Source organism: Anoplopoma fimbria, chromosome 10 (assembly GCF_027596085.1).
Source record: "Anoplopoma fimbria isolate UVic2021 breed Golden Eagle Sablefish chromosome 10, Afim_UVic_2022, whole genome shotgun sequence".
Classification (NCBI taxonomy): domain Eukaryota; kingdom Metazoa; phylum Chordata; class Actinopteri; order Perciformes; family Anoplopomatidae; genus Anoplopoma; species Anoplopoma fimbria.
Window position 1 is genome coordinate 8,105,989 of NC_072458.1, and position 140,844 is coordinate 8,246,832.

The 140,844-nt window shown below is 41.8% G+C and overlaps 10 protein-coding genes across 13 annotated transcripts; 3 read left to right on the forward strand and 7 right to left on the reverse strand.

Annotated features, from left to right (window-relative positions):
• Positions 1 to 1,660: 1,660 nt before the first annotated feature.
• On the forward strand, positions 1,661 to 4,552 carry LOC129097553 (protein C1orf43 homolog). Its single transcript, XM_054606444.1, has 7 exons — positions 1,661 to 2,024; positions 2,128 to 2,229; positions 2,337 to 2,445; positions 2,562 to 2,615; positions 2,964 to 3,130; positions 3,242 to 3,300; positions 3,863 to 4,552. Exons 1-7 carry the CDS (start codon positions 1,962 to 1,964, stop codon positions 4,068 to 4,070), a joined length of 762 nt encoding a protein of 253 aa, XP_054462419.1. The 5' UTR covers positions 1,661 to 1,961; the 3' UTR covers positions 4,071 to 4,552.
• A 70-nt stretch (positions 4,553 to 4,622) lies between these two features.
• Positions 4,623 to 22,944, reverse strand: tuft1b (tuftelin 1b). Its single transcript, XM_054606443.1, has 12 exons — positions 22,713 to 22,944; positions 11,142 to 11,219; positions 10,949 to 11,041; positions 10,740 to 10,814; positions 10,553 to 10,618; positions 9,712 to 9,801; positions 8,705 to 8,815; positions 7,180 to 7,403; positions 6,734 to 6,839; positions 6,350 to 6,433; positions 6,050 to 6,144; positions 4,623 to 5,913 (listed from the first exon to the last, which is right to left on the reverse strand). Exons 1-12 carry the CDS (start codon positions 22,767 to 22,769, stop codon positions 5,841 to 5,843), a joined length of 1,152 nt encoding a protein of 383 aa, XP_054462418.1. The 5' UTR covers positions 22,770 to 22,944; the 3' UTR covers positions 4,623 to 5,840.
• Positions 22,945 to 27,225: 4,281 nt separating this feature from the next.
• On the reverse strand, positions 27,226 to 48,422 carry cgnb (cingulin b). The gene is made up of 21 exons (XM_054606371.1): positions 48,232 to 48,422; positions 43,112 to 44,235; positions 42,948 to 43,030; positions 42,784 to 42,853; positions 38,730 to 38,824; positions 38,306 to 38,432; positions 38,006 to 38,218; positions 35,719 to 35,867; positions 33,608 to 33,722; positions 33,140 to 33,342; positions 33,060 to 33,069; positions 32,873 to 32,971; positions 32,043 to 32,300; positions 31,776 to 31,946; positions 30,936 to 31,097; positions 30,691 to 30,780; positions 30,504 to 30,587; positions 30,269 to 30,387; positions 29,973 to 30,081; positions 28,742 to 28,905; positions 27,226 to 28,530 (listed from the first exon to the last, which is right to left on the reverse strand). Exons 2-21 carry the CDS (start codon positions 44,204 to 44,206, stop codon positions 28,398 to 28,400), a joined length of 3,549 nt encoding a protein of 1,182 aa, XP_054462346.1. The 5' UTR covers positions 44,207 to 44,235; positions 48,232 to 48,422; the 3' UTR covers positions 27,226 to 28,397.
• Positions 48,423 to 49,454: 1,032 nt separating this feature from the next.
• On the reverse strand, positions 49,455 to 54,860 carry pygo2 (pygopus homolog 2 (Drosophila)). Its single transcript, XM_054605980.1, is given in 8 exon segments — positions 49,455 to 51,510; positions 51,513 to 51,544; positions 51,546 to 51,606; positions 51,609 to 51,944; positions 51,947 to 52,480; positions 52,483 to 52,975; positions 53,124 to 53,176; positions 53,801 to 54,860. Coding segments are annotated over 8 exon segments (1,884 nt in total). The 5' UTR covers positions 53,856 to 54,860; the 3' UTR covers positions 49,455 to 51,190.
• Positions 54,861 to 55,659: 799 nt separating this feature from the next.
• On the forward strand, positions 55,660 to 64,011 carry LOC129097365 (SH2 domain-containing adapter protein E-like). The gene is made up of 6 exons (XM_054606195.1): positions 55,660 to 56,652; positions 59,371 to 59,497; positions 60,497 to 60,727; positions 61,217 to 61,448; positions 61,624 to 61,743; positions 62,272 to 64,011. Exons 1-6 carry the CDS (start codon positions 56,134 to 56,136, stop codon positions 62,453 to 62,455), a joined length of 1,413 nt encoding a protein of 470 aa, XP_054462170.1. The 5' UTR covers positions 55,660 to 56,133; the 3' UTR covers positions 62,456 to 64,011.
• A 4,899-nt stretch (positions 64,012 to 68,910) lies between these two features.
• On the reverse strand, positions 68,911 to 69,827 carry s100s (S100 calcium binding protein S). Its single transcript, XM_054606562.1, has 3 exons — positions 69,814 to 69,827; positions 69,313 to 69,466; positions 68,911 to 69,108 (listed from the first exon to the last, which is right to left on the reverse strand). Exons 1-3 carry the CDS (start codon positions 69,825 to 69,827, stop codon positions 68,911 to 68,913), a joined length of 366 nt encoding a protein of 121 aa, XP_054462537.1.
• A 1,600-nt stretch (positions 69,828 to 71,427) lies between these two features.
• On the reverse strand, positions 71,428 to 78,543 carry s100u (S100 calcium binding protein U). Its single transcript, XM_054605852.1, has 3 exons — positions 78,408 to 78,543; positions 75,647 to 75,777; positions 71,428 to 75,295 (listed from the first exon to the last, which is right to left on the reverse strand). The coding sequence occupies exons 2-3, from the start codon at positions 75,764 to 75,766 to the stop codon at positions 74,717 to 74,719; spliced, it is 699 nt and encodes a 232-aa protein (XP_054461827.1). The 5' UTR covers positions 75,767 to 75,777; positions 78,408 to 78,543; the 3' UTR covers positions 71,428 to 74,716.
• A 1,415-nt stretch (positions 78,544 to 79,958) lies between these two features.
• On the reverse strand, positions 79,959 to 81,546 carry s100a11 (S100 calcium binding protein A11). The gene is made up of 3 exons (XM_054605853.1): positions 81,488 to 81,546; positions 81,247 to 81,393; positions 79,959 to 80,301 (listed from the first exon to the last, which is right to left on the reverse strand). Exons 2-3 carry the CDS (start codon positions 81,373 to 81,375, stop codon positions 80,167 to 80,169), a joined length of 264 nt encoding a protein of 87 aa, XP_054461828.1. The 5' UTR covers positions 81,376 to 81,393; positions 81,488 to 81,546; the 3' UTR covers positions 79,959 to 80,166.
• Positions 81,547 to 82,408: 862 nt separating this feature from the next.
• Positions 82,409 to 91,981, reverse strand: pbxip1a (pre-B-cell leukemia homeobox interacting protein 1a). Of its 4 annotated transcripts, none has more exons than XM_054605952.1 (11): positions 91,886 to 91,981; positions 90,957 to 91,084; positions 90,326 to 90,410; positions 90,155 to 90,210; positions 88,801 to 89,458; positions 87,013 to 87,246; positions 86,668 to 86,691; positions 86,225 to 86,268; positions 85,981 to 86,076; positions 85,651 to 85,831; positions 82,409 to 85,432 (listed from the first exon to the last, which is right to left on the reverse strand). In XM_054605952.1, exons 2-11 carry the CDS (start codon positions 91,026 to 91,028, stop codon positions 84,393 to 84,395), a joined length of 2,490 nt encoding a protein of 829 aa, XP_054461927.1. In that variant the 5' UTR covers positions 91,029 to 91,084; positions 91,886 to 91,981; the 3' UTR covers positions 82,409 to 84,392. The 4 variants fall into 4 exon arrangements, with proteins under 4 accessions (XP_054461927.1, XP_054461926.1, XP_054461928.1 ...); XM_054605951.1 differs by having other exon boundaries at positions 91,881 to 91,981; XM_054605953.1 differs by lacking the exon at positions 91,886 to 91,981 and adding an exon at positions 91,643 to 91,772.
• Positions 91,982 to 93,452: 1,471 nt separating this feature from the next.
• On the forward strand, positions 93,453 to 96,625 carry LOC129097312 (cyclin-dependent kinases regulatory subunit 1). Its single transcript, XM_054606128.1, has 4 exons — positions 93,453 to 93,566; positions 93,810 to 93,877; positions 94,060 to 94,187; positions 94,905 to 96,625. The coding sequence occupies exons 2-4, from the start codon at positions 93,819 to 93,821 to the stop codon at positions 94,952 to 94,954; spliced, it is 237 nt and encodes a 78-aa protein (XP_054462103.1). The 5' UTR covers positions 93,453 to 93,566; positions 93,810 to 93,818; the 3' UTR covers positions 94,955 to 96,625.
• Positions 96,626 to 140,844: the final 44,219 nt, after the last annotated feature.

Here is a 140,844-nt window from a genome sequence, read left to right on the forward strand (position 1 = left end):
TGTAATCCTGTACATTTCCTCGCTGCGGGACTAATAAAGGATTATCTTATTTTATCTTATCTTATCTTATCTTATCTTATTTCAGTGAGAGCCATGAACTTACAGCAAATATTCAGAAAGAGGTTTCACATGTTAGAGCACCACAAGAGAAAGGTTTAAAGTTATGAAAACAGATGATTACAAATATAAAATAGAGACAATAAAATGCATAAAAGAAAGCACAGAAATGACAATCAAAAGCAGCATACACCACATAATACACAGTACATAACAATAACTTTACACAAGATTTCTTAAATTGTACAAATGTGTCTATGTGCTACATAAATAAGTGTATAGCTACAAGCATGGTTCATTAATACAATATACATTAAAGTATATATGCAATGTGTTATGTAAATGCAGTCACTATGCATTAATGATAGAACAATGTGTAATATTGTTAAGTAGTATAAAAAACACGCTAGTTTAATATTATCAGCTGAGGTAGGACATGTCAGTAGTGGGGATGCACCACACAGATAATACATTTAGGCAAACTGAGAGATGAGACGTATGAGGGATTGCATTTATCTAATAAGAATTACATGTATGACATTTCAGTGAGAGCCATGAACTTGTCAGTATGAACTTACAGCAAATATTCAGGTTTTACATGTTAGAGCAGCACAAGAGAAAGGTTTAAAGTTATGAAAACAGATGATTAAAAATATAAAATAGAGACAATAAAATGCACAAAAGAAAGCACAGAAATGACAATCAAAAGCGGCATACACCACATCATACACACTACATAAAAATAACTTTACACAAGATTTCTTAATAAATTGTGCAAATGTGTCTATGTGCTACATAAATAAGTGTACAGCTACAAGCATGGATCATTAATACAATATACATTAAAGTATATATGCGATGTGTTATGTAAATGCAGTCACTATGCATTAATGATAGAACAATGTGTAATATTGTTAAGTAGTATAAAAAACAAGAAAATAAGTAATATAAACAGAATAAAATTGTTACCACTAATTCTACTAATACTATGAAGACTACTACTACCACTAGTAATGATATTATCATAATGTAATATATATACAGTACCAGTCAAAAGTTTGGACACACCTTCTCATTCAATGTTTTTTCTTTATTTTTTTTCTACATTGTAGATTAATATTGAAGACATCCAAACTATGAAGGAACACATATGGAATTATGTGGTAAACAAACAAACGCTCAACAAACCAGAATATGTTTTATATTTTAGATTCTTCAAAGTAGTTGAATGAGAAGGTGTGTCCAAACTTTTGACTGGTACTGTATATAATCCAGTAGAAAGTGCAGTGATATTGTTGTAAAAAGGCTTATTTTAATGCACAACAGTTAGCCCTATAATATATGAAAAATCATTATGCCAAATTATCTTAAATGTTTGGATCACATTTTAGTCAAAAATAAACAAATGTACAAAATACACAGGGTACAATACAAAACAGATCCAAGTAGGTTTAAGGGTCCTGTGACATATTGGGCTAAAAAAAAGAAGCAGAATGTTGTGCAAAATGTGAATTAAACTTTTGCAGGCTGTTTGACCAGCCTGCGCGTCCTTACACCGTCATTACGGTAATACGAGGAGTCGCAAATAGGTTGTCGCTGTCGCCCTCACTGCTCCTGGCTAGCACAAGCACACGGTGCCCTTCTTACTTCATGCAGGATGCCGCTGAACTCACAGATGAGTATCAGCACTGTTGCAGAATAGTTTGTTTTCTACAAACATCCTTTCAAAGCTGATGAACTATCTCTTACATGTGCAGCAGTGGCTGTTCTTTACAAGATGGACAGCCGGCTGTTAGCTACCGAGCTAATGCAGCGTCAGTCACATTGATAGGCTGCTGGTTCGGGAGGCTTAGCTAACGTGATCGAGCTGTGGGTGAGCTACAACGTGGACACGGACAGATAACATGGCAGAGTCGTCGCCGTTGTCAGGGGTTAATGTTGTTCTGGTTATGGCCTATGGGAGCTTGGTAAGTGACGTGTCTGTTTTAGTTGCTGGCTGATATGTACTGGTGTGGTGATGCCGACGTTAAAGCCCTGTCCTTTCACGTTTGGTTTTTTTTTTTTGTGCAGGTGTTCGTGCTGCTGTTTATCTTTGTCAAAAGGCAAATCATGCGTTTCGCAATGAGATCCCGCAGAGGACCCCATGCACCTATCGGCCACAACGCACCAAAGGTAAAGTGGAAAAGTGCAAAAATGATTGTTGAATTCTGTATGCAGTAGCTGCTGTTGGAGCAACAGTTTGACGTGTCTGTGTATTTTTCTTCCGTGACTTGGTTCAGGGTTTGAGGGAGGAGATTGACTCCAGACTGTCCAAGGTCCACGAGATCCGCTTCGAACCTCGTCTCCTATCAGAAGAAGACGACAGGTTGAAGCAAGAATCACAAATCAGTCAGTCACTTTTATTGCAGCTCATCTTGTTGCCTCCTGACATAATGCACCTAAAGAACATCATTTTCTTTTCTTTTTTTTTGCATGTATCAACAAAACTTGATTGTATTTCACAGGTTGCTACAACTACCTGTACAGAATGAAAGCTCTGGATGCGATCCGTGACTCAGGTGAAATATTACATTTGATGCTCGGACTTACTTATTTTTTCAGGTGCATGCATTGTTCCTATAAATCATCTCATCACACAAACTGATTTTATTATTCTCACACTCATTACGGTTAATCTCCTCTCAAAATCACTTTAACTCTTACTTCTGCATTTCTTAATTTCATAACATCTCCAATGTTTTTGAAAATGGATTAGTTAAGTCCTTACTTTTTGTAAATACCTATAATAGTCAATGAGTTTACAGAATAATGTTTTTTTCTAGTGACCCAATCCATCCATGGGGGAGTACTGAAGTTTCATCTTTTCTAACCTTCACTTCTTCTCTCTCTTCCCGTTTTGACCTCAGGAATTCCTCTGCAGGAGATAAGCCGATGTCCCAGTGCGTTCACTGGACGCAGCTTCAGGAGCTGGCTGATGGAGCTGCGCAACTCCCACTCTCTGATTAAGAGCAGCCGCAGTGCGCTCATCGACCGTTTACTTGAGGGCTACGACAGCGCTCGCCATGGGACTGGGGTGCTTACGAGTTGTTTTATGTGTGACTGATGGGGGATGAAAAGAAATCATGAATATAATGGGTCAAACTGTTTTTGTTGCAGCATGTTACTGATAAACTGTTTCTTCCAGGTGTTTGGGGAATCTGAGTTTCTTGAATACCAGCAAGCTCTCAACGAACTGGCTGATGTGTAAGTGCTGTTCATTACATTACATTACATTACAGTCATTTAGCAGACGCTTTTATCCAAAGCGACTTACAGTCAGTAGTATATTACATATCATTCACCCATTCACACACTGATGACAGGCTACCATGCAAGGTGCCACCATCAGACTCTAACTAACACTCATGCAACATCCAGTCCACACCGACGGCAAGCCTTCGGGAGCAACTTGGGCTTAAGTGTCTTGCCCAAGGACACATCGACTGCCGAAGCCGGGTATCGAACCACCGACCCTCTGATTGGAGAACTACCTTGCTCTCCACTACGCCACAGCCTCCCAGGGCTGTTCCACTTGTCCAGACTAGAAATCGTTAGTCTTGTAACATTGTTGGAGCACGTTTTACAATCTGCATTGCTGACAGGGCAAGGCCTAGTGCATGCTTTTACATGTAATCGTTTCCGCTACTACTTATACTGCTGCTATTTCATTACTAATATCCATTATTCATCTATTATTACATGTGCTAGTTTTATTATATTTGTGGATTTTTGTATAGTAACCCCCCTTTCTTCTCCCCTCCCTCAGGGTTAAAGCCTATTCCAGCAGCACCAGCCTGGACCAGCATCACCAGTCTGCAGCGAAGGACCTGACGGGCTCTCCAGTCCGGAGCAGTCCCTCCACCATCCAGGTCACCTACCTGCCCTCCACCGGTCAGCGCAGCAAGAGGCCCAAACACTTTCTGGAGCTCAAGAGTTTCAAAGACAACTACAACACCTTGGAGAGCACCCTGTGAGAGATCACTGCTACGGACCGACTGTCACAAAATGCTTGTGTGGACAACGATTACACAGTTGTTACGTACTGGAAGTTTGTTTTCATTTTGAGCTTTAAAATTCACTTCTCCTTACAGTAAGGTACACTATTTTTCATGTAGTTTCAAAGAATCATGTAGAGAAAAAATTGTCTAATTTTATAACAATTGTTAAAATCTTGCGGTCACAAGGTTATTTTTTTTCCCTCATTTCACCCAAAGCCTTTCTTTCATATTTTGGAATGAATGCACTTGTTCAGAGGACAAATATGATTGTAGCCAACATGGCAAGGTTTGCATTGTCATTTTTGTAAAAAACAGCAAAGTGAATGGCAAGTCACCTAGATTTGTTTTTCCAAGTCGAAATGTAAATATGAGTGTTTTGATTTACTGTGTTTGTACAGATGTAAGATATTTATACAGACCTTCATAACTTATTTAATTGATATTGTGTGATTTGTATTTATGTGAAGTTGAACTCTTTTGTGGTTTGAGATAAAAGCTTTGCAACCCATTTCTTCATTTTCAGTGTCTTTAATATCTCCACTAGGTGGCAGTACAAGGTTACTGAGTAAAATGCAACATCAGAGATACAACAATTAAGTCAGATAAAACCAGGTATTTCATTTTTATTGAAATAAAATGTGACGGTCTTCAATGAAACAACAGACTCAACTTCAATGTTTCTATCTACAGTGTTCACAGTAAATGGGTACTCAGTTTATAAAAAGGAACATCCTCGATTCCAAGTATTTTACAGAAAAACAGCCACACAAACAATGCATAATGATGTAAGTAAGTTTGAATTGGCGTTGTTATTAAATATGCAACATTTAAGCACAAAACAGGATATGTAATAAAGGTGTTGAGGCAGAACTTGGCAGCATAAATGTAAATAAATATATTTGCTAAAGATCAGCTAGCCTCTATCTCTACAAATAGCCTCGAATAAGTATTTACCAGCATAGCTAAAAAAAAAGGTCTAAATTCTAATACATAAAAATAGCGTCTATTTATATTTAACTCACTCTTATGTCAGAGAAATATACTTAAGTTTAACATAACTCATATTTCTACGATGCCAACTGCATGCCTGCCATTGGCAATGTGGTGCAAAGCACTGAGAAATCTGACCCTGAACCCCGCTGCTGCTGCTTCAGTCTGAGGTCAATAGGCTGTAGGATGAAGAAGTGCTGAAAACACTCAACACACTGGAATATTTGTACATTTGACAAAATGTTCTTGTAACAAGGACATTTAAAAATAATAACAGAGTCGTTTTTAATCTAGACCCACCTTTTTCATTGACCTATTCAAACATCTTATTTCTGCATGGGAAAGAAGTGGAGGAGGATACAAATAAACAGAGAACGTTACTGAACTCTTGCTAGTGCTACTGCATCGTTACGGATTGCTGACAAAGTACGCGTATGCTGCACAGATTTGTCTCTTTGTATACTATGTAAGATGTTCAGAAAAACTATTTGCATTGCAGAGCCCCTTCCTTTTTGATCCTAGTTTGAATTTCTCTCTCCTTTTTTAGATTCTGTTTGACACGGAGGGATGCATTAAATGTATGCAGAACAGCCTCAAGAGTAACTATGGAGGTACTAATGTGCTTTGTCACCATGAGGTCTGTTAAGCCAGCTTTTTAAATCACTGCAGATCTACGTTTGACGGACTGCTGGGTGGTTAAATATATACATTTACACTGTATTTTCCATCTGGTCATTTCTTTGGCTGACACTCTGCTCACGACTTGATCTCAATGACTTTGATGAACGGGAGGGCCTTGTTGGTCTGTGTCGTCGGTGTGAGTGTTTTACTGCACAGATGGGGGAAAAATAATTGAATGTTTTGAGGCTTATATGGACATTTTGAGTTAGCATGACTGGCAGACAAGACATCGTCTCAGTAGGAAATCAGCGTTCTTTATGTAAAAAAGAAAACAAGCAGCTCACCTGTAAACAACCTCTGGCTTCTTATTAGTGGAAGTCATGGGCGGAGGCCCCTGACCTGCCAGGAAGTAGTCCAAATGGTCATGCATTTCTCTGTTCTGCAGACAGAAAGGGGTTAAAGACATCACATTGTGTGCAAAAGGGCACCAACACCATCACAGAGCAGTAGTAGGAATGTTTCACATGCAGGACAATGTTTGAGCTTGAGCACAGAAAGGACAACTAAAATGTACACACATTATGTACTATATCAAAATGTAATTCAAAAATGAATTCAGATATTATAACAGCGAGGTTCCTGACCTCAGCCTCCAGGAAAGCCACTTTCTCCTCCAGATCCCTGATGAATCGATCTCTCTCTTGGATGAGCGTCCGGGAGTTCTGCAGCTGTATCGTAGACAAAACAAATACAAACAAATATCGTGATATGCTCAGGAGAAACACTTTTCCTACAGGAGCAGATGCTGCATCACTTATTCATGACGAGTGAGTTTTTTGTTTTCACCACACGTTTCTTCTTGACTCCACTCCTGCACATCAATTACGCTTTATGTGTCCGCCTCCTCAAAATCTAATTTCCTTGTTAATGGCTTCCTGGGTAGTTGTGGGCCCCGGAGAACTCATTATGTCTGTGGGTGTGTTTGTGACTGTGTGCACCTTGAACTTCTAGTTTGTCTGCATAAATACCTGTTCGATCATGTGGCGGACTTTCCTCTGCTGACTCTTTAACATGTCGTCAAGGTGATGAATCTTTTCCTTCAGTATGGCCACCTCCTTCTCCAGCTCCTCACACCTGCAAACACACAAATATATGAGAAAACTCTGTCAAACTAATAGCAAATAGATAAAGTTTTAAGCCATACATTAAAAAAAACTACTGAATAAGTTATTCTGCCATTTTGACTAGTGAAGGTCATGTTAGTTGTCATTATTTGTATTTTACAAGCTGGGAAGCAAGTTGTTAATATATAATCAATTTCAAAATTATATTTGGAGAATTATTCTCTCATGTTTGAAGATCAAACATCTTCAGTGAAACATAACATTAATGTATACAGTATACATAGTATTTTCCCTTAGTTGTACCAATGATTGTACTTTGTCTCATCACTCTGTTTCTCATCTCATCTCACCTCTGCTCACTCTCCTCCCCCTCCTCCTCGCCTGCTTTGAGCTGCAGCAGCTCTGCCTCCCCTGCCGCCATCTTGTCTTTGAGGTTGCGGCTCTCGATTGCCATGCTTCCCAGCAGCCTCTGCAGCTCCTCCACCTGCTGACCCCTCTCCTCGGACCGCTTCTCCTCCTCCTGCAGCTGCTCCGACTGCTTGGCCAGACGAACACCGTTCTCGTGTGACTCGGCCTGTGAGGGGGGCCACAGAGTGAGAACTCGTTTGGGTTTTCCTGTGATTAAGTATTTTTTGATACCATATTAAAGGCTCTACACACACAAACAATGACTGTTTTCAATTAATCTGGTTGATTAGACCTCATTTACATTGAAGTTGTTTGGGGCTAGCCTACAATTACCCAGATTATCTAAACCGCTTTATTGAGAGGTTAAACCAAAAATGAGTGCCGGCATAATGCCTATTTAAAGAGGGACCAACTGTGCACACATTCAGGCAAAAGTACTCAGGTGTAAGACAAAAAATACTAAACAGCAGGGCACACAGGAGGTCTGCACACTCCTAGGCTCAAAATAAATACTTTGTTTCTCTTTTTCTCTTTGCAAGGAAAGGTTTGATCTATAAGATCCTCCTTAGCCCTATTTGCACATCAGACAGTACAGGAATAAAAGTTAAACCAGGGACGTTTATTAATTCATTTAAGTTTGTTTAAAACCTCTGATTGTCTGACTGCTCATGTTTTCAGATAGCAACTTTGCGGTTTTCCTTGATCCAAGCAATTCACTTTGGGAGTTCGATATTTCTTATAACTATTAGGTATAACGGACATTCACATTTGATGAACTGATATTATCCTTTAAATTGGGGAATTAATGGTCCCTACACACCTATAGTCTGACATGTCCCTCATTAGTTTATTTGCGCCTGTTAGGACGAGACGACTTACTCCTCTACCTTTCTTATTAGAACATGAGCCGTGTCCCAAGTTCTTAATAGATACTTTTTCTATGTAGTGTGTTCACACTGGGAATGACAAAGTAAAATATACTCAGTACCAGTCCTTAATGCATACTAAAACCCATGATTTTTGAGTGTGCTGTTGATACACACTATTCTACCACAATGCAATGCGAAAAAAAGGGAGGAGTTGCTCATAGCTGGTTTGTGTAATTGGCAGTGATTTTATCAAATGTTGTAATATTTGCTCTGTAAATGGGTCTATGTGTCTGCCTGCTGTATCAATACAATCATGTTGGTGCCACTAACTGTAAAGGAGGCTTTTAGTACAAGACCATAGTGATAGTGCTTGACAGATCAACCTGTGGTGGGACTGTGGGCCTGTGTCCCTACATGACCTGACAGATGAATGTGCTATAGAGCAAAGACCCAAACAGTAGGGGATCACATGATGAAGGATGAAATCCGCAGATAAGTCAGATAATGAGGCCGATTAAAGGAACAAGACAGCAGCAGAGGAGTGAGTCAGAGCAGCAGACAGGAAGTTGTGTCATGTTACTCGTCTCGTGAGACAGACCTGCAGTCTCTCCCTCTCCTCCTGATGCCTCTTCTCCATCTCCTTCAGCTGCGCGTACAGACGCTTGGTCGCCTCCCTGAGCCTCACACTCTCCTCCTGATTATCCCCGACCTGAGAGTGAAGGCAGACACAAAGTGACAAGCTCAATTAGGCTTAATCTGGCAAACAACATGAACCCGAGGGCAAGACTGGAGCTAACAAACAGATAGGAGCGGCTGCTGATAAGCCATTTGATACGTGTTTAAAAGGCTGTTTGGTCTTTTAGACAAGAAGCTGGACGCATGTTAACTTGTGCAAAGATAACCTTTTATCTTAGGGCTGTCTTTAAGTGAGACAAAATACTTTTCCCAGACAAAAAAAATGCACTTTGCATTGCTGTATAATCACCTAGAGTTAATTGGTTACCTCTATACCACACATACAGGTCACTGGGCATGGATAGCCACAATACCTCCCTGCTCTGACTCTACTTCTCTGGTAGATTATGGTGTCGTGTTACAGGAGATGTTGTGATGTGCCCAGTCAAGGATAATGCATGGGAAATAAGATATTGTGTGTGTGTGTGTGTGTGTGTGTGTGTGTGTGTGTGTGTGTGTGTGTGTGTGTGTGTGTGTGTGTGTGTGTGTGTGTGTGTGTGTGTGTGTGTGTGTGTGTGTGTGTCGGCTGTGTTTGTGTGTGCATTATTAGTCAGGATGTAAGTGAGCCCTTCGCTGTGTGTGTGGTAAGCTTTATTATCAGCTTCAGAGGGTCTGGCACCGTTTTCTTTGGAGCAGCAGGCAGTTTGATTGTCTGAGTGCGAAACAGCTAACGGGCCAGACATTATTTCCATTATGAATGTTATGCCTTTCACTTAAATACACAGTTATAAGCATTCAAACTGGTTTCAGCTGAAATTGGTTTCTGCTCTTCCCTGTGGTTTATTCAAATTAAGCTGATGAATAATCAGATCATATAAGCAAGCAATGCAAACCCCTGTTAGAGAAGGATTAATTGTTTTTTTAGCTCACCTGAGAGTCTGAGTCAGGGAGAATAGCGTTGCCGTTGGTGACAGCTGGTTGGCTGCTGGGCATGTGGACTGTGAAGCCATTGGCTGGAAACTGAAGAGGAGAGCAGCGGTTGGTTAGTGGAGTAAGGGCTCCATTTACTCGCACAATGTACAACTACCAGAGCGGCCCAGAGAGATCACGGCACTGCAACTTGAAGGAAACACAACGAGCTGTAGCGCGTCTACGATTAGTCACACAGGAGATGAGTATCTGATGCCATTCAAGGGCTCCTGGTGTTGCTCTGCTAGAAGCACGAGCCTCGTGGTGTCCAGGCTTCTACTTTGTTGAAGATTATATTCATGCTTCTTTGCACAGACTTTTTCTTATTATTTCGCAATTTTTGCTGGTCTTTACTTTAAATCTTTTTTGTAAAAGTAAAGCACCTTATAACAATTATTTAACTAATGTAAGGAATACTTGATAGATTAATAAACATGTAAATAATCTTGAGTTCATTAGTTTCAGACCTATCTGAGTTCATTTTACAGTAGCTGACAGAGCAACACACAACAACTTAAGCATAAAAATAAGCAACATAAACACAAACAAAGGAAAAAATGTTGTCCGACACTTTGGTCAGGGGAGTATTCTGGAGAACACGGATATAAGGCAACCAACAAGTTTGCTCTAACCTGAGAGCACCGGACAAGTGTGTTACACCTCTTCCTTTATTCATGTCAAACCATTTTGACAGGACTTATACTGCAATTTAGCTTTTTGTTCAATGACCAAACAATTATTCTAATTGTTTCAGCACAGCAGTCATGGAAATGTATTTATGTGTGATGCAGAGGGTGTGTACCTTGTTGTTGTTTGTGTTCTGCCTGGCTGCCATCTGCTCTCTCAGAGTCTTCAGACAGTACCTCACCTAGAAACAAAAACACAAAACAAAAATAGTTCCATGCAGAAACGATTCCTATGCCCTTCCACTTACTCAACCCAGAGACAAAGGCACTCTAATGTTCTTCACTATCAGGTCGCACACTGACCTCCTGAATCTGCGACACCTCGTCCGTCAGCATTTTGACACTCTCAGTTGCCCCTCGACGGGATTCGAGATAAACCTGGATACCACAATGATGGGAGTGTGTTAGATAATACAGGTGAGCACACAAATACTTTAAATTAGCATAGATAGGTGGACTGGCTCGCACATGCATACAATTATAGAAACAAACACTGAAACAAGCTCACATACCTTAATGACTTCAACTTGTTCTTCTGTGGGAGTGATAAGCGTTTCTTCCTGCTCCTCTGGTTTCTGTGGCAGCACTACTGCAATGCTGCTTTCCTATATCCAGTAAAATAAAATAAAAAGCTGTACTTTCCTTTCTTGTTTATTCATTAAGTAAACGACAGAACAAAACAGTTTTCCTCTTTGAATTTTGTACCTTGTTGCTGTGCCGCTCCGAGATGAAGCCTGACTGATCCTGATCTTGTAAAGTGAGTCTAAGCCGCCTGCATTGGACCTGAAATGAAAGATGAGGGCATAACAGAAACTAGATGAATAAATGGAGCTGAGGGGATCTTGAGAGAAACAACCAATGAGGAGAAAGGAGAGAGGAAGAAAACGAATGTCATCAATGAGAAAGAGGGGGGAGCATTGAAAGAGAGGCGTTCTTTTTGTCATAAAACTTCCCCATACTGAAGTTCCTCTGTGGATGCCACACTGTTAGACTACAAAACCTAGCAACCGACACAGAGGAGACATTTCCATGCATACTCCGAGGGGGAAAGTCTGGTGGTTATGACCAGTCCAGTCTACTCACTGGAGAAAATGAAACCAGTCCGGTCCAGTAAGGGCCAAAAATACCACCACTCAAACCAGCGTGACTACTGAGTCACTCTCAATTCAACTTTGAAATAAACACAGATCATGTGAGAACTGGCTCTTACATGCTTTGAAAACTCACTTTAAGAAACAAAGTATTATATTATAAAATAGCAACAACATGCTCACAAATCTGTGTTCAACCCACAGGATTGGGTTATTATTCTGTTTTCAATGGAGTTCATAGTTCCTTTATTTGTTGATCATAAGCTTCTCCTGCTGTGATATATTTCCTGATAAAATGGAGACACCCCTGATAGTAAATGCAGGCGTTCATTGGAAGTGCATGTTGTTCTATGTTTTTCATTGCTATTTAGTCAAATATCACATCATAATCCAGTGCTATTGTTTTATTTCATGTTGTAGAACTTTATTGATCTAGAGCGTGTAAGATCATCCACTGAAAATGGCCTAATGCACACAGAGTACAGTAACTTTAGAGCACGTAAAACGTTCTTGAACTGTGACACAAAACACTGCAACTATTTAGATTTTACATTTCAGTGAAAAACAAGTAATTCAGTAGATGAGTAATAAATTACCCAACAAGATGGGAAGGTACATTCTTTTATAATTTGCGGAATATCTCAATTAAAAATTGAAATGACAAACAACATCAGTTTACACTCCCTTAAACTTGGCTGTCCATTTTTACTAGATATCTTTTATGAAACAAAGTACAACCTTTCCCCAAAGCAAATACTTGTTTTAACAATACATAACCCTCCTTGGCAACACCCATTTAATTAAGTGGAGGTATGGCTCCACAAAAATAATTTTGCTCTTCCTCTGAATGTGCAAAGAAAAACAAAACATTTGGCTCTTTGACAAACTTATTCCAGTTTAGCTGGATGATAAAAGTCCAGTAAAGTGAAGTAAAATAGCTGATTGTTATCTTATCACCAACCTTTAATCATGTTTAATCCTGGCCTCTATGTGGTGTTATGTGTGTTTATGTACATGCTCATATGTATGTGTAGCTGTATATGGGACCTGCTGTAGTTTCTGTGTGCCTCCGCCCACCAGTACATGAGGTGAAGAATGAAAGGACATTATCAGTAATTATAGAATTATAAATACTCTTAGTCTTTTTTACAATGTGGTGCTATCATCTTTATCAGTGGCCAAAATCCAACGATGTGTGGGCGTTAACTAATGAGTAAATAAGATAACAATCAGATCAAATGTCACTCAAAGATTAGCCAAAAGCAAAAAAGAAACACAAACAAAATGTCCTGTAGGTGCTTGTACTGTGATTACCTTAATTCCTTTATCTTTAGTCTCAGTCTAAAATAATAAAAGACGTGAATAGGAAGAAAAACTAGATTGGTAGGAGATTTTTTTAAATGTTGTTTTTCTTCTATAGAAGCTGCACTCACTGGTGGAAACTGAGGCTTCGCTCACAAAAATGTGTTTTCCATGACTGGCTTTTTAACAAGTTTTCCACACAGGTGATACTCTTCCATGGTACATAAAAAGCAAGAGAAACAGATGCTGCCTGCCCGTCTTAAATTCTGCTAAAGGACGTCTAGAATCTTCTTCCTCTCATCAATTTCACCTGGGTAATTATTTGCATGAATTCCCTCCCTTTAAGTACTCTCTCTGTAACATCCTATATTTGGATGTTGTCTTGTTTGGGCGATGTCACCCAGTATTGTCATACAGCACAGTGACTCAGCTCACATAGTGTATACCTAATAAAGCCACTTCACACTCCATCTGGTAGAATGACAACTGTGATTTTAGTGCAGGAATGATAACAAGGCACTTACACGTTCTCTACATACCTCAGTCTATCTTTAAGTGTCAAGGCAGCACTGCAATAATATCTGACTGATATAACCTGACTATGAGAACGTACAAAATGTTCCAACCAGAATAATACATTTAGCAAAAGCTTAGATTTTGTTTCATGGTTGATAGTAAGGCCCACCAGACAACTAAATCAATCATTGCTTTACTTGGAAAAGCCCTTCACTGTATCAGGCTTCCAAGTAACTCCATGGCAGTGCGGTCATGTGGTCACACATTAAGTGCCAGTCAGTGGCTGAATGTTACAGCTCGATGTGACAACTTGGCATAACAGCAACACCCTGAACAGAGGCCCCAGAATTTATAACTGCAGTCTGATACACTTCTGATGATATTAGGCAAACAACAATCACGTGATGCCTGTTGCCTGCAAATCATGATGAATTGCAAAAAATACCACCAGGAATAAGTGTAAGTGCCTCTTTATCACTGTTGTTTTTATCGTCTCTGTTCAATACAAGCAAAATGCATTGTAACATCATGTAAGATTCAACTAACACGAATGTTACTTTTACTGTGTGTGTGTGTGTGTGTGTGTGTGTGTGTGTGTGTGTGTGTGTGTGTGTGTGTGTGTGTGTGTGTGTGTGTGTGTGTGTGTGTGTGGGTGTGTGGGCAGTTATCTATCTCAATATGAGATTTGTCCTCTAACAGAAAATTGTTGTTTGCAGGATTACTGTAGAGCGTATGTTTTTGTGCGTGTGTGTGTGCGTCTCACTGTTAACGTGTGTGAATGGGTTCATGGTTTCAGAGTGTGTGAACATGCCTCCCATAAGTCATATGGACACACATACAGTAGCGCATAGCTTCAGGACAAAGAAGAGCGACCCGGTACGTCACGTGGTGCTAACTCATTTCGTTACTTACGTAAGCAACCAGTTCTCTACTTTGCATGTCAAACACAGGCTAAATGGTTTAGCTTCAACGGCAGATCTCTGTGTGAAATTGCGACTTCTGAAAACCATTAGAGTAAAGGCAATAACAGGCAGGCCAACATATCGTTCTGTGATCAGAGGGAGCGACAGCTTGAGGGCTTCCCACAGAGGATCCATGCACAGACACGCCCTGGAAGGTGGTTACTGTACACAGAAACATAGAGTCCTGCTCCTCAACACACGCTATTCTCCTCTGTTTCTTTGGAACCCCCTCCATTGACACGTTTCAGACAAGAGCCCGACACTTCAAAGTAAGCACACCTGAAGAATAGTTTACAGACAATAAACTGCTTTTTCATAAAAGTACATTGTAAGCAAATCACAAGTATGTTTTGGCTCCCAGAATGCAAATGAATCCTTAATAGTGCCACGTCTTGCGTAAAGCTTTTCAATGTGCTTTACTGGATGCCTGTGTGGAGTTTCTTTTTCACTGGGAAAATCCCGGGTAAAAACAGCAACAGCTGCGTATGGTTGACACTTAAGTCAGTACAATGTTTACCGTAAAAGAACATATTGTGGCAATTTCTGCTTATTAAACTTGTAACCACATTTCAGAAAAACAAGAGTCTTATGCATTATTACCGCAAAATCCTTTATGATCATATTGCAGTCAACAAATATTGCTGCACAGAACCAAAACAACAGTCCAAGCCAATAATAATGGATGAAGGGGTTAATTGGAAACCGATCCTAAAAAAAGTACTAATTAGATGTCATTACATGCCAAATGGCCTGAACATGTGATCATGTTCCAAGGAAGAATTAAACATTGAATCAGTGCATACTTTTGATGTCCTGGCCTGTCCAACAATTAACATATCAGCAACTTTTAACTGTTAAGTCGTGACATTACAGCTTCTACATTCATGTTTTGACAAGAAAAGAACAGACTACTTTAGAAAATGTGTGCATGAGGAATATGAGGGGTTTTTTTTGTAAGTAAACAGCTGCTAAAATAATCTTCTGAATTGTACTAATCCACTAGGCTTGTCCATGTAGCTCAGGGAATGCTTCATTTCCATTTGTTTGTAATTTCTGGGAAGAGTTACCTCAAAATTCCCGCACAAACACAGAAAAGCAAAAGCTGCGAGGTTAAATTGTATCCCTTTTTTTTTTTTTTTTTTTTTTTTACAAATCTCTTATATGACATGTGTGTCATGTGTACATATCAACTAATTTCATAATACAATCAACCTTCAGGTTATATGGACTAACTAATGATAATTGATTTAGAGATTATATCACTACCGCTAACTGAGGTGTCAGCTGTTGTTCCATTACAGATGATTGATTCTCCCTTCGAAGTACAAATCTACGTTAATCAGATTCTCATGAATCAAATGAAAAAGATCAAAAGACAAAAACATGTCTTGCATAACACTGAGCAGAAAGATTTCTACTGGGAAAGCTATGCAACATCGAATGAATTTACTACAAAGGAACCTCTTTCCCTGCTATTTTCCACAGTAACATATACTTGTTTACATGCAGGGACTGCAAATAATCCAAACTATTTCTGTATTTAATTTACTTTACATAATCAATGATTTATGAAAAAACTGTAGTTGATAAAAACGTTGAACCAGTTATGATGAGTCAGTTGTATCATATAATTTATGTTCTGTGCTGCCAGTAACCTCCACGGTCAATGTTTGTCATTAAACAGTAGGTGTGGTGGTCAAAACAGCTTTGCCTCATTTAACAGATCACTGCAAGACTCTACTAGACTAACTGAATATCTGCATACTAAGTGAAATCAAAGTGATTTGACCTCTACTGGAGTGAAACAATACAAGAGAGAAATCAATGCAACAGGCGCAAAATGAAGTGTTAAAGTAAACTGCAGGTAAATTATCTGCCACTGGATCATTTCTCAGGTCAGCTCTTTAGCTGAGCAGCAGTGAGCCCTGAGGGAGAGTCTGCTTTCTGTCTCTAGTGTCCTAATTTTGATCTATGAGATAACAGACTAAGGGGACAGAGCAGTCCTATAGCTAAACATTTTTACCCCTCTGTAACTCAGATTTAAGGAATTCAAAGTAAAGTGCAATAAGGCTGCAACTAACTATTATTTTCATTGTCAATTCATTTGCACATAGTTTTCTTGATAAATTCTTGGTTTTAATCAATAAAATGCCTGAAATGGTGACAGATGCTCATAATTATTTCCTAAAATCTTAAGATCGTCATCACACATCTTATTATTCCCCCGACCAACGGTCCAAAACACAGAGATGTTCAGTTTACTACCACATAAGAAAAAGAAAAGACTGCAAATCCTCACGAATAAGAGGCTGGAACTGAGTCATGATAGCAATTTAACTAGTCAGCAAAAAATGACAATTAATGTTAACTATTTTATTGATTTTAATAATCAACTAATAGTAAAATAGAGTTAAGTAGATTATGCATAATAAAAGAACAGGGTATCACAGAGTAGAGTATACAATGTGCTTTAAAGTAGAGTAGAGCAGAGAAGACTTGAAGAGGAGCGGAGCAGAGTGAAGTAGAATAGAGGAGATAATATCTCAGATATCAGGTATTCTGGCACAAAGAAATCAACCCTGCAGATCATCCATGCCGCATTAGACCTGCAGCTAATATAAAAACATTCAGTTACACATCCATCCAACGTGAACCTTGTTTTCCGATTTGGAGGTGACATCACTGCTTCAGTCAGTGGCCTCCCACAATCAATACACCACCATCCAATCCCAGTTATTGAGCCACGAGCTCCTCCACCACTGCTGTTGGAGATGATATCGCTGCTGTGCTCAGCTGTACTACAGGCTGACTGATACCGAAGACCACATAGTGAATACAGGATCAACCAGTCACAGCTATAAATCCAAGTACTAAATCTTTCTAACAGGCTGAGAAAGTAGAACGGTGGAGCATTATTTGCACCAAACACCAGTATCTACATTCCTTTACCTGGTGCTAACAGAGATCACAGCGAAGCGTGAAATCCTGAGTGCAGTCAAAACAAAGTGCTTTTACTACCAAGCAACACGCTATGATTGATAAGAAAAGCCATAAAACACTTACAACGTGGTATATCAGCGACGTCAGCTCTAAACCATCACACATGTTAATTATGAACTCTTCCCTTTTGATTAATACCAACAGTATGTGTCACCAAGACAACACAACTGAGTCACTCTTCCACAGTACTTCCACTTACAAATGGGGAAGTGACTCTAAAAAGTTTCAAAGTTGCTTTTTGTCTTGACAAACTCAATAGTAACATTTGCATTCAGGTTGTCTGTGTCACATTAAACATAATGAAGATGAATCCACTAACTCTGATTGATGTTTGATACTTTAAAATACTTTAAAATATATACAAAAGGAGACACAGTGCCTGGCGTGATGTATAAATCATGCTAGTCAAATAAAGGGTAAACTAATGTCTCTTTTTCTATATGATATTTTTAAGTATCTCTTTTGGCTGATTTAATCTGAGGGTGGTAAACTAGCCCTTTACTTTTTAGTCTACGATGAAGTCTACGATGAAGACATACCCAAATGAGTCATAAAAACAAACACTGTAATGAAGCAGACAAAACTACAACCGCAGGTACCATCATGCACTTCGCCCTGCGTGAACCCAAATGCAAACCCTTTACTTTATCTCTCCATAATATCTACCTGGGCAGACGAAGCTGTCGGGGACTCTTCCCGATGATGTTCAGGCAGCTGTGATCCAGACTGTCTGTGTCTTTGTGACTAAGAGCGTGAGAAGCCACGGCCCGTCTTGCCTTACATGGCTGGGTGAGGCTCCACCGGCTGCCCAACCCTTTTTACCCTCCAGATTGTTCTCCAGTCAGAGAGCTACAGTACCAGTCAGAGGAGACACATGGTTGCTAGCCTCCCCTGCAGGACTGCAATGCCAAATACACAATGGAAAGAATGAAGGGAACATTTGGTCTGATTGGATAATAAACCGTCCTGACCAAAGAGGTTTGTGATGGTGAAGCCAAACTCCATGATAGTTTGAAAGACATCTTTTTATAGTTTGGAAATCAGACTGAACTGTCTTTTATTTACATTTTTTATCAGAGGTCTGGACTTGATTTTTATCTTTATTAAATAGTAAATAAATAAATGAGTGACTAGGTTCAACTATCATACTTAAATGTAGCCTAAATGTATACACTAATATATAACTGAGTCAGACAATAGGTGACCTATGGATAAAACCGTGGGCTGAAGATGGCTTCGTTTATCTGCTACATGGTGACAGTGGAAGGTAGCAGCACTCTGAGGAATGTGTGGTGCGAGTTATATAAGAGAGATTAATGAAGCGTCACTGGCGTGCGTGACTAGTGTGTGCAGTGTAAACAAAACTGTGCAAACCAAAGTGAAATGCCACAGTCCAAATATGTTCATGCTTGTGTCTGTGTGTGTCCATGTTTCTCTGACTACCTGAAACTTTATACGTTAAACTTCCATCCCTGGATTGATCTTGATTCTAATATTTTTCATTACCATTTTAAGTGTTATAGCGCTGCAACTCAATCATTACTGCAGCAAGAGCAGCAACTTTCTGTAACTAATCGATTAGTCGATAGACAGAAAATCACCTAGCAACTATTTTTTTTGATCGAAATATTTTTATAAAATAAAATAACCCAATTCTCTGGTTCCAGCTCCTTAAATGTAGTGAGTATGTGTTGCTTATACTTTAATTATAGTAAAACTAAATATATTTGTATTTTGGACCGTTAGTTAGACAAATCAAGAGGTTTAAAGACTTTGGGAAATTGTGGTGGGAATTTTTAACCATATTCTAAAAGTTTATAGACAGTTAAAAAATATTAATAAAGAAAAATGCCCTTCATTATTTCACAGAGCTCAAGGTGAAGTCTTCAAATTGCTTGTTTTGTAAGACCCACAGTCCAAAACCCAAAGGTATTTAATTTATAATGATATAAAAGCCAAGAATAGTCACATTCGATGAGAACTATTTAATGTTTGACTGTTTAATAATGAATCACTTCAACACTTAAGTGGTCAACAAAAGTATTTTTCAATAAGTTTAATTGACTTATAATTTAATAACTAGCGTATTAAATTCTAAATGTATGACATCATGTCGCACATACAATGTACCTTAGGTTACACCCTCATTGTGTAATAACACGACTGCGGTAGTTTGTTTATAACCTACCATTAGCTTTTCGATTTCGATGGGGATCAATTACATTTAATCTCATATTGTCTTGAAATCTTTGGATAAATGGTAAATGGTAAATGGACTATACTTGTATAGCGCTTTTCTAGTCTTCCGACCACTCAAAGCGCTTTTACATTACTAATCATTCACCCTTTCATACCCATTCATACACTGATGACAGGGGCTACCATGCAAGGTGCCACCTGCCCATCAGGGTCTCTCTAATCATTCACACCCATTCATACACCGATGGCACAGCCTTCGGGAGCAACTCAGGGTTAAGTGTCTTGCCCAAGGACACATCGACATGGACTGCCGGAGCCAGGGATCGAACCGCCGATCCTCTGATTGGAGGACGACCCTGCTCTCCACTGAGCCACAGCCGCCCTGATAGTTCATATTAAAACATTTATTTTGGTCCACACGTCGGCAGTGGACCAAAGACTGCTAGCTTTACATATCTTGTAATTTATGGCTGCCTAAAATGCATCACATTGATAACAAGTGGCAGTCAGCCATGTATAATATAAATAAGATGAATAAATCCAAATCAAACATTCATTTTTTATTCTAGGGATCTATAGTGATGGTAATGACTGATACACTCAAGAAATAAACCGTGTCTGACCTCAGAGATGTTGATGACGCCTCCATCCGGCAGACATCTGGTGTGATTGCTGCTGAAAAGCTAATGGTAGATTGCATACACACTTCAAAAATCATAAAATTGTGTTCTTTTGTGCAGATTATCTTGTTTAACAAAACTTGTAAGTATCATAAACTTGTGTTTCCCAAAGAGCCTAGTTCATGGGTTGCCCTACACAAAATGCATCAAAACTCTATTTGTATATATTTATAGTTGTTTGTTTTGTTGATATGTGAGCAGTGCAAACATGCCATTGAACAATCTCAGTGTCACACACAAAAGGCTCAGAGTGGATCTCTCTCAGAGTTGACAAAAACCCACAACAACCTGGCTAAGCTATTTCAATAGCCTTGTCATTGTTGCACTTCCCATCTTGTTCTCACGCCATGAGAGAACACATATGAACTTCAATGTAATTTGACAAGAACCTGAAAAAAAAGAACTAAAGTCCTTGATGTGCATGAGTGGGATCAAATAAGTTTCCCAGTGGAAATTGTAGTTTGCAGAACTGGAAGTAAATAATGTCATGATGTTTACAGTGAGAACATGCAACACAAGACACACAAAAAAACATCAGCTAGCAAAAAATGCTCCTGAGCGCTCTCGTAAAAAGAGTCATTGCTGTGTAAAAGAACCAGTGAATTCAAGTCAAGTTCATTTTTATAGAGCCCTTTATCACCAACTGACATTGACTTAAAGCCAATGATATAAAAATGTAATTCTACTCAAATCATTTTTTCAATTTTTGTTTTGTTTAAGCACAGTTAGAGCCCATCAAGGCTGGAAGCTGCCAAAAAATCATGTGTTAGGTTTGGACATGACTATGTATTTCTCCTCTTCCTGCCAGATGTATAAACAAAGGATCTGTTCCTTCATGCCAACATCCTGGTTCTGGTTCGCATGCCATTGCAACGGTACATAACGCTTATTGACTCAATGGTTTAGGCCTATGAATCACTTTAACCACGATAAAAAAAAGTAGTGTACTGTATAACCTTTTATTTGACAATTCTTATTCCTGTCACTTTGGTAAATATCCATTACACTTTGGTATCTACAAGGAAGTGTTTGATGACAAAGTTAACGCTGTGCAACAAACTGTGAAAAAGCAGGTTTTGCACTTGCTGGATCGCATGTCACAGAGTAAGATACATAATGACATGAGATTTGTCACAGAAAAAAAAACATTCTTTGAATACCAATGAACAGAGGATATTTCTATTTAACTACCCAACTAACAAGTCTTGGCACTTTCTTAATCAGTTATTTGGAGCTTGTGGAATGACATTCTCAGTACCTTCTACATTCTGGAACATCAAGTCAATTGTATTCTCAACTGAGCCTTAACAAAAGCATTTACTTAATAATGTCCTAGGATGGCATACAAAGTTACAATTATTTTACAGCCATTAAAACATATCTGGAGGGTATAATTATTTAATTTACTAGAACATTTGAAGTAGGGCATTTAGACTTCACTTGTTGTGACACATAAATTCATTCTCACATCAAGTTACAGCAGGCTATGCTGCGAAAGAGCATTAACTTTGGTGTGCTGGCTTTTCTTTTCTGTGCAAACACATCAAAATACAGGCTCCACACTAATTCTACAAAGGCACAAAGCAGGTCAAAGTTCCAGTGAAAGCACCATGTACACAGTGACACATACAAGGTCCCTCTGAGGGAAAAGAGAATGATAAGTGACGTTCAACTTATGCAACAAGTAGCAGTGTAATCAAGCAGTCCCACCTGTTATTTGACCTGTATTCATGGTAATGATAGATATAGATATGCAAGAGGTATTTGTTTTAGGACACACAAGCAAATCTAGCAACCATGGCATTACTTTTATCTCTGAAGTAATTCACTTGCCTGTTTAATTGCAGTCATTTGAATTAAATTGAGCCACATCTTCAGGCAATAAATGACTGAATAATGCAACAGAGCACAATTAATACAATCATAATGACATGTGCCAGCTCTAGGCTCCGGTGTGTCTATAGAGTAAAAGATTATGGTTGCTGTTTGCCATGACCATCTTTCCAGTATCGTCAAATTTGCTTTGTGGCAACACCCATTTGAGTTAATGCTTAATCATCACACATTTTATATGCCACAGGATACACTGTGCTGTGTGGTATCTCCATTCGAATATCAAATATTTAGTGTTGGAATGAATCACTTAAGTTTGTAATGCCAAAGAAGAGGGGGGGGAAAAAAAGGTCTGTTGGATATGACTCAAACTCTTTGAAAAATGAAAATCAGAAGCACATTTTGCTTTCATATGCAAAATATGAAAGCATTGTAATCAGACATTGTATTCAGGCATCCTGTGTTTGTTGAAAAGTCAATTTCTGCTTTTTATGTCACAAAATGTTCAAATATCTCACAGGGACCATGCCGTTTATTTCATTTATCTCAATTTAGAATAATATATTCTCAAAAATTCTGAAACCATAAACGTATTTTTGACTAGCATAGACACGTTTAAGTGAAGTTCAATCGGACAGTGATTCAACTATCTCTTTATTTTAACATTTAAGAGAGTTTTATTAACACACTCACGTTAGCTTTGTTGTCCTGTTCTCCATTTCTCTCAGTCCGCCTCATACCGCCGCTCATCTTGTCAGTGCAACGGCGAGACAGCACATAACAATGAAAACAAATGATGTCTGTCGAGAGTTTCTTTTCTTTCCTATCAGTCAGGGTTTAAAACTTTACATCTCGTCCTCTTCACAAAACTGCTTTCAGATACTTCAGCGGAGAGCGAGGAGACACCTGGCGTCTGTCCCGCTGCGTTCACTGTCTGTCTAGGACAGGTAGTAAAGTTGAACCCTGCGGTCTTCAACATGCCTGCACCTCATTTAGCTGGAATGCAGTGGATCATAGTTCAAGTTGAGGAAGTAGAAGCCTGTCTGAACGTTTAGTTTTAGATTTTTTTTTTTTTTACTTTAAACATTTTAATCATTTCTAATACTTATTTTATCATTTTCATATCTTGAATCTGTTCTGTTCATGTACAAAACACTTATGCACACTCAAGTTTAAAGTAGGCTACTGTATTACTGTTTCAGTATGCTGCTGTATAGCTGTTACTTTGATTGAGGCTAATCGTTTTTGTTTTCTTGTTTGTTTTTTACACATTTTTGTCCCTCACTGTATTTGTATTCAGTTCCTACCTGCCTCTACCTTGAGCTGCTGGAATTGTAAATTTCAGAGGGGGGGATCAATTACATTTAATCTCATATTGTCTTGAAATCTTTGGATAGTTCATATTAAAACATTTATTTTGGTCCACACGTCGGCAGTGGACCAAAAACTGCTAGCTTTACATATCTTGTAATTTATGGCTGCCTAAAATGCATCACATTGATAACAAGTGGCAGTCAGCCATGTATAATATAAATAAGATGAATAAATCCAAATCAAACATTCATTTTTTATTCTAGGGATCTATAGTGATGGTAATGACTGATACACTCAAGAAATAAACCGTGTCTGACCTCAGAGATGTTGATGACGCCTCCATCCGGCAGACATCTGGTGTGATTGCTGCTGAAAAACAGCATTTTGTCCTCAGTAACCTTCCTGATCTTCTTCCAGATTGATTCCATATGCTGTCTCTTTTCATCTGGCTTGCTTCAACGAATTTTGTTCAACCTCCCCCCCAGTTTTCAAGCAACATCTCTGTCAGCACCAGTAATCTGCAGTAGCTGTGATTTGCCTCCCATGAGCGGCAGATCATTTGGTGTCGGACCTGCAAAGAGGATGTAGTCCTGTCTGATAACAGCCCGGTCACATGTCGGATTGCCCTGTTGTCACTTACACTTGCTTATTAACCTGTTAGGCCTATGGCTGAACTCATTTGGCTTTGGTGGCATATGGCTTGAAACGTTTTGGGGCATGAAGTGTTACACATCAGCCCAGAAAAAGTGTCCTACTTTCAGCATTTGACAATGTTGCTGACAGAGTGAGAACATTGTGATCTTTGTTGAATAATGGATCAAACCAGCGAGAAAAAAGTAGTGCACTAAATAGATTTTTGGTATAGGAAAAATGTGATACGTATGCAATGTTTGATGATTTTATTTAACAGATTTAATCCATCGATATGTTATGAGCATAGAATCAAGCTGACACATGTCCGTTTAACTTCACGTGTTCAAATGACGACAGACTGTAGTCTCCTGTTGTTACTTGCTTTATAGTTTTAGACAGGTGTGGCATAAAATGAAAAGAAGTCCATTGCCTTTGAAAAACCAGAGTCTTATCCACGAATCAGTTCAAACCATATAAGTCCACTGTATTATTTTAGTAGAATGCCAGCTGTTTTACATCCTGTAATTATGTTTTAAATCTTGGTTTCACACAGGACTGTTTGTCCTGTGACATCCAAACAAAAGTATTCACTTTGTTCACATCAATGAATTTCAATAACCTAAGGTGTGAGGCACCTGTGGGGTTTAATAGACTACTGGCAAGAATAACACAAACTTGAAAGGCAGCTCATTTTGAAAAGCCCATCCCATAGTAAAAATGCACTACTATTATAGATTAATGTAGCGGCCTTTATTAGATGAGTAGACACCTTTGTATACTGTACAATATAAAAGGTGCTTGTTATTTTAACCAAATCTATTCCAGTTAAAGAGTTGAATGTCATGGAGTAAATTTTCCTGTTTAACATTTTAGACAATGGTGCCCACTTTCTCATGCATCATGAATGTATTTTAATAGCACTAACAGAGCAGCTAATTATATGACACGCGACAGAAAAGCTCCATCACTGATTGCCTACACTGAACCACAAACAAGGATCTAATTAGACACTTGGTGTCCCTGATTGATGGAAATGTACGAACATCATGTTGAAAACACATATTCATGGCTGTGTCATTGAAAATTATAATATTTTAAAAAGAAACAGAAACTTTAAGAAAAGGAGAGTCCCAACTGTGGGAAACGACAGAAGAGAATGTGAGCTAAGGCCAAAGACAGGAAGGTTGGATGAGGTGGAGTCATGATTACAGCTTGATGTCGTCAGTAATTACAGTAAACAAGCTAAGGATTACAGACTGTGTATCTAAGGGGGAAAGTCGGCCAGAGCTAAAAGTATATGCAGCAGACTTGTTACTAAGGCAGGATATTTTATTTGAATAGAACCAAATACTCATTCGTTGTGCCGTTTTATGGCAAAGAGTTTCATTACTGAAGATGAAATAATAATCCACTGCAGGTTTTGTGACATACTCAACATATTCCCACTCTTAGATAGATATTAACATCTGACTAGTTCTCCTCTGTGTCTGCTTGAGGCTGTACTTACCGTCATTTGGATAGTCAAATGCTCAGTATAGTAGAAACTGACTATAAAGAGCAAATTACCAAAAGGTCTACCAGGGTTATATTGTGATAGGTAAAATTAAGATACAGTATTTACAGGTAAAATACAAGAATGGATTTCAGTAGTATTTGTTTTATTTGTCTCCAGATATTACTATAAGTTACCCATAATGCCACGGCACCATGTATGTATCTATTCCCTGCCTGACAGTAAAACCATCAGGCAGGTTGATGTTGTTTGCAGTAGAGAGAAACCTGCAGCATAAGGAGAGTAGTACAAAGAAGCAGGTCTTGATCTTATAGTCTCTGTATCCTCTGTATCACGTGAACTTGCCACAGGTTTATTGGTATTTTAAACTGGTTTCTTTTATAAATACAAAGTCCCAGTTTGCGAGTCCAAACCTTGTATCCTTACAGCTTTTATTGTAAGACCTGATCATGGATTCACACTTTATGTCAATCTTCTTATAACCTTTCTCATGGGACTGTGGGACATGTTTTTTAGATTTAAACTCATGGCTGTATATACTTTGGTTTTTATCTCGTTATATTCATGTCACCAGGAAAACTATACAATGTGCAGTGAAGTGATGCGGTGCAGGTTTAGTGGAGTGAAATTGGGATGAGAGGTTCAGGCCTGCCGCTAACTGGCACACCTCCATCAGAGACATGTACACAGAGCAGGCGTGTATGATGCAACGGCCACACCCATGGGATGTGATGGTTCATGCAGCTGCCATTCTCATTGGGTAAGAATCAAAAGAAAATTTTATAAATGGTGACTGTATCCGGAGGCAGGGAGGTCTAGAGTTTCAAGCATCCATTTAGCTGAATAAGTCACCTCATCCTCTGACCTCCTTTTATCCCCTCGTGGAAAAAGGCAATTGCTCTGGTTTCATATAATATCACATTTACGTAGAACCCTTGTAACAACTTTGTGGAGAAAAAGGTGAAAAAAATAGTCAGATTTGAGATTTACACTTATAATCATGCAGTCCATGGTTACCCGTTCATTTCTTTGCACTATATGAATTGTTAACAACTTATAGAACTTATCTTGTGTAAATACAGTTCATCTTCATCCTATGATTGGTCATTTATGTAGATTTATATATTTATGTAAAAACATATTTTTTTGTATTCACTGCTTGTGTACATAGCAGGCCTTTCTATTTGCTAACTTTGTTTTTTCAGCTTTGTTGTCATGGTCCCAACTGTTAATTCTATTTCTGTATAAGTACATAAAGAGAGATGCCAAAAACATAGTCAAATTCCTTGTATGTAATTTTTGCTTTAAGAAGTTCTCCTGTTCATCAATGTAAAGTTGATATTTTCACAATGTTTCTGTCTTTATAGTACAACATTCCCTTCTCTTGTTTCCTCATTGATGTGCAGTGGAAGATAGTATCAAAAAACAGGAGAAATTATAATAAAATAAGAAACTTTGGAAAAATATATCTACCACATTTGTCTAATTCAATCTGCTGAAGCCTCATATCAGTTTCAGATAAACTTCTTAATACGTTTTAACACAAAACCAGGACTGTGGGTTTTGTGTCTTGTCACAATGAAAGCTCATTAGAAGGGGATTTACCTTAAAACAAATAGATTGCCCATTATTAATATAATGAGATCAGAAATCAAGAAGATAAGGGAAAAAATACATATACCTCTTTGAATTGCACACACGGTTAAACATTTACTTAAAATATTTGTCAAAAACATCGGCAGCATCTTAACGATCATATTCTTCATTTCATAGCATCCTTGCCTTTAATTACCCCTGTGCAAATTGACAAGTGGCATGTTAAAAATGTAACAACACATCAACATGACAAAATGTCATTAGGAGATATCAATCAACATTCAAAAACAGGTGCGACAAAGAGAAATGTGGAACGCCTCGCAGACTAAGCCAATGATTCTTTCAACGGGAATGTACGGGAGAACACAAACACAGGCGAGCATAGAAAATACTATTTAAAGCATTACAGCAGCAGCATATGAACATAACACATGCAGAGACAACATGAAGTGAAAATCAAGATTAGAGGTTACTTTTTAAGGCATCTGAGTGAAAACATGCAAATAAATTGAGTTTACGAATATATCAAACCACTTAATCTGGTGGTAAAGGTGTTTTAGTAGAAAAGTGTACAGGGAGAGGATGCACAGTGCTACTGAACATGTATTTGATTGTCTTGAGTAGCAGGTATGCACAGCTAATACAGTGTAAAAATAAAGGCTCAGTTTAAATGACCTGTAATTATCACATTCAAAGGTAAAAAAAAGAAGAAGAATTATATCACTCTCAATACACAAAGAACACTTTAATTGCTAAAAACACTGACAGATGTAATTTATCATGCGCAAGCAAACACATAAAAGACTGAATAAGATAACAAAATATTTTTTGGTTTAAAAGTGGTTTGAATCTGCGAGTCTACTGTATGACCTCTGAACATAAACCAGTAATGTGCTACCACAGTAAATAAAGTCCATACAAAGAACACACGACAAAAAAAGAGCCTTTTTGAAAAGATTCAAGTTGAAGTACATGAAATCAATCCTTGTATTTTGAAGTGTTACTGTAATTCTTCTTCTCAGCATAACAGACAAACAGAATATCTCCAGACAGATAAAACATGACAGCAGTGAAGCAATCATTATCACAGCTGAGGGCTCAAAAAAAAGAAATGCAATCTAATTACCCTGACAACCTGTCTCTGTTGGACCGCTGTACTAAAAATAAAACCGAAGAACAACTGCAAGGCAAGTTTGTAGCACATGGCAACCGAGTTTCTCCATGCAAGCGAGTCCATGACGCCCTGAGTGCTTCTCTCTGATAAAAATCTTATAAGTGTTTGCACTGGAGACATGAAAGACCTTTTTTTCTTCATTTTCCTTTTAGCAGTTGCTGGTCTGTGGGTGGCTCTCGTTCAGGATGGAGGCGATGTTGGAGTCGTAGAACCCCTCCTCGTCCTCGGAGCTCAGAGCGGAGGAGCCCAGAGCTGCACGATGGGTTTGCTGTGACTTCCGCCTGAGATAAAACAAACAGACACACTGACTCAGGTCTTCAACTTTCATACATTGCAGCTTAGTGAACACAGGCATGTCTCCAGCTAGTTACTATAGACTGCCACCTAGTGTAAAGAGGACGCATTGGTATTGATGTGGTTATGTGTCAAAAGCTGTCATCTAACACTGCAGTAAATCAACATTATTTCATGGGACAATAACTCAAGTCCTACTTTAGTTCAGTCTCCAGGGCTGTGACTTTGGCGTGCATGGCCTCCTGGAGCTCCTGCTGCTCCTCCAAGTCTCTGAGAACCTTCCGGCGGACTCCCTCCAAGCGCTCCACCTCTCCCTCGCTCTCGTCCACCTTCCTCTTCAAGGCCTTCACACGCAGAGACAGCTGGGGAGGGAGAGGCAAGGGGGTTAGAGGGGAACGGAGGAGGTCAAGGGTGAAGACGTGGGCCGCGAGAGGGAGCGGAGGGGAAGAAGCGAAACGGGCAGGGGTTAAAGGTGAAGGGGTTAGGACAGGTGTGTGGGGTATGTGGGGGAGCAGCAACGGCTGCATTACGAAGGCTGAGGCAGCAGAGAGATGACAGGGGAGGGGAGGTCAGGGAGCGTCCTGGGGGGCCGAGTGAGGGGGAGTGTGGGTCGGGAGCAGTGCAGATGAGATTAGTCTTTAGTAAAAGAAGCAATTAAGCACTGTTTGACCTGCATTAATGATTAAACAGCAGGTGAAGGTCAAACAGTATCTATAGATCATTCTTACTACCTAATTAAAACTGCTAAAGTAGTACAAACACACAGTCGGGAAACTTGAGAGAACCACAGGAAATATTTGATACTTTAGTCTATAAATTTCACCCATCTGATATAAGAAAAACATTTTCAAAAAACACTTGTGTGACCTCTGGCAGAGAGTTAGATGAGAAGATTGCGTTTGTGTGGTAAATATGTAGCTGGAGTGAAGCCAGCAACTGGTTAGCTTAGCTTAGCACAAAGACTGGAAACAGTGGGAAACAGCTAGCCTGGCTCTATCCAAAGTAAAACAAAATCCACCTACCGGCACCTCTAAAGCTCTTGTGTGTCTAATCCACACAATGAAAATATATCATTAGCAAGGCTGTCCTTTGGACAGAGCCAGGCTAGCTGTTTCTGTTTTATAGAGGAAAGAAAAAAACAAAACGAAAATTCCATTTCTTTGCACTTGTACTGTAGGGACGAGGAGACACCATTATGGATCTTGCTCCTTCAGGGTTTTCAGGCACTTGGACAAAAGCGTCTTCCAAATGAATTTAATGTTATATTATAAGAGACAGACATTCTAATCCAACTCATCAAGAAAGTGAATAAATGTCAAACTATAACCAGTAATTGGTTAGATCCGGTTAGATCATTTTGTGTTTAACCAAGCAACACCAAAACAAACACTACTTTAATATAATTTGCATGCAAAATATGGATATTTACCTGATCTCTCTGCTCAACATGCTGGCTTCTCTCCAGGTCTAACATGGCATTTAGCTCTTTCAGCTTCCTCTCCATTCGTCTCTGCGAGGCCTGGATACTGGCCTTCTCTCTGTATGGAGAAATTCAGAATTTACACAATGTTATGGAGCTTTTCTTCTTCCCCCTTGCCCCTTTATAGGTGTTTTGTTATAGATGATTGACCATGATTGATTGCTGTTACACAATAAAATAAACCACAGTAGGACTCCATATCTAGATTCCTTCTTTTTTGAGCCATCGCATTTGTTCAGCCATACCTTTCTTCACTGCGTAGCCTCTCCTCCAACTCTTGAATTTTGTTTTCCAGCAGGTTGAGTGCAGGCGAGGGCCGATTCTGTCCCTCCATGTCCGCCACACGGGACTTCAACTCCTTCATCTAAGAGCAAAGTGGGACAGTGAGCTGAATGATCTACTCATTTCAATAAAAAGTTGCTCCAACTCTGTGAGTGATAATTTATGTACATGTGCAGAGGACGAATAAGTGAGCGGTACCTGTCTCTCAAGCGCGCTCTTGTCCATTTCAAGGTCGTGTCTCGCCGAACGCTCTTGCATCAGCTCTGAGCGAAGCTGGTCCACCTGAGAGGAGAAAGGAATGAAGAGGAACCGTAAGTACACCTGTTCTTACATAGAAAGGCCTCCTGCTTATTTCCATGTGTATTCAAATGTTTCTATGTGGCACCTGATCTCTGCTGCGTGTGATGCGGTCGTTCAGGAGCTCTACGCTACTCCTCTCCTCATCCAGTTCAATCTCCATGGTCTTAATCTTATCCTGTGAACACACACAGACAGATAATTACATCTCAATCTGCCATAGTCAAAGCTAAACCCTTTCACTCAATTTGCTGACACATCACCGTCTCCCTAATTTACTCCCATCCAACTTTAGATACCCCAGTATGTGACCTTTGACCTTGAAAGCCTCACCTCCAGGCCCCTGATCTCCCTGGTGCGGTCGGTGTGGGTGCTCTTCTCTGATTCCAACTCGCTGTCCAAGTGTTTGAGGCGGTTGCTGAGGAGGTCTCTCTCCAACTGAGCGCTGTCTCTCTCCTCGCTGCACGCCAGCAGCTCCTTCTTCAGACGGGAAACCTGGAAACAAGATGGAGGGGACCATAATAAGTTGATTTGACTCGTAGTTAATTTACTTTCATGCAGTTTCTGTCCTCAACTTCCCCCCAACCTTAACTTAGAGTTTGCTGGGCATGCATTCTCTTTTTCCATATTGCCTTGTGACACTGAAAAACTTACACACACTCTAAGATTAAATGAGGAATACATATTTAAATCATACACATACAAGTCCTGATTTCTATTACTTGATAAAGTTCTGGCCCAAATTTTCTGTTCTTCTGTCTTAGATTCCTAAAACTTCTTTAGACAATCAATAAAGGACAACCTCTAACTTTTACGGCAATATTGGATGAGAAGTCCTTTAAGTGCTCATGAAAAAATAGAAATTTAATTCATACAATTCCATGAAAACTGGCCATCAATCTATTAGTTGTTAAGATATTTAAGTCAGGACCAAAGTCCACTTGCCAACCTACTGACTGACTTTGTTATCCCTCGATCTGTACTGCTAGCATGGCTAAAAATACATATGAAGAGATTTTAAAAGAAAAACAGGCTAACAGCTAAGTTTTTTTACCGTTGGGTAAATCTTGTATTTCATAAAAAAACATTATGAAACCTTTTTTTTTTTTTTTTTTACAGTTTCACAGGTTCTGTGTTTTATCCTTTCCATTTGTCCAACCCATTTGTCCTCACCTCTTCCTGCTGGGCCTTCAGGTTGTTCTGAGCCCTCTGCAGCTCCACCAGCCGGTCTTTGCAGTTGCGCTGGGCTTCCAGCATGTCCTTCCTCGAGCGCTCCCTGTAGTCTTCAAGTTGCGTCTGAAGGGCGGCCACTGACTGACGGGAATCTCCCATCATTATCTCCATCTGACCGAGGAGGAGGCAGAAAGAGAGAAACGGCAGTGAGCGACATATCTTTATACATCAGCAAAGATGAGACATAGTTGGAACCCTAACAGGCACCTCTTTGTTAATCTTCTCCAGGGCTCGGTCGAGAAGCCTCTTCTGCTCCTCCAGGTCACTCTTGCCCCTCCTCAGTGCCTCCCTCTCCAGATCCCTCTCCTCCAGCCGCCGGGTCAGCTCGTCCTTCTCCTTGCTCAGGCGGGTGGCTCCTCTCTTGGCCTCCTCCAGCTGAGTCTTCAGGGAGCGGTTCTCATCCTCCAGAGCTTCCACTGCCTCCTCAGCCTCCGGGCTCCGGGGCGCGCTGCAGTGAAGCCTCGTCTGGAGAACGAGAAAATATACACAAAGGTGTGTTTTTATTACTATTATGCTAGAAGTAAAAGGCATTTGATGTGGGTATTGTATTGATGTACCTGTTTGGCCTGTGAAACAGGAAGAGTTGCAACTAAAAAAAATATTTTTATATTCAAAGAACAGTTGGGTACAGTCTTTGTTGCCCTGATCACTGCATACAAACTCCCGACAAAAATCGTTCTCCGACTCCTTAAGATATGTTGATTTGTGTTGGCTTTGCACCTACACTGCTTTGTGTATGCTCATCACATGATCATTTCACATCAAAGCTAACAAGATTATAGCATCTTAAAACAGCTAGAATACGTTGATGTTCCAACGCACATGGAGCACAATGCTCATCTTGTGCACATTTATCTCCAAGGGATTATTTTCTGAGCTATGTTTGAATTTGTCTTTGGATTGAATTCACTTCACATCTCTAGGTTGAAAATAGAGTCTGTGTGGGAGGCCATTTCTTTTGTCCTTGTACAGTATGTCGGTTTACATGATTTTGCATGCATGTGTGTACAGCTGGGTGTCTTTTTTTTGTGCTGTACCATGCGGGCCAGCCTCTCTCTGAGGCGAGTGTTTGCTTCCTGGAGCTCCAGGTTGGCGCTGTGGTCCATCACAGTCTTTTCTGAAGACCCGGCTGATGACTGCAGAGAGAGATACATGCAGAATTTACATAATGTGCATGAACTTTACTTTAAAACGATGACATTTGTCTATATGTACGCTCTACACCCTTGTTTGTCTTATACATGGAATCCATTTCAATTGCGCTCTTGGTGTTGTATCTGTTATATCATCAAATGATGCTTCACCTCCTTTGCGCCTTTTCCAGCTCGGCCTTGTCTTTCTGCGACTCCTCCTTCAACCTGCTGATCTCAGACAGAAGCTCAGCCTCTTTCTCTCCACTTGCTTTCTTCAGGGCTCGAAGTGTCTCTCTCTTCTCGTCTAACTCGCCCTTTTGTTTGTCCAGATCGGCGCCAGCCCGCTTCAGATCATCATGGCAACGCCGAAGCTCCTTGGGATGAGAAATCAGAGATGAATAACGTGTGTGTGAGTATGAAGAATGTGGCAAGGCACATAACAGTGTGTTAATATAAGTATGGGGCTTTTGAGTGTGAATTTATGTGTGAGTGCAGGAACAATGAATGAGATGATTGAAGATTCAGCTAGAGGAAAACCCTACTGTAAAAAACAAAACACTAATCGTTCTGTAAAACAGAGGAGATGAGCCCCTGCATCTCACCCACACAGCGAGCATAATCTGCCTTCCTCTGAATTACCTCTGCTAAAGACAAGTTATCGGCAGGCGTTTGTTTCTTCGCGCTGAGCAGTGAGTCCTTAAGATCTTTCAGCTCACCCTCAAATTCATCCCTCTGCAAACGAGATTTCAGCAGCCTGCAGAGAGAAAGTAGATGTTAAAAAAAACACATAGTGAAGAAGTCTCACAGGGACTGAACTGTATTTTTTTTTTATAGAGAAATACAAGTGAATCCTGGTTTGTTTCTGCTGAATCTTTCAGGCAAAAGGCTCTCTTTGACGAGGGTCCAGAGAGAACTTTTGAACAAGCGTTCCCCTATTAGCAAGAAGATGCATTTCATTTCAGCGGATTAAGCCAAGACCTCCTACTGTTAACCAGTGGCATGGAGAAATCTTTCAAGTTGTGCCGATGGGGGGTGGGGGTGGGGGGGCATTGCACTGTGGTCTGGCATCCTTTCAATTCAATTCAATTCAATTTATTTTGTATTGCCCAGAATCACAAATTACAAATTTGCCTCAGAGGGCTTTACAATCTGTACACATGCGACATCCTCTGTCCTTCCCTCACATCGGCACAGGAAAAACTCCCCTAAAAAAACCCCTTTAACAGGGAGAAAAAAGGAAGAAACCTATGGGTGAACGACAGAGGAGGGATCCTTCTCCCAGGATGGACAGAATGCAATAGATGTCATGTGTACAGAATGAGCAGCATAACAGTTCTTAGATACAACACATTCAATGTATATGACATAAATGATTCATATAATAAGACTACTTATAATAACAGCAGCAATTATTACAGTAGAATTATAACATGAATGTCTAATGCTCTCTCCAGGGTGTTTTACTGCTCTGCAACAGTTGTGCACTCTCTGATCTGTGCACTATCCAAGCTCTGATAATGTCTTTCCATGTAATGTGTACGTCTACATGCTAACTCGCCCTTTTGTTTGTCCAGATCTGTTCTTGAAAATTCAATAAATGATTGTGTAAAATACAAAGAACACACAAAGTGATAACAGTAGATCTATAAACACACACACACACACACACACACACACACACACACACACACACACACACACACACACACACACACACACACACACACACACACACACACACACACACACACACACACACACACACACAGCAAGGCCATATCACACGTGCACACACCAAAGTAAGCAGTGGCTAACGACAAACAAAGCACAAAGGGATAAAACTACTGCGCTAAACCATTAAAACCTCATCCACAATTTGACCTTGTGGGATTGTAATTTAGATTGCATTAATTATTTATTCAAAATCAATTATGTTTAATAGCAAGCAAATCAGGACATGTGTTGTTAAGATTGAAAGATTGAAAAAGAAATCAAACAATTATTGATAAATATGATTTAAGACAATTAACGAGGTCTAATTTCTGAATGTTGATTGGTTTGAATGATTGATTGAGTGATTGGGTTTATTGTCACTGGATCAATGTTAGTAAAAGGTTGACAGATCTAATGATCAAAATCATCAGATATCACAAAATCCGCTATGATATGATCGGAGTGGATTTTGTTTAAATTCAAGTGAATTTCAGGAAACATATATCTCAATTTCAGATCTGCTGATTTGAAACTAGGCTAAACCTACTCAAACCAAACACAGTGAGAGTGATTCTCTCTCTCACATTCGACTGCTGGTGCCGTTCGTCCAGGTCCTGCTGAATGTAAAGTCAAGTGAAAGAGGGCATGCATTAAAAAATAACTCCAGAGAAGACTGAACTAAAAAGGGTATCTTCAGTATATTCACAAAGATCTTTTCAGAACCAAAGTTTTCAGGGAGCACTTTCAATTATTTGAACTGGTGGTAAAAGTATAAAATATAGCAGAGTGCATTTGATTCTGTTATGGCTCCATAATCAGTTTTTGTTCAGCATGAGATCTTAGAATTAAAAGCTTATATCTGAGTTCTGTAAAATGAACATTGATTTATCCACATATTCACGGTCTTTGAACGTTTATTAATGCTTATGCAGTGGGTTTTTTCCTCCTTTGAAGTTAGATGCCGAAAGAGATACAGTATGTGTATTCCAAGCTCCACAATTAATTGATAGAATTTAGAAAGGCCTATAGACACTAACTCTTCTCTGGTATTTTGCAGCTCCTGCGCGGTGTCGTCCAGCTGCATCTTCCACTGCTCTTCCTGATCTCTGTGGCCCTCCAGTTCTTCCTGCAGGGTCAACATGGAGGCGTTCACCCTCTCCCGCTCCTCTTCTATCTGCTCCTGGGACTGTAAAACGGACGCACACAAAACACCCAAAAAAATAACGTTACGAGTCATAGGAGTCACAGTGAATTATTCTTCATTACCCTTCACATTATTATGGCGCTAAAAAAATCTGTGATTCAAAAAGGAGTTTCAGGCACCCAAATCTATCACATCTTTTAGTTCAAGTTTCTATTTCAGGAAAATAAAGATCTCTGGGAACATGCCTTCATCAGCATGTCTCCAACCTCTAAAATACACTTCTGCGTGAGAAATAAAACCATAAAATATCAGAGAAGATGGAGCACGATGGAGCTGCCACAAACAACGATCCATCTTCTTTAATCCTGCTCTCGCCAAATAAATCGCCACATCAAAAGCAGCTGCCAACCGTCTGCTTACTTCCTGCTTTCGAGCTGCATGCTACTTTTTTCCTGACACTGCCGTTTCCAGAATCTGCCTAATGATCTATTCCTGTATACATATATGCTTCAAATTTCCTCTACACCACATCCGTCAGTAAGACGCTCCAAAAATAGTCAACTGGCAGAAACTCTACAACAGAAAGACAACTGGAAAAGTTTCACATTGCAATCAAAAGTAGCAAAATTCTCTTTTCTAACTTTGCACACTGTGCTTAGCCTGACCCCATGATACCCCGACTCGGTGTTTGAACACTGGCAGCATGCTGACACATAAAACAGAACGACAAGACAAAGCCTGGGTGTAAAACAAGGCGAATGCAACGTCAAAGCACAATTTAATAAGGCCTTAATAACGGATGCAGAATGCACAAACTGCCTGACAGGTATAACCTGACTGTTCTCCAACTACCTCTGTACAAAGAGATGCTCCGAAAATAAAAAAAAATTCCCATCAATGTTTCCATCTATTAGCAGACGGTGATGTAACAAACTAAATAATTAAAGTATCGGTGGTTCGATACCCGGCTTCGGCAGTCGATGTGTCCTTGGGCAAGACACTTAACCCCAAGTTGCTCCCGAAGGCTTGCCATCGGTGTGGACTGGATGTTGCATGAATGTTAGTTAGAGTCTGATGGTGGCACCTTGCATGGTAGCCTGTCATCAGTGTGTGAATGGGTGAATGATATGTAATATACTACTGATTGTAAGTCGCTTTGGATAAAAGCGTCTGCTAAATGACTGTAATGTAATGTAATGTAATGTATATAATAATCATAGTTTTAAAATAATTACAGTGATCGGAAACTGAGAAAACTTCACGGCTGGTTTAGCTCTAAGCGTCAAAGAGGTTATAAATCCTCCCTGGTTAATTGCTTTGTAATCTGCAGGCTCTTACTTTGACACTGACACAACATAATGAAGATAGACACACTGGAGAAAGTGAAAATATGTGTCTGTGTGCAGGTTAATGTTGAATTATAAACACAAATATTGTTGATGCTGAAGAAGCTGCTCACTTTCTTCATTTATAAAGTGAGTGCAAGTAGTTAGCAGTGTGCAGAATCTTTTGGTTCCCTCACAGTCGGTTTATTATCCGGAGCACTTGTCTATTAGACTTTCTGGAGTGCTGAAATGGACTTAAAGACACACATAAAATGGAGCTGCAGCTGACCTGTTCTTTTAAAGCGGTATTTATTAGTGTCTTGCTTGTTCTTTGTTCAGTTTATTGAATCCACTCGTGTTGGTTCAGTGACATCAGAGTTACTAAACCAACACTTTTTTGTTTTGTTTTATTGAACCAGGTAAGATTTTTTCAGGGCTCATCTCGACTAAAACACACCGGGACACACTCATCCTAAAGCAAAGTAACTGCCCATGTAGAAACCTGGGTTTAAGTGTCAGACTTTCTTATACTTTTAAGAAGACTTATCGGACTAATGGTACACAACAAGAATGTTAAATTCTCATTGTGTACAATTTGTCTAATAAGTCTTCTTTTGTGTCTCAGTTGCCCAACATGTATTCCTTTTATCTCCATCATTTTATATAGTTTTTGCTCATATATTAAGCCTGAACAGATGAATCCATTTCAAAAATCCTTTTTACATGTCCATTGAACAACAACAATTCAACTGCTGTAATACAATTCAAACCCTAGAAGAAATTATGGGCTAAAAACAAAGTGTGATTTTGAGTGACTGACTCTATGCACAAAATGTAAAGGACAGTGCCACCCACCTGTGTGAACTGCTCCATGGTTGCTCTCAGGTTGTCCATGTCCTGGCTGTACTGCTCCCTCAGGGCCTCCATCTCCCTGTCATGGCACTCCACCTCCTCTTTCAACGCCCCTTTCAGGGCCGTCAGCTCCCGCTCTCTCTGGCGTAGGATCTCCTCCTGGCGCTGACGCAACATGGCAGCCTCAGCCAGGTCGGCCTGCAGATTCATCAGGTCCTGCAGAAGGAAAGACAGAGACAGTCAGATGGACAGACAAGGAGAAGGGCAGCAATGTTTCCTATGTTCCCCCAGAGTGTAAAGTACCGTCTGCACTGAGTTAGGAGAGTTTTCTGAAACCGTCCTCAGCTCCTCCTGAAGCTCAGCCAGCTGATCTTCCTGTAGGCGCATACGAGACTCCGCCCCTTCTCGGTCCATTCGCTCCTCGGCCAGTCTGCAGACGCACACACAAACGCACATTATCAATATTGAAAGGTCAAACACATTAACAAGCCCATCAGTAAGGTAAAAGTAAAATGATGCTGTGACAGAAAAAGCCACAGGAGCAATAAACTGAAGGCACACACACACACACACACACACACACACACACACACACACACACACACACACACACACACACACACACACACACACACACACACACACACACACACACACACACACACACACACACACACACACACACACACACACACACACACACACACACACACACACAGTTCCTTACTCATCCTGGACTTGCTGCAGTTCTTTCTTGCAGCGCTTGAGTTGCTCCTCAAGTTCCTGGAGTTTTCCCTTTTGGATGCTCCCATCAGATCCTCCCTTTCGTACACAATACAAACACACAGAAAAGGTGTGAGGGGGAGTTTGTTTGGGAGAGAAACAGGACAAAAAGTGAGCACAAAAACACAGAGGAGGACCAGAAACATCGCAACAGAGTGTCAATGTCGAGCTTGCGAATGCATTATGCCCTCTGTATTATCTGAAACTTTAAAAAGGAGAAACCCTGACTCGGATTCCTTGCCCTAGTTTCTGACAGTAGAAAAAAATCCTTGAGGAGAGGAGGCCCTGCCAATGTGCTCAGACGTCGTCAAGCAAAAGACAGTCTCCTTGCATTAACAACTCTTTCTGACAGGCTGCAGGGGAGCAGAGCCAGAGCGCCGTCGCCCACACCGCCGCTCGTCAAGGCTCCATCTCGCTGAAAAAGGAGGCGTAAATGCAGCCTGCCCATGAAACCTCTCTTATCCTCCTACACACTCATTACAGGGACGCACACACGGAAGCAGAAGAAGAGAGACAAAGCGGGGATCACGGGCGGTTTGGGTCCTCAGGGGACCTCACATTCCTCACTTATCAGCGATGTGTTTTGTACAGATTTGTTTCATTTTTCCTCTCTCTCCCTGCAGGACAGTTTGCAGATAATTCCGTTTTGGGACATTTCAGTTTCTCTCTGTCCTCACAAAGAGATAATTAACAGAAGATAAGATTTCTTTTTTTTTTTGAGCGCTTTGATTGAATTGCATCAGCTGTATTCTTATGTGTATTAATTATCTCCAATGAAAGAGATCTTCCTCTCCTGCCCTGCAGTCTCAGCAGATATACTTGAGGTTGATGTGATTACATAATGCATCGAGATTCTATCAGAGTCTGATCTAAAAAAAATGGTTGGTTTGGTCTTGATAACCTCTCACCCAGTGGTTCCCAATATCGCTTTTTTATTCTTAGAGGCCATGAGAAAAAAATGAAATTGATTCTGTTATGCTGTTTATTTTTTCAGACTTTCATCTGACTTTTGCTTTTTTAACTCATGAATCACTGGTTAATGTTATCACTTCAGGCAAAGAGTTGCAAAGTGGGAGGAGAAGCTAATTCTGTGTTTTTCAGTATTCTTTATTCCTATATTAAACTTTTCTATGAATCATATCCTCATTCTAACTTAACATAGAAACAAAGAGCTCTACAGGATAATGTAACAACCAGATAGGATTGTGTTAAGGCCATAAGTTTTAATCATCTGAACTTTGTCTCGGAGAAATCATGTTTTTGTACATCAGCTTGGCATGGTGGACGGGTCTAAATACTACAATATCTATGACCCTTACCTACCTGTGATATTGATCTCAAAGCAAATTGATTTTAGATGCAGAATGTAAAATGACTTTTCTCATAATTGTAAGCTTCCAGTCACTGTTCGTGGCACATTTAACATCATTTTAAGCCCGATGATTGGATGTTTCTTGCCGAAATGCACCCTGGGAGTCTTAGTTAACTTATTCCCTTACATTTGTATGTACACAGACGACGACTGCGACTTTCTAGAGCAATCATTGATCTTTTGTATTGTAATTCAACCGGGACAGTTCCATTAAAATATTGTTTATGGATAAATGAATGGGACTTTTAACATGCGAAAACAGGAAGGCCCAATCTATTGAAATTAAACAACCTGAGAAGGAATTAACACTCTTTGGTTGAAATGGTAACAACTTGTAAACATGTGCAACCTGCCGCGAGAAAGCAAAAATACATAGCTTTGTTTTTAAGGGCTGAACCACGAGTACTCTAGTCCTTTGCAGGTTTGAACAAACAACAGCAATCAGTGTTCATTCTCTATAAAACACACATGCATCACTTTCTTGGACTAAGGTAACCCAACTACACACCAGCACCTGATCCACAATTAACTGGGCGAACAAACAGGGTGTCAGTGCATTCACTCCATCACTCTCCCACTGAAACACATTAACTGGCCACGCTGCATTAGACCAGTCAAAACACACCACAAGCACTTAGAAAGTAGCTTCAGACATTAGTGGTACAGAGGGAAATGCAAGCCCTGCCTTGTGTTACCCTTCCAGATGCAGATAACTCCCTGAAAGCAGACATTTTAGAGAGTTATCTTCCACTGGTTGTATCACAAATGCTTCAAAACAGATTTGGATGATCCCTCTGTAACACACACTCATCTGATCCTGCTCTGATCTTATGTTTTTGGCATCATGCAGACAAAAGCAATGTTTTGGTTTCGAGGCAGAACTGGAGAAAAAGAAAATAGCCTCAGGCGGAAAACAAACACTGTAAACCCCTTCGCCCTGCAGTTTGATGCTGGCTGTGGATGTTTCAGTAGCTGTTATCGCTTCTGAAGAGCCTCAGATTATTGGGGGAAGAGAAATCAGCAACTAAATCTAGTGAAGTAGACAGCATGGTTACAGCCCTGAAGAACATGGAGGTTTTGTACAACAAGACCGCTCCAAAAAAAGGATCAGTCCCATCCGACAAGACAACCCCCAGCTGGTGCAAGGTTCCAGTCCAACTAAATTATTGAAGGCTCTCAATGACTGCGCGCTCAACACACACTGAGCCCTCAACAGCTTTCCTCTGCAGGTGCATCGTTGCCAAGAGACAAGACGGGCAAACAATTCAGACGCAGCCATGGTCACCAACACACTGAGAAGTACATAACAAGGGGGTCATACATAATCAAGTGTATGTAATATGAGAAGCTACAGGACACAAAGGAATAACTTCTGTATGCAGATTTATGCAAAATGATGCAAATTTAAAGGAAGTGGTGTGCTCGTGCTCATAAAAAACATGGCACAATCTTTTTTAATAAGGTGTCACAGGAACACAAAGGAGCAAAGATGGCACCAGAATTGACAGAGGAATACTCAGCATGCTACTTAATTTTTCGCATTTCTTGGCCTGCTAAAAGAGGATCCTTGGAGACAAAGTGAATGAAATAGAAACTTCATATCCTCAGAAAAGAAGACGGGCTGCCAACCATCTGTTAGCTTCATAACAAGAGTTGCTTTGTTGAGAAGCAGACGCCCATCACAGACACCACATCTTTAATTTGACAAAAAACCTACACATAACAAAATCTAATATGATCATGTTCTATTATTATATCATTTTATATATGTATGCAATATTTTTGTCGAGCTTTTTGTGAAGTGGGGAGCTTTAAGGTTAGATGTCTGCCACCCCCCCCCCCCCCCCCCCAAAAAAAAATAACAATTATGTTACTAGTACTTTTAAAGCAAGTATTAGTAGTACTAGTAGCAGTAGTAGTAGTACACTCTCAAGACGGTACGATGTATGAGGCCAGCATCTGGTTAGCTTAGCTTAGCATAAAGACTGCTAAGGCTCTAAACAGTCTTTAGCAGAATGGTGGATTTTGCTAACTTTGGACAGAGTCAGGCTAGCTGTTTACCCCTGTCCAGTTCTTATGCTAAGCTAAGCTAACAGACTGCTGCTGGTTGTCGCTCAATATTTCCCTTACAGACATTAGAGTTGTATCAATATCTCTATTTAACTCTCTGCATAAAAGTGGACAAACGTATTACCCAATGTGTTGAACTATTTCTTTAAAGACACAATCTGTAATCCAAGTGTTGTGCCACCTGCAAAATTCAAAATGCAAGACCGGAACTTGATATTAATCACTTAATTATTAGCAGATTGTTAAATACAGGGACTAACACTAGAGGTTATTAAGGTGTGACAAAATAATCCCAACTCAAAGGTCAATTTAGTAGCTTTTTTGGAGCTTGATTTAAATGTGAACCAGCAGAAAAATATCTACAGTGAGATGTCACAGAAAGCTAAATGAACCTCTGAGTTGATATTATTTGTAACACATACTGTTCCCTGGGTTAAGAATGAACTTCAGTGCTTACATTATCACAGTTTTCTTTTCTTTAAGTGAAAGTCAGTGTGAGTATATGCATAAAAAAAAACCTTTGAAAAAAATCACAGGCTTTAAAGTTTCGTCGTACCTTAAAACTGCCGTTTGTCTCAGAGAAGAGGTTGACGTTTCTCTTGAGGAACACCTCACTCTCACTGGGGCTGATCAGGAAACAACGGAGACAAGATCAGATTAGACATATACAGTAACAATGTCTCTAGACATTCTGTACGTCATATCTTGTTGTTTATTTACCCATTTTTAAGGGTGTTGTTAACAGCTTGCTTCACTTGAGCCTCCTCCCCATTGACTTTGCTTTGGTTCCTTGGAGTGATCTCCTTCAAATAGAGTCAGCAGAGTCACAAAACAGTCACAAAACAAAGAGACAATTTAAAACCTCCCAAAATGCTGGTACTCACAGGCTTTTTGGCTACGGCTGGATGGTTGTCCTTTGCAACAAACTTCCCCGGTGACTTGAAGCTCGGTTTCGGGGCCTCGATTGTCGTCACCCTGGAAACAGATGCAGGGCTGCTTCCCAGGCTGCTGCTCGCTGGGACAGATGCAGCCAACAACTTGGAGGATGTAGACAGAGGAACAGCGTAGGGATTCGGAGTCGGAGAGCTCGGAGAGGGAATCTCAGGCTGGACATCTCTTCTCGCATCGAGACTTCTTGACCGCCTGTGCTCGTCAAAACTGAGCCTCTGCCTCGCTCCGGAGCGGCCTCTGGTCTGTGGGGCGCTAGCTGGAGTCCCACTGTTGAACTTACTGATGAGCTTGTTGATGGGAGCCAGGGAGTCGGTGTCAATTTCTGGGATTGGCTCCACATTAGTTGATGGTGGAGGTTTTGGGAACAACTCTGTGCTCATTTTTTTCCCGCTGTGTCTCCCCAAAGAGCCGGTGTAACCAGGGCCAGTTTGCTTGAACCCTCTGGGTCCCATGCCGTTTATTTTGACACGTTTCAGGCCTGCTTCGTTATACTCCTCGTTACTAGTCCTGTCTCTGTTTCTCTCTGCTTCATTGGCTGCTGCTTTCAGCCTGGGTTCAACTGTTCTGCCAGCTCTACCCTCTTCCTCCCCTTGGGTTCCTGCTTGGCCATCCCCTGGAGGTCTTTTATGAGGGCTCCCAAAAATCTCTGCTACCTCCTCCTCTGCTGAAGACACGGGGGAGCATGCTGCATTTACAGCAGGGCTAAAGGTGCTTGCTACTTCTGCTGGTCCTTTACTTGTTTTGGGGAGGCTGTTGTAAGGTGAAGGGGGCCCTGAGCTGGGGCTGGGGCTGTTCAGCTGAACTCCATAAGAGTCCCCTTTATCGCCATCCTTCAGGACCACATACGGCTGTCCAGAGATTCCCTGAACGTGCACTGCCACCCCGTACTTATTGGAAGGAGATGCTGCACTGTTGCTCCCTCTGGATTTATCAGGATAACCTCCGCCCGTGTCGTGGAGGTCCTTGATGAAGCGGATTTGGACGCCGTAATCCACGAGAGGCTTCTTGTCAGTGGACAGAGTGTTCATGCTGACTTCCTGGTTTGTGTACAAGCAGTCTGGATGGACAGGGAAGGGGAAACAGCAAAGATACAAGTCAGGTGAAATCAATGGCTGAACATGAAATTCCCCTTTTCTCTCTAATCAACAAAAACAGACCCGCAGGTGATTCAATTCTCAGGCCTTTTTTCAGCTGTTACACCGTTTGTGCTTTTGTGGTTTCCAGGATTTACAAAAAGTAATTCCTCCCTAACTCAAACTCCTCTTCTAACCTGAATGTGTCACTCCTTCTTCCCTGGTGGAATTGCTATGACTGTAATCATATCGGATTGCTGGTACACCTTGATGAAGCTGCCATCTTCTCTTGCTGCTCTACAAGTTTAATTCCTTTTCAACCAGAATGAATTGTATTCATCTTTTGACAAATATGCCACTGGGGCATTAAGAAGCTCTTTGTACGAGTGGAGGCATACCTTTTTTTTGTTCAGAGGGTGTGCTTTGGAGTCGGGGAAAACAAAGCCTGTGACTGGGTGTCATACAGTCATCAATACTGTATGTTGCCTCTAATTTACATATGCAGCCTGAGTGTGTTGATGTTTTTATCCAATCATTATTAATGAAAGAGTTTTTAGTATTTTTATTTATGTAAACAGCTGTGAAGCACACAGAGAGAGGGAGTTGTAAATGTCTTTTTTGACTTTGATATTGGTAAAACAATTTTAACAACTGATTTGACTTAGTGGATATATGTGTGCTACTTTAATATTGTGTTAAAGGGGCATTCAACTTATTTTACAATTAAATGGGGCATGATGGGAAATGTAGGGTCCAGAATTTTAAGATCAAAATAATAAAAATCTGATTATCTTGGCTCTGTTGCTTTGCCTTTGATCATTTATTTAAAATTGTTGTCTTTGGTAAATTCTCCAACTATATGGATGTGCTTCGGTATCCAACCAACAAGATATTTAGTAGTATTATACATGACAAAGAAAACCATCAAATCCTCACATCTGAGACACTGGAACCACCATATCTGTGGCATTTTTGCTTGAAAAATGACTGAAACAACTTTATCAGAATATTTGCAGACTTGTAGCATAAATAAATAAATAATATATAAAGTAATGGTAGTATAGCCTAAGCATGTCTTGGCCACCTTATATGCTCTGAGAATGAGCTTGGTGATGAACACTATGATAAGGTGAATACTCCTCCTTTTGTCCAGGCTCTGTGGAGCATTAAACACTGGGGGCTATGTCAGGAATGGGCTTCCCTCCTCTCTCGCTAGCTTTGCCAGTCTCCACAGTCACCAGACTTCAGAGCGGACTCACTCATGCGTAGACTGTTTACTTTGAGCAGTGCAGGGCACACACGCCGGCTCGAGTGTGTTCACATAAGCACACACACACACGCACTTGAAAGGGTGTGCATGGACATATGTACGGAACTACGGTGCATTCACCATCTTGATCTAATAAGAATTACTGCTTTCTCAGTGGCAAAAGAGTACCAACTAATGTGGAAACCAAGTTAAAACGCACCTGTTATTGCTGTCACATGATCACACGAAGGTGTTATTTCTCCTGCAAACGTTCATCTTTTTTATTTAAGCGTTGCTAAATCTGATTCTGGCTTTACAGAGCTCACCGTCGTACCTTAACCCCAGCCTGTTTCCCTGGTCCAGACCTACAGATGCGACTCCCACAGAAATTAAAATGTAACCGATTCTAACTGATATCTGGTTATAGTGTAACACGAAGCACCTTGACTGGCATTGAGGTGAGATTGGTGAATGAAAGTCAGGCTTTGTCTTTCTGTGAAACATTCTTGGGATTCCAGACATTCCCTTTGCACTGGGCATTGCGCGTGGTTTGCATTTGTATTAATAAGGACAGATTAAGAGGAAACTGAGAACTAGGGCAGTGCAAACTGTAAAGCCTATGCATGTGGAAAAAGTGTCCACAAAGGCAGTAAATAAAAAGTGAAGAAACTCATTAAAAGATGACACACTGCAGACTAAAATTACAATGCAAAACAAATTAATTCCCCCCTTCTAATATACCAAAAAACAGGTTTGAAAAATGTGTTGCACACTAGATATCAAAACAATGATCTGAGGGTTACTCTTCAGCTATGTTGGAAAATCTTAAAAAGGGATGATGTGATGGTCTATTGTTGAGCAGCTCTCGGCTGCTGTTCACTGGTCACACAGCTCCCAGGTGTAAAAATGTTCCTTGGGTAAACAAGGATTTCAAGGCTCGGTGGTTGATCAACAGCCAGTAGCCGAGCACTGCTTGGTGACAACAGGTTCACCTCGTCTCCTTCTCTTTCTTGTCACAAGGAATGGCTGCGTCAACAGAGACAGGAATGTTACCAAACGGGCCTGTCTGCCATCGCTCATTTTCCTCTGGCCCTTCCTGCAACCTCCTCTAATGTCTGATCTTCAACTTTCTCCCACAGTGTCTCTTGCCGCTTCGGTATCTGACCGAGAAGACGAGCTGCTTTGATACTAGGGCTGTTTGATTTGGTTGAGATTAATGCCAGCAGGCCTTTATCATGAGATCAGTTGTGACTTAGAAACAATTCAGATGTGACTTAGAAACAATTCAGATAATTTATGTAATTGTTTAAGTCATTCCTCAAGAAAACATTTTTGGAATGGTTCCAGCCTCTGCTTTTTGCTGTTTTATTTCCATTTCAATTGAATATCTTTAGGATTCTAGAGATTTTCAAAACTTTGTGACATTTTATACCCTAATGATGGATCAATCCATAATGAAAACAATCATTAGTTGTAAACCATTATGAATATGTATCTGAAATCAATTTATAAATCAGCATGTGTCAAATATATGCACAATCATGTAAATAATCAGATTGATGTTCAATAATAACATCGGATTTAACTTTTCACACATGCAAAAATAAACCTCAATTATGAAATTATGTTTGTTATACAGTAGATATATTTGTTTGTAAAAAAATAATTTAGATTAAGCAAAATGTAGTAAAACAATGCCACCATGTGAACATATCAACATACGATTCCAATTAAAGTATTAAATAATAATACACAGCCCTATTTGAGACCAAAAACATTTAGTTTCAATGCCTGACATTTATTTTTAGGTGAACAGAGAAGCAAACCATAACAGTCGCCAGAGTTTCAGGCAGTGCTTGAGGGGTAGGTGCAGGTTCTCTTGTGTAAAATAGCAACAACATTAAAATACCTGTCTCTCATTAAAGGTACATGTAAGTGTGCCCCCAAGCACAACATTATTTCTGGAGCAATTTATTTTAATATGCAAATGAAAAGGTGAGCTGTAAACTATAATTATGGCAAATGAGGGACTATCTTGAGGCTTATCTTGCTTTTTTTTATTTTTTTATCTAAGGAATAAAAAGCCCGCATTGTATTGTCTTGGCAGCCGTGAGGTTATTTAAACAGCTTGGCTCACAGTTTGGCTGCGATAATATCACTTATAAATTCATATCAGTGAGTAAACTAAAGACACTTCATTTGGGAGAAACCATTCCAGCACAGTAGAAACCCCTTAGCACCTGTCTGAGCGTGGGTTCATTGCGTCACACCCACCCATCCGGTCAGTCAGTATCGGTGCGAGTCGAAACCACCGGGTTGTTTACTCGCGCCGGTGGGACCACGAGCGGAGCGGAGAGTGAGCGTAAACAAACCAAACGCACCTGCCCCCCCCACACCCCCACGCGTCCTATTTGAAGCCCTTTACCTGCTATTATAACCTCTAGTATCTGCTTTTTAAACCGCGCAGTCAGATCCGATTACGGGCAGCGGCGACTAAAACCTCCCGAACAACAACAACCGATGCTCGGTCTTCACCGTGAGCAGGGAGGACGGTTCAGTCCAATCCCCAAAGCCACAGGTGTCCGATCTCTGCTTATCCAAATGTTATAAAAATGCTTACAGGCTTACAGTAAATGCACTCTCCCCCCAACCTACCTACCTACCTGATCCAACAAAAGTAAGTGGAGAGTAAATAGTCAGCAGCTGTGTCAATACTTCTATTCTAGCGCACCTGCAAAGATGATCCGGGTCCGGAAACGTGCCTCCCTCCTCAGTCAGCGCTCCTGTATCAGTCCTCACAGCAGCAGCAGCAGCCCCGTACGGCGCTGCTAGGATGAGAAGATGTTACTCAATGAACTGAGGACACCGGGGAAAAAATGTCTCTCCTCCTCCTCCACCCCCCCACCTCTACCAGAGCAACCTGTTGCCAGCACATCGGGTAGTCCTCGTCCCGCCTCAAGGGCCGACTTCATTGGTGGGCGGCTCCCCGAGGAGGCGGCGCCTGCTGTGGGCTCAGTTTCATCTCTGCGCGCACACACGCACACACACACACACACACACACACACACACAAAGGTGTATACAGAAGTGTAACAGGAAGTAATTTCCCAATCAGTTTTTGAAAAATGTGAGCATGGCAGCATTTGGAGAGGAAAAACGCTACTCCATTTAGTAAACATGCTGATTTAACCCCTAAATTGCATCTGTGATTATAGTAATAGTGTATAATTCATTTTTTTTTTTGGAGGGTAAAATCTTATTTACTTATACTCCAAATAACCTATGATCATCATCTTAACTCATCTATCTACATTAAAGGCTTCTAAAGTACTCTATACTATATGATTTCAATTTAAAGGGTATATATGTTATGTCTCTATGTGAACTCAAACTCTTTGTAAAGACCCTTACACAAATTCATCTTAAATATCCAAATAACCTCCTAATAATGTATTGAGGGTTTCTGGCAAGAACTTTTGTGTTTTGGTACAAATTACAAGCAAAAGAGAGACAAAACGGAGAATAGCTCCATTAAAAAAAAAAAAGTTAATTATAATGATAATAATTTATCTCTGTAAACGTTACTTTCCATTCGTGTTGAATTGTTTCCTTCGTGACAGATTGTCTATTTTTTATTCAGGCTGTGCCCCCGACTAAAATTCTCGTTTATGCCGTTTCATCATTTAATTGGAATGAATTTGACGTGTCATTTGAACGCTCTATTTTACCTTTATAATAAGGTGCCAAATTATTATTCTTTCCAGGAAACTTAAAGGAAATGATTAGAACATTAAGCATTTACAGACCCTTAAAATTAAGTTTTACCTACTTTTCTAAACTTAAAGCAAACCTCTGATGATGACCTAGAAAAGATTAAAAGGTAAATAGTTGATAAAAAATGAACTGTAGGTGTCACTCCGAGCATTATGAAAAAGAAATAACATCGTTACCTCTTTCATCGGGTTTTCCAACCCTCATTTTAATACAACAATTAGCAAACAAATAAAAAAAATGTGAATAAAAACAGACATGGACAAGTACAAAAAAAATTCTGTCTTTTACTTCAGAGTTCAGTACCTTTCCCTTCCCCACCTGGTGTGGGACTCACTGGTCCCTCCAGGTTCCACCAGGAGGCGCCAGAGCAGAGCAAGAGCAAGAGCACAGCACGGATACCAGTACAAAATAAAAAGGAACAGCTGAGAGAGCAAGAAAAAGAAAGGCAACTTGGACATTGAATAAAGAAAAGTAAAGAGAGACAGAGGGAAGAATAGCTATGAACACCTTATACCGCGACAGAAATGTGAAAAATGGGTATTGTTCGCTCTTAAGTTATTTGGTCTACTTCAAGGCCTCTAGCAGCGCAGAGGCCAGAATATAAACATAAACAGATCAGACAGTTACTGCATTGGTTCACATGCACCCCCCCGTCCTAGACTCTTTTTTTATATTTATTTTTTTAAATGACTATGCACATCCGATGACATGATGTCACTACTTGCTTTGCCAACACCATCCAAACGCACTGACTTCACAATTCATGTGTACTGCAGAGAAAAAAAAAAAGAAATGGTTGACTCAAATGTACTGTATAAAAACCAAAACATCATACTGTATACAACCAAGACACATAAGCTTAACTCATTATTTTGTTCATTGGTCAACTCTGTAGCATGTTCACAACTGATGGAAGTCCCAGACAAATGTTTTGCCCTAATATTTACAACTATCTCTCTGAAGTGGAAGAAAACTCGGCCGGGGTCTCCTTTGGATTAATCAGCGCTGGGTACCAAATGACGGATGTATGTGGTCAAAGTGTGTGTCTGTGTGCATGTGTGTGGGTTGAGGAACTGACAGAGAATTAAAAAAAAAAAAAAAAAAAAAAAAAAAAAAGGTCCCCCCCCCCAAAAATTACATTTGTTTCACAAAACACTTGCGATTTAACGCTGCAATGTACTGATGTAGTTCTCGATGTTCTTTCACTTGTATGAAGTAAAAAGACAATGTGATAGGGTATTAATAAAATGATGCATTTCTGATGGCAAATAAAGCTGTGAATCAATTCATGAATGACAATCAAGTCCCTTTTAGAATTTTCAGGCACTCTTTCAAATGTTTTTTTCTCCATTCTTTAGAATTTATACATCATGTATGTTTGAATTTAAAGCCATGATAAGAGAGAATTACGCTGTTGATTTGGGCCATTGTATCAATACACACTAGGGGAATATTTCAACACTGCGTTCTCCGCCTAACGTGGGTAAGTGTGTTTGAAATGTCATCATACTCATGTGGTGCACGAGTGTGTAGAGTCGATCAGTCAGTCGTTGCTGGGAGCGTCCGTGCCAGTCAGTCACAAAGTGTGTGAGGTAGTGTGTTGGTGTCAGTGCTTTGCTGGTTGGCAGGCTAGATGTCTGAGGGACTGTGTAGTTTAACATTCATCATGTTGTTGTCTCGTTTAGGGGGTGGAGGAAGAAAAATCATTTACCAAGAGTCACTCAAAGTGCTGTATATAAGCAATGAATGTCAATGAGCGTGTTTCTCTGTGTAGTGAACAAGTAAAGGGCTAGTCAAGAGAAAGGTGGACGAGATTCTGACATGACACACAGGTCATTCAGTTAGATCAAAGCAAAGAATGTCTCCATTTGTCCTTAATGTGATGCACCTCCACGCTGCTCTTTTGTCATCGACTCCTCAGCTCTCGTTAGCTGCCACCAGCTGGCCTAATCCCTGGCGCACAAACACGGCCTGGATGTCCTTGGTCTTGATGCAGAAGTCACAGGCCCAGACAGCAGCGCTCTCTCGTGTCAGCAGCCCGTACGCCGGCTCCGTCAGGCCCGTGCAGTCACGGTGGAACCAGCGTTGGCACGAGGCCTCGCACAGGATGGCGTCCTGATCGTCGTGCACCTCCGCCATGCAGAGGCCACAAGGGAAGACCATCCCGGGGCCGCCGAGTTTTCCGGGGCCGGAGCCAGGCCCAGTCGAGGGGGCGGCGGGGCCGGTGGGCAGGGGGACTGGGTGTTTGGGGTGGAGGTGGAGTTAGAGGGGGTTGGGGTTGCTGCCCGGAGTGTTGCCTCCGTTGTTGTTGGACATGCTGTTCTGACCCTGGTTGGGGGCGCATTTGGCATGGGACCACCAGCACCGGGAGTGTTGTTCTGCTGGTTGTAGGGAGTGGAGCCGGGGGCAGAGTTAGGCGGGGTGGACTGCTGCTGCTGCTGCTGGGTAGAGTTGTTTGAGTTGGGGGTGTTTGTATTGTTGGGGGGTTGTAGCTGACTGGGCGGTGGATGCTGTGGCTGGCCTGATCCATTCAGGGGACCAGTAGGAGAAGAGTTGGGGTTCGGCTGTGGCGGTGCTGAGGGAGGCTGACCAGGTGTATTGGAATTGGGCTGCTGGACGTCAGGGTGGCCGGGGAAGCCTCCTCCTGGCTGCGGTGGGCCAGAGTTAGGTGGGGGCCAGGAGTGGTATTATTAGGAGGGGGGCCGTTGGGATTTAGGCTAAGCTGTTGCTGCTGTTGTTGCTGCTGTTGCTGCTGTTGCTGTTGCTGCTGTTGCTGCTGTTGCTGCTGCTGCTGTTGCTGCTGCTGCTGCTGCTGCTGCTGCTGCTGCTGTTGTTGTTGTTGTTGCTGCTGCTGCTGCTGCTGCTGCTGCTGCGGCCCAGGAGGCCCTCCTCCACCAAAGTTTTTAACGTCCTCGTTGCCTGGCCCTGGCGGACTGGGGCCAGGGTAGGGCCCATCCTGCGAGGGAGGGAACTGTCCTTGAGGGGGCATACCTGGTAACCCACCCACCATGTTGCCTCCGGGGCCACCACCCATTCCACCCATCATGTTCATCCCGGGACCCATGCCTCCTCCCATGGGAGGCAGGGGGCCATGTGGGGGCCCTCTGGGACCTCCACCACCAGGTAACGGTGGGCTGTTGAATGGGTGTCCACCCTGTCCGTGCTGCTGCTGTGGAGGCATGCCAAACCTAGGGTGGGGTGGCCCCCTCCCCCAGGACCTCCCATAGCCCCCGGAGACAACATGGGATTGAATCCTTGCCCGGGGAGCATGGGTGGGCTAAAGTTTGGTGGCATGTTGAACTGAGAAGGGCCGCCAGGGGGGAATCCACCGCCACCTCCTCCCCCACTGCCGCCCCCACCGCCACCTCCAAAGCCAGGCATTCCACCAAAGCCTAGCTGGTGGTGAGGACCAGCGTTTGATGGAGGTCCAAACGGCGGCCTCCGTCCAGGTGGGCCGCCCCCTGGTCCTGCTGGGCCTCCCATGAAACCCATGCCTACGCCCATTCTGCCACCACCACCATACCCACCTCCTCCTCCTCCTCCACCTGGGCTGGGAAGAAATGGAGCAGTTCCTGGTCCACCTGCCACACTGGGTCGGGATGGAGGCCCAAAGTCATCGTCGAAGGGGTTGGAGGCGACCAGGTGGTCCACCATGGGGGTAGGAGGGGGGGCAAACTCCGTGAGGTGGGAGAATCCTGCCGCCTAAAACAAAGAGGAAAAAAATTCAGAATTTTTCTTTTTGCTTTCTCAAGATCTGATCGCTTCCCAATCTTTGTGGTCCACTTGTCGCATAAAGAGAGAATGTTCTTTTATGTGGCAAAGTAATCAGATTGCCAAAAACCACCATTACCTGGTTGGTGGATTTCCTCGCCTTCTTCTTCTCCGGGCTCTTCATCTGTGAAGCTGAAATAGAGAAATATGGAGGAAAAGGGGAAATGCATTATTAGCCATAACAAAAAAAATAGGATTCCATGTCTCATGCTATTGGTCCACCACCAATCAAGCGCACCATCACATTTGGATTGGCCAATACCCCTTAGTGACAGAGTGGAGCAGCTTTTAGACCTAGGGCCTCTTTTCTCAAGTCCAACAGTTGAGATGGATTCAATGATGGGACATAGACTGGCATGAGGACAAGATGCTGAACATCCAGGCGCTATCACCACCAAGGTTATGAAGCCCTGAATCGCAAATGACCCAGGCAGACCAAATGACCCAGGCAGACCAAATGACCCAGGCGAGAGGGAAAGAGGCCGCAAACAGAGGCAGAAGAGGTAGGGTCAATGAGGGAGACAGGAAAAAAAGACGAGGACATGAGAACGAGGAAACGGAGTTGGAGGGACATTTATAGCAAGATAGACATCAACCCCGGTCACAGATCCACTCTGTGAGGAGGAGCAGCCACCAGCGGAGACAGTCGTGAAGTTTACATATGGAGGAGGGGGGGGGGTTTGCTAACAGCACCAGTGCAGCCCAGTAATGGATGATTCCGGTCTGATTTGGGAGATGGGTGAAATTTATTCCTACCTTTGCTGCTTCGTTTTCCTTGTCCCGCCTGTGGTCTCCCCGATTCGGTAGCCATTAGCTAATATGACTGTCGGTGAAGTGGCATATCACCGTTCGTGTGCAAGAAAAAAAAAAAGTTAAAAAATGACGACGTCTTGAAGGCTATGAGCCGAGTGGGAGGAATCTGCCTTCAGGTCATGTCACTCACGTTCAAATGGTTATGATCAGAGCAGTTTATTAACACGTAGATTAGATTAACACGCCGGCCCAGGTCCGCAAACTCCTTTGCAGCTGCAAATCTTTCGCCACGGTGTCTGTCACGCCGGGATTTGGTCACCAAATGAGCGTCAGGTAAAGCTCAGCTGGTTCACGTTATTTAGCACAAGTTCGTCCCGTTGCAAACCAGACCCTACTAGCGGAGTGAGGCTGGCTGCTTGCTACCTGGCTTGACTGCCAGTACAAGCAAGTCACAGAGCACACACCCCCCCACCACCACCTCCACCTCCCTCTATGAATGATCACTTACAGATGTGTAGCAAACAAGTCCACCAGCTAGCTAATGCGAGCTAGTTTCTACCTTCGGCTAACCAGCTAGCCACGTTACTCAATGTGGCTTTGCTAGCAGCGCTGATCTTTTACCCAGGAGCGGAAACACTGCAACATTAATCCAAAAACTGTGATTTGCCTTTCTACAGTCATTTGTGAAAATGTGCACTCAATTCCACTTATCACAGCATGTATAAGATAAAGCAATTGATCATGTTTTGAAAACTGTTGTTTACTATGCTAACATTAGCTTGCTAGCTAACGTTAGCATGCCACTGAAGATAGCTAGCCATCTTGCAGACTGTCTTGGAAGCAAACTGTACCCTTTCTCCGTTGCTTGCTCTGCTGTCCTTTAAATTGAAACTCTCTGGTGTGTCATTGCCAGAAACCAGTCCTCACACGGTGTATGCTTGTTGATCCACCATTCAACTATAATTCATTCAAAAACGCAAATTTTGCCATAATTATCATGGCCTTCTATCGCCACCGGACAAAGAGGGACAAGCCGGAGTATCGCGCACCACGGAAGGTTACATCTCATCACAAACACGGGGGAGTCGATATGTGTGCTCCGTGAAAATAAAAAGCATTAACATCATAATGACTCAGACACAGATTGTGTTGTGTAATACTTAGCATTAAAATGTTATTTATTTTAAAAACTATCTGTATCGCCGTTGTCCACAGCATTTTCTTTAATTTAAAGAATACGTGTCATACCTTTCACTGGTATGTGTGGAGCAGCTCAGAACAGACCATTTCCCAACGATACCCGAATTAAAGAAGGAGTGGACAATCATTAGACAGCCAATTAAACACATTACGAAGTGACATTATGATTAATATTCATTTTACATCAAATATCAAATTATTAACAAATCTGTCCACTTCAATTTAAGCAGTTAAGTCGAATAGGAACAAAACAGGTAGCATGAAAGGGAAGCTTCTCTGTCTCAATGAAAATGTATTGGGAAAAAAACAACATTTTAGAAGGCCAATACACTTTTTTTTTTACATTTAAAGTTTACATTTTTTCTTAACAACCATTTTGATGTATTAACTTATTATCACATTCTAGTTAAAACAGAATCTTTATAATTGATAAAGCGAAATAATAATGAAAGTGTCAATATCCTTGGTGGGTTACCTGGGAATAGGTCTGAAGTAGAGTAGCCTAAAATCCCCACAAAGGTTATTCTACCATGGTGAGTAATTAAAAGCTTATCACCGCCCACCCGGTCCTGCCTCCCCTCTTAACTTCAGACCCCCCTCCCTCCCCTCATATACTCCAGGCGCAGTCAGGAGCCCCACTGCGCCAGTAGAAGGTTGTGAAAGACCAGATAAGCCACTCCAGGAATGGGACCACAAATCAGAAGCAAGAAGAACTTTGCCTTCTTTCGGGTGTTCCCACTCCGAAGATATCTTTTCATCCAAAGGGAATGAACTTTTCCTCCACAGAAGAAGGAACAGGTGTAAGAAAATCACAAATGGTATAAATAAGTGGTATAAGTTTCTTTTCTTTTGCCAAATAGGCATTTGGTTTGTAAGTTTGTACTTACAAACATTTCCCTTTAAGTTGAAGGTTTAAGAATAGAACCATAGACTTTTGAACGCATTTATGAAATGCTTTAAAGTTAGGCGTGGATATCCTTTAGTCCACACATGCTCTGTCCTAGAATAAAGCAACGGAAGTCCTTTTGTTAGAAAGGCTGTGATTTCTAAAGGTGCGTCTCTGGAGCCCTGTGGTGCATGGCGCTAAAAGGTGTCGGAGCAAGCAGAGAGGTTTACTGGTTTCCATCCGAGTCACGATGGCGAAGTGGTTCAAGGAGTTCCCCATCAATCTGAAGAACGGTACCGACAGGATCCGCTCAGCCTCCGAATCAGGCTCACAACCTAGAGCCAACAAAGCCGGGCTGGTGGCCAGCATTGGTACCAAAACAACAGGCTCCAAAACGGGCCAGCGCAAAAACTCCTCTGGTGACAGCAACACAGGAGGTGGAGGTGGAGGTGGAGGAGTCGGGTCTCTCCTGTCAGGAAGAAACCGAAAGAACTCGGCCATAGAGTTGAGTAGAAACGGTGCCATCCCCCATAAAGATGGGAAAGTTTGGGAGAACCTCCTGTCGGGGAAAAGTCGCAAGAACTCCAAAGCGGAGCCGGTGCCCGAGGAGCAGCACAGACCCCCGAAAAGCTCTCCATCTGCCAACGCGTTCATCAGCCGGCTGATCAGAGTGGACAAACTGGACAAAAGCCCCAACTTCAACAGCGCCACCATCACCAACCAAGTGGTACCCGAAGCAGAGAAAGCAGTCCAGTGCAAGACCGAGACGGTGAGTAGCCGATGACATCTGAGCCCCTTGTATATTTATTGAGACTTGAGAATTATTATTGAGAGACACATTGCATACAAGTGACCTTTATTTGGCTTTCAAAATAAATGCATGTTTTCTAACAGCTGTTTGCTGATTTAGATTTGTTTCCCCCATAAGCCCATTTTCTCAATTAGGCTACTGCACTTTAGGCTATTGCACTTCAGTACAATTTTAAGTATTTCCATTTTATTCAACTGCAGGCCAGATGTATTGTAATGACATTTGAAAAGGAAATATTTCACTGGTAGGCTTCATTTATCTGAAAACAACTCAGACTATTACTTTCAGATTAAGATGTTAATTAGTTTATAATGTTACACTATCAAGAATCACGCCACCAAATAAAAAAAAAAACTTAAAATTAGCTTTACCTCTTACATGTTAATATATCAGCATTTATCACCTTTTATTAAACTACTGTAGTCCCTTTAAGTAATTTTATACTTTTTCTGCACTTTTTTTCTGCACTTTTTCTGCATTTACTGGTAAATTTACAGTTTGGGATTATTATTACAAAATATTTATCCACTAATAAATCATAATGTGTAAAATTAAGCTGCCCAGCAGTATATAAAGTGATCCAAATGATTCCCACATTTAGCAGCAGCAACATTAGTGATCATTAATCAGCAGCAATTATAATCTAGTAATGGGCCACTCTGCATAATAAGTACTTTTACTTATTATCTTAGTATTTTTAGATTGATACTTTTACTTAAGTAAACAAAATCTGAATACTTCCTCCATCGCATAATCATAACCATAACCGCATAATATAATATAATGATACTGTTACATAGCAATGACAGTTATACATTTTGTTGCTATGGCACCCACATTTTCCCAAAGTAAAACTTAGTATTTTACTTATAATATCTCCACAGTGTGGTAATGCTACTTTTACTGAAGTAAACCAATCCTGATTGAACGCTGGTGTTGAAATGTGAAATTAAATGTATTAAATGTATTGATTATAATTGAATCGGTGGCAGCATTCTCTTATTCTAGCGGCATGTAGTGTCATCAAAACTGTTGATGATAATGTAGCAAAGATCCAGTCCAAGCTGTGAAAATTGATATTATTGTTTCAGTTTCTCCCTCCCTTTGTCTCCTCTAAACCCATTGTGTCCACTCCTCCCAGTCCGTCTCTTTCTATCTCTCTTTCTCTTCCTCTCCACCCTTCGCCTTTACACCCACTGACCTCGCCTTGAATACAAAGCTGTGGTCGGACATGAGGCCTTACCTTCCTCTCCTGTATGTAATCTTGCTCAGTATTCCCCTTCTCTCACCCCTCCTTCCTCTGCCTCTCCCCCCTCTTTCACTGAATTCAGCCCCCCTGGTGAACAAGGCTATCATGTTATAAAAAGCATCGTGTTATTTGACACTTAGGCGCTAACCAAAGTCCCCTCTAGCTTGGCTTTGAAAAAAAGGGATACATATAGTGAAGTCAGGGATTGTGATAGTGGAGATGTGAGCAAAAAAGACACACAAAAGAGGGGGGAAGAATAAAATGGGAGTTTTATATTTCAGGAAGGGAGTAAATCCCCGTTATTGAGCTCCACTGCAGCTACCAGGTTTGATTGGTGGAGTCACTGTGTGTTGTTTCCTTGTTAATAAAGAATATGTTGTTATTTCCACAAGAGGTGATTTTGTATGCATGCTTTTAGACCTGCTTATGTGTCTGTGTTGCATCTAAACCGCTCTAAACAACCATCTGAGTTTCAGCCTGTCAAGCATCTGCTACTTTATTCAAACACCAACTAATGCCAGCATTTCTTTGGCGAGGGAACACGGCTGGAAGCGATTAGAGGGAGACTACTTCATTTAACAGGACACCATTGTCCCCTGGCCAGTGGCTTGTAAAACAAACAAGAAGTTTTATGGCACTGATAAGATGACAAGACAGCAGGCATGACTGGTGTGGCAGGATAGAGGCTGTGGAAAGACAGATATGAATGTGAAGAGAGTGGGATTTACGACAAAGAGTGACTCTTTAGATAAAATGAGGTGTCAGTTATTCTTCTGACTAGGTTTGTTTTTGTCAGACATCAACACCAACCATCATGTGTTATCGAATGTGTTAATTTTAAAATATTTTAAACTCTAGCTAGAATAATGAATTATTTGGAAACTATTTTGATAATTGATTAACTGCAAAAATAGCAAAAGGAGGATCTTCTGTCTTTCTGTGCCACATATCATAATATATTGAATATCTTTGGGTTTTAGACTTCTGATTGGACAATACATTTTGGTAGAATAAAATGGATATTTCTCACTATTTTCTGACATTTATGTACAAAACGATTCATTTATTAGTCAAGAAAATAATCAGCAGATTCATTTATAATTAAAAAGTAGCAGCCCTTTTTTTAACTAGATGGTATTTAACATTATTTTTATAAATGCAATTTTTTTCACACAAAATGGTGATTCTGGAACGGTCCATGGTCTCTAGTTTCCTATTTTTTCAGTAGCTTTAGTTAGATTATTGTAATACTACCACTTGGAGTGGCAGAGGTTCGCCGATTCAACTATTTATCTTTTACTTTTAGCCGTCCAAGTCAACTTGCAGCCCTATTTTCTTTTTTATACACCTGGCACGTTTAGCCGTACTTTATTTGAAGGCATTCGGATGATAAGAGAAATGGTGATTTCCTGTGTTTTTTGATGCAGGTGATCATCCTTGAGGATTACGCCGATCCCTTTGATGCTCAGAAGACCAGAGAGCAACGGGAGGCAGAGAGAGTCGGGGAGAACGATGGATACATGGAGCCTTACGATGCCCAGCAGATGATTACTGGTGAGACTTTCATCACTGTCCTCTTACGGTCTTCTCTTGAAGCTGTCAGCTGTGACGGTGATATTTCATTCAGTCCCTGAATCACAGAATCTGTACAGCTCGACACGTAGCCCATGTGTGAATGAATCCCATTTTCAATCCCTGCAGAAAACTGCTCCTCTAGTGCTCTTTGCACCCCACGGGGGTTGCCACGGCAACTGTGCTGCGTTCGGACAATAGGTGCAGTTTCCTGCCCCCGCTTCCTCTTTCCTGTCTCTGTTTCCTGGTACTATTCTCTAAAAAGGAAGTTGGCCCTCAGTGCCCCCCACCTCCTCTCGGACGCGGCTCTGTGTGACCCCTATATGGAGCTGTCCGACCATTTATCAAAACTTCCCAGCAGCTAGGAAGACTGGTGGTCCGTCGGCCAATCACATGCTCTCCCGACCTTTCATTCCATCACTCCATTGTTTTAACTAAAAAGGGTCACACAATAGCCTGCTGTGAATGTGAATGGTTTATTGCAGTGGGCTCTAGAGGATTTTTTTACTTCAATCAGTGCCTGTGCTACTTCCAGGCCTCCTCAGAGAAGTCTACGGAGGATGTGATAAAGTGACTGAGTCAATTTATGAGGCTTAAATCATACTGAGGAAGTAAGCAAAAGTCTGATGTCATTGTGACTCAATAAGCGAGGCAGATGAATCACAGTGACTGACCTGAATCATCTTTTATAAAGGCTTTAAAAGTAGTAAAAAGTTTCGAAATACTTTACTATGTGTTAGTGATCATGTATAAGTCATTAATAGGAAGGACTTCTGGGTAGGCAGTTTGTGAGTGATTGGACCGTATAACCACATCTGAAACAAAATCTATTCATTTACAATTTATTTAACATTTATTAATGGATTACCAACATTCATAACAGCATTATGCCAAATAAAAATGATACATAAATACATTTATGCAGGCTACCTCTAATCACAGATTTTAATCTTTATTCCCCTGCTTTCTACCTTCAATTAGAGATTAGACGTCGGGGGTCCAAAGACCTGCTGAAGGTGTGTGTGCTGATGGAAGAGAGCGAGGGAACGGTGGAGGACAGTCAGCCCTTACAGATATATGACACCCCATATGAGGGCAGCGGCGACGGTGACAAGGCGGCGGTCACGCGTCCCGAGCTGGATTCCCGACCCTCCACTGAGTACGAGCTGCCTTGGGAGTGGAAGAAAGAGCATATTGTCAAAACTCTGTCAGGTACATCAGATGGTTTTTTTTTACAACCACATCCCACTTGATTGTAGACACAAAGATATCTAAGCACCAAGGAAATGTTTGCTTCTTTGCACACCTGTACTCAATTTCCTGCACTTTTAGTTTGTTAATCTTTTTTTTTTTTTAATCTATATAACTTAAATAGTAACGCTTGTAAAAGTAACTAAAAGACATGCATCACTAGCTGCAATGTTGCTGAACTCATATAACCCTGCCACTTCTCTACCTTATATCCGTTTGAAATATATTTGTTCAAAACAACAACTCAGGCCTGCTCTCACATTTATATTTCATATGCTGCATGGACCAACAGCATATTGAATCACATCTTGCATGATTCATCAAACTGCCGTCTTCTTCTTATTATATATTTACTGGAGGCTTCGGCACCAAGTTTAAACTCAGGCATCGAGTCGGTTCTGTCTTTACATGAATTGATGTCTTCTCTCGTCTCTCTTCTCCCCCCACCAGCACAGTTTGACAGCCCCGAACGTCAAATCAAAGATGAGACGCCTCACCCAACACTCACCAGGCAGCCCCAACATCCGCTGGCTCAGCCTCCGCAGCAGCAGCACCAGCACCTGAGGCAGAAGAGCTGGACCCAGAAGATCCTGCGGTCCTCTCCTACGACGCTGTCCCCATCCTGCAACCCCGACTCTGAGGCCTGCTGTGTTGACCCCTGCTTGCCCCTGGAAAAACAGAGGTGAGGAGCAGAAATGACCCTGTGGATGCATAAAACTAAGATATTAAATACTGTAGTACTCCAACCATTTTTAAATGAATTCAAATGTATTGAATGTCAGAATGTGTCTGCTTATAAGACCTGATAAGCACAGATGTAAATGTAACCCCCCCCTTATTCTCACCCTCTGTCTCAGCTGGTACCATGGCTGTGTGACTCGTCAGGAGGCGGAGTTTCAGCTGCAGTCCTGCAAAGAGGCCAGCTTCCTGGTCAGGAACAGCGAGTCGGACAGCAGCAAGTACTCCATCGCCCTCAAGTGAGTGCAGCCTGAAATTGTACATGTTGATCACAAACTGTGCACGATGAAAGGATTCAGATGGATTTGGTCCAGTTGGAAACTCAGCAGAGGAAAGGTGTTTTTGTCATAGTTCTCTTATTAAACAAAATATCCTCACACTGTATTAAAGGCTTTCAGCGGTTTTAACAGTCCAACGTTTCTATCTAAAAGAGATTCACAAAGGATTCTCCATCACAAAGCAGAACAAGCACTATACAGACACAAACACAATCATCACTCAGGTGATCGTGATCTGCATGATTGAGAGTCAATCTGCTTTCAAGTTGATCCAATCAGAGCAGAGCTGAACAGTGCAGTCTGATCCTCCCACATGAGGGGACAAGAGCCTCTATGAAAAAGTGAACTGGAAACATGAAGATCAATGTATTAGATATGATGTCGACAAATGGGTCAAATATATATATCACAAATCCAATACATCATTGTGTTTGACTTAAAAAAAACGTGTTAATTCTCTTCTCTCCCTGTCGTCTCTGTGTGACTCAGGACGAGCCAAGGCTGCGTTCACATCATTGTTGCCCAGACCAAAGAAAGCGGCTACACCCTGGACCAGAGCAGCTGCGTGTTCCCCAGCATCCCAGAGGTGGTGCACCACTACTGCTCTCGGCGTCTGCCTTTCGACGGCGCTGAGCACATGACTCTGCTGCATCCAGTGCCTCGCATCCACTGACCCCACCCGACCCCACCCCAGCTTAGGTAAACAAAGCGAACACACCTTTGGGCAGGGACAAAAAGTTCCCCAAAAAATCAGTCACGACATCACCTCCCTGACCAGTGTGTACTTCTACTTTTCCATCTCTTTATAAATTGACTGTGTGACACTATTTTGTTTTTATTCTTATTCCTTTTTTTATTTTTTATTTGATGATCAGAAAAAAACATTTGCAGCTCACTCTGTGTCTCACCAGATGCATCCTTCTGTCTTTCATTTTACTTTGACGTTCAGCTGATGCAAAACATCCAGGCTGCTGTTTTGCATGTGAGACGATGAGGCACTTTAAATGACGAGATGTGAGTTGGATTGGGACCGAGTTAAACTGATGTTTTGACTATCTAATGTGGCTCTATTAGAAGCTACACATGATATTTTTGGTAATGCTACTGGATGAAATTTACTATGAAGCAGAAAGGACTTCTGACTTGGAGTGAATCTCAGTAGTTTGTGGCTCTCTTTCCCCCTCTGGTGGATGACTGGTACACTGCACCAACATGCCAACACAAAGAAGCCTGTTTTTCCTCAAAATTGATGGGTAAAATCCATGCACACAGCATATCATTACACTTATTATGAACAAAGAGCAGCTATTTTAATATTTTGTGCTTGCAGCATGTTTCTAATTTATGCTGTCATACTTGTTGGTTGTAACCACTGCCCCTTTGAGGATTTACTCCGTTTTACTGTGAATGAGGGAGTTGTTTCCACTGTGTTATCTGCACTGTGAAGAGTGAGTGATTCACCCTGATGCAATGTGCTTGACGGACCATGGCTTAACAATTGTTAGTGTTTTTTCATGCCGAGAACTGAGACCACACTTAATTTTCAGCTCAATAAGCCTGTCCTTGTAAAATAAACATGCAGATTATTGTGATGTGTGGTGGGAACATTGTAACATTAATGGCTTTTGTCAGACTTTTTAATGTCTACATATGGGGATCATTTATAGATATAAGTGCGAGAAATTAATGACAACAATTGCAATAAAATTAACAAAAATATTGTTTAGAAACTGTAAAAATAAAAGCCATTGTTCATTCAGACCTCCGAGACGGTTTTCCCTCAGGGCTTAATGCCCCCTGGTGCTAAGAGGCAGAACACCAAATTGACAAGTGGTAACTTTATTAGGTTCACTAGAGTTTTATTTTTCTTTGTGTATTCAAAATGTAACTCAAACATTTGACTTGGTTTGTGTAATCTTTATTGAGAAATGCTGGAAACCATTTTGACAACTCTGATCTGCAACAAATACAGGATGACAATAAAATATGGTATAACTGAGGCTCAGTTTCGTCTTATGTTCTCTTGTTTTGGAGGTCTGCCAGTTTTTATACCTCCTCAAAGATTTAAGTGAGGTCAGTTTGTACTTTTTGTCCGAGCACTGAAGCAGACGTTATACGAGGAGAAACACCTGTGATGCATATTTCACCGTTCTTCTTGACTTTTGCTCTGTCAAGGCCTGTTGTTTGGAAATTGTAAAATAGATTATAGTGAAAGTATGTGAATCTCGATGCTGGAGGTCCCCTGTGGCCTTCTCTCTTATCCCAATAAATCAACAACATGAACGGCAACATGTGAGGGTGTTTGTGTCAGCGATGCGTGCTCTGAAAGGGAGTGATCAAAGCATCAAACTGCCTCATCGTCCCCGAGGACGCAGCCTCTTCACAGACGCTTCCAATGACTGAATGAGGGCACTTTTGAGCATAATGAATCTTTTAACTGCAAGATCTTGATTGTGGTTTCAGTGGTTTGGTAATTTGTCTGGATGTTTAGTGCTCCAATTGGCTAAAAGGGGATAGATTATTGTGCTAGGCTGGAAGGAAAAGGTCAGGAGGAACTGACGGGGAGATTAAGTTTAGCTGAGGATCATGTTGAGGATAAACATCTTGCGTAGCTGCAAGGAGCATCGAGTCCTGAGCTGTGTGTAGATCTGAGGTCAATGCAGCACTAAAAACAGACAAAGAGTAAGAGTAGTACCATTACACCTGTGTCAAGGACGCAGAGCAATTGACACCAACCCTCCTTTTCTTACGTATCATTCGCCCCTCTCCTTTACCTCACTCTGTCGCTGTTACCCGAGGCTGATATCTGTCTGTCACCTTGACTCTCGGGGGAGGACACTATCACTGTTTGTTTCTCCATTTGGGGCCAAGAGTTGGTGTTTTAATTTATGAAGGCATGTGACTAACAGTTTAGATTTCATTACTCTAAATCCAGAGGTAACCTTCAGCTGACTGGTTGCAGGTGACTGATGAGAGACACTTTGACCCGCTTTGCTTCAAACAAATAATCAGCTATCAGTGGTGAAAGTACAAATGCGTCAATGTAAAAGAATCAGCAGAAATTTTTGATACTGAGAGTCCAAACTGAAAGTATCGAAAAGTAAAAGTGTGAAAAATGTATCTGAAATCTGACAAGGGGACTCATGTACACACAAAGCCAAAATGATAAGGAACCGCTGGTTTCCTCTTTAATGATTTGGTGTATTCTTTGAGGTTATAATTTGTTTTTTAAATGTCAATAAGTTAGAAAGTAACTACAGTTTCCAACAAATGTAGCGGAGAAGATGTATAAAGTAACATAAATGGAGATACTCAAGTAAACTACAAGTACCTTAAAACAGAGTAAATGCGATTCGTTACTTTCCACCCCACCTCTTATATCAAAGCATGTTCTTTATGAATCAGGAGTGCCAGGTCCTTGTAATTCATATGTCTCCTGACTCGTGAGCTGCGGCCATAAGGTCTCCCTGCGGTGCTCTATCAAGATGGATTTCATGAACCTGAGGAAAGCAGGCCTTCTCAAATTCTACCCAAGAGAGAGCATGCTACACCTGGAAAGGAATTAATCATCACACGATATATAGACCTGGAGCCATCTTCGCCACTGTATACTTGAATGAATAATTTCATTTTGTTCTCACATGTATGCCACCCCTTCTCTCTTATGCTGCCCCCTCTCCGGATTGCATGACGTGATCCCCGCCTGACTCTGCCTGATGGACGTGGCGGTTTGACATCTGGGCGTCGCTTGACCTGCTCTGCTGGTAACCGAAGTTTCCCTGTCTCCCTTATCAGATGCTTCAGGATGGATGCCAGTGTCATGGCCCGGCTTTGTGTTGCTTGTCTCCTTTCCTCACACTGGCAGCACCTGCCATGTGTGATCCCTCAGCAGAGACTCTGGCCTTTTTTAGGTTGAACCAGCTCACCTTGTAGGGTCAGGCGTGTTTGTAGATACTGTTTGCAGGATGTCCTCCAGCCATTGTTTGTCCAAGGGTGATTGGAAAGGCCACGTGACTAAGAATTAATTAACTGTCCCAGAGCATAACTCCTGGAAGATGCCTGTCTCACAATTTAACCGATACACCTCAGTTGCAAGCCCAAAATGTATTTAACAGCCTCCTGCTTTAAAATAAAAGAATCCCATTGTATTTAATTAACACTAAATTTAAATACAAAATAAGTTTTTAGTCCTAAAATATGCTACACTTATTTCATGTGAAATGACATTACTCACCAGTCCAAACACTGTTCTTTTAAGTTAATAAATATCTCCTATAAGTATACTTTTAACTGCACTACATTTATATGATTTTACATTTAAATAAAAAACCCACATGACACGTTTATATTACACAATGCATTGTTTAAGATTAAAGCAGTGGTTCCCAACCTTGTATGGCTTGTGTCCCTTCACAAAAAGCAGTGTGTAGTTGGGCCTCTTGTAACATTTAATATGCCAATGAGTTGATAGCAGTTTCACCAAAGACTGATTTCCCCTCTAAATTTCTCAAATGGTTTTATTAAAATAAATGTTTGTCTCTCCAACACATTAATCATTTTACAACCCCTCATATGTATCCTGTGACTCTTTGGAACCAATGGACTAAACCACCTAGCTGAATGTAAAGTAGTTACATTTAGCTCCACCACCAGCTACATCATTTAAATGCAGCTTGTGCATTGATGCACCAGTACTGTTATATGATACATAACTCAGGGGGCCCATTTCTGTCGAAAGAGTAGCCTAGTTTTTACTTTAGTACATTTTGCTGCAACTACTTCTGTATTTTTTTAAAAGTTTGAAAGAAGGACCATTGCGATGCTAACTACCGGGGTTGGCCTACAGAAATATGTCTTCCCTACAGCACTCTATTGACACTTTGACCTGAAGGTGCTACATTTGAAATTCAGGCACTTCTTTTGCCTCCACACGGCTCTCAACATGGCGGCCTAACAGCGCAAACAATGCAAACAACTGCAACAGTGCTACCAGTGCACCCTTGCAGGTAAACACTGTTCAGCAAATGTATTACACATTACGCCACTATATCTTTACACAGCAAATAGTTGTCTTCTGCCATTTTAATGCTCTGAATATCATATAGAGAACCTTTAGAGAAGTAAAAGATCTGAACACTTCTTCCACCACAGTATGAATACTGTATGTCTGTTATATCTGACCACTGTTGCTGTTTCTATTTTACAAAATGAATAATTTCTTGTTTATATACCTGCAGTTGCCTTAAAACTTACAAACTCTGTTGATAACTGGCATTAAATCTTCCTTCTCTTTTTCTGCAAGGTGTTTATATATTATCTTGTCAACCCCCTTTCTGTCCTTGAATAAAACAGCTGTTTTACTGATCTTTTGGAACGAGAAAACAGGTAGCCAAGGCTGTTAACACTCATAACAGGTTGTTTGTTTCCGTTCGGGCTACAACAGGGTTAACAGTCATGGACGCTGTCATGTTTTGAATTGTTAACCTATCTGCAGGCCCAGCACCTCTCGCTCAAATATTCAAACAGCCCAATCAGAGGACGCCCTTAGAGTACACAGCGGGCGGAGGAATGAAAGCAGATAGGGTGAACCCTGCCCATAGACGCCGGCTAACCTGGAATCAGTTTCTCATTAATCGCTGAAGGTAAGAAGAGGAGGCTCGTCAGTGTTATAGCACAATTACAGGCAGAAGTGAAGAAAACCCTCCGGCTGAACGGCAAATATCTGTGATTCAGCTGCTCAGCATTTTGTCTTTTTAAACTGACGGGCAGCTGTGAAAGTCAATGAGGTGGAAGATGAAGTGTTGATTTACTGTGTGTTTGTGTGTGTGTGTATGTGTGTATGTGTTTGTTAGACACTGAAGGACACAAAGTGTGCGAACAGTCACAGCAACTTGAACATTCCACTGTGATTATACCACTGCTTTCCAAGTTACATACTTGACTAATGTACTCCATAAATTGGATTCACTCCCTGCCTATGCAGTCCTTCCTTCATTCACAAACACACGCATGCACACAAACACTCTTTATCTTCCCTCACACCATCTCTCTTTCTTTCTTTCTTTCTTTCTTTCTTTCTTTCTTTCCTTTCTTTCTTTCTCTCTCTCTCTTCCTGTCCTCCCTCTGTCTGTCTCTCTCTCTCTCTCTCTTTTGAAGAAGTTTTCCATGCTGATCCAAGTCAAACATCTGGGTCAGCTTATATCTAGTGGAACAAGACTTGCAGGATATTGTTGGCAGGATGTGTGAGCTGGAGCAGTTTACTCTGTGGGAATCCCCAATACACACACACACACACACACACACACACACACACACACACACACACACACACACACACACACACACACACACACACACACACACACACACACACACACAGAGAGAGAGAGACACTCTGCGCCATTCAACTTGATTTCCAGGTGCAGCAACTCATGCCCGTCATGTCGATGAATACTCGTGCAGCATGAGGGATTTTTAAGTATGCAAAACCAAACACAAAATATAGTTGGTTAAATGTCATGTTTAATATTTTGAAGAATGCATTGGTTATTACCAAAAAAAGGGATTACAAAATATGCACAAGAAAGGGGATAAATCATATTGTATTCTTCAACGCGGAGTACATACACTACTATGATAATTTGCAACTTCATATATGTTCACAAATTATTTCTGTGCAAGAAGTGCTAAGACGTCCTGGTGTGCATTCTGCAAAACTCTTAACTTCCTTTCTTTCCAGTGCCTAATTCAGAACATGCTGTCAAAACTGCTATATTTTAGTTAAAATAAGTTAAATATATATATATACCCTGTTCTGTATGTAAAGTCTCTCACTACTTTGAGTGCGACTAGCTCCCGGATATGCTTTGGTCTGAAAAACAGTTGCAGAGGAGGAAACACTTCTCCTGCTGAATGCCCCGATTACTGTGAACCCACAAACTATCTGCCGCTCCCCCCTCCTGTGTAGTTGTAGCGTTTACAAATTGCATAAGACAAAAATCCAACTCTATCCTCTTTCCCTTACAGTTATTTCCCCTCCTCCTCCTCCCTTACCCCCCTCCATTCCCCTTCAACCCTCTTTCCCACTCCCACTTCTCTCCCCCCTCCTCATTTCACTCTTGCACTGATTCAATTTTTCTTCTCCGCCGACTCGCCTTTGCACTCGTCTTTAGGTTTCTCATCTGGGTTGGAATCCAGGAAGAAGTCGTTGCAGGCGACTGTGAGCGCGCCCATCAGGATGATGAACTCGGTGAAGTCCACCTCCCCGTCGTTGTTGGCGTCCAGGTCGTTCATCACCTTCTCAACTGCTTCATTATCTTTGGAGCCCTGTCAGAGGGGGAACAGAGGGGGAGAGAGAGAGTTAAGAATGTGTCCTGTGTTACCTATGTGTATGTGTGTATGTGCAAACATCTCTGCACAAGTCTGAACCTGTGCGTCTGACTATGTGAGCGCATACCACCACTTGTGTGTCGCATTTTGCATGCTGCATCAGTGTGTTGGTGTTGCCTCATCACACACTCCTTCTCTTACCCCTAAATAGGTACCCAACTCCTCTAGAAGCAGCTCCTTCAGTTCGCCCCTGCTCAGCGTGTACTTGTCGCCCTCCTTCCCAGAGTACTTGTGGAAGGTCTTTATGAGCATCTGCATAGCACTCTCCAGGTTGGAACTGGGCTCCTTGGACATGCTGCAAAGGTATCGGGGAACAAGAGGTCAGAGTCTGCTACAGAATGCCCGCTCCAGCCCCAGCTGCATGTGCGGTCACATGGCAGGCAAGGGGTGAAGCCGCCTCAAAGTCAAAGTGATAGCAGGACAGGTAGATGGATGGATAGAAGGAAGGAGGTTTTTTTCCCCATTTATACATAATGGGTTGAATAACGCTCTGCATGTAGTGCAGAGGCTATTACTGACCCGAATTTTTCAATAGTGTGGTCACTGTGTGTGCGTGACCTTACTTGGTTTTACATTTCAGAGGTTTGGGTGGAAAGATGGAGGATAGCTTTGGAAAAAGCTTTTCGAAACAATCTTACACACATTGTGTCCGGCATCTTGGAGCTTCTTATGCTGGACTTGTGGAGAGACTGCACACACAGACACAGATAATTCACTGTTAATGAGCAAAAACAGTCAGAGATTGAAGATTTTCTATCTTAATGTATGTCAAAAAGGAATGCACCCTTTAGGTCACCTCAAAGATAGTTTTTTTAGAACATTTGAGGTGTTTTGAAAGGCCACTTCTTGGGTTGACGCTCCTGTAAGCTGAATGGGTAATGCATATAACAATTAACACTGTGGTATCAGTGAAAAGGAGTTTGAACATGCTCTCCACCTGTTGATCATTTATAAGGCCTTATCATTAAAGATGGAAACCAGGAGAGAAACATTCAGACACTAAGGGGCCGAATATACAAGGTGCCAGTGTACTGTATTCTCTAACACTCCTTCACTTCCACGCTCGCTCAAATCTAAAGTTTAGCGACAGAGCTCTACGAAAATAAAAGTCGACAGCATTGTTTCCAGGCTAATCCATAACCATGCAGAATACTGATGGAAACAATCAATCCGTCAATCAATCACGGTGCATGTTTTATTAACTATCAGCTATTACAAAAGGAGACATGGATGCTGTTGTCAGTCACCGGTTATTGCCTCTCTTCATGCTGTAGAGCATTGTGCAGGAGTTGTCAGAGATGTAGGTGGCGGAGACAAAAGATGAGGCCAGTGGACACCAAAGCTGGCTAACTGGAAAATCTATAGGGGTCATCTGTCTCACTCACTGACACAAGACAATAGGAAACCATGGCAACGAAAATGCTCTCAGTAACACAATATAGAGTATGGTTATAATGAATATGCAGTATGTGGACTTATTGATGGAGCAATATCTACGCAGAGTGACGAATGAAGCTAAACCTTTGGTCAAAAGAAGTATAATGTGCTAATGGTTTGGTACATCCATGCCATGTTTATAGTTATTCATACATTTTACATACTTTATTCTACATCAATGCAAGTATATGCTCATTTCATTTTTTAACACTCCTTTGCTACAAGATCCCTATTTGCTTCTCTTGCTTGATGTATAAATTCAATGTCATGCTGTCCTCAAAGCTTTCACATCATAAGAAAACAGACAGTACAAGAAAGTTAAAACGGCCCCAGCGACCTTCCGCCGAGAGCGGGTCTTTCTGCTCTCAAGGTTTTTTTGGTTCTACAGCTATTTTTTACAGTTGCACAGCTGATAAAATTTGCTTTGAATATAGTTTTCAAGTGAACCTGCATAAGCTGCAGAGGAGAAAGTAGAGGGAAGAAACCCATGCAAGCTGTCTGTCTTACCTGAGTGCTGATGGAGGGCCTTCTTTGTCTTTGAAGAGGTGCAGTTGACTGAGCCAAGGCAGAGATAGATGGGGAGAGAGTTTGTCAGTGTCTTAAATATCACCTGCCCCTCTCCCTCCTCCCACTCCTCCTCACCCCCCAAACCCTCTTACATACTATCTACCTCTCTTTCTCTATCCTCCCTCTCTCTCTCTCTCTCTCTCTCTCTCTCTCTCTGAGGTTGCTTTCTCTCCATCACACACACACAAACAGGATAACTGGATTATTGCAAACACATAGCAGGCCACACAAATGCAAATATGTTATTGTCACAGTTTTATTCAATATTAGCCATTAAACATGTTACATAGAATTAGCAAAAATGATACAGCATTGCGTATGAAGTTGAAAAACCAGTATAGTGTAGTTTACTGGACATGACAGCGGACTGCATTGAGCCCAACTGCTAAACATCAATGCACAATGAGTACATCAATGCACAATGATGAGAGCCTGCACAATACCCTGGGAATGGTCCCATTATCACAGACATTTTGACCCAAAGCACATCCATATACTTGTATGTACACTTCTTAACAGATGCTTTTATCTTTCCCTGTCAAAGAATGAATGGGACTTATTGTGTGTCAATGAAAATCTGGCTGCAAACACTCCCTGCCACAAATCTGCTGTTTCGTTCCAGCATGTTTTTAATCTACGAGGAGTTAAGGCTGGGTGGGGTTCACACTAAGGGACCGTTCAACCCTCTTTGTTAGTAAGATAACTTAGTTCCGCAGTTCACTCGGTCCGTCTGCGGTTCCAAATAGATTAAAAAAGAAAGCGTTATCTGTTATATATTAATTTCCTAATGATGTTTAATTAAGGTGTGTTCACGCTAAATCTGTTGATAGTGAAAGACAAGTACATTTTTTGAAATGCCAGGAAAGTGAATTTTGCTTTATCCAGTTATGACGGTTGGTTGAGAGCAAAGATAGTGTGTGATATGTCTCCATTATGCACTGGAGTGTGATATGTCTCCATGTGTGATATGTCTCCATTAAGTGTGTGATATGTCTCCATTATGCACTGGAAGTACCATGATTAGAAAAATGTTTTGATATAAAAAGAATATAGGTTGAAATCATAATATAGACTAAATAGCCCAACATGTCCAGTAAGTTTGTTAGTAATAAAGCATGCAGGAAACACAGCGTACTAAGAGTATAAAGGCTGAGCAGAGTGAGTGTAAATGAGAGAGTATTTACAATGGGAGTGTCGCAGTGAGGCCGGGTGACCACATGACTCACAGGTTTTATTTGTCTTGCCCATTTTGCTGCAAAGCTGTTTGCAGTGCCAGGTGCTGATACAGTGCATAAGGTGCACATTTGGTATTGTGCCCAAAATGTGTGTGCCTTAAGCACGACGAGGCCGGCCAGGTACATATAACACAGCGGGCCTGCAACGCGAGCCTTTTTCTCATGGCTGCATTATTGATGAGGAGACAACTTACAAATCATTAAATTGTAATTAACAAATTGCATATAATGTGACAAAGCAATACGTCTTCAAGTGATCTCCATAGTGGTACAAACAAGAAAGAGTTAGGTTAAAAAGTTACATATAAGGAGGCCGTGTCGAACTTAAATATTTGGCCACAATAATTGCAATACAATGTAAATAATAACCAATATGTTTCTGATAACATGCAACATCTTATGTAGTAGAATGTTGTACTATTACACTACATAGATTCATATTGATGGCTCAGTATTCTTTTTTTGGGTTTAAAGAAGCACCTGGTGTGATGGGCAGGATCACTGGAGCCCGGGATTACTTTCATGTAATTGTTTGTGTCCCAGGGTGTGTTACCCCTCAAATGCCTAATCCAGTGGTTTCCCAATGCCTGTGACTCAAGGATCCAGTTGCAGGTCAAACAGGGTCTTTAAACTGTATGAGGGTGTAACCGACAAACAAACATGCGAGCCTAAACAAGCAGCAAACAAGCAACAATTAGCAAATTTCTTTTTAAAAGCCGGGTTTCTGTCACTCCAATCCTGTTCTACAAGGAGTCGCTCAAGATAATGTACCATCCAGCAAATTTATGGATCAATAGCCATTGAAATGCCATATGGTTTGGAAGACATAACAAATTAAGATGCACTAATTGCATTGTAAAGCACTTAAGATAAAACCTGCCAACAGGTGACACCTGTTATAGACTTCTTCTTTTTTACTTCATGGTGTTTGTTGTCTTGTTCTTTTCTACCAGCTCTAATCCAGGTGGATTAGGTTGCATGAATGCCTTCTCTGGTGGACTCCTCTAGCCACCCACTCCCATGGGACTATTTTAGGCTCCCTTTTGACCATAGGGGTCATTTGGTGTGGATTCAATTCCTCGAACCTTAATTATTTAGCCTATAGGGCCAGACTTTAATTTCCAGTTCCTAATCCATGGCTGACTTTTCAAGGGAATATACTGTAGTTTATAAAGTAGATAGGTGGGGCATAGACAGTGTACACAATTAAAAAGGGTAGAAGTAATGCAAATCTTTAGCAAAACAATTTGTTTATTGTCATGCCAAATCATCTCCATAGCAATGTGAGTTAAAAGATGAGAATGTGGAAAAAAAAATAGTGTTAATGTGTTAGTGATTTTCATGCAAACATTATAAGAATAGGTTAACATTTTGTGAAATGATTAGCTTTCTTGCTGAGAGTTAGCATAGATGATTGATACCAATCAGATCTGTATGGTAAATGTTAAGCTACAGCGGATGATTAGCTTAGCCTAGCATAAACACTGGAAACGGGGAGACAGCTAGCCTGGCTCTGTTCAAATGTAACAAAATCCACCTCTAAAGCTTGCGAATTAAAATGTTACATCTTTGACAGAGCCATTGTAGCTGTTTCCCCTTGTTTCCAGTCTTTATACTAAAGTAAGCTAACTGGCTAATGGCTGTAGCTTCATACTGCATGGACGATTACAGCAGTGGTGTCGATCGTTTCATCTATTAAGAAAGCTAATTATCATATTTCCCAAAAGTCAAACTATTCCTTTAAGCCATTAGTGCTTAGCATGATGTCTTACCAGGGACCAATGTATTAAGTAGTGTTAAGAGTTTAAAATGAGACCCAGATTAAGATAAAAGTGGGTAGTGGACGGTATTCAAACTTAACATCTTGGGTGCAGGGACATTTTGGTCACGCATGTCAGTGTGGCTGCTGCAGGTAAATCATATTTTGCAGTAAACTTTTCACAGAGATATGGCATGCATATGATAGTGTACGTCTGCATGCTATCATAGTATAGTATCATAATGAGGTAAATGTGCTATATAGTGGAATGCATATGCTGTACATATGAACATAGTGGTAAGTAGTGGTGCAAAGCAATGATTCTAATGTAATTTACATATGTTATTTATCATATATGAGGAATGGAGCTGGGCTTGTAGTGTTCGAACTTTTATCCATATTTTGTAGTTCAAAGTGAATTTGAAAGAAATTCTTCAGTGGCTTACCAAGTTATTTTGACATTAATGCTGCGTTTTGTGTAGTGTTGAATGCAAGTGAGTAGTGCGATTTTTTTTTTTTTTTTTTTAGCGAATGAATGGATTGTCCCCTATGAAGTTGCCTCCTCAATCTTCTTCTCCACTTCTTCCTCCACAGCTGCAGCCTCCTTCTCTACAATTTTCTCCACCTTTTCCATTTCCATTTCGATCTCCTCTGATTTCCCAAACACTTCCAATCCCGCCGTTGCCTCCTTCGTGATATCCGCCGCCATTGCTGCCTTCTCCTCCACATTCGCTGCCTCAGGCTGCGTCTCGCCATCTGACTTTATTTCTACGGTTACTCCTGCATTATCTTCTTTCTTTACTTCAGCAACTGCTTCTATCTTTGCGTCATTAGTGGTTTCTGGCTTTGGTTCCTCCTTTGCCTCTGGGTTCGCCTCTGCCTTTGACTCTGCCTTTGACTCTGCCTTCGCCTCTGGCTTCTCCTCCTCTTTGTCCGGGGTGCATTGTGCCACCTGTCCGGATGCAGCATTTTGGGCGGGCTCCTCTTTGGCAAGGTTGCGCTGATCGCTGAGCGACACTGCCAGGTAGCCGACCAGCTTCAAGTACTCCTCAAAACCGACCTTGCCGTCTTTGTTGGCATCCAGTCCCTGGCCCATGTTTTTGACTGCCTCCTTGCTTTCTGTGTCCTGGATAGTAGGCACACACAACAATTAGACAATCAAGCATGATGATTAGTAACTCTACCCGGACTCCCACTGGTGAAATCACCATACATGATTAGTAAATGACACTCTATCAGTGGCTTTATCACCATTATAATGCTGATGAATGTCATTCTATCATATGGGATCCCTTTTCCCTTTTCACCTGCTGTATATTACACCACCAATCGGTCACAATGCTCGTGTTGAAAGTCTGGACAGGTTCAAACTAGCCAGTGCTAATGCAAGACTATACTGGGTGGTTTTCTGTGAGGTTGTTACATGATGCAAGTGTTAGTATAATATTTCATAGAGGTTCAGGGAAGGTTTCCTAACCGAGAGGATGTTGGAGAGCTGGCTCTTGACGAGGCCCTGGAATTGACTCTGCCCGAGACTCTCCTTCCCCTTGGTTGACTTCAGGAAGACCTTCACCATGGTCTGAATTGCAGACTCCATGACTTCTCTCTCTGGGAATAGAAAGAGGTCAAGACAATGGTTTTAGAGAGACAGACAGATAGACAGTTAGATAGATGAATAGATAGATAGACCATGGCATGAGTGGTTTAACGTGTTGCTGCTATAGTGTGCAGCGAAAGGGAGGAAGTTCCCTCACGGTCTGATTCAAAACACATTGAAGTGATAAGCACATCCAGTGGAAAATGAAACAGCGGATCTCCTCGTGTCCCTGCCAGGGCCTTCTCGTTTCAGGTGTTGGGTCCAGAGTCGCAATAAGGGAGGGACGGTGACGTGAGATAAGTGGAGAGGGTGAGAGAGAGTCTGATTGAGAGACAAGCTGTGTTGCACAATGGAAGTTCTGATCTTTGATAGGTCATCTGATCTACCAAAGCTACCGAGGGGACTGGGCTTCAGATTACCTAAGGGATTACCTTGTCCCTGTCTGTTCTCTCTCTCTTTCTCTCTTTCTCTCACCAGCTGTACCGGCTTCTCTCTTTCAGTGCCACTCTCTCTTCCTTTGCCTTCTTCTCATACAGCCTTCACACGCAAACACGTCTGACATTATGGCTTTGTGACGATTAGAAGGCTTTTGCTACACACCAGCAGCAAATTCCTGCACAATTGTTATTTAAAATAGAGACACAAAAATAAATGTAGATGTTAACAGGTGATCTATAGACATTGCTCCGAGTGTAAAAAAAATGCCGGGAGGTGACACAGCGTTGCCAGAATTCCATTCATTGCTGTCCGCAGACATCACTTAGGCAGGAATTTACAGGCCAACTCCGAGCTAGTTTGCCCCAAAGCAGTGAGGTGATGTGTTCAAGGCGACTGTACTCGTCTGTCAGCTTCGGTATTCAAATGCAGCAGAGCAAACAACAGTTTGCACCGTTGAGAAAAACACCCTGTAGATATGCCTGTCAGAATTTGTCATGGGGTTGTTTGTAGATGACAAATTCATATCTCAATTACTGAAAAGCACTCGAGCACCCTCCGGACAAGCTTTTTCTCTACTGCAAGCATATATGGGTCCAATTAGGGCAAGTGCCTGTTTGTCTCATTATACTATGAGAGCTCTGACATTGTATCATACACGGGGACATTAAATGCTAAAATGTCCCACAACTCTTCTCAAATTTGACGCCTTGACCTAATGATCTCCAACTGTTTCGCTCTGACCCATTCACAATACAACCACAAGTTTGCATTTAGTAGAGTAAGCATAGCATAGCTTATTGTCAATGCAGCTGTCATTGAAAAATGGTGACTATGATATGAGATTCAAAAGGCGGGTTGATTTGACACCTATTTAAAAAAAAAAACGTCCTTCCTTGTGAAGCATGTTTTGGTGAAACTACAGACAAGGCCTATGTTTTGTAGCAACTTTAGGGGACTTCTTCCTGCACCAGTGACACACCCTCTTCAGCCAGAGTACACAAGGGCCTTAACGGCTGTCGGTGCGTCCTGTCCAAAAATACCCAGCCAAGGCATTTCTTCTATTCTTAGATAGACGGTTCTGTCCATTCTCACATTCATTATTCACCTATGTGACTATTCTCGAGGTGGTGCTGCCCGCCGGGACGCAGCCCTAATTCCGACAAATGAATTGCATCACCCGTCCCACCAAGCAGAGACAAACTAATCCCAGTTATTTGTCTCCAAAAGAGCCCCAAAGCAAATAATTAAATATACAGGCCTATAACCAGAGGTTTCCCGTTTCCCTCCAGAGCCACAGAGGAGATGGAGTATTGCGTTTCCAAACGGGCGAATGTGATACGGTATGTGCGCAGAGTAATGACAATACTACCGCTCGTGTGTGGCATCAAATATTAACAGAGGAACAAGTTGAGGTTGTGGCTGTAAATTGATGTGAGCAGACGTACATCGGCTGTCTCTCATCCGCTTTTCTCACTTTGAGATTTGAAAAAAACAAAACTAGGCAATTTAACAGGGAGCGTTGCGCAACACTATCAATAAAGTTTCCATCATCAGGAATCAACGCCATCAACAGTATGAGCTGTTTGAAATATTGAACAATGAAGTTGTCCCAAACGACACAGCTCCACAAGAATCCACAAAGCAAGACAAGCTGACACTCTCGTGGGGTCGTTTTATATAAAGCATATTGTGTGCGCAAAATGTTTGATTTTGCGCAAAAATGTTTGATTTTGCGCAAAATCACTCTCTTACGCGCGACCCGGATGCCGCCTGGATATTCCACGTAAGCTCAATACTCCGTCACCTCAAGTCCCTTCAATTTTTCATAGGCAGTTTGCAACTGATCGTCAACCTGACAACTGATCTACATCAAAATATCAAATATCATTCCGAGTGAAGGACAGAGAGCAGTTGGCAATCAAACACACGCAAATAAAACCGTCCATAGAAGCAGAATAAACACCAATTGTCTCTCATTTACTCTCATTTATAAATGTGCAACGTGAGCTTTTAAAGAAACTTCTGCGGGCTGGAGTCATTGAAACCGTCCTGCAGTCAGATCGTAGCCAAGTTTCATGGGACGGCTCTTGCAAGAGTAACGAAACGTGGCAAAAAAAAAAAAAAAACACACACACATGATCAGACAGTGCCAACACGCAGGACAAAAACTTAAAAAGAATCCAGAAAGACGCATTCAACTCACCGTTTACCGTCTGCGGGACAACTGAAGTGTATAAATGTGCGTAAATGTGAGTTTCTGCTCTCTTCTCCGCCTTTCTACGCCGCTTTGAGCCCAGGGAACTTGCCAAACTAGTAGGACAGCAGAATCTCTTCCGTGATTTAGGTTTTTTTTTTTTTTTTTCTTTCCCTAAAACTTTTCCCCCTGACAAGTCAAAGGGCGTGTACCTGGAAGAGTGAGATGGAGAAGTGGGAACGTGGAAGAGCGCAGCACTAGATCGCAGGGGAAAATAGGGAATTAAAGTGTATCAAAACTCCATATAGTTGTTTTTTTATTGGAATTATCTTTGGCTCACGGGCCAGCTGCTTCACGTCATGTGTGAATTGCACAGTTTCACGCCAACTAGGCAGGCCTGTGGTTTGGAGCGACTTCATCGGCAGGGACGAGGAGACGGGGCGGGTTGGATTACTTCATCTGTGAGGCTCGGTGGCTTTCCAAAGTATTTCAATTATTAAGTTTAGACACAGAAAAACACTTTGAAACTGAAAGCAGTCTACATCATCCACGATCTTACAATACATTTTAGGGAAGATGTTTTTTATTTTCTCATTTTTTTTTTTTTTACAAATCTGCATGTCTAATAAAGTGGCAATAAGTTCAAAATGCACTTGTGTTTTGCACCAACGAAAAGTAACAAAATCACAGTTTTATACTAGAAGAGACAGCTCGAACTTTATGTTGGCTGTGTGTTTGCGGGCCGAGCCTTTCCCAACTGACCCTTTTGAGAAATCTAAGAGTAAAAGAGTCTTTTGTAAATATACTAAAGCCAGTGTGGCTGGCAAAAGTGCTGCAAGTGCAAACCAGTCTTGCCAGATTCTTTACAGGGCTTTCAAGTTTTTTCTTTTTTTATTCACTATCTAGGAAATCTCTCTTCACTGCCCACTAAAGATACTTCCCTACACAGACAGTACACACACAGCCTTCACTCGATGGATGCCCTGCTCCCATAATCGCTCCTCCCACACTGGCACCTTAGCATGTGTAATTTAGATACAAAGGTCACATTGTCTTATCTGTTGAAAGATCTGCGTGTTTTTTTAAAATGAGCAAACAGCACCTTCACTCATTTACAGAATTAAAATGGGCGTACAGACTATTAAACAGCGTGGGAGCAAGGCAGCACACATAACTCCGTCTAGACGTCAGGATGAACACAAGTTGACCCTGTTACACCAAGAATGAACAGCTAAACGAGAACAGTGCAAATTAAACTACAAAGCTCCACATCTCCCAAACATAATAGTGTGTATATGGTCCACGCATTCCCATTACACAGTCCACTGAGGCCTCAGGGACAGACAGTGAAAACCTTGACGCTTGGACAGGCCGCTTTGTACAGGCATTATGAAGCTCTATGGAACAAGATATGGTCTGGATGGTGTATTTGTGGCGGCAGTAACGCATATAGGATTACAGGCCACCTAAATCAAGGCTGTAATACACTCCCTCACGCTCAAATGTGGGTGCCTGGACATCATATATTGTGGCGGATGAATGACAGGAGACAGTATATGTGGCCCAGGGTTCAAGACAATGAAGCCTTTAATTCAAAGTTCCCTGCATTGGAGAAATGGTTAACTAAAGAGTTACACATGTGGCACTGGTGGGGTTGGATGAAAACATTTGAATGCCTTTGATTTTACAGTTTGACAGCTTCAATTGGGTTCATCGGTGTTGTCCAATCTGCTCCAAGCCCACACTTGACAGATGAAGGCGGGCTCTCCTACTGACTGAAGCCGCCCTGTTTGCTCGCCAGCTTCCCAATCAGCTGCCAGAACTCGGAGAAGTTTAGCTCCCCGTCGTTGTTTTCATCCAGCGAGCCCATGAGCTGCTCGATGGCCCCGGGATCGCTGGCGTTCTGTGGGTGATCACAGAGAGGAAGACCGTGATCACAACGAGATCAAACCTGAGCTACAACAATCAACTGACCTGATCTGCAAAGACTGTCCTGCCACCTAATGGTTTAGTGTAGTAACCAGTACAACTTAAGTACAAACTCATTTACAGCCTCACCTTTCCTGATGATAAAAGCACTTTATTGTATTTGATTAGATGTTTTATATATTGGTGGACAACATCATTCATACTTATAAAACATGTATTCAATCACTATATGTTTAATTTTGCATTATTTGCAATGTGTCTGACTTATTTTTTTTTATTATTTCCATTCCACCTTCATAGAGGTGCAATCCAACAATACGCTCACATTCATTTGTGACAAATGTGTTATTTGTCTAGTAAAACTATTAACATTTTGGTAGTTATAGCTCATCAAATATAGAATTTGCTCACTTTCCCTTTCCTTTTATGCCACTGTAATATAAATTTAATTAAAAATTCAAATTCAAAGTCATGCTAATACATGTGTGACATCATATAATGCTGATTTAAGATCGGAAATTGGTGTTTTATATTACATGTAATAGACATTAATATACATTAATCAAGTAACGGAAAAAAATGAATGGTTGATTAACATAGAAAATTAGCTTTAGCTTCATGTCATGCACTAAAACAGCGTAAAAACGTGGCACTGAATCAAATATAGAATGAATAAATTGTACATTTTACATGATGATGATGTTGATTCTTAAGAGAAAGTAATCCGTAAAACTAAGGATGAGGAGTCATATGTCTTATCAATATGACCACAGTAATATGTGTGAATAACAATAACATCTTAAGAGCCTTCAGACATGTTGCATTGCAATCTACAGTTTCTTTGATATCTATCTGTGTTGGAAAGAAAAGAGATAGGAATCAGCTGACAAAGTGGCTCAGAGGAACTCCTTAGATCTACCTTGACATAGTTGGGCAGCTCTGAGGTCACCAGGATGTGGAATTCGTCTTTGCTCAGGGTGCTGGAGGACCCATCTTTCCCAGCGTGTGTCTTGAACTGGGTGATAATGGTGAAGATGGCGGCTTCCATGATGGTTCGAGCTGAGACCTGGAGAGCAAACAAGGAAACAAAAGCCTCAACAAACACCTTTCACACAAGCTATGAGTCAGATTGTGCTGAAAACCAGTGGCTGTGGTCTCACCTTTTGTGTTGAGATGCTGGGTTATGTGTCACAGCTGGTGCCAAGAGCCTTGTCCCTCCAATCTGACCATCACCTCTCAGAATATATACGCTTCGCTCCGTTCTCTGATGCACACATCAGCGGAAAAAACACCCAGCCTGCCCTCTTCTCCCCCATCCAGCAGGCTGGCCTTATCTCATGCGTGAGTTCCACAAAAATCTGCACACAGACACATCTACATAAACACACATACCAAACACAACTACTGCCACTATGAAGGGCAAAATTGTACTGATGCTAGCACAAACCCCCTCTCCAGTCTGTCTGCAGAGCAAGGATCTCTGTCAGGCCGTTTTAATCAAGTGATTGAATCATGCCTGCCTCAGCAGTTATTAGTTTATACAAAACATGACTGAAATAAAACGGCATTCAGGACAACACGTTTGTCTCATGTGTAACCCTTTCCAATTACAGCAGTCAATGTGTGTGGAAAAGAAAGATATGTTTACTTTGATTTTATAGTATTTTAAGGACGATGGTGGATGTTGGTTTAAAAGTTCACTGAGTTTTTAGCAAAGTGTTTGTGTGTTTTAGCTTTCTCAGTGTTGTTACCTTGATATAGAACTCCTGGAGATAAAAAACTACAAAACCCAACCGAAACGCTTGTATGGCAACTTGTAGAATGCGAGGAATGAGCATCTCTCTGTGCAGCTTCACAGTGACTGATTGTTCTCAATCCGTGCTTACATTCTCGCTCATCAGCATATCAGGTTAGTGACTCACCGGTAGGTTCATGTATCACGTACAGGCTGAGAGAGAGTATTTAATCTAGATGTAAATATTTTAGCTCGGCATCATAGCTGCGATAAAAGATGCCTGTCATGCCAACACTTCCACTTCCTGTGAGAGAGAGTCAGACAGCAAGTCACACATGGCTGGGTATCATTGTACATTTTTATTCTGTGATATTGTTTTCATTGTCTCCATGTAACAAATGAATCAACTGAAGTGTTTCAATAAAGACGAACTTCACACATTTAATGTTGAAAAATGTATTGAACTGAACACTGACTTCCTTAAAGAGGACATAACTTGATGAATGAAATAAAAAAATTATCCAAGTTTTTCTATACATTTGACCAAGGATCAATTTCATGCACATCTGAGCCAGCTAGCATTAAGCAAGTCCTACTGTTGTCCCATGAAGACAGAAATACTCCTCAAATAATGATTAAACGTTCATAAATGTGATTCGTTTAATGATTCATATGTTGAAATTGAGCCTTCTTCCAATAGCTTTGGTCTACAAAAAGTTCAAAATAAAATTGTTCAACACTTTATGTGTAAACCCTGTGACATTCAATCTCTGTCCTATAAACAGCAGTACAATTGTAAGCTGCGTAAACTTGCTTTCTTCTTTATCTTGCAGAAGCAAATGAAATCCTAGACCTCTAAGATATTCATAATAATAATAATAATAATAATAAAGGCACATAAGCAGTAGCTGGCCAACTAAATTTCTAAAAACAAACTGAAAAACGTCACCATTTCCACATTCAACGTGTATGGCCTGGGTCAAAGTCTCGTTAGAAAGAGGGAAAAGAGTTGCAGTGTACTGACAAAATAAATAAACATGAAACGCTCCAAAAGCTCAAAAAAGAGAACCAACAATCACAATCTGTCGACTTTAACTTCACATACACCTAAAGAGGAAACACTTCATGATCGATTGGGACTAGAATAAAATACTAAAGCCAAAGAAAGAATAAGTCAAAGAACTAGCCAACACTGGGGAAGGGTTTTTGCCAAACTTAATGGACTTTGCTTTGTGTCTTTTTCTACCTTTTGCCTGGCTCATTCAACTTACAATTGTAAAGTGTCAGTTAACATCAACTTGCTGACAAAGTAAAAGGAAAAAGGAGTTTTTCTTTTTCTTTTGCTCTGGGATACTTAGTATATGCAGATCATGTGTTGGAGGTCCCCATGTCTACATTAGAACAAATATTGAAGATAACTAATGGTCTTAAAAAAAAAAGAAAAACACAACAGAGAAAAAAGAACTTTGCTGTAAATGTGAATGTCTTTGAAAAGTGCTAAAGTGGTTTAGCAGTCCTAGATTTAGCAACTACGGCTATCACTTTGTCCTATTGCTTTTTCTTTTTTAGCAGCTCCGACGTTGCACAAACCGGTTCCTGGTTGTTTTCGCACATCTGCTGTCAACTGACAGTTGGGAGTCGGGGGGGTTGTAGAGACTGTCACATCTAGATGCAAAATGCTCAGGGCTCTCCAACAGCAGTCTGTCTGTGTTTGCCCAAAACGACTAAAGAGCTGCTGGAGCAAAACTGGTCCGACCTGATCTGATTCTTATCTCTGAAAGAACCGGGATCTTATCCTCTGGGATTGGACTTCAGGGACATGGTATCTGCAGAAAAAAAATTCTCAGCATTTGTTTTAACCTGCTCAGAGTAGCGGTAGGTTGATTTCACACAGTCAAATAGATATAACCATTGCTGAATTATTTCTACAAATACCATCTCCTTTAAGCCCCGTTTCCTTCTGTGTGAGTTCATTTTATCAGTCTCAGTTTACATGGCGAACTGCAACATGCACTACTTATTGAGAAAACACTATACAGCAGAGGAAAAATCCACACAACACATTACTGAAGGACTTCGCATTAGGAGGCATGACCTGACAGAGGTAGGTAACGACAGCGAAGTCCAAAATGACACAGTACAAGTCTAGCTTATAATTACAGACTCAGAGGGACACGTTTATGAGAGGCACGACCACTCTGTGCCAGAAGCTACTACAATTACAGCTCTGAAGAGGAGAATATAGGCAAGAAATGTCATATAAAAACACCACTTGTGCTGTATCTTAGTGTTTCTTTCTTATTTCACTCCTTTTCCCCCTCGATGTCCCTTTAAACTGCGGCTGCAAACTTCCACAGGGCTTCTCGTTCAAACTCCTCCATCTCCTTCTCCAGGGAGTCGTCGCCCTTGTGCGCGCCTTCCTCCAAAACGTCCACCATGTCCTCCAGAATGTCCGCCACGTCCTCGGCGAAGTCGCTGAAAAGGACCCTGTCGTGGATGAAACCCCCGTCCTCGAAGAACTCTGCCGTCAGCTTCCTGATCTTGTCTTTGCTCTCGGACGAGGATCCCTCGAGCTTGCTCAGGTAGCCCTCCAGCAGCTCCTCAAACTCGGGCAGCTCCACCGGGTAGAGCCCCTCTTTGCCGGCGCAGTCATCCACGGAGGTGCAGCCCAGCTGGGGTCGGACGTTGCGTCTGAGCTTCTGCTCTTGGTCCCTCCAGAAGTCGTTGTGTTTGTACTGATGAGGCTGACGGGGCTGCTGGTGCTGATGCTGGTGCTGATGGTGGTCGTGGGAGTTCTTACCGGGCCGGCTGTGCCACGGTTTCTCCTTCCTCCTCTCCTCTCTGTCCGTTCTGCGCTCGTCCTTCTTCCTCTCCCACTCGTCCTGGTGTTTCCTCCACGCCTCTTTGTGAGAGTTTGACTTCTGAGACTTCCACTCCTTCTCTTTCTTCTCCTCTTTGTCTCTCCGTCCTCCCTCTTTGCCGTTCTTCCATTCCTTCTCCCCTCTCCACTCTCTCTTCTCCTCTTTCTTCCAGTGGTCCCGCTCATTGTTTTTGCCCTTGTTCCCTTTCCATTTGGGCTCCTGTGGCTTCTTCTTACCCCACCTCTCAACTTGTTCAGAGAGCTTCTTCTGGATCTCCTCCAAACTATCCCTCACGCGTCTCCTGTCGCCTCCATCTTTCTTCATCCCTTGCAGTCTCTTCTTGCTCTCCTCCAGAAGAACTTTCTGCCTCTGGAGTTCTTCCTTCAGCCTTCCTCCATCATTTTTGTCCTTCGTCCTTTCAGGTGCAGCAGCTTTCTCGTTACTCTGACCGGCTTTGTCGCCCGGCTGAGGGGCAGAGCTTGGGGTAGCCGGGGGCATTTCTTGATCGGCTGTGAAGGATTCAAAATATCAAAGTTATAATGGGTTTGGTATTTAGTTACATTACATTAGAAAAGGTCAAAAGACCAGCACTCTACGGAATCCATTTTAAAACCATAATACCTATCTATATGCATTTCAATTAATAATTACTGAAACCAAACTGCAACAGCACAGATTTCATTTATTATGAAACAATCTGATTCCCTTCATGTTCCTCCCATCCTACCTGAAAGCTGGCTGAGTTCGGTCACCCTGGACCTCAGACTCTCCAGCTCTTTCTTCAGCTCAGGCAGAGATAACAGCTCCTTCTTCAGCTTGACATTTTCTTTTTCCAGATCTGCTTTACCCTTTTCATCACCGCTCGCTGCTACGCCCTTCAGCGCAGAGTCGAGTTCTTCCTTCTGAGACTAAGGAATTCCAAATGCAGACAAGAATCCCAGTCAAAGCCAGATTGTGCACATCTTGGGACAATAATCCATAATGTTTGTAGAAAACATGATGTGTTTATAACATCATGAAAGGGCATCATTAGCATAAGTATAACTGGTATACTGACCTGCAGTTGAGCCTCTAGCTGAGCGATTTGCTGGTTTTCCTGTGTCAGTTTATCCAATAGATCTTTCATATCCTGTGGATCACTGCTGAGCCAGTCCTGGGTCGGAAATCATTGGCAAATGAATAAAACACATATTTTGAAATAATCCTATCTTTATAGCGCGTGCCTTTTAAGTTTTCTTAAATACTACAGTGTAGAAAGAAAAACCTGAGATTGAGTCAAGTGAGAGAAGGCAGGAACAGACCTGGTTTTGTTCTCCATCACTGAGTTCAGAGGCGTCAAAGTCTCCTGTCAGATAAGAAAACAACACATTATTTACACAAGTCCTACAACAGGGACTCTTATTGACACACAGCTGACAAGCTGTCTTACAACTGCAACAGATGTTGTGAAGTGCACTCTATGAGCAAAGGCACTAACTGTACACAGAAACGATTCATTTAACAAAAAAACAATGTGAGATATTTAGCCTAACCAAGCAAATTGCCAGGAGTTTCGCCTCAACTGAAGCACTGTAAACTGTAAACATCCAGTGAGTCCTTCAAAACTGTGATGAGGAGTATTATTGTGCAATTCAGAACGCGTGTTATTTGCCATTTTGTGCTGCCACTGCATGAAGTGTCAGGCCAGATAAGTGCTTGGACAAGCAATTGAGCGTTAGCCAGCTAGTCTTAATACTGGACCTACCATTATCCAGGTCAGAGAGGAAACCTGTTGACATAGTACAGCTTAGTCAACAAGATCTAAAAATAGACATCCAACTACTGCAGACAGCTGCCAATAATTGTTATTATGCAATTCGTAAATACTGGCAATGTTGCATTAGTAAGTGTGTATATATGTTTTTTGACAATATTTACAATAAACCTCTGATGTAACAGGTGCAAACAGGGCCACAGTTCCTAATATATGCAGATTTATTAGGTAGTAAATATCATAAGCAAATGGGCAACCAGTGGTGCCTCCTACTGTACTGGATTATGAAAAGCAGAAGCAGGCCAGCAGGCTCAGTGATGTGCTAGAGGAACTCACCTGAGAGGAAGAGGGAACCTAAGAAGAGCAGGATCAGAGAACCCACAATGCATTTGTTCAAAGAGAGCCATGGTTTTTCCTCCTTCTTCTCTGCCAGCTTGAACTCCACTTCCTCTTCGTCGTCTTCCTCATCGGATGTTCTGGGCCTTGGAGACTCGAAGGAAGGGGCATTCCTCCTCCTCAGTCCATCGTCAAAGCTGCCCGTGTCGCCCGAATCAAAACTGCAGGATGGTTCTACAGGAGGGAGAACAAATGAGAGAAAAAATGACATACCGAATATGACACACTAATGGAAACACAGCAGAGGGCCGTCACATTTTTTTATGTAATCTTGAGAAAGATGATGGCACAGAGCCTAAAGCTAAACCACATGTAGTCAAATGTGGCCCGGAGTCACTTTAACAAATCATCTCAACATCTGTGGCTATAAAAGTGTCAGAACCAAAGTGGTAATTATCTCTTGGCAGACTGCCTCGCACCAAATACCAAAACATAAGTGAACACACCAACTGTATAACATCGCGGTGTGTAAACATTTTGTAAAAAAAAGTCGGGGCTGCTCGTGGAAATGGATGACATTTTCTCTCTAAATTACAACAGCAGTAATTTCATGCATGGGGGTTTCTTCATTTTCTCAGCGGGGTTGACGTCTCCCCGTCATACTGATGAATCAGTTTCCAAATGCTAGCCTGACACAAATAAGACACGTTAACCCAATCTTCTCCAAAAGGACTTTCATTTTCAGTTTCTACTGACTGCTGCTAATTGCAAAGAACCACCAACCACTTACTTTGCTCAAGGCTACGTTTCCAAGCCTCAAGATCCATGTGCTGTTGTTGGTTTATGGAGATATGACAAAGTGTAACTTTGTTTGGTCATAAGCCAATAAAGCATAATATAAACTGTAATGATAAAACAGGTCCTGATTTATTACATGATATCGAGGCCCTGTCTTGAAGAGGAGGCCTGTGTCAAAATATAGATTCAAGGCCTCCGATATTGTGCTTATATGGCGCATATTCTTAAATCAGTTTGTGTTTCAGCATATTGCCACACAGCATATCCGTGGCCGTGTGTTATTCCAGCAGAGAAAAGCTGTACACATTGCACAGAGAATGGGCGGAATGGGCCGATAGAGGGAGCCAAGCAACAGATCTTGCACTGGGGCCCCACAGCAGGTTATTCTGGCTAAATAAAGGTGACATAGTAATAAATAAATAAAAATCAACTCTACTTCAGCTTCTAACTGTGTTTTTGTTATATTGCATGTTCTTGTTCCACTAAAGTCTTCCTAATAATAATAATAATAATAATAATAATAATAACAACAATAATGTATTTTTGTTGTCATTTTGCTTTTGTCCAGGTAGTGGCAAAGTATGAGGATGGTGATATCAGCTTGTCCAACACTTTGGATCAGGCTAGCAAGACATAACAGCTTCTGGCCAAACTGCCATGGGTGTACAGTGTAATAAACAAAGCTGTCTGTAGGGGCAGCTAACAGAGGGTAGAGACATTTTGTCTTTTTAAATAACGTATTCATACATTTAGGAGGAATCAGTGAGAATGTAACTTGTAATCTATTAGTTCCAAGTGGTTCCCAACCCTTTTTTTGCTTAAAATAATTGTATTTTCTGTCTCTAATTGTTTCAATTGAAGCATTTTTTAAGGATGATACTGATGGACTACCTCTATAATCACTACTTCAAAATAAAGGTCACTCTAGCTCCACTGCCTGATCTGTCATGCATACATCATCATAAATATTCCTGTAGATTGATACCGTACCTTTCACTTCTTCTTCTTCTTCTTCTCTCTCATATTGGGTCACTGTCTCAGACAGCTTCATCTCCTCCTTTTCCACAGCCGCCTCCTCGTCTTCCTCTGCCCCTGCCTCTTCCTCTTCCTCTGCCTCCGCTGAACCAACAGTCTCTGGTGCAGGACTATCGATAATGTGGCTCTCTGTCACTAGGCTCTCTGGGACCTGGCTTGGTGGCTCTGTACTCTCTGGTACGAAGCTGACATCAGCATCGACATGAGAGGGAGGATCGAAGGCTGTGATGGTCTCTGTGGGGATGTTGACCTCAGGTTCAGCAGTGAAGACAGGACTCGGCTCAAAATCGGTAGACGCGTCAAGTACTTGTTCTGTGGCGGCCTGGATCTCAGTCAAAGGAGGAGTGGAGCAGGACTCCTCGGGCTCAGCTGTCAGGAGTTCAGCAGCAGGAATATCAAGCGGGTCCCTCGAATCAATGTTGGTGACAAAGGGTGTGGCTCCGAGGTGCTCATTGTCACTCGGGGAGCTGGTTACGATGTCATGGATGACTGGGGGCTGACTCTCCAGGTCCAGGTCTGGAAGATCGAGGAGGTTGGGTGGGAGGGGACTCATCCCGGTTGGACTAGGTGGGACGGGACCCTCACTGGACTCTGGAGAGGTCTCTTGACACACCTAGAAATTAAGGCAGTAAGGACAGGAATTTGAATACTTTGATATCATCTTTTTTGGGACCTTTATTGCAATCAAGGTGCTGTGATTTAGTTTTTTAGCGCATCCATTTTCCCTCAGTGTGTATTGTCTACAGTACTTCTCTATCATTTAATGACTTCCTGTGTTGCCCAGAGTGACTTTTTCAGGAGAACAGGTCTCTACTTCTCAAATGATATTGAGCTTAGGCATTGGCAGAGTAAAACTGAGGCAGTTATTCAGTCACAAAACACATCGCATTCTACTGAGGCTACTTTCAGTGCATCGCCACAGCTCATATGACACATTTCACCCGTTGTGGTTCTTAAACATGAGTACAAAGAGCTAATTGTTGAAGGAGCTTATTGATCTGAGGAACTGGCAACTAAGTTGGGTTATATAAGTTGATGTTACAGATCTGAAAAGTGTTCTGTCAACCTTGTCTACCCCTATGCTGGAAATGAATATCGTAACATTGTCTGTGTTTGGGCCGTGGTAAGTACAGTCATACTGTATGTAAGTACTACAAGTAAAAAACACAATATCAAAAAAAGAAACACAATAAAACATTACCAGTAACTGGCTGTAACAATGTTAATATAATGTCGATACATTTTGATGTTGTTTAATGGTCTAAATTATGACTTGACTGGTTTATTGCATAGTTCATTGTGTACCAACCTGATGGCCTTCTTCAGACAGGACAGTTTCTATTGGAATTTCGCTTGCAGCAGCTCCTGAAACAACATTCACACCATGTCAAAACTAAAAATATCAAACCAAAGAATAGGCTTAAAAGCAACCTTATGTCACGACCCTAGCCGGTAGCCAGAGTTCTTGACTCGTCAATACCTGTCACATCCTCAGAGAGACTCGGGACGTCACCCAGGCTCTCAGTGCCGTCATCTACTGGCCCGACATTCTCAACAGCAGCCTCCTGTGGAGCCAGAAGATCCAGGGATATCAAGCTTCCCTACAAACATTTACATTAACACCTATACTTCTCTCGCTGTTAACACTGCCCTTGACATTTACAGCAAGTGCATGTACATGCACAGCATTATGCAATAAAATGCAACAGCAGCACATACTACATAATCCTATAATCCTCATAAAGGTACAAGTTATTGCAGGGATGTCTTATAAGATTAGTTTTTGTTTGACATGCAATTGAGTGTATTTTAATAGGCCTAACTGAAGAGGATCATCTGCTTATTACAATATAAATATGTTGTCCTTAATCTTAACACAAAAGACAAAGTCTTTGACAAAGAGCCACGCACAAATACTTGCATATTGAGTTAATAAAATACCTGTGCCACAAATTTATAATAATGGGAAACTTAGGTGTGCAAGTGCAGACATGCCATATTTTAAAACTTTAACTTGTATTCGTGAGCAATGAATAGAACTATCCTGCAAATGATATCCAGGCAGTCAGAGCTTCACGTTTCAGTTTCCCTGAGCTGGTTCTCAGTCATACCTCGGGGGAGAGGAGGGTCCAGCTGTTGGTTGAGGAGCCACTGCTGCCTGTGCTGCTGCTGTTGTCAGACATCGCCCTCTTCAGGCTCAATTTGGCACAGCACGGTGCAGACTCAGCTTTATGGTTTTCTGCAGACGACGACAGAAACAACGTGAACATACATGATGCATTCACGACACATGCCTTGTGGGAATTAACATCATCCAGATGCAATAGTATGACTGTGTGTGTTGTTGTCGTTAGGCTAACACTTAAAATGATAAGTAAGCACAGTTAAGGACATGAAAATACACACAAAATGACAAATTGTGTCTCGTTGTCTGTCATATTTTGATGGTGAGCATGCAAACTGTAGTCTAAGAGGATATAAATATGCAATAACGTTGGAGTTTGGGACCTGATACACCGCACACACGGGATAAAGACCAGCCTGTCGTTGATACAAGTTATGTAACGGTGTGTTGGCATCCATAATATACTGCTGCGCAGTTTAAAAAAGGGTTCAGTCAGAAGAAATAGGAATCTCCTGATTGTTTTCATCACGGCTGCTATTTCCAGCCAACCATTCATTCAGATCCAGCTATGCAGTCAATCCGTGAGTCTGTTAAATTACCAAAAATGGTCAAATCCCAGCCGAGAGCAGCTCATTGTTCCAGACAGCCGTATATACAACGGTTAATACTCACGTGTCGACAACACTATGTGCTCTTAGCTTCTGTTTAGCACGTATGGGAAACACAATAAAGGGGCTATAGTTGTTGTAGCAACCCAATTCAGGCTTCACACATAATGGTAAACAAAGGAGGGTAGGCTGAATATTCCCACTCCCACTCTTCCGCGTTCTCACAGGCCCTGCTGTTCGCGAGCGCTTCACACACCTGCTCGAGTGTACCGCATTAAACACAAAGAAGACGTTTGATTTACCCAACTTGTTTACACCTCAGTCGCTCGCTGTTTTTTTTCCCCTTCAAAACGTTTTGTTTTTTAAGTATGAACAACGCTCCTCTCTTCCCCTGAACTTGGGAACTTTGGGAATTCCAAGCTGCGTCACGTCGCCCAAAGCTCCTCTGGTCCAATAGAATTTCAGCAGAGGCCGCGGAGCTCCCGCCCCTGAACCACGGCTGGACCAATCAGAGAGAAGTGTGATGTCAGGGGGAAACGACGCACAGCCCAGCTTGATTGACGCCCGCAGGTGAAAGTGGCAGGTGATGAGCACAGATCCCTCCGCTGGTCTTTAATAATACAGCTTCATGTGTGAACCTAACCCTCAAGATGTATGCGTGTGCACATATATATATATACAGACGGGAGAGGCTACCGGGACCAGCCGCACACTGACACGTCTGCAGAGTTATTTTTGAACTGCGGTACTTACCAGGGTGGACAACCCCTCTACTCCGATTGCTCCAGCTTAGCCATCGATTTCATCATCTTGCTCCCGTTTTCTCTAAAATTAGAGTATGTACACTGCTTTGTCTCTGAGGACACATTTTAACACTTCTGCAAATCTGAAATCAGAACCCACACAAACACACACCATTAGAGATAACTGGAATCTGTGCTTCCAGATAGATTTTTTTTACATGTAGATTGCAGTGGTGAAAGAAGGACTTAAATCCTTTACTTAAGTTAAACAACTGTCACAATACCACATTGTAACACTACCCCTAAATGAAAGTAAAAATGAAAGCATGGCCTCTAATTATATTATATAGTATTGTCTTATTATGATGCATTGATGTGTTGGCAAAATTTTCCATAGTTGTCTGTAGCTAGCTCATTAGTGACATGACATTATTAGATGTTTTAATTCCTTTTGATGCCATTACACTGTCACAGACTGTCAGCATTTTATTTTACTTTATGAGTTATTTTAGAAATATGCTTTTAGATAGTTAATGAGAAATTCATGTTTCCAAAGGATAAAATGATATATACGCTAATATGCAACAGATTTATATTTATATCTGTTTGGAATTAGGCTTTTGTGAATAGACACAACGATTATGGCAAAAATAATTAAAACATTTAATCAATAGAATTATACATTTATATTTTGTGATTTTATTTTAAAATGGAGGTCATTCATCTGAAAGTCTAACAGTAGCTGCTCTGAAAAACGTCACCCTTTCTGTCTCTTTGCTTAATATATGAATCGGTGTCATGGATGAAGGCTAAGAGAGTTAGAACTATGAATGGAGATGTCTTATAATACATGCATAGTCAAAAAAAGACTAAATGTCCACATGATAATACAGTAAAATGAGTCACTGGTTATGCATGAGACAAAAGTATGTCATGTTTATATTCGGGTTGCATACTTTCGTGAAGTTATATGTTCCAGGTTTTTTGTCTACTATATTGACCAATTAGAAGACCTCGTATCGATTACGGACATTTCCTGCGACATATGGAACGGACCAATGGCGAGAGAGCTGGCCCGACGGATTGACCAATGGGATTAGAGGACGTCTATTTGAATGGTGAAAAGCGGGCTAGCAAACATTCGAGAGGGAAACAAAGAGGGAAGAACATCCTGCAACTGTTGGACGTAAAGAAACCTGGAGTAATTAGCTTTTTCTAATCAGGATACTTTGGCAATCATATAAGGTAAATTTGAAGCACCATTCATTGCGTCACAATTTAGTAGAAACTAGTTTTGGCGTTGACGTAACTTGTTAGAGATATCGCTTGTTCTCGGCTAACTTGGGCGACGTTAGCTTGACTGTTAGCCACACTCGCTTAGCGCTGCGAGCTAAAACTGGCTGTCACGTTGTCCACATAATACTTTGTCTGATTTGACTTGTTTTTTTGATTCTGGATGTCGACTAATGTTCATAATCTTTCCAACAGGGCTCCGTCATGTCTCACAAACAGATCTACTACTCTGATAAATATGACGATGAAAAATACGAGTACAGGTATGTGCGACTCCTGTTTATCCAGCTTCACTTAGACTTTTTCAGCTTGTCAACGTTGTTTTATAACTATTTTAGCGAGGTGACACTGTACACAAACTGTCACCAGTTACACAACATGCTACGTCGGTCATTTTGATCTGATGCATTCATCTTTTGTTATTATCCGTCCTTGTTTTCTAAAGGCATGTAATGCTACCCAAAGACATTGCAAAGCGTGTACCCAAGACCCATTTGATGTCGGAGACCGAGTGGAGGAACCTGGGGGTCCAGCAGAGCCAAGGATGGGTGCATTACATGATCCACCAGCCAGGTATTTTATCATGTCATTACTAATTATTAACAAGCAGCTACAAGGCTTTGGTTGTGATCAAGTGTGAAAACAGGATTCCGATCTAGAGAACAATGTTGACATTCAACAAAGTATATGAAGTGTAGATGTTTGAGTACGTATGAAACAGCTTCTGTGCCTGGAAGTTGTTTGACTGCAGGGCATACTTGCTCTGAGTAACAGCTCTGTTTTACACTTGTCATGCGCTAAATCTGTATTTACGAAATTGGAACCACAAGTTGAAACCAACCGGACAGGAGACACGATGCTGGTTTATAATATGTTGGTAATTTGCATTTAACTGAACTTTTACCCCTGCCCTGTGTAGTTGATTAAAAGTTGAAGCCTCCGTTTCTTGTATTTTATTTGCCCTCTTTCCGTTGGCTGGTACTCCTACTGATAAGGGGATGAGCTCATCTTGATGTCTTTCAGGCCCAAAGATGATGGATGCAAAGTCTGTTGTAGTGGTCTTCTGTTAAAACGAGTCAAGTTACACCTGCTTTTGAAGAGGTTGTAAACTTTTCAACAGATTTGGTGACCACAACCATATGGACGTCGACTGTTTAACCCAACCACACCCTTTATTCAAGAATAATGGGAGTCACGAGAGTCATGTTTTCCCATAGAGAATCAGAGCTTCATAATAAGTATTGTTATCTCTGCTTTATATACCGTGTACTTTGTTTTTCCCTCCTCTAGAGCCACACATCTTGCTGTTCCGGCGCCCTCTTCCCTGTCAAAAGTCATAAAGGGAGACAAACTCTAAGTCCTTGGAAGATCAGTCCTACTTGCCACAGATCAACTCATCAAAACAGGAATCATGCTGTCAGATTACCAAACTCTTGTGTGGTAGGTGACTTGTGATTGGGGCTGATCACGTTGGACCTGGAGAAGTACTATGACATTTATGAACAGTGGTTGTGGAATGGAGTATGCCTTGAAGGGGGGAGAAAAAAAAATCACAATTCTCTTTGGGGAAAAGACTTCTTCATGTGATAACAGCGAAACGCCGTCAGCCAGAAAACCTTCATATCTGCTTACACGGTCTTTTTGACTCACACCTATCTGTCAGACTTGCTGAACTTGCTTGGATATTCCAGCTTTTTAGAACAATTGTTAAAAGATGTGGTGAGTGAAACTTGTTCAAACATTTGAGTGACTCTTACGGAGTGTTTTTCTGGGTCAGGCTCGGGTCACAAGCCAGACAGAATAGCTGGATCCTAAATGTAAGTTTGACTCTAAAACATCAAACTGCGGCTTTAAGTGACATGTTGCTGCTTGGTTTAATTGACACTGAAAATTGGCATTTAACCCTTTTTTTTGTCATGTGCATGAAAAGCCGCATAGATAAGAGTCACCAAGCAACTATTTTTGATCCGTTTTTCTTCCGTAAGAGCATATTATATTAGTTTTGCCCTACTTTTAAACAAATCCTTTGGATGTCAGAGCGACTGTACTAGTGAGCTGCTCAGTATTTATGAATGTGTTGCCCTTACTGAAATAAATGTAAACGTTTAAATCTTTACCCTGGCAGGTTTTAGGGTTAACCGCTACTGTCCCATTACACAGAGCCACTTGACACAAAATGAAAATGGATGTAAGAATAAGAGTGAGGGAGAAAGGCGGTTGATTGCAGACACCACCCAAAAAAGCTCTTATTAAAAAAAAGAAAACCTGAACCCTCGAATGGGACGATGGAAAGCCAATAGCATTTGTTTCAGATTTTGGTGTTGAATACTATTGCTGAAAGGCACTTCTTTTCACTGTCTTACTCGTTCTCAATACGTGCACCCACTCTGACATGTCTGTGTTTACCTTCTGTCTCTATTTACTTCCACATACTGAGCTGCTCTGCTGCCACTGAGGCTAAAACTTTGCCTTGAATAATTGTTCTTTGAACTTGTGCCTTGTTTGTAAGGTGTGCTTTTGTTCACTTCTCACTGAATTTGTTTTTATATTGTATAGCTCTATTCTACCCTCCAGAATTATTAAAAGAATGCAATCAAAGTGATGATGCATTTAATCTTTAAATGAAACAACTGATATGAAATGTGTTGGATGACATCCCTGTACCTTTTGTTGGGTAATCTGGAAAATAATACTAGATTAACACAGACAGCGTGTGGGATTGATAAAGCCCCATGTTGAGCTGTAACATTATGTCGCTGCATCAAAATGGAAATGTTTACTTAACAGTGTTTGCCAAGTTTTTACTCTAACACCTATTTGTCAGGACTAGCAAATTTACCAAAACTTTTTCTATAACTTGGTGTGTATCCCTTGATGTAGTGTGGTGCAAACACAAGTCCACCAGATAGCAGCTAAACTTCTTAACTGCACCCTTGCTCTTCACTGTTTCCTATCTGTCAACCTGTAAAATAAAAGGAAACTGCCACAAAAAAATTGCACATAGGAAATGTGACTTGCATGTTGGACTCACTGCATACTGCCTTATGTTCTTCCTCACAGCCTCTTTTCAAAAGGATCACACTAACAAAACCCTTCTCATGAGCTACGTGACATGATGCACTCACACATTATGGGTGCACTCCTGCTGTGCAGAGTTAATCACATAACATACAGCGGGTAAAATAAGTTGAATGCGTCACCATTTTTCTCAGTAAATATATTTCTAAAGGCGCTATTGACATGAAACTTTCATCAGATGTCGGTAATCCATACAAAGAAAACCAAACAAGTTCAGAAATTAAGTTACGTGTAATAAAATGAAATGACGCAGGGAAAAAGTATTGAACACGCTTACTGAAATTTATTTAATACTTGATTTTGGCCCATTCTTCCACACAAACAGTCTTCAAATCTTGAAGGTTCCGTGGGCCTCTTCTATGAACTCTGATCTTTAGTTCTTTCCAAAGATTTTCTATTGGATTCAGGTGATTGGCTGGGCCATTCTAGAAGCTTTATTTTCTTTCTCTGAAACCAATTGAGAGTTTCCTTGGCTGTGTGTTTGGGATCATTGTCTTGCTGAAATGTCCACCCTCGTTTCAGCTTCATCATCCTGGTAGATGGCAGCAGATTTTTATCAAGAATGTCTCGGTACATTTTTCCTTTCATCCTTCCTTCAATTATATGAAGTTTGCCAGTGCCGTATGCTGGAAAAACAGCCCCACACCATGATGTTCCCACCTCCAAACTTCACCGTTGGTATGGTGTTTTTGGGGTGATGTGCAGTGCCATTTGACCTCCAAACATGGTGTGTAATAGGCATCCAAAGAGTTCAATTTTAGTCTCATCTGACCAGACTATATTCTCCCAGTATTTCACAGGCTTGTCTAAATGTTGTGCAGCAAACTTTAAACGAGCTTCAACATGCTTCTTCTTCAGCAATGGAGTCTTGCGTGGTGAGCGTGCATACAGGCCACGGCGGTTGAGTGCATTACTTATTGTTTTCTTTGAAACAATTGTACCTGCTAATTCCAGGTCTTTCTGAAGCTCTCCACAAGTGGGCCTTGGCTCTTGGGCAACTCTTCTGATAATTATTTTCACTCCTCTGTCAGAAATCTTGCGAGGAGCACCTGGTCGTGGCTGGTTTAAGGTGAAATGATGTTCTTTCCACTTCCGGATTATGGCCCCAACAGTGCTCACTGGAACATTCAGAAGTTTAGAAATCCTTCTGTAACCAATGCCATCAGTATGTTTTGCAACAATAAGGTTGCGAAGGTCTTGAGAGAGCTCTTTGCTTTTACCCATCATGAGATGTTTCTTGTGTGACACCTTGGTAATGAGACACCTTTTTATAGGCCAGTTGGGACTGAACCAGCTGATATTAATTTGCACTGACAAGGGGCAGGATTGCTTTCTAATTACTGATAGATTTCAGCTGGTGTCTTGGCTTTCCATGCCTTTTTGCACCTCCCTTTCTTCATGTGTTCAATACTTTTTCCCTGTGTCATTCCATTTTATTACACATACTTTATTTGTTTGGTTTTCTTTGTATGCATGGATTACTTGGGTTGTTACCGACATCTGGTTAAAATGTCATGTCAATAGCACCTTTAGAAATCTATTTACTGAGAAAAATGGTGACGTGTTCAATATACTTATTTTACCCGCTGTATGCCATCTGATGCTTATATCATTATTTTTCACTGCAAATGTATGTAACATATAACATTGAATTGGAGTGGATGGAGGCTCACTCGCATTCATTTAAAATAATTGGCGAGATAGAATGCTATGTGAAACCTCCAGTACTTGATTATTCTCTACCGTTTCTTCAGCTAGACCAGACCCAATCATTGATGAAGCCGCTCGTAGGAAATTAAACTGAGGAGTTATGCCTGTTTACCAAACCGGATATTTGGTGTTCATACAGCTGCTTTAATTGTATTCACAGCTTTTCATTACAGCTCCACATGTGCGTTACCGCCATATGTGTGAGACTGAACCACACTGTAGAGTTGCCGTGTGTATGATAATCAGGTGTAGGAGCGCATCACCTCACCTGTTGTAGCGTAATGTAATGAGCCCTGCTGGGGTAAAACTGTGATCTGATAATATGTGCAGGGATAGATGCCAGACGGCACGCTTCATGTATGTGTGATTTTATGCTTGTGTTCATCCATAGTCACAGTCATACTGCAGCTGTTGTCTGGCACTATGTGTCTGGACTCATGTGTTTCTTATTAGTTGCCCATAAAATTGCCAATCTAACAACTCCATGGACTCCAATTCCATGTGTAATATGGGTCTCCTCTACCGGTAAATGTTTCTATGAGCTTAATGGACAAAATGTTTCACAGAACGGGCGAGTCGTTATGATGGCGTACGTGCATAAAGGGAGAGGCAGGCGCAGCATCTGCCGCACATTTAAAAGTTAGACTCTGTAAACGACGGGTGGATTATTGGTGGACAGAAGTTTTTAATGAGCAGGCGACAACAAAAACAACTGGGGTTGGATAATTCAGAGGCTGTCACTTTTAAACAGGATTCAGTTTTTTGTAAATTAAATTTGGTTCCCAAAGACAATTCATATAAAGTTGTCCATCCCCATGCTTTTTCTTTTACCTCGCAAGTTTTCTATGAACTAGCTTTAGCTGCACTGTGGCAAACAATACCACATTACATTGGCACCAGTTATAAGGGAGTGCATTTTGGTCTTTTTCTTCTTTATCAATTAATGTGCTGATTATTTTCTCAATGAATCATTTGGTCTATAAAATGACCCAAGTTAACACATTTTTTGGATCTTGTTACCCCTTTACATTACACCATACAGTATATAGAACTTTAATGGACTGCTTCTACTATGACAAGTTATATGAACATCATCATAGATTAACTGCATGAACGTAGCTTATATACTCTTGTCTTTTCTTTGGTTGTGGTCAAAAAAGAATGGCCAGTTATAGAATGCTTTTGGTACAATGTATGAGAGAGCACAGAAATAAAACCTTCAGAGTAGAATGGCCCTTACCAAAACCCTCTTGAGGTCCAATAATGTAATAAATCCATGACACTTTTGGTGTGGTGGTTGATTAGGGGTTAATGTCTTATTGAGTAAATTGCCTTTGTAAATTGCTTTTTGCGCTCATAGAATATGTAAATGAGAAAAAACGTCTGGTTTGCCAGTGTGTACAGTTGCCTTATACTGAAAGACTAATGATCAAAGTTAGACCAATTAAAATCCGTTCAATGCATAAAATGAAATTCCCCCTTCAAATACAGAAGGATATCAAAAAATAGCACACATAAAAATGCCTCTGCTGTGACAAGCCACTTTTCAAGGTTCACACTTTGGACTGCGGAGGGCAGTGCAACACAACTATGAGAAAGGATGAGACAATCTACATACATTTTTTTGCTTTTATGCTGCATGGAACACAAAATGTAAGAATAATGTGCATGACTCAGGGTTGAATCTGCACTTTCTCTTAGCCTACAGCACAAGTAATTTCTATAATGTGTCTCTGCTCTAATCTATCAAAAGCATATTGAGTCCGAGTTCCAGTCTGTGTTTCCCGGCTGCACACGGACCAACAGTGGGTGCAAACGGGGCTCATGGCGACAGTCAGACACACCGTGGGTAGTAACTGCACAACTCTGGAAGTCAGGGGTAATGGAGGGATGAAAATGCTTTGTGAATCACAGGGAGATTTCTCAACTATTTCTGTAAAAATGGTTGCCGAGGTAATCACTGGGCTGTGGTGGTCAGCAATCTGAGCCTCCTGCTGAGAACCAGAGATGTGTGGTGGGCAGAATAAGATGTTTGATGCCTTAAGGTGGAAAAAAGCTTGAGCGTCTGCCAGATGAATCATGCTGAAAATGATAACCTAAATCTGTAACTGTATTTTACAGAATACCGAGGTGCAGCAAAGTAATAGACCAGTTTATCAGTTATTGAAAATCAGCCATATTTACCTTTTAATATTATCACTAATACTATAATAGTACTGTGTACATTTTCACAGAAAGGTTTCAGTGGTGTTCAGAGGATGTTTCACTCTGAATAAAAATCCAGGGCTGCAACTAACAATTGGTTCCCTTATCGATTAAGCATCAGATTATCGTCTCAATTAAATGATTAATTGTTTGGCATTTTACACTATTATCTGACATTTTATAAAACAATTACAATTTAGTCAAATCAGACAAAGAAAAACAAAGGCTTGCACCTGAGAGCTGGCTCTTGTGGATATTTGGCATTTATGCTTTGAAAATGACTAAAATTAATAAATACAATTGAATTCATAGAAATTAAACCATTCGAGGGGGAGAATCCTCATCCCAAGTCTTTGTTTGAGCTTTCTGACGTATGTGTACATATGCTGCCTGTATAAAGGGGTCACAACCAGCATTGCTGAATTTCAAAACGTCGGATACCTGACTATGAAATTATTATCTTTTTGATCAGGTTATGCAAATGAGAAATGGAACTTAAAGATTTCTTAAAGAATTTAATTTAAAAACAAACACTGAGAAAAATATCTTAGCTTTTGTGAATATTAACATTTGTGCTTAATGACATTTTTTCTTACCTTACCTCAAAAAACTGTCAGTGTTGTTTTTTTACATGTTCTTCTGCTGTCTGAACAAATCCTGTGAACTTGTGCCTTGTTTGTAAGGTATGCCTTTGTTCACTTCTATTTCACAGAATTTGTTTTTATAATGTGTAGGTAAAGTGCTGTTCTACCCTCAAAGTTATTAAAATAATCAATGCAATCAAAGTGATGATCACAAGGTAGCCACGCCCTAAAGCATACCCTGCTTTATTGTCTATTTGACTCTAAGTGGGACCATAAAACTAGCCATAATTTCATGTTAACAATGTTTACTGAGGGAATACATAAAGTGAGAAGTAGGGTCTTTGTCTCTTCTAAGCAGTCTGACTTATTTTGCAACCAGAGGAGTCGCCCCCTGGTGGCTATAAAGGATGCACGTTTAAGGCACTTCTGCATTGGCTTCATTTTTTTCAGGCTCCGACGTTACCACCTGTTAAATTAATTAACCGTAATTAATTACTCGGCTGGCACGTGCCCCAAATCAAACACACCTACAATACTGCATAGCAACAGGCGCGTGCTAGGTCTGGCTAACGTTCTAAATGCTAACAAAGCTAATGGTGGAGCCTGCAGAGGTGACTTCTGCATTTATATGGAAACTTGTCCCTTCAATTAAGTGTGTGAGGGCTGTCTGTTGTTTTGGCTCAATACTGGGACCAGAGAGTGGGCTGGTTATACAGGGACAGAGCGGCTGAGAGATTAAACTGGGATGCTAGCAGAGAGGTTAAACCTGGAGCAGACTGAGGAGGGACGGTGTGTGAGGGCGGTGCAGCTCTCTTTGTTTTAATATGTTTGTTGTGGCTGCAGCCGCTGTGTAGTTCATATCGTGTCCAGGCTAACACGTCTCTGTTCTATCTGTCTTGTTGGTGTTCTATTCTGCCATTGTTTTCTATAAGAAATTCTAGGTTATTTCATTGATGCATATTAAACAAGGCTTTGTGGTGTCCATACACTTTTATATATTTTTTTCCTCTTTTCAGGTTAACTGTGGGAAGGTGGAAGGTGCTTGTATTCCACAGAGGAAGGTGCTTGTATTTCTAATTGGTAATCAGTTGTATGCTCAGGCTGCAAAGGGCCATCTATAGAAATGGAATTTATTGTTGGTTTGGACTCGAGGGCTCTGTGGCGTGATGCTGTTCCACTTGTGTAGTTTATGTGTTGCCATTTAATGCAATTTATTCCAACTAACCTGCTTCTTACTTTTATCCAATCACATTTTTAAAGAAGCACTTTTACTTTTGAGTAAAACTTATTTTTTATAGTAACGGTACTTTGATTTAGGCTTATAATATTGTAGTACGCTTTCCTTCCCTACCCGCAGATCATTTAAAGATTATACTAACAAAGTGTAAAACAACACACTGGGTAAAGGTAACTTATTTTGTCAGTGGTAGAAACTGGGGAAACTTGAAAAATCAAGTGAACAGTATATTCATTTTATGCACATACGGTGATATTTACAGTCTTCTTTGACTTCTGTTCTAAGTATATCCTTGTAAATACTTCTTTAAAGGTTCTCCATGCGATATTCAGAGCATTAATAAAGGAGATAACAACTGTTTGCTATGTAAAGATATAGCTGAATAATTTCTCCCTGACCAGAGAAGTCTCTCTCCCTTTGTGTGTGTTGTAATCAAAGCTTTTCTGTGCTCAGAAGCTTTGTTCACATAACCAGGCCGTCTGCATGTGTCTTTTAGTCCATGTTCGTGCACAGGAGTGTGCCCCACTGGTTAGCTCACGGTGGTTACCTCTGATAACGCCATCCTGACCTTCCTCGTTGTTTCGGAATGGCAGCACGCACCCTCTTCCTGGTTCCCCCCCAGGTAAACACTGTTAGCACTGTTAGCCCCGTTAGCTGCAAGCCACCTTTTAGAATAAACAAGTAAGACCTTTCACTTTACATTTTGGAGGATGTGCATGCAAAATACACTGAACTAATGGTAATGTAAGTACTGGGGTTGTACACGAATCCCAGATCACACATTATGAACATTTATACAGCATGATGAAATGATCATGATAAACATTCACGTTCCGCTTCGGTTGTATTTTGGTATTGGGAATTGACATTGTGCCTCCATTTAATAAAGAACTTGCGAAAGAGCTCCAAAGTGTTATTAAGTTTAGCCAGGTATATGAATAATTTAAAGCCAAATGAAAAGCGGGGAGAGGAAAGTGTGATTGAGGATAACGTGGGTGTGAAGATGGGCTCAGTTAAGAACCAGAGGAGAGAAGCGAGAGAAGGGAATGTTACACAGAGAATAGGAGGTGAGACATAAAGAGACAAAGACAAACAGGGCGAAAGGTAACTCTTTACAGGGGCAGGAAGGAGAGAGATGTGAATGGAAAGGAAATACAAAAAGGGGGAGTCAGAGAGAGAGAGAGAGAAAGACATTGGGGGAGAGAGAGAAGAGAAAGAAGGTCAGACAGGGAGATGGAAAGTGCTCTGGCGAGAAGAGGTATTTATGTCTGGGTGTCGTCGGCTCAGCGGGATGCCTCCTAAAAGGAAGCCAAGTTTGATACAGAGTGCGAGAGAAGTGAGAGCTGCTGTTTGAAAGACGGCTGATGGAACAAAGAGCCCAAAATTGCTCCATTAGACCGTCCAGAGAATTGTGTTCTAAAAATGAATTTTAGAACGGCACGAAATAATTTATAAGACTAATCTGTCAAAGTATACAAAAAAATGGAAATTCATTCTAAGGTTAATAATCTGTGAAACAACAAACTGTCTGTGATAAATTAATCTTTGAATAATACATTTAACAAAATGTATAATTTAGTTAATGTAATTTGCTGATTTGCCTCAGACTGATACTGTCAGGGAAACTGAAAATGTGAAACGAACCCCGGGCCGTCTAAGACACATGACATGAGACCTTGAGGGCCAGAAGGGCAATTCTGTTGAAAATGAGTGTCATATATTAAATTAAAGCTCCTGGTGGGATCTGTCCAGAGGCAAAGGGACACTGCTGAGCACATTATAGACGACCAAAAGAAATGGGGGAAATAACGTCTTTCAAGTCTTAATATAATGTATGAAATAAACCCTACTGTGAGGTTGTACATGGCATGTTTTATTTTTCCCTCAAAAGTACATTTTCAAAGGGATCTTAAATACTGTGTAACTTTGCTACACTATGATGTTAAACTAATAAGTTAGGTTTAGGAAAAGGGCTTGGTTGATGTTAACTTCCCTTGCAAGTGTGACTCACGTCGGTTTTCTGAGCATGTTATAAGGACGCCGATGAGTGCCCTCATTGCGTTGGTGTCAGTTGTGAGAAAAACTGACCAAGCTGTGGTATTTGACACATTGGGAGTGAGAACGAGTTGCCCATGAATACAATAAATTAATTTGTAATCCATAGTACCTGATTCAAGTAAGAATTGTCTCAATACTCTTTGGCTTAAGTACCATTTAAGAGGAAGAAATAATAAATTTAAAAAAACCAGTTCTAATTTTACAGAGGATTAGTTCTGCAAGGCTAAATGAGGACATCAATTAAACTTCCAAGGAGCTGTGTTTAACACCGCATTAATGTTGTTGAACCGTGGCAATATAGGCTTGTAAAAAAAACTGAGACCTCTGTGTTTTGTACAGGCAAATATTTTCTAAGGTTTTCTGGAGTCTCAAGTCGTTTTACATTTAATATGAAACAGAATTGAATCCTTTTTATTTCAAGGTTTTAGGGACCAAACTTGACCCCTGTCACAGCCAGTTATATCACGGTAATTATTATGGCTGACTTATCTCATCTCCAGCTGAGCAGAGAACATTTCCTCTGTGACTAGCGAAACACATACAGTGGTTAGGGTCACACAATGTAAAGTTTGACGCGGTACCCCTCCAATTTTGTGGTTAACTTCGGGCTTAATCCTCACAGTGCCTGGCCAGTTTAAGGTAGCGTTTTGAGTACACTGCAATCCACACCGTGTCCTCATCATGTTTTCACTGAATGCTGGTCAAAGAGTTCCCCCCCAAGATCTTTAAGAGGTTAAAGCCTCCTCTAACTCATCCACCTCCACCAGCCACTCCTGTTAATGAAAAGGTCTTCTAATGGAGTCAGCTGGTCAAGCATTGATCCGGTCTGAGGAGCGATGCTGGCACCTCCTGATGATGCCGATTTTTAAGATGTTTGGTCCCGGGCAAATCGCCGGTCAGCCGTATCGATTTGACCTTGAAGACTCTGCTCATTGGTTAAGAGTTGTTCTATAAGTTGGCTCTGTTGAAAAGGATATTGAGATAGTCAGTGGAAGTTATTTCATGAGCTGGCCTGTTGGGAATGCTGGCGGCAAAGAGTCGTACAGCAGAAAAATCTGTATTGTCTGTCGATAGGAGCAGCATGGGGTCAAGCTGCCTGTCCTTACAGTAGTATGCTGGACTGTAGACACATGACACAGCGTCTCAGGGTCTCCTAGTTACCTCTCCATCATGCCCCCGGAGCTAGCTTCAAAGCTGACAGAAATATTATCCTGCCATATTTGTGGACCGCAGACTGAGACTCTTTTCAAAGGGAATAAGACTCGAAAATGAAATCAGCCTTAAACTCTGCGGCACAGGCTCATGTATTTTCAACAGCTCTTTGTGAGAAGTAGGTTATAAATCAATTTTAGGATTGACCGAGCGCTTTATCTTGATTTTCAACCTTGGCAGATCCTTCAGGGGTCTTTTAAACATTAGTATATTTCTTGCACTGGGCGGTCGAAATTCCTACTGCTCCCTTTATGTAGAACAAGGCGAGTCAATCTGAGCAGCTGCAGTGACTGAAAATGAGGCATATTAAACTGCACCTGTTTGATGGGATTTTGGAAGCAAACGGAGGGCGCGTGAGCGTTAGTGTGCACGCCGTATCGATCCAGCCGGAGGAGAGCGAGGGAGGACTTCCACATGGCCTCGATGTGCGAGATGCCGTCTGGACCTGGGGACTGCACTATTGATCAGCATGTCGAGTTTTGAGTAGCCTCTCCATTCAAGCCCCTCGACGGCAACACACTTGACGGTAATCAATGGAAATGGTTAAATGACCTCACACAAGTCAAAAGTTATGAATGGCCTTGGAAACGTGGATTTATTTCTGCGGATAATGGAGCACTCTCCGATTTATTGACCACTCGCGAGGCTACTTATCCTCCCTAGACATTGTGTCAAACTAAAGCTTTGTGTTTATGAACCCTACTCCCAGTGAGTCAGTGAATGTTTACTTCTCTTCCCCTCGCTGCTGCGAAACACCCTCTTTGCATGATAGATAGGCAATATATGAGCCATTTCCCCCCTTTTCACTCCTCACTGCCTGTAATCCAAACACATTTGAGTGTGATGGTTGTCAAATGGTAGCGGGTAATCAGACACAGACAAAAATGAATAATGCATCTCAATATGTCTGGCTATCATTGTGTTGATGATTGTCAGAACGAGCCACAGCAGTGTTTTCGAAAATGAAAAAAGACATCCAGCACGGCTCTAGCTCTTCATCCAACTAAATATACATCGTCAGTCTCTCTTTAACATACAGTGGGAATGCACTGCAGCACAATATAAGGAAGTTATAAAAGGCCACAACTGCAATTGTCAGTTCCTACCCCATATATTGTAAACTCAGGAGGCGAGAAGCGAGTCAAGTCGTCTATCACTTCACTTTGCCCCAGTAGTGTGGACACATTGACAAACAGTATAACGCAGACAATTGAGATTGATACAACCGCAGAGACACACAGAAAGCTTTGGACAAAAACAAAGCAGACCACAGCAGCAACACTGTCCTCTCACAAAAGCCTGTGCACAACCATAACGGACAACTGGGTTCAAGTTATCAAAAAGCAGTGGAAACACCAGAATACTCAGGCTGAAAAAGTGGAATGCTGATTGGGAGGTGCAAATGATCTGTCATTGGACAGCAGAAATGGCAGATGGGCTTAAAAAAAGTGCAAATTTGCAACAATTTCTCCATTTTTGATTCAGACGACAACGTAGCATTGTGTAAGGGTCGCGGTGATTTGTGAAGAGCATTGCAGCGTGAGGGTTGTGTTTTAGAGAAGGCCACCTCACATCAGCAAGATGGACAAAGACAGGACGTGAAAGGAGCCTATGTGTGACAAACTAATTGTAAAAATGACATTTAGCCACTGTTTAACAGCGGAACTGAAAGGTGGCATGCTGCAGAAAGGGTGCTTTACTGAGTCATTAGCCATTAGAGAGCAGAAAAAGAAATGTCCACACTCCGTTGTCCCATGTGGTACTTATATGGCATATCTTGATATTAAAGTGACTTGAACTCCACAAGTAAGAGCTGCAGTGTTATTAACACCATAGGGAAGAATGGACATGTGGGATAAAGTGGCTTCAATGTCCACAGCATGCATGAAAAGAAACTGTAATCTTTTCTGACAAGAGCCTGGCGTTTCGCCGCTGCTATTGCAATTTTTTTTTCTCCCCAGCATTACATGACGACAAGCCCTCTCCATTTTTATCTAAGCCTTAATGCTTTTAGCCCCACTTTCTGAATTAGCTGTCAGCCACTGTGGTCTCCTTCTCAGGGCTTCTTTGGGAGCTCAAATGACTGAATTAGGCTCTACCTTTAAAGATAATTGCTTAATTGGGGTCTTTTCATATGCTGTCGGTAGCTGAGGACCTGAGAAAGGCTCTGATAGCTCTGTAATTATGCGGCTACAGCAGATACACGCATTTGTGGAGGAGCTGTGAAGAATGAGCTGACAGCCTCATGCTCTCTCCGCGTCCACTCTCCCTCCGTGGACTTTGAGATACAGATAAAATTGCAGGGCCTCTTTCAATACAAATACATTAGTATTTGTGTGTGTGTGTGTGTGTGTGTGTGTGTGTGTGTGTGTGTGTGTGTGGCTGTCTTGAGTGTGTGTCTGTACTGTCAGGACTTTATGAGTGTTTCTCAGTGAATGAGATGTCAGAGTATGTTTGAATCCAGCTGGGCTGCAGGTGTGTCTGGGTAAAAATCTTTGCCTCTGCTTTTATACCCGCTGCTCTCACCACTGTCTCGTGTTTGAAAGGTGGAAGAACGCTATTACATGGAACATCTTCTTCCTTCTAGTACAGCTCTTGGATACAAAGTGTCAGATGAAGTCTATTTGTGTAAGCTGTTTTGGGGAAGGAACATCACATACATGGCAGCAGCTCTCACCAGCGGCTTTTTTTTTTTTTTTTTTTTTTTTTTTTTTTTTTTCAAAGGCTTTGCTGTCAATATAACTTTGCCCGTAGAGAGTAGGAGAGATGTACGGTGGTGGAGAGTGGGTGAATACAGTTATGCTCTGAGGTGAATAACAGGAGGGTGTCAGAGGAAGAAGTGGGAGCCAGAGCGGGCAGAAGGGAGGGAGGATAAGAGGCAAGGCAGACCAGAGCCCACACGGGAAGAGGAGATTAGTTTTGCTCCGGTAACGACAGATCATAAAAAACACAAAGGGGAGGAAAGAGGAGAAGAAAAAAGAGAGAAGGGGGGGAGGATTAGTGCCACTTCAGGAATGACAGAGCATGGGGGAGTGGGACAACGGGGAGTGGGATGGGAGATGGGAGGAATCCTGGGAGTTTAGTTAGGATTAGTTTTGCTCCAGGGCCCGGGGATTGAATGAGGGAGAGGAAGAGTTGGGTGATCTGGGTGGCGTCAGGAAAACAAAACCTCTTATCAATCAATTGTTGACAAAGTGAGACCCAGAACAATCTCTCTCTCTCTCTCTACCTCTCACCCTGAACTCTCAGCCCTCTGGGATGTGTATATTTACTGGACGTCACTGGCAGCACACTTTTATAACTAATGATGCAGTGGTAAATCAGAGTGTGGAACTGCAGTCAGTGTCCATATTAGGTCATATCTCCAAATAATATATGTTTACGTGTCCTATACATTTTAGCCATGCTAGCAGCATTCTGACATTAACATTTAGCTCAATGTCGGATAACTATGTCGGATCTTTGTTTAATCCGACATAGTTACCATTTACTCACACTGTATGTCGCTCCTGATGGATAAACCACTGCTGGGTGATTAGAAACACGTCACTAATTGTTTCCTGCTGGAGATTTTCCCTGGTGATGTTGCCACAGACAACCAATTTGCAATACAGCAAATGCAATTGCTGTCATCAGTGGGCCATAGGGTCAATCACCATCGTGTTAATGCATTCAGCGATAGATAGTGACTTAACATACATAATTCTAAATGAAAATCTAATCTATTTTTCCTTTAAAGGAAAGCGTGACTTTTTATCTTGGACCAGTGAAATTGCAAAACTGCCCAGTATCTCACAAAAACAGCAAAGATAAGAGAACATCTGAGAACATTACCACGTTTTATTCAGTAGATATGGGTATTTTCCTGCTTTACTGCTTGTAAAACAGTGGATAAACACCGACCAGAAGATGGAAAGCGTCACCTCATAAGCAGATTCAAGTTTCTATTGTTTTTCTGCAGGTAGCCTATCCCTAAAAATCACCATTAATTACCTCCATCAGTCCAGAACAAGAAACTAGTTTTCTGCACATGAATCACAGCTGTTCCTTTGTCGGTTGGCAGTGATCTCTTGCTGCTCCTATTTTCCCTTGGAAATGAGAGATTTGCTTGTGCGATATTTTCTCCTTTTATTGAGGCCATCAGGAGCCTTAAACACAGAAATAGAGCTCACCAGGGCGTTCTTTCCTGTGATCGAGGGTAGGGAAATTATGCAATAACAAAACATTTTCAGTGTCTGAAGTTTTCTTCAAAGTTGTATGGATATGAGAGGGCAAAATATGAGATAATAAGAAAGATGGCTAACTAGCTCCCGGATTATTACTTTACATAGCAGCCAAATAAGGAAAAGAACAAATAGCGATCCTTCTTTGACAATATTTTTGGACAAAACCCAAAACAGCGAGGACAGATGTCTTCTGTTTCACCATGCCAACATTTACCCGTATTGTTAGAACTGACTGATATGTTGCCAAGCCAGGTGAACGTTTCTATGAAGCTGCACGCGGTATATTTTCTGCAAGCTGTGCCCTGACAGGAAGTGATGGGGGAGAAAAAAAAGAAAAAGGGAGACAGAGAGAAAGCAGTCCAGCGGGATAACTATGACTGGCCCATTAACAGGACTGGCTGTCAGTGTCGGCGGGGCTCAGCTGCGGACAGTGGGCAGCAGTATAGTTGCAGGAGGAACATTGTTAAAAAAAGGAGCAGCACTGTCAGATCTGGACATTCTCCTAAAGTGTACATGTCTGAGGTCACAGGGCGGATGGTTAACACCAGCATGAAGAGAATAACAAGTCCAGTGCTTTGTACAGATTGACTCTGAAGACCGTCCCAATGTGAATATCAAACCTCCACTGTGACAAATAGGCAAAGAGGGCGAGGGCCTGAGCCAGGCAAGGGGTGTGAAAAGTGGGGAGCAGGAGTGAAATGATGGAAAGAGGTTGCTGAGAGAGAGAGAGAGAAAGAAAGAAAATGTGAAGCAGATGGAGAGAGGTGAGGGGAGGGGGGGAGAGAGAGAGAAAGAAAGAGACAGAAAGGGGGAAGGTTTTTGTTTAATTAGTGGCCCTGGATAATGTCTTGGTTGAGCCAAGAAGGAACATGGGATGTTCTCTAATTGGCCCTGCTCTGAGAAGAGGGAGGGAGAGAGGGACAGGGAGAGAGAGAGAGAAAAAAGGAGGACTGACTGGACTTTTGTCTGCTTGGATGCACATCTATATGACCAAGTTGTTGTTTATTAATCTGTGGAGATATGAAAGCTTTGTTACTGTACTCACGCTACTGTAACACATTCTCACTCCCCAACTCGTAACGTACGATGGCCCGGTCAGTGACCTCATTCTCCAAACTATGACGCTCTACTTACCCCTCTAGCGTCAGTTTTGCTCATGTCATTTGTCCAGGTTTCAATTTCCCGCTCGTTAAATGCATACAATGTTTTTCACAGGAAACAACGCGGATAGGTTTAGCAAAAGATGGTGGTTTGGGTTAAAATAAGTATTTTTGTTATTTAGTTAAATAGGCTACGTTATGTAACCATCTACCCCGACCTACTCCCTATGCCGGCTTTATCGCTCTTTATTCTACGTAATCTCACTTCCTCCTTTACTCCTGCCATAACTACGACCAAGAGGATCGTCATTTGATGTGTAAAGCCACTGAGTAAGCTGCTGTATTTGAGGAGTTGGGAGTGAGAACATTTGACTCATTGCATCTTGCTAATGTTTACCTTACTCATGTATGCCGTGTATTTAAACTGTGCAATATACTGTGGGAAATGATGTGATGTTAGCTGAAATAATTCCACGATATATATTGCAGTTTTTCAAAATATTATTAAATGGGGTTTCATTATCAATTCCCTGCTCTACAACTATTATTGATTTTTATGTATAACATTGCACGGTGGTGTAGTGGGTAGCATTGTAGCCTCACAGCAAGAGGGGCCCAGGTTGAATTCTCGGGCTAGATGGGCCTTCTGTGTGGAGTTTACATGTTCTCCCCGTGTCAGCGTGCCGTCTCTCCGGGTTCTCCGGAGGTTAATTGAAGACTCTAAATTGCCCCTAGGTGTGGAAGTGAGCAGGAATGGTTGTCTGTCTATATAAGTCAGCCCTGCGATAGTCTGGCGACCTGTCCGGGGTGTACCCTGCCTTTGCCCATTGACAGCTGGGATTGGTTCCAGCCCCCCCGCGCCCTTTAACATGATAAGCGGTTACGGATAATGAATGAATTAATGTATAACATTTAAATTCATTTGAGTTTTCCTTTTTGTTTCAAAAGGCGTATTTGCTCTGTTGCTGAAAGTTGGACATCTGTCCATTCAATATGTCGCTGGAGCCAGGAGACGGGTAGCTTAGCTTAGCATAAAGACTGGAAACATTCCAATGATTAGTCAGTAACCCCAGGACAACCTGCAACCTGCATTAAATGAGATAAGTAGTGAGCTTTAGAGGTGCTGGTAGGCCGATTTGTTTACCTTTGCACAGAGCCAGGCTAGCTGTTTCCCCCTGCTGTCAGTCTTAAGGCTAAGCTACAGTAAACTAACTTACTGCAGCAGGTTAGTTTGCTAAATTATGTCCCCATGTGTCAGAGTCATTTTTGTACCTACCTGCCGTTGTTTCACGGGACACTGTTGTGTGTGTAACAGAAGAATGGAGAGTCTGATGTGAATCCCAAGAGAGTGCAGTTGGGTGTTTATTGACTTGCTGTGTTGATGCTTCCAGCCAAGAATTCAGGGTTTCAGATATATAATAGACTATATGGCCAAAAGTATAGGGGCACTATTTTTCACTTTTGTGTACAAGTCTGGTTCTGAATTTAACAGCCAGTAAAACTGGCTTATTGAGCAACACATTGACTCTGCATTAAGTTAGGTGTTGTGAGGAGGAACTCTTCCCAGAAAAGTGGAGGCTGTTATAGAATTATAGAGGCTGTATGTTCATCAACTTTATAAGGGGCGTAATGTGTGAGTGGCAACATACTTTTGGCCTATATGGATAGATTGATAGATGTAGCATAATGTAAACAAGTACTAAAACATACATAACTAGAAATGATACACTCACGTATTGATGTAATGTCTGCGTGTGTGTGTGCTTTCGCTGCACGAGGTCAAGGAGAAACTTGGTTGCCATGACACGCAACAAAGAGGAGAGTAGAGAGAGCTCAGAGGATATGAATAAGGGAGCAGGAGAGATGGATGAGGGGAGTGGGGTGAGGCAGGAGAGAGACAGAGATGGATGGAGCGAAGAGTCTGGCTGTACAGGGGCACAGCCACGGAGAGAGACAATTCACAGATGCACAGAGGAGATCTGGAAGAGGCTTTGGAAAAATGACAAGTCAAGAAGTTGGGGAAGGAGGGATAATGAGCAAAGACAGAGAGGAAGGAGTGTGTTTGTGTGCGAGAAGGAAGAGACCAAGGCCAAGAGGGAGACGTGGAAAGAAAAAAAAAAAAGGAAGTTTATTGGACAGAATGTGGAAAGGCAAGGAAGAGAAGCGCCCAGAGAGATGCAGAAATGAGGAGAGTCAAGAAATGTTTGTGACAGAAAGGAAGAAAAGGAAACAGACTCTGGTGGGAGAAGGGACCGGTCCAAGAAACAAATCAAAAACCAGCTCAGCACGTTCTTCTTCTTCATCTATACCCATTTAACATTGGCGGCATTATTCTAACCATAGCACTAATCAATACTTGTGACAGCATATTGGTGATCAATCAAGGTGCCAGGACAGAATTGATCATGCTCAGTCAGATGTGACATAAACAAGGCCTTTGCGATCGATGCGACGTTAGTGTATTCAGTCCAAGACATACACTCTGTATCTCAATTAACTGGTCATCTTGCCACTGTATGCTTTGATAAAGAGAGTCATTTATGCACACCTAAAAAGCAGCAGAGTGAAAGATGATGTGTCGGAGCGATCGCTTTTCAAAATAAATTTAAGTAGTATCTTATGTTAACGTCACTGGATTACATAGGCCATACCTTAATATGTTAACCATACCTTATTCTCACAAGAAAAATCAATTCACATCAAGCTATTGCTTTTTTAATGCTTTGTTCTTTCTTGAGGTGTGCACAGAGGAATAAAATTGAATTACCAGAAACAAGTATTCTAAAGAATTAGGAAACATGTTCACCGGAAGCCTTTAGGTTTAAGTGAGCATTTTTACTGAAGAGACAATCAGCAGAGAAACGCGAGCGGGGGAGTTTTCTTCCCCTGTTAATAACACAGCACACCACCGCAAAACAATCAGACAGTGTAGAGCCACAAGAGGAGCCTTGATTATAGGTAGGCGCTAATTATGTTGGATTGAAGTTATGCTTGCTGCGCCGATGTCACCATATAATGAGACGGAGCGGAGCAAGGGTCACGGCGAAGGCGCGCATTGGGCGACGGACCACACATCTCGGTGCCGAGGTCAGGCCGGATCCAGATCTGAAATCTTCATTAAAGCTCTGATAATTGTGCAGCCTATTGGATGTAAATGAGGCTCGACGATCGATACCCCGACGCTTGGCCCAGCCTAATGGAGGAACGGGTGACGGTGATATATGGTTATAACCACGTTGCCTCGCATTAACGGATAACCCCTTGCTAACCCCATGTGCCCGCTACACCTGCAATTAAACGGTAATGCCTATGGGAGAGGGAGCGAGGAGAGAGGCCCGCCGCTCAAAGCACAGATGCTTCTATCAAAGCTAAATGATGCTCCCTCTGACCTCGGGTGTAGCAAGCAGTGGCGCAGAGGGAGCTTTCGGAGCCGTAATGCACCATTATGATATCGAACGGCCGGTAGCTTTCGCCACTTCTCCCATCACCTCCCCCCGCCAACTCCCACACAAAACCCCCTCTGCTCATCCTCCTCCTTCCAGCCCATCCGGTGCCGAGGCATCGAATGGGAGAGCGTTAGCGAGATTTCCAGGAGTTTAAAAACCCAGAGGAGACAGAAGAACGGCTAAATTGACCAGATTACTGAGACTAATTGGTCCAATCCTGAAGAACTGGCTCATTAAGGAGTGTGAGGAGATAACGAAGCATGCTACAGGGCGCAGCAGAAATATGGGAATAACAAACATGCAAAGTACAAAGGTGGAGTAAACACACTACCTGGTTTGAGATAATGATTATTTACCGTGAGGCACAGCATGTATTAATGGGATCTTTATTAAAAGGTCGGCTCACCCAAATTCCCCCCAAAATGTTCTCACTTACTCCTAGTAGTATCTAACCATGCAGACAATTTTGGTTACATTTGTCCAGGTTCTGAGGCGGATATGCCTCATGAGGTTTTGGCCTCCATCGGAAAATCTAAGTTTTTTTTTTCTGTCATAGCAATAGTCCCGATCCGTAACCCAGCATCTTAAAAAATATGTTTATATGCTACTAATTTGCAGTCACCAACATAATGCAGCAACAAAATTAGGTTAATTGACGTATGCCAAAACATATCAGTAAAATGTTTACTGACGTCTTTTAATTTTCCTCCTACGATATCCACGCTGAAACTACAATATCCTCTCCTAGCAACGAGAATCAACAATGACTTGAGGCAGGAGACATGATGTGTTTACCTTATTAAGATTCCACTGAACCACAGTCTTTTCCAAACGCTATTCAAAGTGCTTCTGTTTTCAAAAACCTAACCACACCTTGTCTTCCTCCCTGAGCCTCTCTGTGGTAAAATAATATAGAACTGAGTTCTGTTTCTCAAACGAGTAGCAGTAGTTTCTAGAAGACAGGCTAGCCCAATAAATACTGTTAACCAACCATTCACCTTCATAGAGGTAGACATCTCAGAGACTGATGTCTCAAAACCTGGACCACATAAAACCAAAAGTATCTCCACTATAGGTAAAAGAGAAAATGTGTCTTTTAGTCATTTGGGTGAACTGACCCTTTAATGTACCACCTGATGTTCTGAAGGTTGATGTACAGACAATAAACGACTAATCAGACGGATTGTCGGGGGCAGGAGAAGATGGTAATAGAGGGAAAGGGAGTACGTGTTTCCCCGTGCTGAAGACCTCCATCGCTTCATCGCCCCCTTCACTCCACAAGCCATCCCTCCATCACAGAGTGAGAGAGGGGAACGGACAGCGTTGCCTGGAGCCAACAGAGCAGTAGAGCGAGCAGCAGAGAGAGAGAGAGAGCGAGAGAAACTCAAAAAATAAAGTAGGTGGGGGCTGATGAAGGCAGAGCCAGGTGTGGTGGAGAGAAATACAAAAAGACGGAGCAAGAGAGCATGAGAGACACAAATGCAGCCCTCCGAGAAGTGGTCCTCTCCTCCGGTTATCCTCCGTCACCCTGCCTGTGTTTTTTCCATCACCGGGACTCTCTTCATGGCCCTTTGGCTCCGTGACCCCTGTGTCGACTGCCATTTCTCAGCCGGGCCCTGTCACTCTCCTCCTGGCCCACATGCAGCCCACAGCGGAGGGTCGGGTGTCGTCAGCGGAGCTTGAACCTCACACCAGCGTTGTAAGACAGAGCAGATCCTGTGACGGACTAAATGTGACAGTTGAGCTGCTGACCTTTGGTCCCGGAGACGACAGACAGGAACCGGCAGCCGGAGCAACAACGCCCATGCACACATGGGTACGCCAAACATAGTAAAAACACAACCAAAGATACACACACACTCACAGACGGAGCATTTTCTGTGTATGAAAGTGTGTACAGTTTTTAAACATACAGTTGGTTCAAATATAGCAGTGCCATATGCTTTTGTAGTTGATGGCTTAAGGTAAATGTACAAGGTGTAACAACGTATTGTGAAATAGTGTGTGTGAGTTTATCACGTACTTGAATGATAAAAAAGACCTTATAATTCTAAAACATAACCACACTGTGAGCAAGTCAGTTTTACTTGGGCAGTGTTTCAACCAAATGCAGAAAAGGACATTAGTACATCATTAAAAAGATGTGAAAATAATTGTAATGACGTATTGCACAAAATGAGTCAAGTTACAACAAAAATCACTATCTAAATTTGCTCTTCACTATTATTGATTTTTTTGATTTCCTTTTCATCACATGAGCTTTACTGCTCAGTAAAGCTGATATTTGATGTCAAAAAAGGTTTCGATTTAAATAATATATTAATTAAAAAAACACGTATCTTACATGAATAATTTCTCTTATTATAATATGAAAAAATAAGCTATTATTTCTTCTTTCTCATGCTGGCAGCAATACAAGTATTGACCAAAAACAAATAGGTCAACATTTTCAGAAACACAACTTTAGCACACTAAATATGCAGATAGAGCCAGGTCAAGATTAATATAGCTAAGCATATAGATCCGAAACGGGGGAAACAGATAGCCTGGCTCTGTCCAAAGTGTATATGCATGTGTATAACTTTAATCAATAATCCTATGCTGTGTATGAAACAAAGGTCTTTCACTTCATGAGATACATATGCTATACTATGTGTCTGGGATATTGGTGCTTAAACCACAAATCCCTGCACTGAAAGCTCTACAGCAGAAAAAAGGGGACTAGCAAGAGGAGCAGGAGCTACTGGGTGTAAAAGCTCACATCTTAAGTACCGTCATTTCAGTTAAACTACCATTTTGTTTTTGTAAATGTCAATTGGTTTTAACAGGTTGTGTAATCCCCGTAGAGTCATGACACTGGCTCGTCACGTAGCAGACCGAGCCAACTCCGTCTGAGGTGAATATGGAAATCACCGGGATTGGACCTAAACGTTTTTTCCTGTCAAAGGCAAGCGCTATGTGAGTTAAGGCTGAAGCGGTCCCTGAGGCATTTCTCCCCACCCCTCTGGCAGTCATCGTTTCTGTTTCCATCGATTTCACTCTCCTCCTTCGCTCACTATTTTTCCCTCCGTTTTGCCCACCTTTTATGCCAGCCACATTTCACCTTCATCGCCTCCATCCATTTAAAAACGCTCCAACCTCTGAGTCCAATTCTACGGTCTGGTTCGTAATCTGGCTCTTTATCTCTTTTTTTTTTGGGTGACACACACCATCTACCTCACATTCTTCACCCATGTGTCTATCTCCTTAATGTTTCTATTTCTTCCTCTTCTTCCTCCTTACTTAAAATATAGCCTGCGTGCACTCTTTTGTCTTTCTTTTTTTTGCTTTGTTTCTCCCTCGGGTGGGCCCAATCCCTCACTTTCACTCCCCCTCCCTCTCCCCCTCCCTCCCCTCCTGCTCTCTTGCAGTGTTTATTTAAGCAGTTTCACAGTCACTGCACCCTGCTCTGACTGTGTTGAACCACCAGTCCCCCACTCCCCCTCCCCCTTCTCTCACGGACACACTTTGTGTCTCTATCTCTGAATCTCTGTTCCCCTCCCTCAATCCTTTTTTTTATGCCTGTACCCTTCTCATTTCTTATCCCTCCTTCCTTTCACCCTTCCTCCTGGTGCTCCCTGCCTCTTTAGACATTCTGAGATTCAGAGTTGCTCTAAAGGCTTCACAACCCCCCCCCCTTTCGTCTGAGCTTTTTAAGATCTGAGAGGAGCAGACAGCAAAAATCTGGGCCAGATAGAACTGGGCATGTGCAGAAAATATATCTTTACACTTAGAATATCTCAGAGACGTTTCATTGTTAAATAAAAGGAAGATCTTTTCAGGCAGCTCGTAATTATCAGAAGAGATTAATGCCCTCAATGGGCAATTTAATAACCTGGAGAGGGCAGGGACTGTCGGATCTAGCTAATGTTTGAAAAAGAGCAGTGTTAAGACACTAATCCCATTCATCTCAAGTTCTATATTCATCTTTCTTGTGTTAATAATAGCTGCACAAGGACATGCGAGCACTTCAGTCGCTCCGTCTCTTTCATCTTTTCAGTTTAAAAATGAGTTTGTAATGAAATTATATATATCATATCTCAAATACCTGCTGAGAGTGATAACGTTTATAAGGAAACTCTCCTAGAAAGTGTTGGCCCCAGATGCTTTCACCAGTAGGTTGACATGACCCTGGACTGATTATGAGTTTAACAGTAAACTGTTGTGCCCCAAAACATACCTTTAATCTGCTCCGTGCCATATTCACAATAATAAGTCACTCAAAGTCAGCGTGCAGGCTTCATTAAAGGGGAACTCCACCAATTTTTTCCACTTTTGAAATCTGTTTACAGGTCTTGGGGAGTACTACTACATATGAAAAAACAAGACGTTTAAAGCTTTTTTAGGGGATAAATTGCCCCAATCGATGTGACCTGAGTCCACATTGGTTGTGTCTGAATACTACAAATTTTGAATATGAAATAAAAGTCGGTGGTGTGTGGCGTTAGAAAGAAGTAAGTTTACCAGATGTCTATAGCCGCTCCTCATCTCTGCTTGAAGCTTGCAGCTCAAGGCCACATTAGCCGCTACTAGCATAACCATGCCAAATCTCCAAACAAAACTGTCGATGGCCAAGTTGCATTGTGGGTAATGTAGGTGCCCGGTTGTGACAAGGAAGAAGAATATGTGGAATAAAAAAGACAATATATCTGGATTTATGTCTTGTTTGTGTACATTGTGAGTGTGACAGTATTAAAGGGGAACATTGCTACATCAGTGGACTCTTTTAAAACAATAGTTCCACATTTTCGGAAATACACTCATTAGCTTTTTGTTGCAAGAAGAAGGTTTGTTACCGCTCTAAGATCAGCACCCTGTTAGCTTAGCACAAAGATTAGCAATAAAATCACAGCTAGCACGCCTCTGTCCAAGGGTTACAAAATACGCCTTCCAGCACCTCAAATGCTCTTTATTTTAAAAGGCAATCTCAAGATTCTAAGCTTTAGAAAGCATCACCCGCGCATGTTTAGATTAAAAATTTTGCTCAAGGACTCTTTAGCAGGACTGACGTTACTTTTTTCCACACCTCTGTCTCTACGTCACACTGTGGCTCTATAAGGCATCCGTAACCCTGGACTTCCACTCATGCTTTAGAAACGAGGCAGACAATTTTAAATGAGAAAGCTATTCAAGTTTTTCAACCAGTCATTCATCAATGAGATCACATTTGTTATTGTAATTCACAACTACGAGCCTCCACAGTAGCTCTACCGCACTACTATACCCAAACACGCACAATCCCACACACACTCATGCATACACACACACACACACACACACACACACACACACACCCACACAGCCATGCATACCCACACAGCACATGCACACATGCACACACACACACACACACACACACACACACACACACACACACACACACACACACACACACACACACACACACACACACACACACACACATACATCTCCAAAGAGCCCATCCCCCACATCATTCACAGCCCCATTGACAGCTAGAACACTTTGTAGATCCATAGAATCGGTTGTGTTCTGCGTTCCCCTCGCTCTCAAGACTACTCTCTAGTCCTATGAGTCTGGGGAGCTGTGTCGTCGATGACAGCAATGTATTCTGGCCCTCCCCGTGGGCCTCCGTGGACCTGGCGCCCTTCCTCTTCTTTTCCTCCTGGGACTTCCTTGATGTTGCTGGAGCTGAGGCCTGTTGACTACCTCCCCACCCATCCTCTTACAATGTGTTGGTTCCTGTCTTCCGGCCTTTTATTATGGGTTAATGTCTTCTCTCTGAGACCCGGGAAACTCAGATCGGATAAACTGCAACGGAGAGAGAGAGAGAGAGAGAGAGAGAGAGAGAGAGAGAGAGAGAATAGTGCAATATAGTCTCATAAAACTGAAATGGAGATTATGTGCTGTGGACCCCGAATAATGCCAAGATTACATTCCTGTGCCCAAAATTGGATTATGTGACAAAGGAATGATTTGGATTATGAAAAAGTGGCACAAATTGGATGATCCTTTTTTCATTTGGGTGTCCCATGAAATGCTAGATATACGTATATGTTAAATTTGGGCATGAAGAAAAAACTGATTAAGTTCAGTTATGTGTTTAGGAAACAAAAATTTGTTTGGGCTTAGTAAACTACAAACAGAGAAATAATAAAACAACTATATAAAATCTTTGTATCCACCCACCTCCTGTCAACTAGATCTCTGCACTGTGTCAGTCTCTTTTAACCTGCTTTGTTTTGCTTTTACTACGCAGCACTCACACTTAAAAACACATTACTGTTTTGTGTTCAGGACATTTCAGGAGATCAGACACTTTACAGTAAGTAAATAATAGACTACATTATATAGACATCACAGCAACACAGTTGTCAGTCCTCAGAGGTGTGCTGCAATAAACACAGTTCACACTTTAAAAAGGATGACAACTCCATATTTCAGGTAGTTACTATTACATCTGAGTGCACTTGGTTGTTATCTATAATGCATATTAGATTTGTACCCGACAGCTAGAAGTTGCACATGCTGGAAATGCAGATAAGAGAGATGTGACATTCTCACATTTTATACCAATTCATTGTCAGCCCACTAGTTTTATGGGCTCTACGTGTGAAAGTGATGACTTTATGAGAAGACCATGTTCACTATTTTGTTATTGCTTGGTGTCAGTTTCTCATATAACTGGTGGACAAACACAACTCTGGTTGCTTGTTCAGGTGAGGTGTCAATACTCTTACCCAGCTGCTGAAGTCACCATCTTTTGTCTGCAGCACTTAACGTTGCTATGGCTACAGCCCTTAATCACAGCTAAGGCATTATTCATCGGTAATAGAAGCTAACTGCGTTTACCTGTTCACACGCACACAGTGCTAATTTCATTCTGCTCTGCTGTGCACCACAAATTGAAATTCACTCTCATTAGCGGAAAAGCTTGTCAATCTCAAACACTGACGGTGTGAATGCAGCCAAAGGTGCAAAGCTCGGCCAGACTAGGACAAAAAAGCACACACTGTAGCATGGTAGACTCTGAAGCAAATCTATTCCATCTTTTTGTTCAGCCAGTCATCATGTTAGGCCTCGTCTGCTGTGACATGATCAGCTGCCACTGCCGACAATTTGTAATACTAGCATGCACAAAGAGAGAGCAGTGGCTTTTCTCGCTGCATCGGCAAGCACCCAGATGGCCTGTTTGTATCTATGCTAAAGAATACATTTTTGCACAGAAGAAGAGGCATCAGAAGAGTTATAGTTTATTTTTCTCCTTCTTTATTTTCTTCATATCTCTGTTTGTGCTGTCTGCTTTGTCCTGGTGTCTGTCCTCTAAATTGATTGATCACATTGGCACAGATGGGTAACTTAATCTTGAAGTCAAATGCATATACTTCAGCAAAGCACAGACATATGTCATGCACACACTCACACTGTACATTACAGCTGTTACAATGCCATTTTTTAAATTTGCAATATAGACTCAGATACCTCAACTTTTGTATTGGCAAATAACAAGTAATGGTCCGATACCGGTGGGTTAAAAACACATCTCTGTTTTAGTGGTCGGACTTTCCAGTGTTAACTACTTGCTAGCTCTAGCTGGCTAATGTTATACTCTCCGCTTGCAGCTGACCAATCGCAACTGCGCATGTGCAATTCTTGCACATGCTCAGTACCAATCGGGAAGGATGCACGGATGTTGTTGTTGTTTCTGCTTAGCGCAAATGAGCTAATAAAAGATATGATAATGTGAAATCTTATCAGTGTATAGACTCACTTACTCGCTGGTACCCAATGCAGTTGTTAGGCCGTATCGAAGGCATTTCCAAAACTGGTATCGGAACAACTCTATTGTATATTAATGACATGCACAGAACAATACCCACACACACACACAGATACAATCAGACACCCACCTACAGGGAAACTTTACTCAGCTCTCGGTATCTTGGGTAAATCTGTCTGGCAGAAGTTGAATTTGGCACTTCATGCGCGGCGAATAAAAACTGAAACTAATGAGTTCATCTCACCCAGTCCTCTTTTCTCTCTGTCTCCTCCTTGCTCCACATTTGCACTCTTGTTCTCCCTCTTCTCTCTCGCCCTCTGTCTTGATCTGCCTCCCTCCAACACAATCCTCTTTAATTCTCTGCTAGCCGTAACCGTTTCTCTCTATCTCTCCACTTCTCCGCCGGCCCTCTCGGACATCCTCTCTTTACCTGCACAGATGGTTTCAGTGACTCCTCTGAGTCTTAATTACTCCGTCAATTACTGTGGGAAAATGTGCAATTAAAGTGGACAGTTATTTTGTGCCGCGCGGCTCCGTATTTATTAGGGTTACACCTGATATCAGGGGCTCTGGAGTTTTTCCCGATGCGCCGTGCCATCTTTTCTGTCGCCTCTAGGTGAATATGAGGGACATCTCGGGCGGAATTAGCACGTTTTATTTCCCTAATCTTTCTCTCCGTAGGGATTCCCATTAATGGATGAAAGAGTATTGTGAGCATATGGCCTATGAACAATTAGATGACACACCACGGAGTATCATATATCTTCCTGGATTGCTTTGCAGCCCAGTTTAGTGATGAAATAAGAAACCATATCAAACATGTGCACGTTCACATTCGGTTCTCTGTAATGGCATTGATCTGTTTTCTTGATGTGCCAATCTCACTCAGGCTCCCTGTGCGGATCGCCGGCTTTTGCAGCAACCCACAGAGAGCATTTCCCTCGGAATGAGTTTGTCAAATCACGCACTGTGGTGCAACCAAACACTTATGTGCTGCGTTAATCCATCGGAGTACTGTGCTAGCCCAACCTTTGGGTCCGCGGCTCTCCCTCTGCTCTTCATTACGTGGCCCTAATCCTGACAGTGACACTCGACACACAGGGCTGCAAGGGAACAGACAAACAACAGGAGAGCTGCTAAGAACGCCCAAAGCAAATAGCTAGAGAGAGGCAGAGAAAGGGACAGGTGTGGGATTTATTTAGACCTTCATGCAAGTATGACGAGCAGTGGGACGATCTAGATTAGCATCCAGTGAAATGACACCCACCGGAAGAGATACAGAGAGAAAAGGGGAAGATGTGATGGAGAGGCTTTGCTGATGAGGAGAGGGAAAGAGTGTTGTGTGAGGAGAAAAGACCCAGAAGAGGAAGCTGAAGAGAACAGCAAATGAAAAAAGAGAGAGAAGTGGGAGGAAGGGGAAGAAAGAGAAGGAATACGAGTGAAAGATTAATAGGGGAGAAGATGGAAACGGAGGAGTGGGGTGGAGGAGAATGAAGGGCCCATGGCGCCACTCTAAGTCATCCTATCCAATGAGGACCTGGATGCTGAGAGGGCTCGTTCACAGCAGGCAGCTGCTAGCACATCATTTCAAACCCCTAACCCCCCCCCCCCCCCGATGTCTTTCCTGCTCTCTTGCTTGCTTTTGCATAGATTGGACGTCACTTATTATGAATTGTTTATTTTATTGTTGTTTTTTTTATTGGCTTAATATTAAGCTGCTGTCTTGGCACCTTAATGAGATCTTGTATCATAGTGGGAGTAACTTGGATTAAAAAAAAAGGTTAATTAAAAGAAGAAATAACATTAAAAAAATCTCTCCGTTCTTTTTCTCTCCATCTGTAGACTGGCAGTAAACGTACAGGGTGTAACTGGGCAGAAGCCTCCTCCTGCTGCTCATTAATGAAAAGATGTGAAGGAAGCCGAGAGTAACACAACATGATTTGTGAATATATTTCTCTCTATCTTATGGGAAATGTTAAACCTTTACAAGTTAATGTTAAGGAACATTAAGCTGATGGGAAACAATTTGCATAATGTTGCCAGTGATCGTATATTTACTAGACAAGTCTTTTTCGGTCTCGTCAAATTGATTGACAGGGACCACATTGTGTCAGTTCACTGCAGTGTCCAACTTTAAGTCCACACTCCATTGAAGTTCAATAGCGTAGTACAGAGGGAAAAGGCAATCGCACACCGATAATTTGCAGCTAATGGGAAGCAAGAAGAGCAGCGGGGAAACTTATCAGCCGCGTGATGTAATGTTTACCGGCTTTTTAATTAATTATGAAAATTAGCCGAGGCGGTAGGCACGCTGCGAAGTGAAATCAGATCTTTACGCTTATCGCAGCCTCGCAGCACTCACAGTGCGCTGTTTGAATGACATCTCGTGCACAGTCCCCCACGAGCTAACACACACCTTCACAAATATACCTTTTGTATGCAAAGACGCATTCAAAAGCATCTAGAAAAACACACGTGCTTATAAAGTTCAGATTTACATAAATGTATGCAAACACACAATGCCACAGAAAAAACAAAATGCTATTGACTGGATTTACAGTTTCCAAGGTGGGAATAAAATGATATTTTGCCCTTTTGATCCTTGAATGATGACAAAGTACTCCTCATTATATTCAGCTGTCAAAATGTGAGCTTGCCTGATCTATATTTGAAAGCATTGATCTGGAGAGAAATAGGTGAACCAAATTTGCACAGAGTAACACAAACAAGCAATTACTCCGGTGGCTGACATGACATTTCTGCGGTGTTGGTTTATTCAGAAAGCATGCTTTACTTTGTGTCTCCAATCAGCAATCAGTTGCCTCAGTGTTGTCTTGTAGTAGAGTTTTTCTTTGTTTTTTGTAGAGGAAAATAAAACGTTCCAAGCCTGTTAAGAATATGTGGGCTGTATGTGACAGTATAGTAGTATCACTGCCGTAGTGTCATTGTTTCAGTTTGTAGTGGTTCATCATTAACTGTGCAGTGCGGTAGCAGGGAATCTCCTCTCTGTTAGGTCTTGACTGCTCATCTCACTAAGTTGGTCCCCGCAGGATGGAGATGGGCAACAGGCAGAATCCAATATTCCACCCTGGAAGACAACCTACTCTGTTCCCAACATCTCCAGCCGGATTAGGGAGCTGGATATTTTCAGGAAATGAGAGACAGAGGGACGCTGTACTGCCAAGTTTCTTCCACCTCCTCCTCCTCTCCCTCCACATGATTTTTATTCTGGAGCAGAAGTGCAAAAAGACAGAGGGCTTTTTTTTTCTCCTGCAACTTCAGCTCAAAGGAGGGGAGCCAAGAGACAGGAGCCGTCCGCGGGGAGAGGTGGGATTAGCTGGATTAGCCGAGACGCACCAGTGATAGGACCGGGCCCTCCCGGACGGACAAGCAGACTCTGGCAGCTGGGCCTGTTTGCAGGGGCCAGATGAACAGGGCCCAGCATTGTCTCAGAGAAACATTGCTCGGTGTTGAGATCCATAGACCGTGCAAGTGGGCGGGCCAGGATGGCCCTCGGCTGATATGATATTCTTACAAATAAAAGCCTGAAATGTGTCTGTTTTTCGTCAAACTAGTACTTTAAACGAGCCAAAACGATATTGGTCATCGTCACCCACTGCCACTGACTGCCACAATGCAATCTGACATTAACGGCGCTGTACATTGCACTGAAACGGAGTGGAGGAGATCCATAGACAGACATACAGAACACGTCAGTAAGTTCTGTTCCTCAGCCTGCTCGTGAATGTAAAGAGAGAGATATAGAAAGAAAACTGCTGTTTTCTAGACAATTGTTCATGAATTACAATATATTCCACGCTCTGATAGTGGTACGTCCTTACATTAGTGCTCTGATTAATATATGTATAAAACAGTAGATTTATGTTGTTGTAATTTAGCTTTTCTGTGGCTATTGCATGGTTATATCAATACATATTATTCTATGAAAATGATTGCCCCTTGCAGTGTTAGCCCCCCTCTGCCCCTCCATTCAGCGCTTGGCCTGATGTTCTGTAATGATACTCAATACGCATACATCAGTAATATGTTCCCCCAGATGCTCCGTGGCCCATGCTCAGTTCAAAACAGAGAAGCCTGCATCTACTATTTCCCTCCCCCTGTGTTTGCTTTTGCTGTCAGGTTCAATGATTTCTAGTTTGGGTCCATAAGTAGGTCTTTCACCTCCCCTTCTTTAGAGAATTCCTGTTTTTCAGCTTTGGTGCTTTACAGGGTCTCACCCAAAAAATAGCGTTATGCATTTGCATTGCATAATCCTATTCTCAACTGGCGGTCCAGATATTGAGAAGCAGTGCTGCTATTAATCACAGAATTATTTGAAATTTATGCAAGGATAAATAATAAATGAACAAATAAAGTAGGTGGCCTCAACAAAAAACAGTAATTTATTTGCTTGATCGGTCTTGTGAGACTGCATTAATGACACACTGTCATTGCACCGCACGCTGCTCTGATTTAACACAATGTTTCCCTCTTAGGACAATAAAAATTCCCCTTCTTTTTTGCTTCTCTGTGCATTATGTATATTTTTTTATTTACGCAGACATTTACAGTGCAGATGCTTTGTTGCAGGCATAATCCCCATAAGTCCTCTATAGCAACCCAGGCTGCACACCGCTCAACATAAGTACTGTATATCTATATGCATCTTGTGTGATATGGTCTTGGCTTTCATTTCTCTGCGTGTTGCCTCAAGGGCTCCCAGCGGAATAGCTCTCCTGCAGCCTATCTATAACAGAAATCACAGAAGAGGGGAACAAAACAGGGAGCAGCAAAGAGGAAGCAAGAGAGCAAAAAAAAAAAACAAGAGAGGAAGAGAGCAGTGAAAAGATTGGAGGGGAGCAATTAAATGAGTGAGGGAGAGAGAGCCAAAATAGGAAAAGCGAGAAAGAGAGACTCGTAAAACTGTGAAGAAGGGGGGTCTGCATGTTATTAGCGATGCTCGTGTCACATCACAGCACAGCAGAGTTTGTAAAGTGGCAAGATAACTCTCACCTGAGGCCGTGTGTCGCCGCCATCACTCACAAGGACAATCATGCGGCGAGACTAATGCTGCTGTGCTTAGCGTTACCACTGTGCACGCATGTGTTTGTGTAGCTGCTCGCCGAGTTTGTGTGTACTCATCCCTGTCTGTGTCATTGACAATGCGTGCATGTCGAGGACCAGAGCTACAAAAACCAGCTTCCCTCCCGTGAAGTAGGCCTCAGCTGCTCTGCAGGACCTCGAGGAACGGCTGATTAATTCTCCGCTCTGCACGGCGTCCGAGGAGTCAAGCCTGTACTGTTATTGATCTGCTCCCTAGTTCGTCCGTGGTAAGGGCTACCCCCCCTATTTGGGGCGCACGAGACGGACCCCTTCGTTGCTCAGTGCCGCCTTATCTGCAGGAAGGGGAAATGGGGGGCGGAGGGACAGAGCTTTACCCGGATCGTCTTTGCTCCAGCTTCGCAAAGAGATTGAAAGTAAAGGGATACTGGCCGATCTCTGGGCTAAAACACTCCCGGCTAATGGAAGCTGTCATAAATCTCAATGTAGATTACTTTTTTTTTTTCTCTCTCTCACACCGTCTGAGTGTCTTGGGTGACGACTCAAAGAAACAGTATATCAGACACTCCAGATGTAACACCCTGCTGTAGGCATGTGGTGGCGTATGTAGATTTCATAGAGGCAAATTATTGAGGTTTACTAGTGGAAGTGGGTGTGAAGGCTGATCTTGCAGTACAGTCCCACACATGCATTCAAGAGCTGCGTTTCACATGTGTGGTATATACGTATGTACGTGTGCGTGTGTGTGTGTGTGTGTGTGTGTGTGTTTGGGATTGAGGGAGACATAGATGGAGCCACGGGGGAGGAGAAAAGAGATGTACAGTCGTAGAGAATGGCTGTTTGTTACAGTACATTAGGAAACATTATGGCTCGGGTAGCAGATCCTCAATGATGAAAGAACAACAACAGCAAAAGACACAAACACTTGCGCACACACACACACACACAGACACACACACACACACACACACACACACACGCACACGCCTAATCACCGTGTGCGATCACACAGCTAAAGGGTAATTGCACGTGGTAGGAAAAGTGCTGCAGCTCTTTACGGTATGTGCGGCACGTACTGGTACAGGAAAAATGACCTCTACGTTCCATGTTCAGTCTCACCTTTTTTCTGTCTTCACTCCGCCAACATTATCACCTACCTGCCGTGGTAAAGGTGGGCTGTAACTGCTCGTGATTTTACACAGCGCGGCTCAGAGCACCCTGGAAGCTGCTCGCAGTAAAAGGAAAGGACGGAATCACTCCCCCAGCAGGGTGAAACTACAGACCAATCCCAGATTTATGGAGCCCAAGGGAGCACGACCTGTTTTCTGCTTGTGTTAAGAGAAAAGCGATGAGTGTGAGCATCCTTTGTTTTCTTTTTTTTTCCTGTTTCTCCTCCTTTTCTTTTATATTGCAAATGACCTGAGTCGTTTTTATTTTTAATATTCTACTGCAGTGTTTTCCGTCACCGTCTCCGTCTGTCTCTTTGTAACACCTAGCCTGATTTTAGTGATGCTGGTAAATGGTGGCCCAGTTTGTCCCCCCTCCTCTTCCCCCCCGCGCTCCCGCTAGTGAAATTACCAGTTGGTTACTATAGAGACGTGTTTATAAATGCAGTTTATGACTCCCTTTCTGCCCTTTCTCTTGCTGTGTTTACCACCTCATTGTCCACACCTATCTTCCTGTCCTCTAAAATCACATCTCCCTATTCCCTTTCACTCTGTTTCCTGTCTGTCTGTCTGTCTGTCTGTCTGTCTGTCTGTCTGTCTGTCTGTCTGTCTGTCTGTCTCGTTGATTTCTCCTTCATCTGTCCCCTTCCATCGGGTTCCCTTGCCCTTTCTCTCATTTCCCTTTGTCGAAATCTCATTATTTTGTTAATTTCGTTGGCCAGCCGCCGTCAACGTGACTTGCTATGCAAGTCTCATTGCACAGAATTAATACCTAATTTACCTCAATACTCAAATGGGCTCCACTCTAGCAGCTTCCCCAATCTAGGTGTTTACAATACCGCAGGGCTTCCATCTTTACCCGGCTTGGTGGCTCTGAGCTCCTTTTCCCCCATGAAGAGTCAACGTGGGGCTCTTCTTTATGATAATGCATCTGTGTGGGTATGCGCCATGCATCATTGTTTGCAAAAGCACCCTTCCACCTTTGTGACCAGAGAGGTAAATGTAAAAGAAATAAAAAGCTGTGGGTTGTCTTTCTGCTCCCTCATGAAAGTCTAATGGAGAGCTGATTCATTCTTGTATCTCCCCAAGAAGACAATGGACGTATAGGCGTATTTAGACCACTCAAAGCAAAGTGCTGCTGAGGCTACAGTTTTACTCCCACCGGGTTCAGGTGTGGAGGGGAGCTAATGCACAACAAAGGGTTACGTTGATGTAATTATGTAATAACCAACCTACCTCCGCCGGCTCCAAGCGAAACACTTATCTCCGGTTTGATTTTTCCACAGATTCTAAGTGCTTGTTTAAAAACACATTTACAATTCTTGCAGTGAGGCGTCCTCCACTATGTGTGTGTATTCTGTGATTGACAGATTTTTTCTTTTACAGTGATGATGATTGGCTATGCCCTGGTCAGTTCAGTAAAATGTCACTCTTCTATGCAGCTTTGGGAGTTTGCAACAGAGGAAATTCGGACGCTTCCTTTCATCTGTTTAGCTGTAGCATCACTTTTATTCATGGTAATATTGCAGTTTACCAATCTCGGTCTGTTGTGAGTGGAAGGTAAAGCATAAAGGCTGTCAAATTGATATTATCATTAAAAGGAAAAGAAAATAGTTTCAAGAATAAAATAAAGTCTTGGTTATTTACTTTTACGCTAATGTAGGTTTTGATTTTTAGCAAATGTCTAGAATAGTTTTTCAATGAAACGATGTAAATGACCGTTATGGTGTATCTGCTTTCCAGCCATATTCCACCCAATTGTGAAAAATGTGAATTCTTCCTCTTGATCTAAGAAAAGATATTGTGTGACTACATTGTATTCTGGTCTATTTACATAGTTGTGGAGATATGGTACCGGAACTGTTTTTGCTACAATGGATTTTTCTCCACATAACTGACATCAAAACATCAGGACTGGTGAATGAATGAAAACGAATCCTGCTGTCTGATTCTAAAAACTTTGTGATTGCCAACATTAAAACATTTCTAGCATCACAATTTATTGTAGCAGCACTGCAAATTTCTCTCTCAGTGTGATTTCACACCAATTATGTTTGTCCAATTATCTGCCAATATCAGAAAAATACGCCATCAAGCTACATAATGGATCTGGAATAAACCCATCCAACATAATTGAGTTTGAGATGGCTATAACTGTATGCATGTGTGTGGGGGATACAGAGTGCATGTCTGATTATGTCTGTTTGTGCATCTGCCTGCATCATGTCCCCCTGTTTTAGTCTGCCTTGTCATTGCAACTCCATTCCAAGAAGCCATGTCGGCGTGGCAGAGAAAAGCCTGCCTTAACACCCAGGCTGGTTAGATTATACCGTATGAGACAGCGGGACGCGCTGCCATGACATCGATGACACGACGCGTGTCACCCCTCCGCTGTCTCTCTGCCATTTAGCGATGTGGCACTCCGTGTGGGGCCCCTTGCTGTATTTCTCTGCCTCTCTCCTTCTGGGGATGTGATGAGGTGCAGTAATATATAAGAAATGACTTGGTGGCAACTCATCTAATATGATTTGTGTAGGAGCTCATAAAACCTCGCCAAGCGTAACTTTAAAAGAATGAAATGGAAGGGGGCCGTGTTGATTCGACTCCCTCTGTCGCATTGCAGGGATCATAAATGCGTTCAGAATCGGGGCTGTGGGATGACGGTTTTCTGGGAATTTCTATCAGAGCTAATGACAACCATATCATTTTGTCCTAAAAATGTGTAAGTGTACAATGTGTGTCACCAACACGCCGCTTTGATTACAAAGACCTCTACCTGGGTAATTCTCCCTCAGTCTGTCGACCTGTGAAGAAGCAGCGAGGCGTCTGATCCCCCCCCGCTTCCCCCCGGAAATAAATAATAAACACATTTAATTAAAATGAAAATACGCTGCATTTCTGCGTTAATCCTAATTTATTCGCCTTAATTGAGCTTCCATTTGCTTTGCCAATGGTTGGCAGAAGTGTTAATAAATAAGCCATTGTCTAGATGCCATGAAGCATTTAGCTGAGCAAATCCTAATACACTGTAGCACTTCACCTGCCTAATAAGCAGGAAGAAAAACTCCTCAATGTCAGAAAACTTCATGACACACATGCTTATGCGTGCCAAAGCTACACATATGCGCACACACCCTGTTAATTTTTCTGCAATAATTACATCCTTTTCATATTGAGGACCGACCCCAACATTAATTATAACAGTATAATGCAATCTTAGCAAACTGTGTGTTGTATAATGTGCTGTGATAATATTTCCTCACTCATTTATCTTCTTCCTTCGCCCTGCGTTGGGCGTGTGGTTGGACGATCCATCTGTTTGTCCCTGTGTTCCTCAGCTCTCTGTGGTGCTTGTTAGTGTCATTTTGGTAAGAGGATATCTCTGTGATGGCAGCCTTTACTCCCCACTCATCATCTCCCACCACCGCGTCTCCCCACTTTCCTCTTAATGATTAAAAGCTATGGCTTTCTTTTTCTCAGGGCTAGAATAATTATTTTTCTAAAGCGGGGATTTAATTGCATGTTAAAAGTCCTCTTAACAGTCTTACACTGTTCTTGAACTATGCTCCTTTGACTGACACCAAACCAGACTGGAAGTAAACTCTCTCCCTCTCTCTCTCCTTCTGTGTCCCTCCTTCTCATTAGCAAAGTTTTCCCTTCATTACCCTAATGTCCCAATTTTGTCTCTTTCTTTCGTCTTTTCAGAAAATGTAATTGGGCCTTTGCTTGTTGGTGATTGTCTCTGTATCCGCTGCATGTAAAACAACCAAGAGTGAAATTTCACCCCGGGCATATTTTCACCGTCTCTTAAACTCCCTCTCGGCTTTCTCGGACTCCTGTTGGGAGACGATGAATAATTTTTGCGAGAGCCGTTAAGTCAGAGAGCATGAAAGCTAAAAAAAAAAGTTCAGTATGGCTCTGCCCCCTCGGCTGCCTGTCCAAATGTTTCTCGAAATCGAAATAGAGGCAGGCCGGCAAAAAATACACCTCATGCATTCAAAGTAGTGTTTATCCGGAGCACCTGATTAGAGTCCATGTGTTTTTCTAGGGGCGTAGCACATATCTGGTGTATATATATCAAGTGGCATGGTCCTCTTCCATGTGGCTCCAGGCACAGCATCTGCACACATCTGCAGAGTGCAGAGTATCCCCCGTTGCCTCGTTATCTCCTTCCAGAGCTGCTTAGTGATTTATTTACCTGCTCACCACATGCCGCTCATGCAAAAAAGGACGAGGGGAATAAAGGGAGAAAATGGAGGGGGGGGGACTGGTTGAGGACAGGTGATGAGAGACAGAGGAGAGAAAGGAGGCAATGAGCGAGAAAGAGTGTTCGGGCGACGATAACACGCTGATGATGAGAGGAGCAGGTGGAGAGACGTCGTTTACAGCCTGACTGAGCCAATGACGGACCGGGCAGGGAGGAGGGAAGAGAAAATGAAAACAACAGGACTGAGATTCAGACTCTTAATTGTATTCAGGAGATTTGGTTTGAAGAAAATAAAATCCATGCAAACCCCAAGGACGCCACTTCACATTAGCGTGTGGACCCCATCATCCACCAGAAGACATCGTCAACAGCTGAGGCGCCAGGTGGTGGCAGACAAAAGGTATTAGTCAATGAAAAGTGACTGGGTGGTGTCAGGAAGCAGTGATACATGTGATTGTTGGATATGTAAAACATACCCATACACATAATTACATTCCAGACACAATTTCAGGTATAAATGGATATTTCTAAAGACGCAGAAAGGTGCAATCTGTGATCCAAATGTAAACAAACACCAAAATGTAAACATCAATCAACCAGTGAAATCCAAAGCTTTATCAGTTTCAAATTGTTTGGTATTTCAATACAGGGACCACAACACTATCTAAATTATTCATATTTTTTTCAAAGGCTTGTTCATTAACGTTGGTTTTTTAAAAAAACAAAAAACCTCTTTAATTATGTAGCTGAATTTAGCTCAAATGCAAATGATAAAGAAAGAACTGGAACCATAGACTCTATGAAATATGAATGCCGTTGTGAAGTTTAAAGTGGGTGTCTCCGTATCTCAGTGACCGCACAGCATAACTTCCAGCTTATCCAAAAAAAGGGCAAAGAGGTAGATCGTTGGTGGAGCTGAGGCGGACCCTGGTGATGAGCAGACAGCTAGCAGCTAGCGACCTGATTTAAAGTCTCGATATAGTTTAAAAGGGTGTTAAATTGGCTTTAGAGACATAAACCGTTTTTAATATCAGGCTCTAAACATGTTTATTTCTGCTTGAAAGTTGGGCATTTTAACATCCGTGTCCATGGGGATAGATTCTCCTTTGGAGCCAACCTCAAGTGGCCAATGGATGAACTGAAGGTTGCCTGGAACACTTTGTGCCAAATCTTCAGTATTTCTCTCTAACATCAAATATTCATCACTTAAAATGCAACAATTGAAAGTTAAAGTTCAGAGAAATAAATATTTGAGTGTTAAACAGCAGGACTGTGTTGGTAGTTTGATCAGATTTGAGTTGCAACGACTAAACAAGCTTCCAACCGTCATCACATTCTGATTGAAGTGTTGCTGAATCCTGATTGGTGCACGGAATTAAGTGACATCCCCCTAAAACAAACAGAAATGTGTCATGTGAAATAGTTTCATATATCATAGTTACATTCGTTGTACTTATTTTTAGATATTCCTCTGGTGCTGGTACTCTCTCTGTGCAATGAAAGTTTAATGTAATAAAATCAATTCCTATATAAAGCCCCTCTGAGCCTTCACACAATAAGTGAGCGCAGTAAATGGAGAAATGGGTGGACGCAAATGTCAAAATGTCAGAATTAAATCAACTTAAGATGAATGGTTTTCCTGTATGCTGTAATATATATTGTTTAGATGCTTTTGTAAGTGTCCGTTTGGTGCATGCACCATTTTTAACTGATTTTCCTATTAACAAACATGCAAAAGCTTTAAAACCGCCCTAACCGTTACATCTCTATAACCGGCAGATGGGCTGGCGGTGAGTGCGGGCTTGCCAAGGTCAACCCCGGGGTACTCAGAGATATCGCCGCCTGTGAGGCAGCACTTTCATCCACCGCCAAGACTCACGCTGCTCCCCGGAGCTCTGCCTCTCCTCCCCATGCCACCCCCTCTGTCCCCTCTGGATCTGCAGGCTTAGCCAACTCAACCGTGTAAGCACATCTCCCCCGCCGCTGGAACCGGCCTCCGTGGGGGCCCACGCTTGCTTTGCCACACGGCAGCGCACCAGGCGCGTGCCGGCAGTTTCACTGGCAGCCAGACAGACGTTCACGGAGAATTCCCCCACAGCCACCCTCACCGCACTCTCAGCCCTTTCCCAACCCAGCATGCCGAGTTTTTTATCCCCAGAGGTTCAGTGCCAGTCATGTCACAGCCAAGCCCTAAACCTTCTGGGGGTCTGAGATCCTGCTACCTCATTCCACTGATTCCTGTCTGCTGCTGTTCTGGGGTGTGTGTGTGTGTGTGTGTGTGTGTGTGTGTGTGTGTGTGTGTGTGTGTGTGTGTGTGTGTGTGTGTGTGTGTGTGTGTGTGCGTAGGGGGGATTGTTCAGCCCAATCAGGGTTTTCGGAGCCGGAGTGCTAAATGACCCTCTTAATGTCACCGGGGAGAAAAATGGGCAATCTCTCAATTTGGCATGAGCCGGTCCGTGGCAGCGAGGCGAGAACTTGATAGAGTGTGGAGGTTTTAAGCGGCAGGAAACCTGGTGACCTTTCCCTGTTTTCTGACGCGCTGACTCGATTGCCCTTTTGAAAATGCTAATACCAAATGGTTCTCTACAAGTCCTCCGAGAAGGCCCTCGGCATGTCGAATGAAAGGGGGGGAAGACGACCGCAAGCAATTCGTGTTCAGAGGGCACTGTGTCAAGGTCCGGGGTTAAAGCCCGGTGTTGTGTGAAACTGGCTGGATTTATTATAGTGTGGTTTTTTTTTTTTTTTTTTTGGCAGAAGAACTTCTTGGCAGCATCTTAATAACTTCAAACACTCAATTAAGTTCATGAACATAGCAGAACTGAATTGCTCTCCCAAAATGTCTACATTTCATGGGCAGTTTCGGAAACGTTCACTTGATGAATAAGCCAGTCTTGTGTCTCCACTGAGGAAAGTATTCACTCCTCTCCTTGTAGCATCTGAGCAACCTTGCACATGGCACGTAGCCGCTGAGTTCGTTGAGCTCTGCATAAAAAAAACACATAAAGAGCAACTTAATTATTTGCGATTTTTATTCATTCGGCGGGCCACAGAGGTGCGCAAAAGGCAATGGAAAGCATAATTATCTTAATGGAAGACTGAGATGCATGCCCTTTGTAACACAAGCACCTCTTAACAGCCAAATCAATAGCGCACTACGGCTGTGCCCTCAGCCCAGGAGTGGATCACCTCCATCTCCACTATCGAGGGCTGATGATCATAATAAGCTGCTTTGATGCGATTCACATCACCACAAATAATGAGGCATCCTCAATCCAGAGAGCGCTATTACCTTTTCCATCTCTCTCTCTCTCTCACTCTCTCGCGCTCAGCAGAGTTCAGCGTTAATGTAGCTAAACAAGGTTCTTTTTTTGAAACCTCTCCAGGGTTTTAAATTCCACTCAATCATTTTCTTTCGGCCGTTTTTCAGTTTGAGTGGCATTTTTCGAAAATTGACATTTGGGAAAAATCATGTCGTCACGAGAAACTCGGTCTGGCAGCGAGATAGAAGAGAAAATAGAACAAAAGAATTAGATGATCGTCTCTCCTCGTGGACTATCAGCTCATCAGAGGCAGTAGGTAAAGATGGCCTCCATGCATCTACATTTGGCTTAAAAAGACAGATGCCCCCATGAAGCTTGTGTAACCGCATACTGTATGTGACCACGTCAGCCGTGGTGTCACCGGGCTACGAGCAAGTAACAATGATTGCTCGGTTCATTACTCCTCCTCACCGGACTGCTGACTAACAATACTCCTCTGAGGCATTGCACTTGGCCTTTTTACAAGCGCTTACAGCAGGGCGGACTGTGCGGCTTGCTGAAATAGCTCTCTGAGTATCAGCTGATCCCCCTGTGGCTCATACTGACGCTCACAAAAAACAAAAAACAGGTTGTTCAGGGAGAAGCCAGAACAAGGGGGATTTAAATGGAGGTAGTTTTCTGCTTCGTGACTCTCAGATGGGAAACAGTGCCAATAAGGTCAGTCAGGAAGAACTATCTTGACATGTGATCAGGAGCAGAACAAAAGGCGTGAGACCTAAAGGCGACAATGTGTGTGCTGTTGGTTGAACCCTCTGTCCAGGTGAATCGGCTGGCTGCCATTATGTGGGTTGTTTGCCCCTTATGAAGGTAGTCTGTGTCAGTCTCAAAGCACTACTTAATTATTAAATTGGTTATGATACAGGCTTTGGGAAAAACTATAACATTAACATACCACTTCTATCCAACATCCACAGTGTGTTTATGTGAAAGCGCTGTGAGGAACAGCTGGCTAATTAAGCCCAGCAGGGATTACTTGCTACCTAATGATTTAAATCATCAAACTCCATGATTCTGTGCATTGTAATCCGAGGACCATGCAATATTTCCTACAGCACATGATACTGTAAAAGTATTCCGAGGCAGGAAACAACACGCCAAGCTAGCAAAAAATGGTATCCAGGGCAGCCCAGTGTATCCAGTTTTCGTGGTCTTTAGTGGTGATTAATACACTAGGCTTTAATAAAAATAATTAAAAAGTGGAGCAGAGGCTTGTTGTCTCCACTTTCTGTTTTTTTTTCTATTAAGTTAAAGTGTGTTGTTGGAGCTGCTAATTACAGTACAGAAATTTGTAAAACTATAATAACCCTTATTTTAATGGTGTTAGATGACTATATTTTCATCATGTAACAGGTTCTACGGCAGATCTTTGACAGATTTTCCTGGCAAATCCGCTTAAAAGGTGAAATCCTTTACAAGCACATACATTTTGCAGCTTTACATGTGTGTTCACAAGTGAGCGACGGCTGTAACGTGGCCTGTTTACTGTTGCCCACAGCCCTGATTTGTCTATAGCAATGAATGACGGCACTTAAACCCAGACATACATCCAAAACAGCCACAAGCCAGGCAGAATGGCAATTATTCAAACAGCTAATTAGGTCAGTCCGCTCCTTCAGCCCTGCAGGCGGTGGGTTGTGCAAGATGGTGCTGCCTGACATAGTGACCTCATGACTGCTTGCCTTGCCAACCGCAAGCTGGGATTGGTCCAAAGCCAAAGGGATGAGTGACCAGAGCGTCAGTTGGACTCATGATTGAAATCCCGAGCATCAAGTACAGACCTTCTGGGCATCCCGCCACGTGTCGCTGTGATGCTCTACGGATATAAGACGACCAGGAGTGAAGTCCCTTTGAACAGTTGGACGGGTTCTCTTTTTTCACACAGCAGACAAACACTGATCTGATTTCAGTAGATAAACACAGACCATTCACAGAGTTCTGTGGAGGAGTTTACTTTGACCAAGGTTAAATTCTATTTGAAAACAATTACTAGCTTTTACGCCTGATGGAGTTTGCAACCTGGCATAATATGACGATGAGTAAGACGAATAAATTGCAAAAAAAAGGAAACTTTGAATCTTATCTCTCTAAGTTCATTAAATTACAACCAAATATCTTTTCCAACATTGAAATTATTTTTAAAATTGAATTGAATTATATTTTTCATTTCAGCTCAAGGTCCACTCATTGATGTCTCAGATTACTGTGCAGGTGAGGTATAACATGATACTGTTATAATGATTGTGTGAAATAAGGCTGATTGACAGTTACTTGTTGCATGCAGGGTGACAAGAGCCTATCACAGTGTTGTTTACTGTAAATGACACTGCATTCTGCACTGTGCCTGACAATATATATATAAATAATCAAAGCATTAGTTATCAGCTAGATGAATATTGAACGCACTGTGTCATCATCCTCAATAATCTGCTTGTCTCCCTCCTCGTCTGTATTAACATTCCCTAATTTGAATCCATAATCCAGCGGCGGGTTCTTTGTTTGGTTCTTTCTTTCCAGAAAGCCCACACAGGAAAAAGATTGATGTCCACACCAGGCCTTGCTCCGGTAGTGATTGTGACATTTCTCCTTCTCCCTCAGGGCTTTGGTGCCCCCCCGTCCCACACCCACCCATCCTCTGCAAACCCTCTCATCCAAAATGCTCCAATTCCTCCGGAGCAATATCTCCTGCTCGCGGAGAAAAAGGTCACATGCTCCATTATTTCAAAGTGAACTTTCGACCTAACATTTACAGAGGAGGCAAAAAATAGCTGTCGATGGGAAGACGCAGCGGGTTCGGTCTGGTTGTATATGTTTGGATGAAGGACGGATGCATAGGTGAGGGGAGGCGGCACATAGGGGATTATCGTTGTTTGACAATACATTGCTAAGTGTATATACAGAGAGAAAGGAAAAACAAGGCTGAGTGGTCACACATTGATCTACGCGTACTGTACAAGCTATTATGGCTCATTGCGAGTCGTTTCTATGCAAATAATACCTGTTGTCCTTGAGCATTATGGAGCGTGTACATGCAGGATGCAGCCCGACCCCTGAGGCTGCGATGGCAAATGACTAACTCTGCCTTTTGACTCTGATTCACGCTGCCAGTCAGTTCTCTCTGCCAGTGTGCGGTTCCACCTCCATAGCTTCTCATTAGAGCAGTGGGCAAGCACAGTGATGACATGCTAAGTTACTTTTTTGGGGGGGGGCATACAGGGTGTGGCATTAAAGTGGCCCTATTATGCTTTTCCACTTTTTCCTTCTCTTTAGTGTGTTATATATATTTTTGTACATGTAAAAGGTCCGTAGAGTGTAAAACCTGAAGTCCACGTCTCAAAGGAGTTACCCTCCCCCTCAGAAGCTCCTGAGCTGCCTGAAATGGCTCCATTGAATTCTCTCCTTTACTTCCGTAACTTTATGAGGTCATAATGTTACAGAAGTCACGTAAAACTCATTCCGGCTAGTTTGGCCTGCCCTCAAACAACAAAAGAGAGAGACGGAGCTGACCAATCAGGGCAGACTTTGCTTTCTGAAGAGAGGAGCAAGCGCTACAATGGAGCATTTCAGAGAGAGGGTGAGAAGAGGTGCTGCAGGACAGCCAGGATGAGAAAAACAAGGCGGATTATGAACATTAACGCATGTAAACATGTTGTAACATGCACGTGGAAAATAGCATAATAGGGCCTGTTTCAGTGTTTTCTGATGACACCCTCCTTCCAGCCAATTACTGGTCATTAAAGGATTTCAGAAACACAGTCTTTACTTACAGAGAGCATGAGGGTGAGGAGAGACAGAATCCTTTATTAATACATTGAGACGCATACTTAATTGCTTCCTCAGTCGATGCTCGTCCTGTGGTCGGTCCAGGCTGCTGATTTGAGCCTGGTTATTGACGCAGCTGCTGTTTGCTCTGTCGTACAAAACCAATACCCAGAGCTTCACTAAGAAAATAACCAAGTGAGGGAAAAAAGAACAACTTTTAGCCAGAAAAATGGCGTATGTTGTTTTTGTTTCATAACTCTCTCGGTGCTCAGCATGCTATCAGGTTTGTCAATACTTGTTCATGCATGCGGTCGTGTTGTTATTACATAAGGCTCATGTAGCTATTGTTAATGCTTTGTGCCTGTAACGAAGGGCGTTAACTAATTTCCAAGACACAGCAGCAGTGAACAAAATGCTTGCCTACAAGATTTGCCATTACTCGTATTGATTTGTTGTCAGTCAAAGCAGAGAGTTTTTCTAACCGTCTGTCTCGCGTGTGCTTTTACAGCAACAATATCAGTCAGATCGATATACAGTTGATATATTTATTGTTATTAACTTATGATAACATTAATTAGGCAGTCAGTTCTCTGTATTGATCAGCAGATTACATGGACTTTACTACAGATCAATGCAGATAAGTACTGAATGGCACCTGTTTCTATCAGTAATGCAACATTATGATAAAATGCCAGCTACATATTTTATGAGCTTTCTCTCATCCCCTCTTTGATTAGCATAATATTTAATCTAACTATTTGTTTAAATATAATAAAATGAGCTAAACAGTACCTACGTTTTTGATGTGTGTGTTATCAATTCTGAGCCTTCTTGGATTTGTGAGTTCAATAAAAATCTGAATCCGAATGTTCTCCACCGTTCTCTTTGAGCCTCTTGACTGTTCTGTGTGGTGGAATATATTCCTCTTCCTGTAACAGTCACACTAATGATTTTCTCCACTTTTTGTTTGCTTATCAGGCACACGCTGCTCCGCTCTTGTTTTCTCTCTCCTCCCCTCAATATTTCATGTCACTGAAAGTGCATCTATTCTGGACGTTCCCGG

Excerpts from the sequence above, each read along its gene's own strand:
- LOC129097553 (XM_054606444.1), top strand. The coding sequence starts at position 1,962 with ATGGCAGAGTCGTCGCCGTTGTCAGGGGTTAATGTTGTTCTGGTTATG. Across the intron at positions 2,616-2,963 it reads GGATGCGATCCGTGACTCAG|GAATTCCTCTGCAGGAGATA; the intron begins GTGAAATATTAC and ends TTTTGACCTCAG. Across the intron at positions 3,131-3,241 it reads GCGCTCGCCATGGGACTGGG|GTGTTTGGGGAATCTGAGTT; the intron begins GTGCTTACGAGT and ends TGTTTCTTCCAG.
- tuft1b (XM_054606443.1), bottom strand. The coding sequence starts at position 22,769 with ATGAGCGGCGGTATGAGGCGGACTGAGAGAAATGGAGAACAGGACAAC. Across the intron at positions 9,802-10,552 it reads AGAACACAAACAACAACAAG|TTTCCAGCCAATGGCTTCAC; the intron begins GTACACACCCTC and ends TCTCCTCTTCAG. Across the intron at positions 8,816-9,711 it reads TCCCTGACTCAGACTCTCAG|GTCGGGGATAATCAGGAGGA; the intron begins GTGAGCTAAAAA and ends CTTCACTCTCAG.
- cgnb (XM_054606371.1), bottom strand. The coding sequence starts at position 44,206 with ATGAACACTCTGTCCACTGACAAGAAGCCTCTCGTGGATTACGGCGTC. Across the intron at positions 30,588-30,690 it reads TCACACGCAGCAGAGATCAG|GTGGACCAGCTTCGCTCAGA; the intron begins GTGCCACATAGA and ends TTCTCCTCTCAG. Across the intron at positions 28,906-29,972 it reads ATGTTGAGCAGAGAGATCAG|CTGTCTCTGCGTGTGAAGGC; the intron begins GTAAATATCCAT and ends CTCCCTCCCCAG.
- LOC129097365 (XM_054606195.1), top strand. The coding sequence starts at position 56,134 with ATGGCGAAGTGGTTCAAGGAGTTCCCCATCAATCTGAAGAACGGTACC. Across the intron at positions 59,498-60,496 it reads TGCCCAGCAGATGATTACTG|AGATTAGACGTCGGGGGTCC; the intron begins GTGAGACTTTCA and ends ACCTTCAATTAG. Across the intron at positions 60,728-61,216 it reads TATTGTCAAAACTCTGTCAG|CACAGTTTGACAGCCCCGAA; the intron begins GTACATCAGATG and ends TCCCCCCACCAG.
- s100s (XM_054606562.1), bottom strand. Across the intron at positions 69,109-69,312 it reads AGTTGGGTACCTATTTAGGG|GGCTCCAAAGATAATGAAGC; the intron begins GTAAGAGAAGGA and ends CCCCTCTGACAG.
- s100u (XM_054605852.1), bottom strand. The coding sequence starts at position 75,766 with ATGGAGTCTGCAATTCAGACCATGGTGAAGGTCTTCCTGAAGTCAACC. Across the intron at positions 75,296-75,646 it reads AGCTCTCCAACATCCTCTCG|GACACAGAAAGCAAGGAGGC; the intron begins GTTAGGAAACCT and ends CCTACTATCCAG.
- s100a11 (XM_054605853.1), bottom strand. The coding sequence starts at position 81,375 with ATGGAAGCCGCCATCTTCACCATTATCACCCAGTTCAAGACACACGCT. Across the intron at positions 80,302-81,246 it reads AGCTGCCCAACTATGTCAAG|AACGCCAGCGATCCCGGGGC; the intron begins GTAGATCTAAGG and ends GATCACCCACAG.
- pbxip1a (XM_054605952.1), bottom strand. The coding sequence starts at position 91,028 with ATGTCTGACAACAGCAGCAGCACAGGCAGCAGTGGCTCCTCAACCAAC. Across the intron at positions 90,411-90,956 it reads GGACCCTCCTCTCCCCCGAG|GAGGCTGCTGTTGAGAATGT; the intron begins GTATGACTGAGA and ends CTGGCTCCACAG. Across the intron at positions 85,832-85,980 it reads AGCTAGAGGCTCAACTGCAG|TCTCAGAAGGAAGAACTCGA; the intron begins GTCAGTATACCA and ends GGAATTCCTTAG.
- LOC129097312 (XM_054606128.1), top strand. The coding sequence starts at position 93,819 with ATGTCTCACAAACAGATCTACTACTCTGATAAATATGACGATGAAAAA. Across the intron at positions 93,878-94,059 it reads GATGAAAAATACGAGTACAG|GCATGTAATGCTACCCAAAG; the intron begins GTATGTGCGACT and ends TGTTTTCTAAAG. Across the intron at positions 94,188-94,904 it reads TTACATGATCCACCAGCCAG|AGCCACACATCTTGCTGTTC; the intron begins GTATTTTATCAT and ends TCCCTCCTCTAG.